At 43.4% G+C, this 144179-nt stretch overlaps 1 protein-coding gene and 1 long non-coding RNA gene across 9 annotated transcripts; one reads left to right on the top strand and one right to left on the bottom strand.

Moving 5' to 3' along the window:
- Positions 1-40839: 40839 nt before the first annotated feature.
- JPH1 (junctophilin 1) lies at positions 40840-132577 on the bottom strand. 8 transcript variants are annotated; one of them, XM_025265218.3, is made up of 6 exons: positions 131917-132566; positions 125559-126318; positions 60470-60588; positions 49907-50544; positions 43289-43384; positions 40840-43152 (listed from the first exon to the last, which is right to left on the bottom strand). In XM_025265218.3, exons 1-5 carry the CDS (start codon positions 132293-132295, stop codon positions 43304-43306), a joined length of 1977 nt encoding a protein of 658 aa, XP_025121003.2. In that variant the 5' UTR covers positions 132296-132566; the 3' UTR covers positions 40840-43152; positions 43289-43303. The 8 variants fall into 8 exon arrangements, with proteins under 8 accessions (XP_025121003.2, XP_025121005.2, XP_025121004.2 ...); XM_025265220.3 differs by having other exon boundaries at positions 40840-42846; XM_025265219.3 differs by having other exon boundaries at positions 40840-42843.
- A 93-nt stretch (positions 132578-132670) lies between these two features.
- On the top strand, positions 132671-135849 carry LOC123327575. The gene is made up of 4 exons (XR_006544934.2): positions 132671-132951; positions 133297-133514; positions 134373-134452; positions 135058-135849. It is a non-coding gene; the product is annotated as an uncharacterized LOC123327575 (long non-coding RNA).
- Positions 135850-144179: the final 8330 nt, after the last annotated feature.

Genomic DNA, 144179 nt, shown 5'->3' with positions numbered 1-144179 from the left:
CCCTGTTTGAGCTCCTTGAGTTATATGGCAAATTCCCACTGGTCATCTATTTTGCATATGGTAATATATTTTTCCACGCTGCTCCTTCTATTTGTCCCACCCTCTCCTTCCTCCCCCGCCCCACCCCTGTATCCACAAGTCTCTGCTCTGTTTCTGCATCTCCATTCTTATCCCACAAATAGGTTCATCAGTACCATCTTTCTAGATTCCATAAATATGCATTAGTATACGATATTTGTTTTTCTCTTTCTAATTTCACTGTATAAATAGGCTCTAGGTTCATCCACCTCATTAGAACTGACTCAAAAACGTTCCTTTTTATGGCTGAGTAGTATTCCATGGACATGAGTTTGAGCAAACTCCAGGAGATAGTGAAGGACAGGGGAACCTGGCATGTGGCATGCAGTCCATGGGGTTGCAAAGAGTGGGACAAAATTTAGCAACGGAACAAAAACAACAACATGCCCCTGGGCCGAGGCCGCCCCCAAGTCTGTTGCTTCCCTCACGTGAGACCTCCTGGTGTGTGAGAAGGCTGAGTGTGGTCGGCTTCAGGGCCTGGTGGCAGGATGCCCTTGGTCATCCCTGCACTGGGCAGAGCGTGTCTGCTGCACAGTATGGTTACCTCCTGGCGTTAGGAGCCTTTGGGGGCAGGGATGGAGTTCACACACCCAGAGAACCCTCTGATCAGAGGATCAGGCTTTAATTCTCTGAAGGTATCTTGGGACGTAGCATCTCTCTGAGGTTGTTCATGGTGGTGGCTATTTAAGTAGTTCCATTTTTGTTTTGGTTCTTGTGGTCTAATTACATCTGCTTGGGAAAGAATTCTGGGTGACTGGGGTGGGGTGCTTCCCAAGTGATGCTAGTGGTAAAGAACCCATCTGTCAAGGCAGGAGACACAGACTTGGGTTTGATCCCTGGGTTGGAAAGATCCCCTGGAGGAGGGCATGGCAACCCACTCCAGTATTCTTGCCTGGAGAATCCCATGCACAGAGGAGCCTGGTGGGCTACAGTCCATGGGGTCGCAAAGAGACGGACATGACTGAAGTGATTTAGCACGCATGCACAGGACAGAGTTCTGAGTGGCCAGGATGGGCTGAGATACAGACTTCCCCCAGGGTTATTCTGCACGTGCTGGTTTGATGAATGCTGTACTCTACCAAGGCCAGTGGCCCTGATGATTGAGACTGGGAAGGCCTCTTAGCATCCCACTCTGGGATTGCCCTGGTCTTCCAGCCATTCTGCTCATCACGAGTGTGCTTCCACTCCAGGCCCTCTCCTGGCCACTCCAGTCAGGAAAGAGGTGAGGATGGGAGCGCCATTTTCCTGGGAACCCTAACCCAGTAACCCTTCCCTTAGGGATGGATGATGAAGGATAGCCCCTCTTGCTCCAGAGGGTTCCCAGCTCAGAATAAAGCCCAGATCTCTTGCTATGGTCTCCAGAGTCCTGTGCACTGTGGCCCCTGTGAATCTCACCTCCTTCACTTCCGTTGCTTACTCCAGGGCAGCCCAGCTGGCTCCTTTGTCAGCTGTGGATCCTGGATGGATATAGGAGTCATCCCGCCTTGAGGCATTTGTGTTTGCTGTTCTTCTGCCTTGGGTCGTTGGCAGGCCTTACTGATTCAAGGTCTTCATTCAACTATCTGCTCCAAGGTCTTATCAGAGGCCACCTTACCTGACAGACTACCTCCCATCTCCCTGCCTTGCCTCTTACTCGGTACCCATTCCTGACTTTATTTCCTCTCCTAGCTCTTGTTACTGTCTGACATGTGTTTTTGTTGTTTGCTTTTTCGCTGTGCTGGATCTTAGTTGTGGCATGCAGGCTCTTAGTTGCAGCATGTGGAATCTGGTTCCCTGGCCAGGGATGAGTCTGGGTCCCATGCATTGGGAGCGCAGAGTCTCAGCCAGTGGATCACAGGGAAATCTCTGTGTCGTGCATTTAATATAATAGCTAAGTGTCTCTCTCCCCTGATCACCCAAATACAAACTCCTTGAAAACAGTTACTTGGTATTCCCAGAGTCTAGAAGAGTATGTGGCACATTAGAAGGACTGTCAAATAATTTTGGAATGTTTGTCGAATGGGTGAGGGCAGTTTTCTCAAAAAAGAACTGTTGCTTCACTGTCTCGGTCTACCTAACCCTGTTCACATCAGCTCACCACAGTGAAGCCACACCCTTGGCTGGATGATGACTTCTCACATTTATGCAGCTCTTTTCAGCCCTGTTTGACTTTTTGAAGCAGTTTGTACTATGAAAAGAGTATTATGGACTTTGGAGCCAGAGAGGTTTGGCATTGATTCCAATTCACCGCTTGGTAGCTATGTCATCCTGGGCAGGTCCTTTCTGCTCTGGGCCACAATTTCCATCATAGTTAAGCTAGGATACTAATACCTCACTCGTGGGATTTTTCCAGGAGGATTAAGTGAGAGAACATATGTGAGATTCCTGGTCCTGGCTGGGGACTCACCAGCGCTCCGTACATGTTGGCTCCATTGCTCTCTTCCCGTCCCTGTCACACTCTGTGACTCCACTCTCTTCCTCATCCGCTCATCTCCAGTCAAATCTTTGTGTCCTTTGCATGCTTATCTTCATCCTTCTCTCCACTCCTAGAACTGCTGTTGCTCCTCAAGGCTGTCCACAGCCTTGTTCTCTTTTTCTGCTACTGTGTGTCCCCTGGATTATCTCGTCCACACATCTGATCCCAGCTGCCACCTGTATATTGACTTATTTATTTATTTGGCTGTGTCAGGTCTTAGTTTTGGCACTCAGGATCTTCATATGCATCTAAGAGTTGTGTCATGCGGGATTTAGTTCCCTGACCAGGGATTGAACCCAGGCCCCCAACACTTGGAGTGTAGAGTCTTAGCCACTGGACCACCAGGGAAGTCCCTATCAATGATTTAAAACCCTCAGGCCCCTCCCAGTCCTCCTTCTTGGGCTCCAAACTCCTATTTCCTGCTGCCTTCTGACCACTCCACTCAGATGGCCAGCTGGTATCTCCAGCTCAACATATTTTAGCCAAGCTAATGAACTTCTCTACTCCCCCAACAGCTCGTCCTCTGCCTTATAGAGTAGTATTTTCTGCTAAGCTGCTCATTGGAAATTTGAATCACTTTTCTCTCTCCTGTGTTCCATATCATTAAGATGAATAATTCCTTTTTTCTTTTTTGTTTATGTTTGATTGAAGTCCAGTTGATTTACAATGTTGTGTTAGTTTCTGATGTACAGCAAAGTGATTCAGTTATACATAGATAACCATGGTTTTTTTTTCATATTCTTTTCCATTCTGGTTTATTACAAGATACTGAGTATATTTCCCTGTGCTATACAGTAAGCCCTTATTTATCTCTTTTATATATAGTAGCATGGACCTACTAATCCCAAATTCCTAATTTTATCCCTCCCCCCAACTTGTTTCCCCTTTGTTGTAACCCCTTACGGTTGTAAGTTTGTTTTTGTGAGTCTGTTTTGGAAATAAGTTCATTTCTATCATTTATTATTTAGATTCCACATATAAGCAATATTATACATGTTGTCTTTCTTTGTCTGACTTACTTCACTTAGTATGATAATCTCTAGGTCCATTCATGTGACTGCAAATGGCATTATTTCATTCTTTTTTATGGCTGAGTAGTATTCCGTTGTATGAAAAACAGATATGTATACCACATCATCCTTATCCATTTATCTGTCGATGGACATTTAGGTTGCTTCTACGTCTTGGCTGTTAAGAATAGTGGTGTTGTGAACTTTGGGGTACACATGTATCTTCAAATTAAAGTTTTCTCCAGATATATGCCCAGGAGTAGGGTTGTTGGATCTGTAATTTCTAATTTCTAAACACCCCTTAAACATTTTTACTCTCCCTGCTGCTCCCTTAATTCCAACTCTAATCATTTCTCACCTGCTTTTGTTTTCACCTGGTCTCCCTCTTCAGAGTACTCTTTTCTAAACAATCCTCCAGTGTGAACTTTCTAAAATGGGAATGTAATCATGTTACATCCAGTTTAAAGCAAAATCCTTGGACCATTAGCTGTTATCTTCAGGTCAAAGTGCAAAACTCTTGGGCACAATAGATGAATCTTCATGAATCAGCCATTCTCAGCTACACTTGCAGCTGTCCCAACCCACTATGTTACGACAAGCCCGCCTGCCTTGGCGCAAACTCTTCCCTTTGCCTGGAACACTCTCATCTTCCCCTCGTCAATCTGACAAACTCCAATTAGCCTTGCAGTACCAGGTGTGATAGGTGCCTCCTCTTTGATGCTTTGTTGACTTTAGTCCTTCCCCTACCTGAGAATACCCTTCTTGTAAGACTTATCCACTCTCCACTATAACCCACTGATTTTTCTCATGCCTTCTTATACTCAGGAATGTTGCTGAGGTTTTCACCTCTGATTCCCCAGCATTTAGCAGATTGCCTGACCCTCAATAAATAATGGTTGACTCTGTTCAATCCACCTTCAATGCAGGAGACCTGAGTTTGATCCCTGAGTTGGGAAGATCCCCTGGAAGAGAGCATGGCAACCCACTCCAATATTCTTGCCTGGAGAATTCTGTGGACCAGAGACTCTGCCTGGCAGACCTACAGCTCATGGGGTTGCAAAGAGTCAGACACAACTGAAGTGACTGAGCACACATGCCGTTACATGGCAGCCTGGATGGGAGGGGAGTTTGGAGGAGAAAGGATGCATGTATATATATGGCTGAGTCCCTTTGCTGTCCACCTGAAACTATCACAACATTGTTAATTGGTTATATGCTAATACAAAATAAAAAGTTAAAAAATAAAGGTTGGGTTAGTGCAATACATTGGCCCATCCTTTATCTATCTAAATATCTATCCACTTATCTATCTAAATTTATTTAGTTTTAAAATTGAAATATTGTCATTCTACAATGTTATGTTAGTTTCAGGTATGCTACATAAAGTTTTTTTGTTTTTTTTTTTTTTACATAAAGGTTTGACATTTGCACACATTCACTTGTTCTTTAGGGCACTGAAGTGGCTGATAAATTTGACTCTGCTTTTTTCCACCCCTGTCTTCCTACTATCTAGTGTGAATTGACTCTAGACTTGCTTTGTGAAGTTAAGTGAAAGTTACTCAGTTGTGTCTGACTCTTTGCGACCCCATGGACTGTAGCTCACCAGGGTCCTCTGTCCATGGAATTCTCCAGGCAAGAATACTGAAGTGGGTTGCCATTCCATTCTCCAGGGGCTCTTCCCATCTCAGGGATCAAACCTGGATCTCCTACATTGCAGGAAGATTCTTTACCATCTGAGCCAGCAGGTAGTTTGTTATTGCTTTCTTAAGAACTAGCTCAGTTTTTCTCCTGAATCACACTGGAGGGGTGTACATTGGACTAGTTCATCTATAAGTTCCTCTTGGATTCTGGTGTTACAATCATACAGCCGGAGCAGAAACTGGGAGCCCCAGAGTCTTGCCCCAAATCTGCCACCAGGCAGCTCACACAAGTCACGTAGCCTTGAGCTTCAATCTTCTGTAAAACGAAGAATATCCTTCTGCATATTTGTGAAGATTCACCACATACTGAAAACCTCAAATGCAAGGCAGTTTCTTTAGGGTTGTTACACTGCATATTTCTGCATTTTATACCATCTTAAAATAAAGACGGACACTTGTCTCATGGCTGCCTGGTCTTGCTATTTTGAATCCGGAGAGGCTGTATCAAAAATTGTGAGTGAAGTCGTGAGAAAATAATGCAGTGTCCTGAAATAACCCAGCGCGTTCAGAACATTCCAGAAGACTCTCTGAGAGGAGTGGTCTAAGAATCCCTCTTTTGAAACCTGGACAAGCTGAGATGGAATTTTCTGGGGTGGAGCCGTAAAGACTGGGCTGCACTGGGTCTTCATGAACTCTGTGCTGGAATGTTCTGCTAATGTCCTCTTCTGGGACCACTGACAGTCACAGATGAGGGTGTCTCTGCTGAGATTTAGAAATCTTGGAAGCCCCCAAAGTATGCTCCAAACATAGGCTTCTAGGTGGCTCAGTGGTAAAGAATCCACCTGCCAATGCAGGAGACACAAGAGATGTGGGTTCGCTCCCTGGGTTAGGAAGATCCCCTGGAGGAAGGCATGGCAACCCACTCCATGCCATGGACATGAGAAATCCCATGGACCGAGGAACCTAGTGGGCTATAGTCTATGGGGTCACAGAGTCAGTTATGACTAAAGCACGTAGAGCAGGCCCTGGAATCTGTCTGGTGTAACAGCCACAGGAATGAATGGGGTGGGGCAGGAGACCAGAGCAGGGATGGAGCCTGTCGGGATAAACCAGTCAGTTGGAAAAGACTTTGTGAGCAACTGCTATGTGTCAGGCCCTCTGTCGAGTTCTTGGGATGCAAAGATACTAAGAAATGCTTGTGCTTGCAGTGGAAGAGGTACAGAAAGGGGTTTAGCATCAGCATGGTCTGTAGAAGAGGAGTGCCTCCAAGGAAGTGTGGTCCTGTCCTTAGTGGCTGAACACCACTGAGCGCTGCAGGGGTCAGGGACAGAGGCTGCCTGGGTTTGTGTGTGCGAGGAAGCCTGGCCTGGTCCCCACTCCACTTGGTGAGTGTTAGTCACTCAGTTGTGTCTAACTCTTTGCAACACGATGGACTGTAGCACACCAGGCTCCTCTGTCCATGGAATTCTCCAGGCAAGAATACTGGAGTGGTAGCCATTTCCTTCTCCAGAAGATCTTTCCGCCCCAGGGATCAAACCTGGGTCTTCTGCATTGCAAGCAGATTCTTTACCATCTGAGCCACCCCGGAAGCCTCTACTCCATGCAGCCCCTTCCCAATAGCTGCATGAGTGACAGGGCTTCTTCTCTCCTATTTCTACACTGTGGTGGCCTGACTGCTTCCCAGAGGCCCAGAAGCAGAACTACGGGTGGTTTGCAAGCCACCCAAGAAAATGGTGCTCACGCATGTGGTTCTCTTTGATTGATGCCAAAGCCTCTCTCACTTCAAATAACTTCCCCAGAAGTTTAAAATCAGATACATTAAGGGTCTTCTATCCCACCATCCTGCCCAATGCCATACATAAGTTCCCTGATAGGTACCAACCCTCTCTCTATTTGTACATTCTCATTCATAGGAACTCACTGCTCCTCAGACCACTGTTCCTTTGTGAATGTTGTGAGGAAATAATGCAGAGTCCTTAAATAACCCAGAGCACTTAGAACATTCCAGAAGACCCTCTCAGAGGAGTGGTCTAAGAATTCCTCTGTTGTAAACCTATTTATTGTGGCTGAATTAGTGAATGGATTGCAGCTCTGTAACTTCTATTTCTACCCCTTGGAGTTAGATGGGATTTCTCTGTTCCTGAACCTGTCTCCCCATCATTTCATACCAAGTCCCCTCACTCTATGGGCTCTTGACCCACCAACTTTCTTTGAGGCAGTCAGAAACATTCGGATTCAGGTGGCAAAGCTGTCTGCTGCCATAGGTCGTTTGCTCTTGCCGTTTCCTCTGCCTGGAAGACTTTCACTTTTCTTCTAATCCATGTTGCTAAGTTTGACTCTTCCTTCTCTTTCAGCTCAGTCATTTTCTTAGGAAAGCCCTCCCTAGCCCCTCTCGGAGAAGGCAATGGCACCCCACTCCAGTACTCTTGCTTGGAAAATCCCATGGACGGAGGAGCCTGGTAGGCTGCAATCCATGGGGTCGCTAAGAGTCAGACACGACTGAGTGACTTCACTTTCACCTTTCACTTTCATGCATTGGAGAAGGAAATGGCAACCCACTCCAGTGTTCTTGCCTGGAGAATCCCAGGGACGGGGGAGCCTGGTGGGCTGCCGTCTATGGGGTCGCACAGAGTCGGACACGACTGAAGCGACTTAGCAGCAGCAGCAGCCCCTCTGACTTGGTCAAATCTCCTAGTTACAGACTTTCAGAATATTGTTATCTTGAATGAAGTTCTCTAAAAGCGGAGCCTGAGGCAGGGATGTGTGGGGACTTGTGATTTATTGAGGGAAGGAAGGAGGCAAGACAGAGATGAAGTTGTTGCACAGGAAGGTGGCATTGTGTTCTGGCTCCAGCCTGATGTAGAGAGGGGCTCTGAAGGACGGACTGAACTGCAGAGTCTGTCCTGTCTGTAGGAAGATGTGGAAGGAGGCTCCTGTATTCCCTACTCCTGTATGACAATGACTGGTTGTGGGCTTCAGGGTGGGTGAACGTCCAAGCATTTCCTTCCAGAGATACTGATAGACAATACTCTTGAGAAGGTTGCATGCTGAGGCTTTAGGTGAAGACTTTAGGGATGGGCTCACCTAGCCCAACAAGTAAAGGCATCCCAGAGGTCTTAGTGGGGTACCAATCCTCCTCTTCATAGAACTTGCCCAAATAAACTTATACATGTGATTGTGTGATCACAACCTGTCTCTTCCATTGGAGCATAATCTCTTTTTAGGAAGGACCTGCATCTTTGTTTGCTCATAAGGTTTCTGTGTGCCAAGCACAGGGCTTGTAGATGGTCAGTATTCAGCAGGTACTAGTTGAGTAAATAAATTGATCAATGAAGAATGGATGAAGCATACTTCCTCTTTTAGATTATAACTGTCTCTTTCACTTCCTTTTCTATTTATCAACCTTTGGACGCTTTCCATTCTGTCCTATGACATCTCTTCCTTTCTGGCTTCCTTGAATTCCATTGTCCATCCTAAGAATCCTACATCCTGGTGGTTAACAAGCCAGGGTTTATAGAGACATTCCTCAAGTGCTTGTTCTCAAGAGTGGGGACCAGCCTGCTTTTGTAACAATGTGTAATTGTCAAGAGCCTCAAGGAAAGAGAAAAACACAGCAGATGGAATTTAGAGCAAGGTTCTCTTAGTGTTGCTTTCTGGGTATCAGGGGAAACACCGGTGACATAAGTCTGTTTTTAAATTCTCTTAGAAAGTTCCCTGGCCAACTTACCATTGACTTTTTGCTATATCTCAGTACCTTATACTACTTAGATGAACGAAGATTTTTAAAAATTCTTGTTTATTTAATTAACCGAATCCCACTTGTTGCTATGTAGATTGTTGAGGGCTCAGGGCCCAGAAGCGATGTGATGAGAGAAAGCTAACACTGGTGCAGAGAAAGTGTTTGGAGCCTAAGAGCTTTTAGAAAGTTGAAGGCACTGAGGTCTGGGCAGAGGATCTTTATCAAATGATAGGAAGTTCAAAGGCACAAGGAGTCTGTCTTAAATCTAGGGCTGACTCTCTATTGGACGAGGAAGTAGAGTTCAAATGAGAGCTCTGCTTTGCGGAAGGGGATCTTCCTTCTTGATTCGGGAAGGGGACCTTCCTGATCCATGAATCAAATGCAAGTCTCCTGCATTGCAGGCAGATTCTTTACTGTCTGAGACACCAGGGAAAGCCAAAATTATTGGCTGGGATCTACTAACTTTGAAACAGTCTTCTAGGCCCTTTGAATATAGCAGTGGATGACATGGTAAAGTTCCCCCTTAAGGAGCATGTCAGGGTGTATCTGTGTGTGTGTGTGTGTGTGTGTGTGTGTGTGCGCGCGCGCGCGCGCGCGTGCACACGTGTCTGTGCACATATCCAACCCTGATATTTGCAGCTCTCTAAATCTGCACCTGAAACATGCATTCTCATCTGGATTTCTGCAACCTTACCTTCCATATGTCAGAACAGCATGGTGTTTGGGACAAGCACGAGGCCAGGCATGAGAAGAGCTGGTATCCATCCTGTGCTCTGTATGGCCCAGCTGGGTTACCTTGGGAACTATACTTCACCTCTCTGAGCCCCAGCTTCCTCTTTTATGAAACGAAAGGGTTGGAACAATGGCCTACAGCTGTAGAATTCTATGGATACATTTACTGTGGATCTGACTATGTGCAGATCTTCCCTGTAGCTCAGATGGTAAAGAATCTGCCTGCAATGCAGGAGACCTGGGTTCGATCCCTGGGTCAGGAAGATCCTCTGAAGAAGGGAATGGCAATCCACTCTCGTATTCTTGCCTGGAGAATCCCCATGGACAGAGGGCTACAGTTCGTGGGGTCTCGAAGAGTCGGACACGACAGAGCGACTAACACTGCTACTGCTACTGCTGCTGACTATGTGCTGGGTGCCTTCGTGGTGTCTCATTGGAGTTCATTTTCTCGTTTATTTCTCTGCGAATCTGATGTCCTTGATTTATAGATGAGGAAACTGAAGCCAGAGAAGTGGAGTTACTTGCTTAAAGTCACTTAGCAAATTAGTGTCAGGGTCAGGATTAGACCCATTAGACTGGACTCCACATTCAGTGCTCTTTGTCATCAGCACAGCTGACCCTGCTCCATCTTGTGGCCCTCGCCCCGTTGTTAAATCTGTTACTCATCCACCCCTGTGCCTGCAGTCATCAGGGATCGCAAGGTGGGTGGCACTGGAGGGAGCCAGAAGGTAGAAGTGGAGGGAAATCCCATCAGGATCGGCTACAAGACTCTTAGAGCCATCCTGTTTTCAATGCCTGTCCCTGAAGCTTATTCCATGCTTACCAGTGAGTCCGCATCAAGGGGGAAGGAGAGCCCAGGTCGGAACTCGGAGCAAGTGGAAACAGGATTTCATGTAAGTGAATCTGACACTCAGTGACAGGCATAGTAGTTTGAACTGTGGTGCTGGTAAAGATTCTTTTTTTTTTTTTAATTTAATTTAATTTAATTTTACAATATTGCATTGGTTTTGCCATACATCGACATGAATCCGCCACGGGTGTATGGTCAAGACTCTTGAGAGTCCCATGGACGGCAAGGAGGTCAAACCAGTCAATCCCAAAGGAAATCAACCCTGAATATTCACTGGAAGGACTGAAGCTGAAGCACCAGTACTTTGGCCACTTGATGTGAAGAACTGACTCATTGGAAAAGAACTTGATGCTGGGAAAGATTGAAGGCAAAAGGAGAAGGGGCAACAGAGGATGAGATGGTTGGATGGCGTCACTGACTCAATGGACATGAGTTTTGAGTGAACTCTAGGAGAGAGTGAAAGACAGGGAAGCTGACATGCTGCAGTCCATGGGGTTGCAAAGAGTCAGACAAACTTAGTGACTGAACAACAACAACATAGCAATGAAGAATAAATAGTCAATTGTTACATAAGTATGATTAAGATTGGATTTTAAAGTTCAAGCTAAGCACTGGTCTTTTTAGACAAAGACTTGGCCACAATAGGGAATTTTTTACACTCAGCTTCCTCTCTTAAGTTACTCTCATGCTAGCTCTCACCTTTCCTGATTGTGTGTTCTTGGGCAGTGATTCTTTCAGCCCACTGTCCTGCAGTATCATTACCTCTAAAATGGGCACAATAAACAACTTCCTGGGGTTTTGGCCAAGATTAGATATTATTTATGTAAACACTTTGTAAACAGCAAAGTGCCAGACAAATGTTTGTTACCTTGATGGACATTATGCCATCCTAGTTGCTGGGAATATAAGAAAGAGGACACATGCCTGGCCTGTAAATTGCTATTTTCTTGATGCCCTTGTGGTTGTGGCTGGGTGGATGACTTGACTGTTCTAGGATCAGGGTCCCCAACCTTCAGGATCTAATGCCTGATGATCTGAAGTGCAGCTGATGTAATAATAATAGAAATAAAGTGCACAATACATGTAATATGCTTGAATCATCCTAAAACCATCCCCAGTACCCCAGTCCATGGAAAAATTGTCTTCCATGAATTGAATGCTAATGCCAAAGAAGGTTAGGGACCACTGTCTAGGTACTGCAGGTCACCTGGTTTCCTGTTTCTCACCTCCCTTGTTTAATGTTACACAAAGAGCACACTGAGTTGATTTAAGGGACCATGCAAAACTCCCGTCTCCTAGTGAAGATTTTCCTAACAGCAGATTTGTCAGTAACTGAGGGCTCAGTAGAGAAGCACAACCTGAGTGGATGCTGGTGTGGGCTGCTGCCTGGGAGATGCCCCCGGGGTGGCCTGGCTTGGGGCAGAATAGGAGCAGGGAACCTTAACTACCTCCACCCAGGCCTAAGGGGTGAGTGGGGCAGAGACAGGCCATTGGCCGCTCATAGCAACCTCACTTCTTCCATCATTCAGAGTGCTTGGTCTGAGCTGAGCACAAGACCGTCAAGCTCTTTTACACTTAGGTGACAGCCGTGCAAATGAGTTCTGTGATGTGAGCAGAAGTGATGCTGGGCGCAGCTTCGGGGTTGTGCCCTTAAAGGGACAAGGTCTTTACTTAGTCTCCTCCCCTTTCTGTAGGCTGGAAGGTTGACGTCATAGCTGGAGCAACAGTGGGAACTTGGACTGTAAGACGGAAACGGCCTGCGGAGGATGGCAGAAGGTCAAAAGAGCCAATGTTCCCAACAGCATAGGGCCAATGTGACTAGTAATGAAGTACTTACCCAAACCCTGTCACACGAGGGAGAAATGTGTCCTAATTTGTTTAAGCCTCTGTTATTTTAGCATTTGCTATAGTAAATGTCTCTTAATCCAGTGAGAAAGGGTATTCTGTGCCCTGGTAAAGTCAGATACCTCCATACACCATGGGAACCACTTGATGAGGTGGTTGTAATTTCATGGAATAAGCTCAGATGCTGACATTGAAAGGCTACTTTGGCATTGCCATGTGATAATTTTTCAGGATGTTGTAAACCTCTGTACCTGTTTCATCAGTAAAAATAATAATAGACATAATGGTATCGCTTTCTCACGTTTTAAATTGAGCCCATAGCTTGGTTCAGGTGCCACACATTGTCTGGATTACGTAAAGCTGAGAGGTCTTAAGTAAACATAATACAGATCATACATCTATAAGCATTATTATTTGATTTTTCCTGCTCTAGTTTATTGTTTACTTTAGCTACTTATGGGCCTTGACCCTCCCTGAGGCTTTGAATCCCCCCAAACAGCAGTCCCCAACCTTTTTGGCACCACGAACCGGCTTTGTGGAAGATAATTTTTCCATTGACCAAGATAGGGTGGGAGATGGTTTGGGGATGATTCAAATGCATTAAATTTAGTGTGCACTTTAATTCTATTATTATTACATCAGTTTCACCTCAAATTATTAGGCATTAGATTCCAGAGGTTGGGGACCTAGTTCAAAACTGAGCACATAATAGGTACTTATGAATGTGTTGAAGACATAGCTTATCTTTAAGTGGGAATACTTTTATCCACAGAGTGACATTTTATCTTGGTTTAAAATTTTTTTACTGTTAATATACATGACAAAATTGACCATTTTTAAAAAGTCATCTTAAGTGTACAGTTCAGTGGCCTTAAATCCATTCACACGGTGTAACCATCACCGCTATCCATTTCCAGAATTTCTCCAGCATTCCAAATAGAAACGAAATGCCCACTAAACAATTACCCCTCATTTCTCCCCTCCTCCAAGCCCCTGGGGAACTACTCTGCTTTCTGTCTCTATGATATTGCCTATTCTAGGTGCCCCATGGAGGAGGGGTCATGCAGCATTTATCCTTTCGTGTCTGGTTTATTTCACTCAGCGTAGTTATCTCAAAGTTCACCAGTGACGTAGCACATATCAGAATCTCATTCCTTTTTAAAGCTGAGCAATATTCTATTGCATGTAGATGCCGCATTGTGTTTCTCCACTGATGTGTGCTGTGGTTGCTTCCACACAAGTGGACCAGTTTGGCTGTTGTGAATAATACTGCTGTGAACATGGGTGTGCAAGTCTTAATTTGATGTGTTTTTTTTTTTTTTTTTTCCCCCGGCCGTGCTGGGTGTTCGTTGCTGCTTGTGGGCTTTCTTGAGTCATGGAGAGCAGGCTTCTCATTGTGGTGGCTCCTCTTGTTGGGGAGCTCAGGCTCTAGGTACGAGGGCGTCAGTGGCTGGTGCTGTGCAGCATATGGCATCTTCCCAGCCCAGGGATTGAGCCTGTGTCCCCTGTATTGGCACATGGATTCCTAACCACTGGACCACCAGGGAAGTCCCTTAATTTGATGTTAAAGCAACAACTTGGACTTCACATCTGGAGTGGACACCCATGTTTCTCTGGGGTGGGACAGCACTGGGATCGGCTCCAGTGTTTTTGTTGGAGGCTTGCTTGGGATATTGACAGAGTCTTGTGAATGCCTAGACACAACATCTCACCCCTGGCACAGCTGCGAGAATGTTCATAGTGTGCGGCCATCTCCTCACTTTGTATGGAGGGACTCTGAGGGATAGAGAAACCACAGGGAGGGTGACATTAGCGTGGATGGGCACAAAACGTGTTGGTCTAAGTGAATCTCTCCCTGTCCCTCCCAGGGTATGACATGTCCAAACTGATCTTGGTGGACTGGATGAAACGGGCAGGGGGCTCGATTTACTGAAGAGTCAGAGGTTGGTGTCCGAGCTTGAGGTCGGCCTTCCGTATCCTGGAACAGTGAGTGCTGCATGTGTTTGGTTGATAATCCTTTGGTGGTTGGCTCGCTGGTGCAGAAGCAGAAACTGATGACCCTGAAGCCGTGTGACAGCAGAAGAATGCCTGGGGAAGGCGGCCATTACTCTGGTTCCTGAGAAATGCCATCAGGAGGATTCTCACTTAGGTCACAGAGCTCCAAAGACACAGCTCCCCAGGCCTGCAGGTTTCATACCAGCTGCCAGTGAATTCTCTAATCCGTGTCAACAGAGAAAGCACTGCACAGCCCTGGAGTCTCTCGTGTTGATCCTGGTGTCTGTGAGATCAGATTCCGGGATGATGGGATTTTAAACATCTCTGAGTCTCAGACAGAGTCAGCTGAGGACAGAACAAGCAGGTGTTCTTGTATGACCTTGGTTTTGGGATCTGTCTCTTTGGGTTTCAGTCATTCAGTAAAAATTCAGATCCTTTTATGTGTCGTGGTTGTAAACTGTGTTTATTGCTTGTTAGACTCTGTAAAAGGCCTAATAAGATACACTAAAAAAAATAAGGATGTTGGCCTATTAGGAAAAAAAAGGACTCAATTTTCATTTTTTTGGTTAACTGTAGAAATACAAGAGTTTATGGAACATTATAGCTCCAAACCCGGGGCCTGGGCTGCAGTTTTGTTTTGCTTGCTGGGTTTCTAAAAAATTAATTAGCTCTTTTTCTTTTTAAAATTATAGTTTATGTACAGTATTATGTAAGTTAACAGGAGTACAATATGGTGATTCACAATTTTTAAAGGTTATACTCCATTTATAGTTATTATAAAATATTGGTTATATTCTCCATGTTGTACATATGTCCTTGTAGCTTATTTTGTACCTAATGGTTTGTACGCCTTAATCCCTTACTCCTACATTGCCCCCCCAATTGCCTGTCTCATATTTCTCTCTCTCTTTTTTTAAATTATTTGGCCTTACTTGCAGCATAGGCTTCTCTCTAGTTGTGGCTGCAGGCTTAGTTGCCTTGTGGCATATGGGATCTTAGTTCCCCAACCAGGGTTCAAACCCACATCCCCTGCATTGGAAAACAGATTCTTAAACACTGGACCACAAGGGAAGTCCCCACCCCACCCCACACCTCTTTTTTAGTTGCAAAAGAAATATGTGCATATTGCCTTAGCCTAGGAAACAAGAGCTTAAAGAAAAGCTTAAGTGCCTCTGGTTCGTTGGGAGGTACAATGCCAAGGTGGCCGGAATGAGGGAATTGGATTGTGGAGCCTGGGAGGAATGGGGAGCAGATATAAGGTGGTCTGTTACGACTGATAGACACAGAAGGTGGCTACTGCTTCACAGACGAGTCTAGCCAGTTTCTCAGCCCCAAGTGGTAGCTCTGGATGAGATGTGCAGAAACATCACACCCTGGAGCAGTTCCCTGGGGGATGAATGAGGACTAAATGTATTTGTTGACTCTCTCCCTTTTCCTGTCCTTCCACACGGTGAAGTTCACCTTTAGGACATTATTTCTTCTCATTCCCAGGTTGCTTCCCTCTGACCCCTTAGCAGTTGCAGAGAAGTGAGACCCCAGGGTGTGGTACTTCATCTGAAGTGGTGAGAGGAGCCAGCGATGCTGGCCCTTTGCTTCACCTGGGGAACCAGTGCATCACAAGGGCAGCAGGTGCATGGGGCAAGCACCAGAGGTCTGGGAGAGAGAGGAAGCTGGAGGATTCCAGGCAGGCCCTACGATGTGTCGGTACAGACACGGTAAACGCCAAAGCGATACTAAAGAGGGGGCGAGAAATAAGTTTCCCTTCCATTGCAGACCTTCAAGTCACTGTCTGTAGTTTGCCACAACATCCTGTGTGTACAGCCTTCATCTGTGTTGATGAGATTGTATCAGAATAAGATTTTGCTGCTTATAGCAAACCTTCCAAATACGGGGCTTAAGGGAGATAGAGGTTTATTGTTCTTTGTCTTATAAACTTCAGAGGAAGCTGAGAAGGTAGGAAGAAGGCAGACGAGCAGTGGCTTCCTAGTGAGCACTCTGTCCTGTTGTGTTTAGCATGGCTTCTGTCCACAGAGTTGCTTTACATTTTCAAAATAGTTACTGGAGCTCCAGCCGTTTCCAGGCCACAAGGAAAAAAGAAAGAACAAAAAGATGTGCTTTCCTAGCAGAGTGAACCTCATTTAAGCAGTTTTCTCAGAGGCCCTGCCTTACGGTGCCCACTTATCTCATTGGCCATCCTTAGCTGCAGTGGAGGCTGAGAAATAAGGCCTTTTGGTGGGAACCCTGCAGCCCGGAATAAAATCCTGTTTCATTTAGTAAGAATGAAGGAAAGAGTGAGTACTGGGTAGACATCTGGCAGCTTCATTTTACACAAATTCAACACCTTGCATGTAAAAATTTAATGCATCTTGTAAGCTTACTTCATTGATTTGAATACCTGTATTGCATTCTATTGTGCGGAAATGCTAAAATTTATGTAACATGTCCTCCGTGGCTAGATATTTAAGTTACTTCCCATATTTTAGCTATTATAAACAGTGCTGCAGTTAACATTTGCATGTATACATATGTATTTACTCATTATTTGAATCTATGTCCTCAGGATAGATTTACAAATGAGCAATGGCTGAGTTAAAAGGGTAACTGTATTTTACATTTTACCATATATTGTCACATAGCTTTCTAAAGTGTTGGCATTAATTTACCTTCTACCCAACAGTGTGTGAGTGCTTATTGCCGTCAGATAAGCACTGTAAAAATAATACAGATAACACTGTGTATCATTAACCTTTATGATTTCCTCCAACTTGATGTAAAAATGGTATCCTATCAATTTAAATTTTATTCATTGTGACATTAACTTTTTAAGTGATAGTGTAAATGGTCATTTCTACCTACTTCCTGTCCTAAAGTAGTTTAGATCATAAATACCATGAAAGGGTATTTGTATAACTCTTAAGATTCAGAAAGAAAGATTTACATTTTCAAAAAACAAAGATTTACATTTTCAATTTGCAATCCATTCTAGTGGATTAAAAATTTTTACATGTTAAATAACAGCTTTATTGATATATAATTCATATACGACAAAATTCACTCCTTTAAAGTGTACAATTCAGTGGATTTTAGTATAGTCACAGAATTGTGCAACCACCTCTGATCTAATATCAGATTTTCTCCATCCCCAAAAGAAACCCTGGACCCTTATGCATACTAAGGGAGAAAGGGGAGGTGAGGTAAATTGGGAAATTGGGATTGGCATATACACACTATTGATACTATGTATAAAATAAATAACTCATGAGAACCTACTGTATAGCACAAGGAACTCAGTGCTCGGTGGTGACCTAAATGGGAAGGAAATTCAAAAATGAGAGGATATGTATATACCTACAGCTGATTCACCTTGCTGTTCAGCAGAAACTAACACAACATTGTGAAGCAACTATACTCCAACAAAAATCAAAATAAAAAAAGGAACCCTGGACCCCTTAACAGTCACTCCTCACTCCTTACCACCCACAGTCATTCATCTATTTTCTTTTTCTGTAGATTGGTCTATTTGTCTATTCTGGACACTTGGTATAAGTGGAATAATACAGTATGTGGGCTTTTGTAACTTGACTTTCACCAGGCATAAATGTTTTCAAAGTTCACCCATGATGGAGTATGCTTCATGCTTTATTTTATTTTTTGTAAAATATACATAATACTTATCATTTTCATCATTTGTACATGTACAGTTGTGGTATTAAATACATTCATAGCATATTTAATGCGTTCACTACTATCTATACCCTAAACTTTTTCATCATCCCCAATGTCAGTTCTGTAGCCATTAAACAGTAACTCCTATTTTTTTTTACCTCCCCCAGCAGCTGGTAACCTCCGTTCTACTTTCTGTCTCTGTGAATTGCTTATTTTAGGTACCCCATATAAATAGAATCATGCTGTAGTTGGCCTTTTCTGTCTATTTCACTAAGCATGATTTTTCAAAGTTCATCCTTCTTTTTAAAATTTATTTATTTTTAACTAAAAGTTAATTGCTTTACAGTATTGTGTTGGTTTCTGCCATACATCAATATGAATCAGACATAGGTATACATAAGTCCCCTCCTTCTTGAACCTCCCTCCCACCCCCCAAGTTCATCCTTTTGTGTATATAACACAGTCTGTTTGTCCATGAATCTGTTGTTCCACACTGAGATTGTTTTACCTTTTGGCTATTGTGAATAGGGCTGTTAGGAACATTGGTTTAAAGATGTCTGTTTGAGTTCCTGCTGTCGATCCTTTCAGATATATCCCTAGGAGTGGAATTATAAGGTAGTTCTATGCTTTAATTTCTTAGACACCACAAACTGTTTTCCACAGTGGCCACACCATTTTATATTCCCATAAGCAGTTCACAAAGGTTTTAACCTTCTCACATTCTCACCAACGTTTGTTATTTTCCATTAAAAAATAACAGCCATTCTAGTAAGCAGAGGTGTGAATTGAGGTGTGTATTTTCCTAATGACTTAATGATTTGAGTATCTTTTCATGTGCTTATTGGTCGCTTGTGTATCTTCTTTGAAGAAGTGTTCAGATGTGTTGCACATTTTTAAATTGGGTTATTTGTTTTTTAACTGTTGAGTTGTAACTGTTCTTTACCTTTGTAGATAGAAGTCATTTGCAAGCTGTATGATTTGCAAATATTTTCTTCCATTCTGTTTTTTTCTAACTTTCTCAATTGGTGTCCTTGAAGAATTAAAGTTTTAAATTTTGATGAAGGCCAAGGTATTTTTTCTTTTGTTGCTTGTGCTATCGTATTTAAGAAACCATTGTTTGCTTCATCTAAGATCATTAAAATTTATTATGTTTTATTCCAAAAATTTATAGTTTTTGGTCTTATATTAAGTCTCTAATTCATTTTGAGTAAATTTTTATATATGATGTGAGATTGGGGTAAAACATTAAAAAAAACATTTTTATAAAACAAGAAGTTTTTCATTACATGTAAATGGTATATATCCTCTTTTAGTTTTAGCTCATCTTCCTTCAATAGAGAGTTCTTTATTCAAAATTTCAAGTAACATTTATTGAGCAACTGCTTTGTGTCAGGCCCCAGTATAGAAGAATGCAAAGAGGAATAAGGACTAGTCTCTATTTCCAATGAAGTAACAGTGGAGAAGGAACACAGACGAGGCAACCAACAGTTAGTGGATGCGATGGTAACAGAAGGGGCACTTAATTCATCTTGAGAAGGTTCAGGGGATGTTTCTTGAAGAAATAATGATTGACTTGAGCATTGAAGAATGAGGTCAAGTTTGTCAGGTGGACAACTGGCGAGGGAGAGAGATGACATTCCAGGTGGAATCAAAGCACATGCAAACTAAGTCATGGTGCCCATGAGGAACCGTGGGATGTGTGTAGGCATGAACATGAGGTTGTTATTATGTGAAATACTATATTAGGGGTCTGTGTTACAATTCTGGCAGCAAAAAACCGAAGGTGAGTAGACCTTATTCCTGGAGACCTTTGCTATTATACAGTTATGAGCGGCTCAACTAAACCAGAGACAATGGATATGAAACAAGAGGTAGATTCAAGGAATATTTCAGAATGTTAAATTAATGAGAGTTGATGGTGGATGAGGTTTGGCCAATCAATGAAAAGGAAAGAGAGGTCCAGGATTATAGCTTTGGGGAACCTGGGGGATGTACAGCATGTAGTTAATTCACTGAAATGATGAATTTAGTTAGGGACCTAAATATGGTTTATAAACATCTACATTTTTGAGCTTCCCCGGAGGTGCTAGTGGTAAAGAATCTGCCTGCCAATGCACGAGACCTATGAGATGTGGGTTTGGAAAGATCCCCTGGAGAAGGGAATGGCAACCCACTCCAATATTCTTGCTTGGAGAATCCAGTGGATAGAGGAGCCTAGCAGGCTACAGTCCATAGGGCTGCAAAGAGTTGGACATGACTACAGCTACTTAACATGCATGTACTACATTTTGAAGTAAACTTGGATCAGGTTCAAAACTTTCAGAAGTCTTCAAAGAAGCTTATGTGTTCTACTCTTCCTACAAAGCCCTATTCAATTTCTTCCATTTGAGCTCTTGAATAAGGAGTTTCTTATACTATTTCTTATGCTAACACGTTGCTGGATCACACTTGTGTGTGTTCTTTCCTTTCTTCCCTCCCTCCGTCTTTCCCTAATTCCCTTCAGTTTGTTGTTGTTCAGTCGCTAAGTCCTGTCTGACTCTTTACAACCCCATGGATTGCAACACACCAGGCTTCCCTGTTCTTCACTATCTTCTGGAGTTTGCTCAAACCCATGCCCATTGAGTCGATAATGCCATCCAACCATCTCATCTTCTGTTGTCCCCTTTTCCTCCTGCCCTCAGTCTTTTCCAGCATCAGGGTCTTTTCCAGTTTGTCAGCTCTTTGCATTAGGTGGCCGAAGTGTTGGAGCTTCAGCATCAGTCCTTCCAATGAATATTCAGGGTTAATTTCCTTAAGGGTTGACTGGTTTGATCTCCTTGCAGTCCAAGGGATTCCCAAGAGTCTTCTGCAGCACCATAGTTCGAAAGCATCAAATTTGTACTATTGCAACGGGGAAGGAAAGAAAAAAGGCAGAACTTCCCAGCACTGCTTTTTGCTCCCTGAGTTGTGGTTCCTCTGTTTGTTGGCTAGCTCACCAGATCCCAGTGGATACAAAGGAATTTGCTTTCCTGCTGGTTCCCTTGGTTAGAGCGCCGCATGGAACAAGCAGATGCCTCATAAGGAGGAAAAGCTGTTGTTCGAATAGGAAATGTGGATAATTGGCATGCTTCCTTCATCTGCCAACGCTGCCCTGAAAACAAGCCTTCACAGAGCGCAGCTCTTCCGCAGTGCAGCTGTGGCTCCCAGCACGCAGAGTCTGTTCTTGGGAACTAGAAACACATTGATCAGAGCTGTAAGAGCTAATGGCTAAAAACAGTCTAATTGCATATGTCATCTGACAATTCACTCAGTGGGGCTGTCATGGTGATGATCGAGGTTTTTGCTGCTGTTTTTGCTTTCTGTGACCCCAGTTTTCAAAGACAAGATTACAGGCCCCTGGGCTTCATCCTCAGGCCCAAGAAACCCAGGGGAGCAGGAGTCCGTGCATGTCAGTCTCATGCAAGCTGTTTGAGGCCAGGGGAGGGGAATTTAATTTTGTATTTTCCACAGCACTTAGCAACATTCTTTCAGAAGAGGTAGTTCATGCCATTCACCCAAGTGTCTTCTGGGAGAGTAACTGACCCCCTCTTTTCTGGTTCACCCTCAGGTGAGCTTGTGGGGCTTGGAACAGGCCATTGGGTGACCACTTTCCCAGGAACTCTAGAGAGAGTGGACACAGGACTGCCTTCTGCTTGGTGTCTAGGGAGGACTGAGGGACCAGCTGATGGGGGGAGAGCCTGCCTTACCTTTGGGCCTGGGACAAACACTGACATTGTATAGTTGCCCAGGAGCCTGAGGGGCTTCCTAGGAGGCTCAGTGTAAAGAATCCGCCTGCCAATGCAGAGAGGCGGGTTCATCCCTGGGTTGGGACTATCCCCTGGAGGAGGAAATGGCAACCCACTCCAGTATTCTTGCCTGGGAAATGCCATGGATGCAGGAGCCTGGTGGGCTACAGTTCATGAGGTTGCAAAGAGACACGACTAAGCAACAGAGCACGGCCTCTCGGTATAGGTCTGTTGCTTGAGCAAACAACCCCAGAGAGGCTTGGGTATTATAGAGCCAGGTTGCTGATAATGTCGTTGAGGCTGAAAGTAGCTTATCTAAACTGAGCCAGGCAGAATTCCAGCCTGGATTTGAGCCCAGAGTCCATACTGGTCACCTGGAACAGCTCTGCTCCATAGAGAGAAAGGCCAATGCAGAGGGTTTGTATAACCCAGCCTGTGTTGCTGCCTTCAAGGAATTTACCATCTGGCTGCTTTAGCACGGGAAGTCGGCCTTTGAAGCACAAGCTGCCTCAGGGCTGTGGTGCTAGTGGGCCGGGGAGGAGCCAACCCTGAGAGAGGCTGTGGTGATGGGGGGCTTCTTGGAGGAAGCTGACCTCACTGTGGACTTGGCTGAAGAGAGGGAATTCCAGGGTGGTGGGTGCTGTGAGGTGATGCCTGGAACCGTTTTTACGAATGAGGGACTTACTCTCTCAGTTGTTGGGTGTGCTATATGAAGATGGCCCTCAGTTGATGCCTGCTAGCGATTGCCTCAGCTGAAGAGGACTGTATCACTCACCGACTCATGGGCCCATCTCCTTCCAGGGGAAGTCCAGGCCCAGTGACTGACCATGGCTGAGTGATAGGCCTGGTCGTTTTCCCCAACTTGGGACAACTCAGAAGGTTAGTTCAGCCCTCAAGTTCTCTGTAGGGTCGGCTGAGCTCCTTCTTGGGGCTACAGCAGAGCTCAGTCTTTCCCTCTCCTTCTCCCCTTCTCCTCGTTCTTCCCCAAGTGATTTGTCTCCATTGGTTTCTTGGAGAACCTCACCTGTGACATCTGGTTTCAGGTGATAACTCATAGCTCTGACTGCAGCTGAGTCTACATGATTCTAGACCATTCCCTGGATGTTGTATGGTGAGAGGGCAGGGATCAGTGTGGAATGGGGATGGATTAATTAGTAGCCCCTGGTGGTACTAGTAGTAAAGAACCTGTATGCTAATGTAAGAAATGTAAGAGACACAGGTTTGATCCCTGGGGTGGGAAGATCCCCTGGAGGAGGGCATGGCAACCCACCCCAGTATTCCTGTCTGGAGAATCCCATGGACAGAGGAGCCTGATGGGTTACAGTCCATAGGGTTGCAAAGAGTCGGACATGACTGAAGTGACCAAGTACACACACAAGAGTCCACCAGTGCATGCTCCTACAGGACTTGGGTCTGTCCCCCGCCACCACCTTGTAACTACCCCCTTAAAATTCTTGTCTGGGAGGAACATGCTCTTTAATGCAGGTTGGATCAGAGGTGAGTGTGTATGTGTACTTGTATGGGGGTGTGGTGGGGCAGTGGCTGGCAGTGGTGCCCAGAGGGGTGGAGGAAGCACCCTCTTCTAAATGCCTTTGTGGCTGCCTGGAGAGAGCAGCAGAGCGTGGAGAGGCAAGTTGGGAGGGACTAGCTGAGAATGAGGTCCACCATTGAGTGGGAAGGGGAATTAAGTCTGGGAGGGACACTGAAGTAGTCTCAGTGTTTCTAACCTGTGCCCACTTTTGATGGATGTACAGATACCTTGTTCAAAAGGATCACTTGTGTGTGTGTGCAGGACACAGGAGCCCAAAGCCTGCAAATCTCCAAGCAGGGGAGTTCCATTAGGATTGAGTTTCTGTAGTTAGGGTGATGAAAGCAGCTTTGTGCATACAAAATTCTAATTTGTAAAGCTGAGACTCCCCACTGAAGTGCTGTCTTAGCATTGAGCACAGTAGCCCGAGGCTGTGTCGATGCAAACCTGGAACATCTATTTGGCAGCTCCCATCATGCACACCAGTGACAGGAGGGTGCACACCTGACAAAATCTCTGGGCTGCCTCATTTGCCTGTGACTGTATACATACACACGTACACACACGTATAGACACTGGCTTGTCTATAGCCGTACCCACACCCATACACACACACTCAGTCTCCAGTGAGTTTTCTGGGGTCTCTTCTAATCGAGTTCTCATGGAATTGTCCAGTTGGAAGATCAAGACCCAGAAGGGAACTGGCTCCCACCAGGGGGGCTGTACCCTCCTCTGACAATGCTTCTGACCCGAGAACCTTGAATCTGAAAGGGTCTGACCTGGCCCCATGAATGCATGAAGGCCTATTTCTCTGTTTCTTCTAGTCTTTAAGGCAGCAAAGGAGCTGGTGTACATTCTTTAGGGAGGTCACAGGCTCAGAGCTAAGTCTGAGAAAGCGTTGGCTTCATGTCTCCGGCAAGTCCTAGCAGTGGCAATAGACAGGGCAGGCTGTGGGCAGAGACTGGTTTGGATACTCTGTGATCCATCTGACCTACCAGTGGTCACGAGGAGCCGAGCTGGTGCCTGTGGGACTGGGAAAGAGGGGATCATCTGAGACACACGGGAGGCAGGGTGTGTGGGTGGCAGTAGTGGGGCCAGCAGACAGAAGTCCGGGGTCAGCCCTGGAGGAAGGATGGCTGATAAAGCCACGAAAAGGAACTAGGAAGTCAGTTCTCACAAACCTATGAGACAGGCTTCAAAAATAGATCTGGTTTCAAATTCTAGCTCTGTTGCTATAATACTAGCCGTGTGGGAGCCACTGCATAGACAAGTCACCTCGTGGAGACTGATTTGTTTTTTAGTAAAGGAATGGTTTCTTTCAAAAACATGTATTCACTTATTTAGCTAGCTAGCTAACTGTGCCAGGTCTTAGCTACAGCACATGGGATCTCTGATCTTCATTGTAGCATACGGGATCTTTAACTAGGACATGTGGGATCTAGTTCTCTGACTGGGAATAGAACCTGGGCCCCCTGCATTGGGAGCTTGGAGTCCTGGCCACTGGACCACCAGGGAAGTCCCTGTTGTTGTTTTTTAATTGTAAAATCTAGGATAACAATAATAACTTCATAGAGTTGTGGTTTTTTTTTTTTTTTTTGCAAAGAATACATTAAGTGAGAAAATATTAGGAAGCATTTATGGTAAGTCAGCACACATCACACTCGGATGGGACTGACTGGATAGGGTCTGATTAGCACAATTGATGATGTTGTAGTGGGGAGACATCTTTCAGAGGACAGTTTTAGTTGAGCTGCTCAGGGAAGGGATGACTCAGGGAGGACTCAAGGGTTTACATCGGGGTTTCTTCAGGCCTTTGATGTTTACAAAGTTCAACTTTCCCAAGAACAGAGATGAACTGATTTAGGAAACAGTCTTTTATTTTGAAGAGTCGATACAGATTACAAGCATGAATACTGTTGATAATCTCTTGCATACTTAGATAGTTCAGTTCAATCGCTCAGTTGTGTCCAACTCTTTGCGACCCCATGAACACACCAGGCCCCCTGGTCTATCACCGCCTCCTGGAGTCCACCCAAACCCATGTCCATTGAGTTGGTGATGTCATCCAACCATCTCATCCTCTGTCGTCCCCTTCTCCTTCTGTCTTCAATCTTTCCTAACATCAGGGTCTTTTCAAATGAGTCAGCTCTTCGCATCAGGTGGCCAAAGTATTGGAGTTTCAGCTTCAACATGAGTCCTACCAATGAACACCCAGGACTGATTTCCTTGAGGATGGACTGGTTGGATCTTCTTGCAGTCCAAGGGATTCTCAAGAGTCTTCTCCAACACCACGGTTCAAAAGCATCAATGCTTCGGCACTCAGCTTTCTTTATAGTCCAACTCTCACATCCATACATGACCACTGGAAAAACCATAGCCTTGAACAGATGGACCTTTGTTGACAAAATACTGTCTCTGCTTTTTAATATGCTATCTAGTTTGGTCATAGCTTTCCTTATTTACATAAGGTTGCAATTATTTTATTGCCATTATAAGAACAGCTGAGATTTTCATTCAGCTATTTATTGAGGTATCATTGACACATAACATTAGTTTCAGGTGTACAATGTCATGATTTGATGTTTATCTGAGCTGTGGGATCGTCACCACAATGTGTCTAGTTAGCATTCATCACCGTTCACAGTTACCATCCTTTTTCCTTTTGAGAACTTTTAAGATTTACTCCGTACAACTTTCAAATATATGAAACAGTATTCTTAACTGTGTTCACCATGCTGTACATAATAGTCCCTATGACTGACTTACTTGATAACTGGAAATTTGTGCTTTTTGACCCTCTTCACTCATTTTGCCCACTCTTCCCTCTGCCCTGCACATCTGGCAACCACCTATCTGATCTATTTCTATGAGGTTTTTGTTTTTGTCTTTAAGATTCCACATATAAGTGAGAGCATTTGGTATTTGTCTTTGACTTACTTCACTGAGCATAATGCCCTTAAGGTCTATCCATGTGGTTGCAAATAGTGAGATTTCATTCTTTTCTATGGATGAATAATATTCCACTGTGTGTATCTGTATAAAGATACCACATTTCTTTATCCATTCATCCATTGGTAGACACTTAATTTCCATGTCTTGGCTATTGTAAACAATGCTGCACTTAAGGATACATATATCTTCTTGAATTAGTGTTTTTGTTTTCTTTGAATAAATACCTATAAGTGGAATTGTTGGATCATATGGTGGTTAAGATTTACTCCTCGCAACTTTCAAATATAGGAGACAGGATTCTTAACTATAGTCACCATGTTGTACACAATAGTCCCCATGACTTATTTACTTCATAACTGGAAATTTGTGCTTTTTGACCCCCTCCCCTCATTTTGCCCACTCTTCACTCCTCTGTTCTTTGGAAAAGTTTGAGAAAGATTGATATTCCTTGTGAAGCTGTCTGTTCCTGGACTCTTGTTTGTTGAAAAGTTTTCCATTACAGATTCAATCTCGTTACTAATAATCAGTGTAATCAAATTTTTGAACTGTACGTGATTCAGTCTTGGTAGGTTGTATTTTCCAGGAATTTATCCATTTCTTCTACAGTGTCACATTTGTTGGTGTGTGATTTTCATAGTTAGCACATAAATTTCATCCTTTGTATTTCTGTGGTATCAGTCAATCTCTTATTCTGATTTTAAGTCCTCTTTCTTGGTGAGTCTAGCTAAAGCTTTGTCAAATTTATCTTCTCATAAATGTCAGGTTGAAATTATTTTTTGTTACCATTTAATACTAACTGAGATTTTTTAATGGGCATTAAATGATAATGAAAACTTATTGTTTACTTAACTAGAAAGTTCAACAATATTATTAAGGATCCAAGAAATTGTTGGGTGTTCTTGAACTTGTTGCTTCATGTTTATAATATGGTTGCCATAGCATAAAGCATCACATCTACTTTCAAGACTGAACAAAAGGGCATGTTGCAGCACCACTGAGTTCTGTGCTTTGTATCTTTTTTTTTTTTTTTTTTTTTTTAAATCAGGGAAGCAAGGATTTTCCAGAAAATTTGGAGTTTCATTGGCCAGAATTAGATCACATGGTCACCTCCAGGGATTAAAAAAGACCAAAAAAGCAAAAATTTGGCAAAGAGGAGCAAGATTGCCTGATAATCACTCCCTACACTAGTGGGGAGATTTTTAAGCAGCTGAGATTTTGGAATAAGATTTTTGGCAATTAAAAATTCTGGTTTATCCAGTGAGTTATCATTTAACTGTAGATCAGTAGATAGTCTCATGGTTAAGTAGGCAGTCTCCCTGTTTTCTAGGGCATAATAGAAATCAAAGATATTTTTTGCCTTTTTGGTTTCCTAGGGCCTACAGAAGCTTAAATTCCTTTTCTTTGCATTTTTTTTTTTGATTGCAATAAATAGTAGATCTGTCTTAGTAATGACTAAAAATGACTGGTGGACTTCAATGTTAGACTTTGTTGTTGCATTTTAAATTTATCTGAGTGCAACAGCGGGCTCAGTTGCATAGGAAGCTGGAACAACAGGAAGGAGGACAAAGAAGCCAATTCCACCTTGTGCAGGAAGGGGCTTGTGCAGTAGTGATTAGCAGCTGCCCCCTTACTGCCTTCAGGCCTGATGGCAAAGCCTAGGCTCCTCCTTGTAAAGAAAACCTTTCTTGACCCTTCATGGAAGACAAGAATTCAGAGATAGTTACAGTAGTTTATCAAGTTCCTTGTTATAAAATGAATTTAAAAATTGTGCATTTGATGTGATATTTAGGGACCTCAGACTCAGTGATAAAACAAGTTATTAGAGTAATTTCAAACACCTCTGTATTAAAAAAAAAAAAAACACCAATTGGTGAAATGAATGACAAAATAGCGATTTTTTTGAAGAAAGGAAAATTTCACATATCTCAAAAAATCTTCTGAAGATGGATAGAGAGGATAGATGTACAGTGTGAATGTACTTAATGCAACTAAATTGTATACTTAAAAATGGCTAAAATGGTAAATTAATATACATATTTTGCTGCAATAAAAAAATCTCAATGTAGTTTTGTTAAGGGACCTGCTGTAATGAATAGGTAGAATAATTTGTAAGTGTGTGTGTTAGTTACTCAGTCGTGTGCAACTCCTTGCGACCCCATGGACTGTAAGCCGCCAGGCTCTTCTGTCCATGAAATTCTCCAGGCAAGAATACTGGAGTGGGTAGCCATTCCCTTTTCCAGGGGATCTTCCTGACCCAGGAATCAAACGTGCATCTCTTGCATAGTGGGCAGATTGTTTACTGTCTGAGCCACCAGGGAAGCCCTGAATAATCTGTAAAGAGAAGAGCAAATAGTTGCGTATCAGTGGGTGTCTTCTCTTTACACTCAGTGTGTAACTTGATTACAAAGTGTTCTCTTGCACTTTGGACCTGTATATCCAATACCATCCTCTCCATTGGGCCTATCTTACCAACACCTCAGGTCTCAAACCGAATTCAGTGTCTTCAGTTCACCTGTGTACATGTGTTCCTCCTCCCACCTTCTCTGTTCTGGTTAAGGCCCCTAACAAGTACCCAGTTGCTCTATCTTGAAACCTGGGTGTCATTCTTGTTGTTGTTTTTTTTTTTGTAGAAATTTGCTAAAGGAATATTTATTAAGAACATAATTCCACTTTTGTCCATTTCTATTCTACTATACCACTATTTTTTCTGTTTTATATAATTTTAATGTTTTTTAATTCACATATTTAATGTACATAATTTGATGAGTTTGGACATTGGTGTATACTGGGGTTATTCCTGAATCCAACTTTTCCCTTACCCTCCACACCCAATCAAACACCACTTCCAGTTAATTCGGTCTCCTCGGTGTTGCTCTCATCTGTCCAGTTCTCTTCACCTCCACAGCTGCCACTCTAAGGTATTTAAGGAATCAGGAACTCTTCTCTTCTAAGGAGCTCCTAGTATTTATTCTGCCATCATTTATTCTAAATGTCTGAAAAACATTCAATGTGTTAAGATACAAATTGTTTTGTTGTGGTAAGACCACTTAAGATCTTCCCTCTTAATAGATTTTAACTGTAAAATAGAGTATTGTCATCTCCAGGCAAAATGTTGTACAGCACGTTGTCTAGAACATCTTGTTTGTGTGTGTGATAGTATTGTATTTTTTAAAAGAATAATTTATTTTTAATTGAAGGATAATTGCTATACAATATTGTCTTGGTTTCTGCCATACATCAACATGCATCAGCCATAGGTACCCTCCCTCTCGAACCTCCCTCCCACCTCCCACTCTACTCCACCCCTCTAGATTGTCACAGAGTCGTGGTTTGAGTTTGCTGAGTCATCCAGCAAATTCCCACTGGCTATCCATTTTACATACGGTAGTGTGTATGTTTCCATGCTACTCTCTCCATTTGTCCCACCCTCTGCTTCCTCTCCTGCATCTGTTCTGACGCAGTCTATTCTGAATGTCTGCATCTCCACTGCTGCCCTGCCAATAGATTCATCGGTACCTAGGAGGTCTTGTTTTACTGAAACTTCATGCCTGTTGATTAGAAATCGTTTTCTTAACCAAGATAGATGATCTATTGGCTTTCTTGGATCCATCATCAAATTGCTTGGCAATTTTTACAAAGGCATTCAGCCCTAATTTTTGGCAAATGAAAATGACTGTTATCTAAGCTTCTAAAACTATTGAAGACTTGTTACTCTTCCTCAAAATATTCACACCCCTACTTTAGCATAGTAATATTAACACTTACAAAAAAAAGTAAGACAAAAGAAATTGGGGGAGGTCATATCCTCATGGCAAGTTGTGGAAGATGGCTGCTGCTGCTGCTGTTAAGTCGCTTCAGTCGTGTCCGACTCTGTGCGACCCCATAGAAGGCAGCCCACCAGGCTCCCCCGTCCCTGGGATTCTCCAGGCAAGAACACTGGAGTGGGTTGCCATTTCCTTCTCCAATGCATGAAAGTGAAAAGTGAAAGTGAAGTAGCTCAGTCGTGTCCGACTCTTAGTGACCCCATGGACTGCAGCTTACCAAGCTCCTCTGTCCATGGGATTTTCTAGGCAAGAGTACTGGAGTGGGGTGCCATTGCCTTCAATGGCTACCTTATATTAATAAGTAATTTGCCCAAGTGGGCAAGGTTATTTCAGTTTTATTAATTCACTCATTAATCTTACTGAACATATGTGTATACCAGGCATCACTGGGGTAGAGACATGGGACAAATACCCCACCAACGAGGAGCACACAGCCTTGTATTGGAGACAGATTTGAAAATCAGATGATTTAGGCAGTGAAGTGCTAAGAATCAAGCAAGGTGGTCTGGAGACATTGAGAAGGGGCATTCTGGTGGAGTCTGGGAAGGCTTCCCAGAGCTGGAATGTAAAGAAGATCTGGATTTGAGATCCAGAGCTGCCTGCAAATCAAGCCCTTTTTCCATTTCAGCTAAGAATGTAATCAATGTGGCAGGCATTGGATTTTTAAAAATCTCCTTATTTTAATTTGCATTTCCCTGGTTGTCAGTCAGGTTGATCACCTTTTTACATTTCTTGATGATGTATATTTTCTACTGTGTATTATCTATTTTTACCATTTGTGAGAAATCTTAATGTTGAAAATAAACTCTGTGACAGATAGGGGACTTGTCTGATGCTGATTGTAGGATGGATTTTGTAAGTCCTACACTCATCTCCTAACAAAAATTAGGATCAGGATGTTTTCCTAACCATCCCCCTCGCCGCTTCCTGCCAGTATCTGCCTTCTCTCTGATAACTAGGTTTCCTCTTCTAGCCTGGTGGCTGCTGAAGAAGGTCAGCTGGACCTGATGGAATCTGTGTGCAGACACTGTCGTCTTTAACTGCACAGTTTCTGCTTCTGTCAAAACGAGGGGAGAAAGTCTACACAGATGGGCAGAGGGAGTTATGTGCAGGCTTGCAAATGTGAGCGCTGTCTGATAAAATGCAAGTTTTTGAGTGTGCAAGTCTTAGAAAATGAGGTCCAATTTTATATCTGGTTTGTGAGAAATATCTGTAGATAAAATACTGTATGGATTTTTAGAATGCTCTCATTCATGTATTAGAAAGTGCACTGCCTTCAACCTCAGAAGTCAGTGATTCGTCCCAGTTAAGCCTGAGGACTCAGCCATCCTGTCGTCTTCTTGCTTGATGACAGCCAGAAGGACTGTGTCCAGTGCTCCCACCTCTTGATGGCCAGAGGGCAAAGCTGCTGACATGTAGGGGAAGGAATGTCCAGGACTTGGGGAGAGAGGCACTTGGGTGGGAGTCTTGGCTCTGCTCTTTATCAGCTGTGTTTTGTTAAACAATTCTCTTCAACCATCTGCACCTTGGTTTTCTTATGTGCAAAATGTGGAGAGTGCGTTGTAGGTTGTAGAGGTAGTTTAAGGATCAAATAACATGATTGCTGGGGCTTCCCAGGTGGCTTAGTGGTAAAGAATCCACATGCCAGTGTAGGAGATGTGGGTTCAATCTCTGGATCAGGAAGATCCCCTGGAGAAGGGGATGGCAACCCACTCCAGTATTCTTGCCTAGAGAATCCCATGGACAGAGGAGCCATAGGGTCTCAAAGAGTCGGAAACGACTGAGTGACTGAGCATGAGAAACATGATTGCATTACACGTTAAGTATGCAAGTGTTCTTTTTCACTCTTCTTTCCTCTCTTGAGGACACCATACACACAGCCAAGCAAAGGGCTTTGGCAGTGCTTGGTGCTTGATACTTGTGTACTGCTTGATTCCATACAGCAGTTGTTCTCAGAGTACAGTCCCCTGGCCAGCAACATCCTGCACTTGTTAGACATGCAAAACCCGGACCTACTCCATCAGAGACTGTTGTGGGCTCAGCAGTGTTTGACTAATGCTCGTTAAAATTTGAGAACCACTGAAAGTCTCCTGCCTGCCGTGGTCATTATAGTATGAGATTTGGGAAAAGGGAAAAAATAGTGTGTGTGTTTTAATAATATAAAAGCTATTTAAAGTCTCAGAAGGTGACTTTCATCCAGTGTCAGACTGTCTTTAAAATAGTGAATAAAATGTTACAAGCAGGAGTGCTGTTTCCTGTTACCCTTTGGAGGAAAGCACCCAGGTTTAGCTTAATGCAGGATTTGAGATAAGCTCTCTGGACTTGGATGATCACTTAACCGGAACAGATAACTTCTTGCCCTCTTTTCTGTTCTTTTTCTTATAAATATTAATGACAGAACTTGTAAACTAATGGTTGCTACACTAACTACTCAGCTCTGGGAGATGCAACCTGGTATTTTGCCATGCTATTATTTCTGATTAAATATATTTTAATTTAAAGGCACAGCCATTTGCCTGTGTTCATAACCACAATGATTAAACATAATAGGCACATTAACATACTTCTGGGCATCAGTGAAAATCGTGACACTCTACATGCAGCAGGAAGCTTGCTCTTACAACCAAGAGTGTAATCATCGTGGCCAGCCTTTTTCAAGCTTGTTTCTCATACATCTTAATTGTACCTTTTCATTATACAATAGCAGTCATTAATGAATAATTTTACCTACTGTATATAATGAGTGTTTCGTGTTATTAAATATTCCTAAGCTGCTTATGAGAAATGAGTCAGTACTTATCACTGTACCATCTGATGGTCATTAGGAGCTTTGATTTTTGAGTGCCCTTTGCTTTTGGGAAGGAACTCATTTAATTGTGTAAAGTACAACTGATTCTATATGCCAAATATATTCCTTAGGTCAGGACCTGATACTTCAGGATCAAAGAATTTCAACACAGTTAAACATCAATGATCATTAAGAATAAAACAATCTAAGGGATAGAAACAAACTTCATTTTACACTTGAAGTAGATAGTTTCCTTTTTAGAGAATTGCAAAATGGGACAGAAGGGAGGAATCTTTTGTCAGATAAAGAATAAAGAACCAGGAACAGAAAAATAGAAAATATCTAATTGGCTGGGGCCACAGAGTCACCCTTGTTTGGGGTGAGAAGACCCAGGTTGGCTTGATGGTTGGTGGACTGAGTGTGTATATTTATTTTTAATTTATTATCTTTTGCTGTGCTGGGTCTTCGCTGCCGTGCAGGCTTTTCTCTAGTTGCAGGGAGTGGAGGCTACTCTCTAGTTGCGATGCGCAGGCTTCTCATTGCAGAGTGGGCTTCAGTTGTTGTGGCACAAGGGTAGTGTGGCTCCTGGGCTCGAGAGCACAGGCTCAGTAGTTGTGGCACATGGGCTTCGTTGCTCTGCGGCATGTGGAATCTTCCCAAACTAGGGACCAAAGCTGTGTCCCCTGCATTGGCAGGCAGATTCTTATCCACTGAGCCAACCAAGGAAGTCCTGGGATGAGTATATATTGCATTTCTAGTCAAATGGAGCATTTGCAGGGACCAGAAAGTATCTGGTTTTGGTTTCCTGACTTGGTATTCCTGGCAGGAGGGGCTCCATCTTGGGTCAAGAAGTTTATTGATGGAGTAAGTGCAAATTGCTAACAAAGGTGAGACTATTAAGTTAATACTACCTACCATACACTGAGTCTAGTAGGTGCTAGGGAGCTGACTGAAATCACCTACTTTGATTTGTAGAAAAACACTATGAGGCAGATTTTATTGTTCCCATTTTACAGACACCAAAACTATCCTTGAGGGTCCCAAATGGACATATGATGTTTGGTGCTGGCATAGCCAAAGAATATAGGGATGGCTCAAAAGGAAGAGTGTGGCTGGTTTCATAAAACCACACCTGAGAAAGTGGCGGGCCTGATGTAAAGCCTTCACAAGTTTCTTCTTCTGACTTCACATCCTCAGTTAAGCTGAGCTGTTTGTCACATCGCACTGGTGCACTGTGTGTGTCTAAGCTCGGCCCTGGTATGGGGAGACAGATAGGAAACCCTGCTGCCATGAGGTGAAAAGGAGAGCTGGGGTTTCCCAGTACACTGGGCAGTGTACTGAACGCACAGGCAGCAGGAAAACTCCTGAGGCCTTGGAGTAGAAGAGCAAATATTAATAGTTCTGAGTGCTTCCTTTATAATTTACTGAGGTAGTCTTTGGAAGTCAACACAAATATGTATAGATTAATAGTTTGAGTGAAGCAATAAAGACTTTAAAATACCATCTTCTAGGATCTTTTCTGGTTAGTGCTACCCCTTTTGTGAAGGAAAAAAATGGACATGATTATTAGGGAAAAAAATGGTAAGATCTTAGAAATATTCAAAGCCATGGTGGCTCAGATGGTAAAGAATCTGCCTGCAGTGCAGGAGACCTGGGTTCGATCCCTGGGTCAGGAAGATTCCCTGGAGAAGGGAATGGCTACCTAGTCCAGTAGTATTCTTGCCTGGAGAACCCCATGAACAGAAGAGCTTGGTGGAATGTGGTCCATGGGGTCACAGAGTTGGACATGACTGAATGACTAACACTTTCACTTTCAATGGAAGAAAGTCAAACTGTAAAAGTAAGGAAATATTAGGAAATGTTCATAGTGCATACTGAGAAATAAAAAAAAACTTATGAATTCCTCATATTACTTGTATCCTGACAAAACCAATTGGGTGTAGTTAACACCTGGGTCAGGAAGATTCCCCTGGAGAAGGGAATGACAACCTACTCCAGTCTTCTTGCCTGGAGGATCCTATGGACAGAAGAACCTGTGAACTATAGTCCATAGTGCCACAAAGAGTTGGACACAACTGAGCAACTATAAAACAAAACACCACCATATCTTTTATTTGAAGCACAATTCTTTGGTGCTTTCCTGTGTTGAGATTATTTCCCAAATTCTTGTTTGGTGTCAGTAGATCTATGAGTGATTATAGACGGAAGTGATACATGTGTTTTTCCTTTTGAATAATGTGTGGATTTGTAGGCATCTAACCTCTCCTAACTTTTAAAAAATTATTTAATTTTGGCTGTGTCGGGTCTTAGTTGTAGCACGCAGGATCTCTTCATTGTGGTAGGCTTCTCTGTAGTTGTGGTGTGTGGGTTCCAGAGCACATGGGCTCTATAGTTGTGGGTTAGTTGCCCTGAGGCCTGTAGGATTCCAGTTCCCTGGCCAGGGATCAAACCTGCATTCCTGCAGTGGAAGGTGGATTCTCAACCACTGGACCACCAGGGAAGTCCCAAATTATTTTTTTAAGGCCTCACTGGGCAGCATGTGGGATCTTAGTTAACCTATCCTAACTTATATTTGGCCAATTATCTGATGTAAAACTGCTTTTCAAGTGTCACATCTAGTTCTCAGGTAATGGGGCTGACCATCTGTTAGCGCCACAATGATGCTATGTTTGAACATCTTCTTGGCTTTTATCACCTCCTAAGCAGCTACCTGATCTCTAGGCATTTGTTCTAGTGGTCAGAAGCGAGTGTTAAGATGTGCCTAGAACATGAGACAGAGGATGAGATGGTTGGATGGGATCACTGAATCAATGGATGAATTTGAGCAAGCTCTGGTAGATGATGAAAGACAAGGAAGCGTGGGGGTGCTGCAGTCCATGGGGTTGCAAAGAGTCAGACACGACTGAACAACACAACATGAGAACACTAGACTTTTGGCTTCTTCTCACCTTTGCTTCTACTTTTCCACTTTTCCAGCACTAGGGTCATGATACTTACTTACCAGATTCTTTCCTTTTAAATATGTGCCCTAAGTGGCAGGACTGAACTAAAGCCCTTCATTGCTTTTCTGTAACCAAATAATATCATGAATTCCATTGAATCTTCAGTATTGTTCTTGATATTTCATGAATGAATTTGCTTGGGGTAAGAAAACACTTGTATTGGGTTGGCCAAAAAGTTCACTTGCTTTTTTTCCCGTAAGCTATGTAATGGAAAAACCTGAACGATCTTTTTGGCCAACCCAATACATCACCATTGTAGTCATCTTCCACTGAATTCTTCTCTGCCTTCTCTCAAATTCTTCTCAAAGGTGGCGAATACTCTTCACCACAGTAAGTGAACAGCTTTATCAATTACTGGCTGATCAAGTCTCAGGCCCTCACTTTTTGTGTTAATTCTACTGACAGTTGACCTAAATCAGACTTGGGATTCAAGAGAACAGCAAGGCAATTTTATGGGATACTGAGATCAAGTGTCAAAAGAATGTGATGATTTATATCTACATCTTTTAGGCTTCTGTTGGCAATTTCTGGGTTAATCCTAGAGATCAGGTTCAAACAAACACCCACACCAACTTCATTTACAATGTACCTCTTACTCCAAAATACCAAGCAACTTTGTATTTAAGAGCTAAACATTTATTATTTGGTATTTTTTAGGATTCAGAAATAAATATGTAAATACCTCACTAAAAGTTATGAAACTTTTACATACATTTAACATTTAGGATTTTAAGTACATTTTCCAGAACTTTGTGAAAAATTGGGAGTATAGTTGCTTTACAATGTTGTATTAGTTTCTGCTGTACAGTGAAGGGAATCAGCTATATAGATACATGAATCCCCTCCCTCTTAAGATCTCTCTCCCAACCCCCATCCTCAGCCCTCTGGATCATCACATAGCATGAGCTGAGCTCCCTGCGCTAGCTATGTTTTACACAGGGTAGTCAATCCCAATCTCCCAATTTGTCCCATCCTCCCCTTGCCCCATCTGAGTCCACAAGTCCATTCTCTGTATCTGCGTCTCTTTTCCTGCCCTGGAAATAGGTGCACCATTTTCTAGATTCCACATATATGCATTAATAATGTCTCTTTCTGACTTACTTTTGTATGACAGACTCTAGGTCTATCCACATCTCTATAAATGACATTATTTCATTCCTTTTTATGGTTGAGTAATATTTCATTGCACACACATGCACACACACTCTCACACACACACCCCCCACATCTTCTTTATCAGTTCATCTGTTGTTGAACATTTATGTTGTTCCCATATCCTGGCTGCTTTAAGTAGTGCTACAAATGAACATTGAGGTGTATGTGTCCTTTTGAATTATGGTTTTCTCAGGGTATATATGGGATTTCTGGGTTATGTCGTAGTTCTATTTTTATTTTTTTTAAGGAACTCCCATACTGTTTTCCACAGTGACTGTATCAATTTACATTCCCACCAACAGTGCATAAGGGTTCCCTTTTCTCCACACCCTCTCCAGCATTTGTTTGTAGATTTTTTGATGATCGTCATTCTGACTGATAAGAGGTGACACCTCATAGTTTTGATTTGCAATTTTCTAATAATTAGGGATGTTGAGCATCTTTTCATGTGCCTCTTGGCCATCTGTATGTCTTCTTTGGAGAGATATCTATTTAGGTCTTCTACCTGTTATTTCTTGAGTGGGTTGTTTTTTTTTGATATTGACCTGCATGAGCTGTTTATGTATTTTGGAGATTAATCCTTTGTCTGCAAATATTTTCTCCTATTCTGAAGGTTGTCTTTTCATCTTGTTTATGGTTTCCTTTGCTGTGGAAAAATCTTTTAATTAGATCCCATTTATGTTTTTATTCTCATCACCCTAGGAAGTGAGTTGAAAAAGATCTTGCTGTGGTTTATGTCAGAGTGTTTTTCCTATGTTTTCCTCTAAGAGTTTTATAGTGTCCAGTCCTACATTTAGGTCTTTAATCCATTTTGAGTTTATTTTGCGTATACTGTGAGGTAGTGTTCTAATTTCATCCTTTTACATGTAGCTTTCCAGTTTCCCCAGCACCACTTATTGAAGAAGCTGTCTTTTCTCCGTTGTATATTCTTGCCTCCTTTGTCATAGGTGCGTGGGCTTATCTCTGGGCTTTCTATCCTGTACCATTGATCTATATTTCTGTTTTTGTGCCAGTTACACTATCTTGATTACTGTAGCTTTGTAGTATAGTTTGAAGTCAGGGTGCCCGATTTCCTCCAGTTCAGTTTTTTTTCTCAAGATCCTTTTGGCTATTTGGGGTTTTTTGTGTTTCCATACAAATAGTAAAATTTTTTGTTCTAATTCTTATGAAGGATGCCATTGGTAATTTGATAGGAATTGCATTCAATCTGTAGATTGCTTTGGGTAGTGGAGTCTTTTCACAATATTGATTCTCCCAATTCAAGAATATGGTATAAATAAATAAATAATATTTCGTATTTTTAACTTGGAGAAGGCAATGGCACCCCACTCCAGTACTCTTGCCTGGACAATCCATGGACAGAGGAGCCTGGTAGGCTGCAGTCCATGGGGTCGCTAAGAGTCGGGAATGACTGAGTGACTTCACTTTCACTTTTCACTTTCCTGCATTGGAGAAGGAAATGGCAACCCACTCCAGTGTTCTTGCCTGGAGAATCCCAGGGACAGGGGGAGCCTGGTGGGCTGCCGTCTATGGGGTCACACAGAGTCGGACACGACTGAAGTGACTTAGCAGCAGCAGCAGCAGATTTTTAAGGCTCAAAAATAAATACATGTAATTTTAAATACATTTAACATTTAGGATTTTAAGTACATTATTCAGAACTTCTGATAGGCTTCTGTAGTTACATAAACTGAGTAGGACTCAGGATCTTATGGAAATGGGCTCATGGAACCCACACTGTTACCTTGAATTTCATCATATTGTCTGCCTTTTTATGGCTGGTAAGTAAGACAGTGTGGAATAATGCTAGTCAATATACTGAAATGAAAAAGCATAGTCATACCTGGAACTCTGTTACAAATATTTACAACTTTTTGGCTACATAACCTTAGGCAAGTCTACCTGCAGGAAATCTTTCATAGGGACCTTAAAAGACTCTGAGGAGATAAGGAAATTCTTTGTAAAGCAAATGTCACGTTCTCTACAAAAAATCACATTTCAGTGTAGAGAAGGTCTGTAAGTATGGTCTTTGATTTTCAGAGACAGGGAGACTCAGTGATCACCACTGAAGAACAACCTATGACCTACGGCATGATTAACCTTTATCAAGAGGCCTTTAGTGGGATCTTACTGTATTTTAAAAATTTGAGACACACCAATTAAATTCTTTCCCAGTTCCTCCCATTAGTAAAAGCTAACGTGGCCAAAGCAGTTTCTCTGCACTAGATTCTATCCTCAGCACTTAATGTAAATAAGTTCATTTCTTCCTCAGATCCACCCTGTGAGATCAGTGCTACGATTCTGCCCATTTTACAGGGAGCACGGATTAGTGAAGACTCCACAATCAGTCACAGTCACAGCCAAAATTTCATTCATACTATTGTTAATCAGTATTCACTGCATTCTATACATTTTGATATTTTCTCCTACTCCCATATATCTGACCCCTATCGAGAGAATGTTAGTCCCTACTCCCATATATCAGACTCCTATGAGAGACTCCTAAGTACTTCTCCAGTATTTGGGGAAAGAAGGAAATGTTGGACACAGATAATTCGTAAACCTGGGATAACTGAACATAGCCTGATGAACTGTTACACTCTCCTGGCGGATATGCACGTCCACAGTGCTTGTGATATTGAAGACATGAGTCTACACGTTTTTTCAAAGTCTGGGGTGGGTGGGTAGGGGCTGTGCGTGTGAGCAGAAGCCCAGTGAGCTGCTCACGACTCTTGAAATAGTTATTGCATGAAAAGGGCACATCGAATATTTTCCAGATTTCCCAACCACACAGTCTTCACCCTAGCTTTTGGCTTCAGCCACTGAAATCTGTGGTTTGGACATGAATCTGGAGTCGGTAATTGTTCTAGCACCCTGTGCTTCTCCCGACTGCTTCACAGTAGTTTGTTCTCTGTTCTGTTCCTGGAGGATTTGCTAGGAGAGGAATCATCTGAGTTGATAAATCTGTTAATACCTAGAGCCAATAACTCTGCGCGTTATGTTTGTGGGGGTCTTTGATACCTTAGCTCGCAATAGGAGTGACCAATTTGGGATTTAAAGGCGCTGTGGCAGCTTCCTGGGAAGCTGTTCTAGAGAAGCCCTTTTTATTATTCCTCATAGGCTGCAAGTTCTATTTGCAGCAAGTTTGTTGAAGTGTAAGTTTATTTATGCTGCTTGTACCTAAGCAGCAGGGGCTAGAGTAACATATCAATTTCTCTGGCCCACAATGGTCAAAAAACTAACTGCAAAGGGCCCGTGCAGGAGATTTACTTCAACTTGACATTTTCCTTGAAAACAGGAATGGACTTAAAACCTGGGATAAGGCACTAATACAGTTAATGACTCTGGCTGGTGGCTCAGCTGATAGAATCCGCCTGCCAGTGCAGGAGATGCAAGAGACATGGGTTCGATCCCTGAGTTGGGAAGATCCCCTGGAGAAGGAAATGGCAACCCATTCCAGTATTCCTGCCTGGGAAATCCCATGGACAGAGGAGCCTGGTGGGCTACAGTCCATAGGGTTGCAAAGAGTTGGATACGACTGAGCACATACACAATGGAGGCAACGAGCAGAGCCAAGAATCTTATTTTGCAAAATTACTTGAAAGGCCCAAGGTGAAAGAAACATAGGAAAAAAAAAAAAAATGGTGCAGCACTGTGACCTTCTGCCAGGCGGATTCTTTGAGCACTTTGCTGTGCGCCCCCCATTTCCATTATTAATTTTTCAGCAGATCTTTCTTTCAACACCATCACCATCAAAAAATTCCACATAACTCAAGACAGTAATTTACTCTTAAAGGAAACACACCTGCAACTTTATTAATAACCAACTTTTTTTTATTAGAGCAGATACAGTTGTGAAAACTGTACATTATACATTTTGGTTTCAAGGATTATAAATAACGGAACTCGCAGGTAGGGAGTTCTTTTTCACAGCAAGAAACTTTAAATAAACAAAGTCATGTTTTATTAAGTACATTGGCAGACTTCATGTGCTGTCCAAAATGTAGAGTACAGTATAACAACCCATTAGAAAGAGCCTTTCATGTAAAATACAGCTGTGCACATTTTAGAAAAATACCAACAATTTGAGCTTTGTTTTAAAAAAGCTTATAAATCATACATATATTTATAAATGGAACCAACATGCTCACTTTATAAACATATCCTTTATTATCTGTTACCCATTACTTCCAAAGCATTACACATTTGAAATAAACACTTAAGATTAAATATTTTATTTCATTTTTTTAAAAAAAAATCAGCTTTCCCAGCATCAAGAGCTATGGGGTTAGGAAGGAGCAGTGAGAGTATGGAGACCGACACAGGAACTGAAACGTTTCTTGGGTAAAAACGTACTTCCTAGATTTAAAAGTCAAAGGAAAATGTAAAAAATAAATATACAAGTTGTAATTTTCATTTGCTCTCTTTCTGCTTTCTTCTTTATTCCATATTGGTCACACCCAGGAGTTTCAACATATTGTACTTCTGCAAAAAACACCACTGGGTTACTACCCTGCAGGTGACATTCACTCCACATCTGTGCTAACATATGACTTCTCTTCTGTATTGAAACGGTAGCAAATAAGGCAAGAAGAATCTGATTAAACCATGCAGATCATGAAAATACTTAGGAATAGCTCCCTCTCCTCAATGTTTTACCAAGATTGAATGGATAACTTTCCTCCCCTGATTTTCTTTTTAAATAATTATATAAAGCCCACATAGTTTCTCTAAATAAGCATGCTTCTGAGTAATAAAGAATAAATTATAAAACACCAAAAAAATCAGTTTATGTCAGAATAACAAGGACTGCAAAAGACAGATACTTAAAAATGTCTACGCCTTTAAAGTGTGAAATAAAATTACAAAAGGACTTTGAAAAACACGAAAGGCATAAAATTGAGAAGCACTGATTGAACAAAGCTTTATTATGCTCTACCTGAATGTATTCAACAAAAATTTGTAAGTTGGGGGGAAAAAAAAAAGAGAGAAGAGCAGTTATTAATAGCATCTTGCTTAACTTTCATGGGAATTAACATAGCCACTGACAAGATTTTATTTGGTTGGTAAAGTACGTCAGCAATGAAACTGAATCCTTTAAACACTGATTACTGCAACCCATGCAACATTTTGACTATACTTCTTAGAATTCTGTTGTCTTTCAGCTTTTAAAATTTAGCACCTCTGAAGTGCATAAATAAATTCATCTCAGTAGCTTTAAAAATGTTTAAGTGATTTCTTAGGTATAATGCCTTCAAATCGCTAAATTTTAAACAGCCTTTTACAGGTTTAGGAAGACTAAAAATGACATGAATGATGTATTGCTATCAAAATAAACACATTTTCTCTAGAATTCTGTTGTTTTCTTTTCCTTGAGATGTGACACGTGTGCTTCCTCCGGCCAGGACCGCACGCTGTAGGTGACCACACATCAGATTTAAGTAAACAGCAGAAATGAACAGAACCGTGCACAAGCCGACAAAACCTTCTCTCCCGGGACGTTCCAGGAGATGAGAAAGCAGCAGGTCGTGGCATAAGACTGGTGAGTGATGCTGCTGCCTACTTCCTCTACTGAGACAGGAGTGAATGTTGGAACCATGGCCGCAGCAACACAATCCTCCGACCGCATTCCTAGGGCGGTCGTTTGTTTCCCCAGCTCCCTACTAGCAACGTCAGATGGTAAAATAGTAAGGCAGCTGTTGACTTCCATCAAAAAAAAAAAAAAAAAAAAAAAAAAAAGCAGCTCCATACATCTCCAGTTTAGTCACACTCTGCTAGGACAGATGGAGTAGCCAATGCCAAGAACTTCGCCGGATGGGGCTGCTTCAGCAGATGTTAAGAAAGAATGATTATTAAGTTTTGCTCTCCAACATGGTTGCCTGCTTCAGCTCCCAGAGGACCCCATAGCCACAACGCCTTCCCAGGGGGACTGGACAGGTCCTCCGGTTGAATTTTCCATCTTTCTCTCTCTCGTGAGCCCATCCTAATTCCAAGCCTCCTTCCCTGTGTCTGAGTCTGCCTGGAGTGTGCCACTTAAAGGGCTGATGACACCACTGCAGAGGACCGTGGCTCACTCCACTAGTTGTCATGCCTTCACCGAAGGGTCAAAACAGTGATATCATTAGGTAACTATGTTGAATCATATTCAGGCGCAGCCAAAATTAAATTGAAGGACAATGCACGGTTGTTAAAAAAATGTAAATCTGAATAGGGGAAAAGAATGTGACAGATTGCGATTTTATATAGAAATTAAGGCTATTCTTACCTTTCTTAATTCCAATCAAGTTAGAAAGTGAACAAAAAGAATGGCCAACCCGATATTCAACAGCATGACGAGGATGATCATGATTGAATTAGGGCCCTGGAAATGAAACAGAACAAAACAGAAAATTCTAAGTGTCACCTTCCCAAGTTAATAGCAATAGTTAAATTAGCTCACAAAACCAATTACCAAAAATACTTGAAAAGACACGACACAGTTGCAGGTCCCATATGGTCAAAGTTACGGTTTTCCTAGTAGTCATGTACAGGTCTGAGTTGGACCATAAAGAAGGCTGAGTGCCTAAGAATTGATGCTTTCAAACTGTGGTGCTGGAGAAGACTCTTGAGAGTCCCTTGGACAAGCAAGGAGATCAAACCAGTCAATCCTAAAGGAAATCAGCCCTGAATATTCATTGGAAGGACTGATGTTGACGTTTCAATACTTTGGCCACCTGATGTGAAGAGTTGACTCATTAGAAAAGGCCCTCATGTTGGGAAAGATTGAGGGCAGGAGGAAAAGAGGCTGGGAGAGGATGAGATGGTTAGATAGCAGCACTAAATCAATGGACGAGTCTGAGCAAACTCCAGCGGACAGTGAAGGACAAGGAAGCCTGGCATGTCATCCAAAGGGGCTGCAAAGAATTGGACATAACTTAGTGTGTGAACAACATACAACACAGTTGCAGTAAATAAAGCATGAATAATGACAACAGTTCTAAAAGGTATAAACTAAAAATAGCTATGCTGTATTTAGATGGAGTCATCTCTGAACTTTCATACAAAAATGAATCTAATACTGATGAAACAGTATTTTAAAATACCTTAAAACACTAGGCAACAGTCTGGGTGAGACACAGCTCACCATAATGGGTTTAAAACTGACGGGAATTAGAGATGTATTTTTGTTACGTAGGGTGTAATTTGGACTAGGAAGAAATCATTTCCTCATCAAGGCAGCTGGGAACAGGAGAGTGAAATCTGAAGGATGGTGAGGCTGCTCCGGCAAAGTTCAGGAAAAACTCAGGAGGAGGTTCTCTGCCTCGTCTTTTTCCTGGTCTTCTTTTTGGATACCATCCTTTCCTTAAGGTAAAAACTACAAGTGGGAAATTGAACCCTTTCATAAATTACTGTGCAAGATCTAATTTTTAATTTCTCTGCTTACAGCCACGGCATTTCAGAAACCAAGTTATATTTTAACAAATTACAGAATCGTATTTTGGTAAGTACCACTATAATAAATACCACACAGTCTAAAGTGCCCCAAATTTACTTTTTTTTTTTTTTAAAATACAAAACAAAACCGTTGTATGACCTATCTGTTTAGATCTGGTTGTGTTTTGCTATCTTTACTATAAAGAGGCATTCTTGGTGTTAACTATTAAAATAGTGTCTAATTCTTAAATAGCATTAAAAGTGCTCTAAAACTTGCCTTATAAGGGAGGTGGGGTAGGTAGTTTTATTCTCATTTTACGGACGAGGAAACAGTTGTACTATAGTTGATTATCCTACGGTGAGACTGTGTCAGTCTTCAGATGCTCTAATGATGTGATTTGTGGGGGGTGGTGAGTGATTAAGGGAGGCTGGAACTGCCATTGGTTAGTGCTCATCTCACGGGGTCCAGGGCTTCAGTCCCGTGTCCTTCATGGAGGCCTCCTTTCTGGATAAGGCCACATCCTCCCTGGTAGAGGTCAGAGTGCCTCCTCTTTCTGTGTCCTAACACTTCACACTACTGTCCTTTCCTGTTAACTGCCATCTTTTCCCCTAGACTGAGTCCCACAGGGGTCCTCCTTGTTCACCACTGTGTACCCACACATAAGGGCTGTCCAGTTCATCCAGACAGCCAGTCTTAAATGAGAACCCACCTTCCACTTTTCCAAGTACTCTACATGTGGTGGCTGAACAGCTATATTCACTGTATTAAATGAAGAACAGGTTGACTCATGAAATCAGGGTCACAGAGAGGAGGAATAAAAACGGGTGTTATAGAGGGATTCTTAGAAGAAAAAGCCAAGTTCCTAAACTCCAAGTAAAGGGGAGGAAAATAATTCTTCACAGTGTAATCCAAAAAGGTAAGTGTCTTGCCCAAGGTTACTCAGCCAGTTTGAATAAATTAGAACTGAAATTAAACAACTTTGGTCTGTTCACTTCAGAACTACATGTTCTTCATCTCTATTAAAGTCACAGGCCTTAGTTTAAAAATAATTTACCATCAACTTCTTTAAAATGGCATTTTCATTGGTATCCTATAGTATCAGAAAAACATCAGATAATGACCAATGCGTCTTTTAGAACAGTTGTGTTCTAAATTAATAGGCGAGTACTAACCTATGTAACTCCTCAATTATGGCTTAGAACGCATAAATAATGTAGGGAAACTCTTAGAACTCAGAAAATAATTGATGATCTTTCAACATTATTAGTCAGGCCGGAGATTACGGAAATGCTATTAATATACATACTGAACAGACTTTGCTCAGTGAATGTGTTTAGATTTTCTTAGGAATGTGTTAAGAATTCTGGGATTCTTTCAACTCTTTTGGATTAGTGGATTTCATTTCATAATTCCTCAAGACAGTGAGTGATAACGAAAGAAGACAAGGGAAAGTAATGTCAAACCAATATGATGCAAAGTCCAGTGACTTACAGGGGACCCTGAGAAAGCAGAATGATAGACAAAGTACCTTCAGTAAAGGTGTGCCGGGACCTTTCACTCCCACTCTATGAGTCCTTAAAAGGTTCCATGAATTTATCTAACTTGTTGAATTGGTTAGTATTTTGAGTTTGTGTGTATTTATACAGACATAATTTTTACTGAATAAGTATTTCTCCCATATATATTCTAATATACACATACATTTATCCTACCAGTATAGATCCACTTATAAAGCTATTTTTAAAGATGACTCAGTTTAGATAAGAGTAAACTGACAATAGAAGGCTCAAACAGCCAGGTAAAAAATAATAAATTCTGGGACGCTATGTTTAACAGGTGGATATCAACACATGACCTCTGTGCTCATCAGACACCTGGGCTGGGTACAGAGTGGAAAGCTTTAAGGTGAAGTCTCATAAATATGACTGCAGTGGCCAGTTGTAGCTTAAAATAGCAAAAAGAAAAAGTCAGTCTTGCTTTTGAAGACTGACTGAGACAGGTGTAATACAAGAAGCTGTTGGGGCAGGGCAGAGTACAAGTCTTGATTAGAAGAAACTTTCAGGCAGTTAGAAACTAAAGTGCAGGAAGTCAAACTATGGAAAGAAATTCTAACTCAAGAATTTTTTTCTTCCAGAGACTATCACTCACTTAAAATTATGAAGAATTTTCTGAAGAGTTTGTACAATTTGCTAAACTTCAAGCTTTTCCAAAAACATGAAAAGAGCAAAAGTTAATTATATGTGTTTACTGTGTGTGTGTGTGTGTATATGATTCAGACCTGATATGACATGGCTGCCTTAGGTTTTATAACAATTCAGAAGAAAGGCTGGGTAAATCTCAAACTTGGAAGCTGATCAGTGTAACTGCTAAGAGAAAAGTGTGGGTTGTTCTCAGGAGTTGAGTCTCCTAACTAGAAGACCCCTCACTAGTCTCTTTGATCATAAGGTTCTCAAGATATCTCCTTACTGCCTTCTACCCAAGTTGCCATATTGCAAAAATCCTACAAAAATCTTGGCATCACATAGAATGTATTTTCCTGGGACATGAGTCCACATGCAACCACTGCCCACAGGAGTCACAGACTGGAGGAAGGTTGTAAAGTAATCCTTGTTGTGGCTCCCCTTCTCCCAAGTGTTAGCCTGTGTCCCTGAAGATTCTATTTCTAGGAATCAACACCCAGGGTGATCCTGAGGATGGATCAGAATCTACTGGAAAATATTTATGAACTGTTTATGCTCCACCTAGTATTGAGGTGAACTTAATAATAGTCAGTGCTTTCTGAATACCTGCCCCATGCGAGGAACTAAGACCTTTACAAGTATCAGCTCACAACCACTGATATTAACCTTCACAATGCTTGATATAGGTACAGATGAAGAAACTAAGTCACAGAGCAGGTTAAGAAACTTGCCTAAAAGTCAAAGAGCTGGTAAGTAACACAGCTGGGATTTGAACCTACGGTGTCTGGCATAAGAGGCCACACCCTTAGCTAGCAGCCTACACACTCAGTAAGTTGGCTGACTACAATTCTGCAAATTGTTTGGTGATTCTGACTCAAAGTGGACCTCTCACACTGTTTCACAAAGAGGAACTCAGTCTGGTTTCCCCTCTAATGTCTGCTTTAGTGTGAATGTTTCTATGAGTTTCCAAGTTGTTATTTGTAAACTTCTAACTTAAACACTGTCTTAATTTCAAAATTGTTATGTAGAGCTCTTTTGTTTTAAAGGTCATTCACTGACTACCTTTAGGATGATTCTGTCACTTTCCTAACTCCTTGTGAAGAAAACAGTTATCAGGGGTGTGAAAGGCAGCTTTCTGTTATCAAGGAAGGGAAGGTTAATTGTTAAAACTCTTCACAAAGTGAAAGTGAAAGTGAAGTCGCTGAGTCGTGTCTGACTCTTTGCGACCCGTGGACTGTAGCCCACCAGGCTCCTCCGTCCATGGGATTCTCCAGGCAAGAGCACTGGAGTAGGCTGCCATTTCCTTCTCCATACACAAGCAGGTGCCAATTCAGCCCTGACTTCCAGCTCCTAACAGAGGTACAGAGCTGCTGGCCGCCTCCTATCCTGGGGTGTCCAAGGGAACCCTAGAGACCAGCCTGCAGAGCTGCACGATGCTTGGCTGACTCCTAGAATCCGAATGTTCTGCACATCCATGAAACAGATGCTGTTTCTAAACAAGAAGGCACCAATTCACCAAAATACCAATCAGTTTATTACAGGTAAGAACTAGGTAACTCGCCTAAGGGACACTGGGGCATATACTTTCCCTTAGGGAGTTCTGAAAATCAACTGAACCCCACTAATGGGTACCCAAAAGGTATAAACGATATAGCCTTGTATTGTCTGAATTTTCCTCTTGTAAATCAAGCAAACTAATACCAATTTATATGGGAAGCTTGACTAACCCTATGGATAAATGCTGAAAGCCAAAAGAGAAGTTATCACATTTAACAAATTCAGTAGTGATAACATTAACACATATTTAGTATCAGGATACTGATATATCAATGTTAAAAAAATGCTTACTAAACAGTGAGTCTCAAAGTTACTGTTTTGAAAACCACGTATCTATATAAAAGCTTGACTCTTGGAAAGTTAATCATGTTAATTTGATTAATTTATATTTAGATAATTAAAAAGGTGAGAATTTAAAGAAGGTGGGAACCCATGTTAATAGATATTAGCAAAATAAACCTAAGAAATTTCAAACGTAAAAGTTAGTTGAAAAATGAATTTCAATGTTAACCCTATGAGCAGACTGACAGACAAAAGTAAACAGATGGTTATATTCTTATTGGCCAAAATATTAATCTACACCTTTATGCAAATATGTCTCAGAAATTACTAGTCAATACTGGGTCAACTGTGGCTTTTTCCCTAAATTACAATCTTTTCCAAAGCCATATGACCAGGTGAACAATTTAACAGACTTTTAAATCTTACTGAACAAAGATATCAATGAGAGCTTTCTGGTTGAATAATAAAAACAGTAAATGGTGAAGACTCATAATAAAACCAGCATCTATGAGAAAACTGAAATTTTAGGAAGATTTATACTCTGAGGAATTAGAAAACCAAAGTAACTTTCTTAACCAATTGAAAATGTTCACTTTTTATACAGGAAAGTAGTAGTTCTGAAAAGCCTGGCTATTAAATAAAATCCAAACTAAACATTTATGAGAATAATTCACAATAGTAGCCAGAAAAGATGTTTTGTCGAAAGATGCTGACTGTTGTGGGGGTGGAGTCTAAAGGCAAGTTAAGAACGTAGCAAACGGCAGTGGAACTCTCCTCCTGGTTAGAGCACGACGGCCAGCCTCTTGGCCAAGGCCCGTGATTCCTTCCCAGCCCCAGCAGTCAGCTGTTGTTACAGGCTGCCCGTTTGTGTCCCCTGCCCCCAAATTCACACAATGAAGCCCTAAGCCCTGGAGGATGGACCTTTGGGAGGTGATCAGGTCATGAGGTTGGAGCCCTTTGATGGTATTAGTTTCCTCTTTCTTAGCCCTGCGAGGACTCAGGGAGAAGGTGGCCCGTGGTCCATGGACCAGGCAGCGGGTTCTCACCAGACCTCAGATCTGCTGGTGCCTTGATCTTGGGACCACTCAGCCTCCAGAACTGTGAGAAATAAGCATTTCCTTTTTAAACCACCCAGTTCAAGGTATAGTTTTTTGTTACCACAGCTGGAGCTAATAAGACAGCTCCCATGAAGCTTACCACCATGTGCTGGTAAAGGCTTGTGAAAGTGGAGCTGGGACAAGGTGGTCACGCGAGCCCACCTGTAGGAAGCCTGAGGAAGGTCGCGAATGCTGCCTGGAGAGCCCCTGGTGGCTAGGCTACTGGTGCTAATAAATGCTACCCTTCACAGCCCTGGGCTCCTTGTTGTCATCAAGGCGTCAATCTCCCCTGATGCCACCCAGAAGAACCCAGAGGAGCAGAGGGACAGGGAACCACATCTCGTACAACTTACTGAATTGGCTTCTTTTTCCAAAGCAGGGCGCGCATCGCTGCTCGCTGGGTTCTTTGGTATAGCAAGTTCAGACTTCTTAGCTTTTGGCTCAGCTTTGCTTTCTTTGGCAACTGGTTTTGTCACAGATTTAGGGGGACTCCACTTGTTGGGTGACGGCTTGTGCACCAGTGCCGAGGAAGACTGGCTCGACCCCTCCTCCTCCGTGTCCTCCGGAGGGTGCTGGGGGGCGTTCAGTTTCACGTAGTAGCCGTGGTACTGAGAGTGCAGCTCCCCGTTACTGGGGTTGGGGATGTGGTGGCGGCCAGAGTACTTGGAGGAGGGCACGACCGCCCCCACCTCCTTGGGGGGGGCCTTGGAGGTCAAGGGCTTGTTGACGGCGGCTGTCACCTTCTCCTCAGCCGCGCTGCGTCTGTCCTGGTTGAGTCTCGCCCCTGAACTGGGGTTCTGCTTCCTTGCGGGCTTTGGGGAGGGAGAGCGGCCTTGTCTGGGACTTGGCTCAGGAGACTCTGGGGGTGTGGTACCTTTGCGGTAGAAGTGAGGCGATTCCTTTGGTGTGGGGGGCTTTTCTGGGACCTTGTCTTCGGGATTTTCTTTAGCATCTACACCTTCCTGAAATCTCTGTTTGATGTAATCTGGGCCTGGGGAGAAAGTGGACAACAGAAGGGGAGGTGATAAAAATAAGGTATAAAGGCTTATTCCTCTCATGGCTACAAACATATAAATATTTGCTAAATCAACTTAGCCTTTCCTCTTTTTCTCTAAAATGTATTTATAAGGCTTTGACTAAGCACAAGGATGTTTCATGCCCTGGGAGAAAGATTAAGGTGATTATGTACTTGCCTGGAGAATTCCACGGGCAGAGGAGCCTGGCTGGCTACGGTCCACGGGGCCGCACAGATTCGGACACCACTTAGCACGCACACGCACGTATGTACCATTAATTTACACTATTTTGATAGACATAAAAGTGAAACAGTCCCGATCTCCCATGTAACTGTACTGTTTCCTCCCGCTGGCAGAACAGGGAGGCAGAATTCATATGGATGGAGCACTGCTGACAGCTCCATAATTAATCTGCACGTTCAAATTACATGGTATAACTAAAGTACAAAGTATAGGCTCACATACAAAATAAACTGACTCGTATGCTTAATATTTAATATATTAGAACACTTAAATATATTAAAAAGAATGTTTAAAAAATCATCTACATTGGAGGAGGAGAACATGCAAATAACCTATTTTTTAATGACCCTTCATTAAAGGAGCATTTAAACCGCCCAGTTAGACTGCAGTGTAGGTTACACTTCACAGGATAACTTACTCAGAGGCCCTTCAGAGTCTGGCTTTGCATCGGCCGCGTTTCTGCAGGCATCAGAGTTAAGACAAGCCAGCTGTCCTTGGCTCTGCAGTCTCAAGACTTTTTTTCTGAGTACTTTAACAATCACATGTTATTTTTATAAAAAAGAATCCTGTTTTTAAAAAGGGACCCTGGTGCATTGTTATTTTATGGGCAGGTTTGGGGGAGAGTAAGGAGAACTTGTACTACAAGACTGTCCCACCAGCTGTGAGCGCTTCAGGAGGCCAGCATCCAGAGAAGGGAGGCTCTGCAGACCTCAGATGTGCTCCAAGGCCCAGGCACTCTGCCCTTCCCCAGTAGCCTCCCCTGTACAGCCTTTGGCCACCACTTCACCCAGCCACCATTTCTCATCAAAGGAAATCAAATCAAGGTCACCCAGTCCAACTGGCCCTCTTCTCTGCAAATGGGAGGTAGCTGACTGTATCATCTCTGGAGTATCCAAAGGAGAACTCACCCATCAACTTGCTTATAGGAACTGACTAGCTCTTGTCAATCCCAGAGCATTGACTCTATCACTTTGCTTCCTGCCTCCATGCCCAGCCCTCACCCCAGGCGGGGCTGAAAGACAATTATCTGTGATTGTTAAAAATGCATACTACTTCCATCAACAGATGAATGGATAAAGGAGAGGTTTAGACACATAAAACTGACAGAGAAAATAATGAAATTTTGCCATTTATGGCCACATGGATGGACTTGGAGGGCATGATGCTAAGTGGAATAAGTCAGAGAAAGACAAATACCATATGTTATCCCTTATATGTGGAATAAAATAATTTGACATATAAGGGATAGCATTTGTCTTTCTCTGACTTATTTCACTTAGCATCATGAATATGTGAAACTAGCAGACTCACAGGTATAGAGAACAATCTTGTGGTTACCAGTGGGGAGGGAGGGACAGGCAGTGTATGGGTGGGGGAGTGGGAGATACAAGCTATAGGTGGTAAGACAGGCTCAAGGATGTACTGTACAACAAGGAGAACATAGCTAATATCTTGGAATAACTGTAAATGGGAAATAACCTTTAAAATTGTATAAAAATAAAAAATTACCAACTAGTCACTGCTCTTCCTGGAACAATCGAATTATTTATTGTGAGATGGCCACTTATTATACAAGGTGTTTTTCCAAAGTGTTAAGCCTTACCAAAATCCTAGCAAGTGGGCATTATCCTGATTTTACTGATACGGAAACAGCTGCAGTAGCTGAAAAACCCAAAGTCACACAGCTCCTGTGGATCCTTAAGATAAAATATCACGCAACATGTAATGTATCAAGCCCAGAAATGAGAATTCCCAAGGGCCCACATTTATAGGCTGCACTAAGGGACAAAAGCATAAGAGTTCTATCTCACAGTCCACCCTGCAGAAGATAAAGCCACCACTCAGAGTTCAAACTTCCCAAACAGGTCAAGATCACATGCTAACAATCGAAATTTCCTTTCTAAACTTAAGGTTAAACACCCTCTTTACAAAAATTGGCAATTTTCTTTTAAATCCACTAAATATGGCAGCATGAATTCTCGGCACAGAGAAAGTTATCTCGCTTGGCTATTCTATCCCCTCTCCAGGTGAATCTTACCGACCCAGGAATTGAACCAGGGTCTCCTGCACTGCAGACGGATTCTCTACCAGCTGAGCTATCAGGGAAGCCTGAAGAAAAAGAGGCAACTGCAATTATTCAAAAGGTGCCGTTTTTCTTTCCAGCTCCTTCCTTGGGGCTCTGATTAACCATTACCACCAAGAGAAAGCAGCATTAGCAGCAGCCCTGGAAGGAGAAGTTCTTCATCAACAGGTTCACCCTGACTTTCAAAAACCCATGAAGAGAATTTATCCTGGTTTTTCACGGAGAAGTCCCTCACTACTGCAGACTTATTTTTACACAACACCCCTCCGCAGTATGCTGCTGGCATATTTTCTCCCACCCTTCAAGGCCACATTTCATCAGACTTTGGTTTCACTTGTGCTTCACTTTCATCCAATTTTAGAGCATGACTGAAATAGCCATCTAGGCATGGTAGTAAGTGTTCCGTGCAAAGGTAATTAATAGGCCAAGACTCTTAAAGCCAATGGATTTTCCCCTTAAAGTCACCTAACTCTGAAACACAAACTACAAAGTACTTTCAATGTCTTCAATCCAAGGGGTAAGTGCAAAAGTTATTTTTGCAGACCTATCTTAAGATTGAGGCATATGAAAAGCTAATGTCTGACTTAAATACACCAAAAAGAACAGGAACAAGATAGACTCTGGCAGACGTGGCTAGTTATACATTCTTAAAGTTGGAAGAAGAGAGTCACTGAACCACAGGAAATAAAGCTGTCACAAAGCCCGCGTGCTTCAATTTGAAAATGTGAGACTGGAACTGCGATGCTTAAGAGTTTAGGGTTTATCTGGGTAACCACTGGTCTTACCTGTGTCTACTGCGGAAAGCAGATGAGAGGCTGAAATGGGACTGCTTTGACAGGTCCCAGCAACGTGACAGCTGCCAGCAAAGGATGAGACTGCTGAAATGCTAACAGCGGCAAGAGGTGGTTTACTTGAGAGGAAACTCAGTCAATTCAGTGATAGTGGGTCCCAGAAAAAGAATTTTTTTTAAAAAAGTGATATGCTTTAGTTATCTGGAAAAAGAACAAAGACCTATAATACCTGAATACAAAGCCTAGTTTCAAATGCTCTTTGTAAAGAGTAAATAGATCTCCCCCTACCTCTTAATTTATGCCATTGTGAATAGGCCAAGCTGAGACTGATCTGGCCCCTGGAGGATGCTGTATTAATGGCCTTACAAAGCTATATTCTGGATTCCACTGAACATATTTACTATGTTTATTAACTCTTAAATACCAGTGTAGCCAACTCCTTTAGATCTGTAGACCTCCCGTGCATTGCTTCTAATCTTAAATGTTTTCAGAAAGGCATTTTTCACTTGTGCCCATCTTCTCAGACATGGTTTTCAGGCGTATTCAGTTTTATCTACAGGGTTTCTGATGATACTCAGAATCTGTTGAGCTCAAAGAATTTACTAGCACCACCTTTCAGATTAAAAAAAAACACACACACAACCTCCCAGCTTTATTACCCATTAAAAATTGGTTGGATGAGGGAATAAACGTACTTCAAAGCAGTGTTCCCCTTGAACTGCCTAGCAGAGGCGTGTGGGGTGCGACTCCCAGAGAATTTAGTAAGTATTAATTGAAGCCTAGAAATCTTGAGGTTTAATAAATGCTCCAGGTAAATCTAATGTATACAGAGCCAGCATTTAAAAGCATGGCAAGTTTGGGATGGACATGTACACACTGCTACATTTAAAACAGATAACCAACAAGGAACTCCTGTAGAGCACAGGGAACTCGGCTCAATATTCTGTAATAACCTACATGGGAAAAGAATCTGAAACAGAATAGACATATGTATATATCTAACTGAATCACTTAGGTGTGCACTTGAAACTAACACAATGTTCATCAACTATACTCTAATATAAAATTAAAAATAAACGAGAAAAAAAGACACCAGGGTGAGAGACCTTGAAATAAAAGACTGATTCCACACACAAAAAAATAAATTTGAACAGTATGGCAAGAAGTATGCTGACCAGAGCCAACCTAACTCCAGCCTTCCTCACCTGCATCCAGCTGGAAATGGTTCCAACGTGGCACAGTCAACTGGGGCGGGCCAGCTCAATGAGGGTGTAGACTTAGATTTTCCAGAGTAAGATTAAGTGCTTTTAAAACAAAATATCTAACATACTGTGGAGGGCAGAAGTTTTCCTGGACCGTTTTCTTGGGGGGCGCATGGCGTGCCTGTGCTTGTTCTGTGTGCTAACGTGCCCACGCCGCGATGCCAGCACCACAGAGCTGATCAGCTGCAGCGGCTCACTACAAAGATGGGTCAGAATATCGCCAGGGAGGAAATGACAAGTGCTGAGAGTTGCTGCAGTCAGCATTTTTGTCTGTTTTTACAGACAGTATTTCTGAGTCCTTAAGGGATGTTTCTGGGAAGAAGTCAGGTCACCTGCTAACTGACGTGCCGCACAACACAAAACAACAATGCTGAGCACTTGTCAGGTCCCCACCCGGAGAGGTTGAGTTACAGTTGGCATGAAGCCTCTGAACAGATACAGCAGATGGAAAACAGCGGGGCGTTTAGCTAGTTCTTCATAGGTGAGCCTCAGTGAAAAGGTGGGGGGCACCAAGAAGACCCCCCAGGGCAGTGCACACGCTTTGTAGCAACATCAGAAGTCATTACATGGAATTTAGGTATTTTTGATGGGGACTGTCAGTCACTAAAAGAAGACCAGATTGAAAGGTTTTAAAAAAATTATACAACTGATGGCAGATCACTATGTGGAAAGAATGACACTTTCCAAAGGACTTTAGGGTCCCATCCAGTACTGTACTGCAACTTCTGAGAACAGAACCGCAGCACTCCGGTCTGCAAGTCATAGGACAGTCAGCCAGGGTTGTGCACATGGCAGGCTCTCAGTACACATGTGTGTCGAATGGGATACAGTGGGATACACAGGTGGTAATAACCCAAAGTCCCATGAATTACTAATTTCTCATCAACTAGTAGATTATTCCATTTCCCTTTCTCTATGAAAAAAAGTTATTCCAAATTTTGGGTCTGTAAAGTGAGTTTAGAAGTTATCTATTCCAGGAAACTTTTTTCCTTAACAAAAAGTACTTATTAATAATGTGTGTTGGTGTGTCTGACTCTTTGTGACCCCATGGATGGTAGCCTGCCAGGCTCCTCTGTCCATGGGATTCCACAGGCAAAAGAATATGGAATGGGTTACCATTTCCTATTCCAAGGCATAGACAATTCTTAGGACTTCTAATTCATACCAGAAGTGTGAGCTTAGTTGACACTGTCTCAAAATAACCTATACCAAAAGACTTCACTTGAAGTAATCAACACATTCTATGCATGTGTGTGTAACATACATGCTCTTATACCTTGAACGCTTGTGTCTCCTTACCCTCACAAATTCAGATGTTGAGGCCCTAACCCCCAGTGTGATGTTACTTGGTAGTGGGGCCTTGGGGAGATAGTTTAGCTCATGAGGGGAAACTCTCATGAGTCTCATGGGCTTAATGTTCTTATAAAAACTGGAAGAGACACCAGAGTTCTCGTCCTCCAGGTTCATGGACTGTGGAAAGGCTGTCTGCCAGCTGGGAAGAATCACCTGAACCCAATCGTGTTAGCATCCAGATCTTGCAATTACAGCTTCCAGAACTAAGAAAAATAAATGTCTGTTGTGTAAGCCACCATGTCCATGGTATTTTGTTGTAGCAGCCCAAGTCAACTAATAGACATGCTTAAACCCAGGAAGACAAAGCTTGTGAGGCTGTTGCTTGGGTCACCTCCCAAGAGGGCTCTACATAATATAGTCACCTATACTATGTATATATAATATACTCTATATAAGTATAGTCTACATAAGTAGTCACATTCGCTTTTTCCATCCATGACCAGTCACCCCCACAACTGATAAACATCACTTGAAATAAAAAACAAAATAAGGCATCTTGATGGAAAGGAAACTGAAACAGTGGGAGGAAAAGAGCCATACACAGAGTTTCCCAATTACCCTTCGCCATGTCCAGCTCCCCACCACCTCCTCCGTTGACCATCCCAAGTCCTGTCTCGGCTTTCCTGGCTCAGAAAGCCCATTTCATCAGCTCTTTGAAGCCGCGCCACCCCTCAGGGCCGACTCCCATCGCCGAAGCTCACAAGACTGACGTGTGACACCAGAAGAGCGATTCATCAGTTCACAATGAGCAAGGTAAATGTCACAAAGGCCGGGACCAGCACCGATGCCACCAGGGCACGCTCTCCCCACTGGCAGACCTCCACGAGAAGCTTGACCAAAATTAGAAGGTTACTGGTGACGGCGGAATCGAGACAGAGGCATGAGCTGAATCATGTATCCAATGGCATCAGGCTGAGCGCGCCTGTTGCATCCGTTTCCTCACTCGGATGATCTTGCCAATAAAGCCATACACGGCTGGCTACCTCTCCCTGTCCTTCCCCATAACAAAACGCCCTGCCAGCGCAACTACAACGCTCCAAGGTTCTGGCCACAGCATCGCTCTCCTCTGGATAGCATTCGAATGGACACTGCCTATTTTTGCCTCTGTGACTCTTTTTTTTTTAATACTACTTTGGGTGACCAAGTCTTAGTAAGTTCTAATACACTAAATCAGGTCACAAGGAAATCTTGCTGAACTACAGACATACTACCTATCACGTATGATCATTTTATACATTCCTGTGCTGTCTCGTGGGCTTATTTTAACACTCAGTTGCTGTTCAGTTGCTAAGTCATGTCCGACTCTTTGCTACCCATCGACAGCAGCATGCCAGGCCTCCCTGTCCCTCAACCACCTCCTGGAGTTCGCCCAAGTTCATGTCCATTTAATTCTCAGAGGCCAATCTTACTTCTAAGTTCTGGGGGGTATGACTCACTGTGTCACTCTTACTCATGGCAATTTAGGTTTCTGTGTGTGAACGCAATTACACACACACGAATTCAACTACACACACGAATGCAATTACCTACATACACGGTCGGATACATCTATTCGAATGCCTTGTATTGTTCTAACATGCCCTTTGAATGGTTAAGCTATCCCACATGGCCACAGTTCTTACTGTGCATTTATTTGCCTGTGCCTGGTCTTAGTTGCGGGATATGGGATCTAGTTCCTTGACCAGGATCGAACCCAGGCCCCCTGCATTGGGAGCACAGAGTCTTAACCACTGGACCACCAGGGAAGTCCCTTTTCCGTAGTTTTTAATTGAACTGTAGAATAATACAGATTTGAGCTAAAAAGTGTAAGATTGAATTAAGACGGGAAACTTCTGAAAATACTGCCGGCTCCTGAAAAGAGGTAACTCACCATAAAAGTTCAAAATATTAGCTATGACAGATACCCTTTTCTCCAAGGATTAACGACTTCTATGCACGACACATTCATTCCCAACAAAGGAAACATTTGTATCTGGGATATGTAAATGAAATGCACAGTCTGACTCAGAAAAAGTACTTGAAAGCCCTTTCAGAAATGTCTATCCGATTTGATCACCCTGTGAAGAATACACAGTGGAAAGCATGAGTTATGCTCCCTTGAGAAGATCAATAACACTCAGTACAGAAAAGGCTTTCTATACAGTTGCTGAAGGTAGTGCTGGCTGTGGGTCAAAGGGGATCGCTGCCGTCCCCCCTTAGCTCCTGTCTCAAATAGACCCCTTGTCATCTCATGCTACTCTGATGTATTTATTACTGAGGGACAACTGGCTTGTGTGACGATGTTTTAGCTACGAAAGGGTGGAATGGTATTTTCCCACATTTTCCCCCCTCCTCAAATGCTTTCCCATCACAAAAGGCTTTAAAAAACCTTTTAGTCTGAAAAATTGAGATGACCTCCCCTATCATTTACCTCCTGTTAATACCAACTGGCAATCTCAGGGACCCCATCCCCAGCGGAGTGAACAACAGAACTGAGCAATTACCATCTGCAGACAATAGTGAGTTTGTTTGCTTCCACAGCAGCTCAAGGCTAGGGCTGCGTCATGAAGCTGCTTTGTCTCCCTACTGCCCAGCTGCTCCCAAGAGTATCACCGCTGCAAAGGGACAAGAGGGTCCCTCCTGGGTGGCTGAACCCCCTCTTCAGCTCTCACACCCTAAAACAAGTAGTTCCCAAGGTCCTTAGGCCCAGGGATGTGGGAACTTCCAGAGAAGTGTTTATTCCTACCCCCCAAAATGGAAAACTTCCCTTTCCTAATAAAACAAGTATGCATTAAATGATTTCAGTCGACCCAGAGATGGGACACAAATAAAATAAAACACAACACAAAGGCTGCACATGAAAGAAAACATCCATTGCCACTGGTTTTCTCCCTTGAGCTATACAGAACTAGTCACTCTATAGTAACTCAATCACTCTGCAACCGAACCCAGCCCTGTCCCAAAGCGCTCTCATAAAAACTGAGTCTTGCTAACATGGCCTTTTACTGTCTTCACCCTTCACAGAAAAAAAAAAAAAATCCTGTCCTTTCTTTCTCATTCTCCCATGCTATATTACAGTCAATTTTCTAGCTTTTACATGGAAGCTTGCTCTTCTGTACACCGTGACTTACCTTGTTCACGTAGTCACACGGATGCCCTGTGGGTTCCAGTATTTTATCACCCTCACTGGAACCAAACAGGTATTGGACACACGTGTTGTGCAGGGTGCTAGTTATCCAGCTTGATTAACAGAAACCAATGTGGAAAAACTCTTCATGAAGAAAACATAAATTTCGATACTTAGAAATTAAGAACATTTCTTTTAGTCTCTTTGCCTGGAAACCTGTTGATCCCTTTAATCAACAGGAAGTTGTTTCTAAAACAATGCAGAATCAATAAAATGGCAATTGCCACCTTTTCCTATAACATATTAAACATAATCCTATAACATCCTGTATTAAAGAAAGGGATGGAAACAGTTTACTAGGAAAGCTCTAAGGAGTTAAATATTTAAACCTGCTATAAATATCTGTTTACTGCTATGGTATTACGTTTGAGAGGCAGATGATCTGGGTTGATTTTGTGTGTGCGTGGTTGTCCCTTTCATTTCTTCTATCATGACATACATTCTCCTCTTAGTCTGTGCAGCGGCACTGTCTTTAAGTGGTGCATTTCTTTACATCCCAACATTCCTTTGAGGTGTATTAAAAAAATGAGTCCAGTACTTACTAGTTTTTTTCTTTGCTAATGTGATTGTTACAGGTGCTTGATTTTGAGGTATTTGTTTTAGCACCTGTGATGGACCCCAACACATAACACAATTTCTTAGATGCTTCTTTTAGATTCTCATCTTGTTTATGCTATCAGTTGGAAGTTTGCTGCTCTGGGTGGGAGAGCAGAAGGCGAGGGAGACGCACTGGGGAAGAACAAGCCAGAACTCCAGCACTAATACTCAAGACTTCAGACATGTGTTACTCTAAGCTCCCAATTTTTCTGTAGTCCTGCTGAAACTCAGGGGGCACAGATCTTCAGATTATAAAGAAAAGCAGGCGAAAGGAAACCAGAGGCCACGTTCCTAGCCCCCCACACCCTCCTATCTCAGCAGGTCCTACCTGCTCCTACCTGCCCCCCACCCACTGCAGGTCCTACTTGCTCCCATCCCCCCGACCAACAGCATCGCAGGTCCCACCTGGCTGGTAGAAGTCAGGCGACAGCTCTCGGGCCACAGCTCTCGCGATGTCACACTCCTGGCGGGCGGCCAGCGCGGCCTGGTCTGCTGCGTCGGCTTTGGCTCTTGCGTGGGCGGTCCTGCAGAAGCACAGAGGGTTGGTCAGCAAGTGTGCTGCTGCTGCTGCTAAGTCGCTTCAGTCGTGTCCGACTCTGTGTGACCTTATAGACAGCAGCCCACCAGGCTCCCCTGTCCCTGGGATTCTCCAGGCAACAACACTGGAGTGGGTTGCCATTTCCTTCTCCAATGCATGAAAGTGAAAAGTGAAAGTGAAGTCGCTCAGTCGTGTCTGACTCTTAGCAACCCCATGGACTGTGGCCCACCAGGGTCCTCCGTCCATGGGATTTTCCAGGCAAGAGTACTGGAGTGGGGTGCCATTGCCTTCTCCGCAGCAAGGGTGGCACCCTGGTAATTATACAGGACCTGCAAAAATGGTCTATGGGGAAGGCGGGGAGGGGAAGAAATGCTCAAAGTGACCCTGGCCCCACACCTGCCACAGAAAAGTTCTGCACTCATTTCGCTGTAAGACGTCAATGATAAAAAAGGCGGATGAACACCTGTGAGTTGCCTTGATCTTTCTTGCAAGGTTGAAGAATGTACATGGAAGTTATGCACAGCTTTAAAGCAAAGCTTACTGTTCAAAATGTACAGGATCAAATCCCCTATTGAGTTTGGCTGGGGGTGCGGTTCTCCTTTTCTGTCCCCCAACCATGGAGAACAGGACTGGATCATGCAAATTAGTATAGAGCCCATAGATTTCATTTCTCTGGTAGAGTCAATATAAGGATTTGAGTAAGAAAGATCTGCCCAGTGGTGTGCTAGTAAAGAAGCTCTCTGGGGAACAACAAAAAAAATAGTAAAACTCTGATCTGTAGCATCGACTGACTGCTTTTTTTAGAAATATTTTTTTGTTTGTTTGTTTTTCGGCCATGCTACACACCATGTGGGATCTTAGCTCCCAGACCCGAGATTGAACTTGAGCCCCCTGCACTGGAAGTGAGGAGTCTTAACCACCGGCCCATCAGGGAAGTGCCTGCACTGGCTGATTTCTGTTGTGTACTGAAGACATGCTCCCAGCACGGCCAGCTCATGCTACCAGTGTGATTTGCTGAATGTGTAGTTGGGAGCAGACCTATACCGTGGGCTCCCCTCTGGGTCTGCTGGGAGAATGTGTCCAGGATGGTTCCAAGAAGTCCATTTAGTTGCTCTTTAAGCACATTTCTTGTGTGAAACAAAAAAGGAGGAGAGAAGTGGAGCTGCAGAGGAGGAAAGGGGTCTCTTTCAGTCTACCACATTCTCCTTGGCCCAATTCCTTACCCACTGAAACCTCTGCTCTTTCTAGAGGACTAGGGCTGGGAGGAAGGAAGCAGGAGTGAGACTGGGCCTCCCTATGGCAAGACTCATGGAGACTGACATCTGCCTGCCCAAGAAGAGGGGCTTGGAGGCTGCGACTGGGTCATCCACTTCTGAAGGAGAAGATCTTGTCCAACTGGTATTCAGATGACGACCCTGCGCACCTACTTCTTATAATTTTGTAAACTTCCTATTTTCTTTTATTAGTGCTAGGCAGGGCTATAGTAACTAGTAGTAAAAGCTTAGGAAGAGTTTAAAAGAGGTGACAGCACTCATTTCAGAGAGAGCAGGAGAGGAAATGTTGGGAAATGGCATTGTGCCCTAGCCGGGGAGGACAGGGTCTGATCTGAGGATCTGGGGCTAAATGCCGGAGGCCCCATTCTCCAATGACCTCTAACTCTCTGCTCGCACCCTGTGCTCTCAGGCAGGGGCCCCCTTCACTCCTACTTAGGACCTAGCTGAGCTTGGAGGCTTGCTGTACTATAATGTTAAGTGTCAGGAGATTTTTATTTTAGGGATTTTTTTTTTCTTAGTTTTGGTCCTCTACTATATTCCCACCCCTTCGTGGATCACAGCCTTGTCGTGGGGAAGGGGCTTGTGTAACTCAATGAAGCTATGAGGCATGCTGTGCAGAGCCACCCAAGATGGACGGGTCATAGTGAAGAGTTCTGACAGCATGTGGTCTACTGGAGGAGGGAATGACAACCTACTCTAGTATTCTTGCCTGGAGAACGCCATGGACAGGAGGAAAATGCAAGAAGATAAGACACCAGATGATAAGCCTCCAGGTTGGAAAGTGTCCAATATGTTACAGGGGAAGAATGGAGGGCAATTACTAATAGCTTCAGTAAGAATGAATCGGCTGGGCCAAAATGGAAATGACACTCAGCTGTGGATGTGTCTGGTGGTGAAAGTAAAGTCTGATGCTGTGAAGAGCAATATCGCATAGGAACCTGGAATGGTAGGTCCATGAATCAAGGTAAATTGGACATGGTCAAGCAGTAGATGGCAAAGATTGAACATTGACATCTTAGGAATCAGTGAACTAACATGGACAGGAATGGGTGAATTTAATTCAGATGACCATTATATCTACTTCTGTGATGGAGAATTCCTTAGAAGAAATGGCTTCAAGCTAGGCTTCAGCAGTGTTTGAACAGAGAACTTCCAAATGTACAACCTGGTTTTCAAAGAGGCAGAGGAACCACAAAATCAAACTGCCAACTTTCAGTGGATCATGGAGAAAGCAAAGGAGTTTCAGAAAAAATTTATTTCTGCTTTATTGACTACACTAAAGGCTTTGACTGGGTAGACCATAACAAACTGCAGAAAACTCTTTAAGAGATATGAGTATATGACTTTATCTGTCTCCTGAGAAACTTGTAAGCAGGTCAAAAAGCAACAGTAAGAACCAGACATGGAACAATGGACTAGTTCAAAATTGGGAAAGGAGTATGACAAGGCTGTATACCATCATGTCACCCTGCTTATTTAACTTATATGCAGAGTATATAATACAAAATGCCAAGCTGGATGAATCACACGCTGGAATCCAGACTGCCAGGAGAAATATCAACAACCTCAGATATGCAGATGATACCACTCTAATGGCAGAAGTGAAGAGGAATTAAGAACCTCTTGATAAGGGTGAAAAAGGAAAGTGAAAAAGCTGGCCCGAAACTCACCATTAAAAGACCAAGATCCTGACATCAGGTCCCATCACTTCATGGCAAACAGAAGGAGAAAAAGTGGAAGCAGTGACAGATTTTCTTTTCTTGGGCTCCAAAACCACTGTGGACTGTGACTGCAGCCATGGAATTAAAAGATGGTTGCTCCTTGGAAGGAAAGCTATGAAAAACCTAGACAGTGTATTATAAGGCAGAGATATCACTTTGCTGACAGAGGTCTGTATAGTCAAAGCTATGGTTTTTCAGTAGTCGTGCACAGATGTGAGAGTTGGACCATAAAGAAAGTTGAGTGTCAAACTGATGCTTTAAAACTGTGGTGCTGGAGAAGACTCTTAAGAGTCCTGTGGACTGTAAGGAGATCACACCAGTCAACCCTGAATATTCACTGGAAACACTATTGCTGAGGCTGAAGCACCAATATTTTGGCCAACTGATGGGAAGAGCCGACTCATTGGAAAAGACCCTGATGCTGGGAAAGACTGAGGGCAAGAGGAGGAGACAGGGGCAGCAGAGGATGAAGATGGTTGGATAGCATCACCAACTCAATGGACATGAGTTTGAGCAAACTCCAGGAGACAGTGCAGGACAGAGGAGCCTGTTGTGCTGTAAAGTCCATGGGTTGCAAAGAGTCGGGCATGACTTAAGGACTAAATAACAGCAACACTATATTCCCAAGGCACAGAACACTGCTTGACACATAGTATTTATTGAAGGATCATTTCATAAATAAAAGAATGAAGGATGTTAGGAACAGCTGGGCAGTCACTTAAAAATGAATGGACTGACAAAACTACAGATCAGCAGTTTCCAAGGGTTCATGGTGAAAGCAGGTGAGGGATGAACAAGTGGATCACAAGGAATATTTAGGGGCTGAAACTATTCTGGATAATCCTCTAATGGGGGGGACATGACATCATGTTCTTGTCATAACCCACTGAACTGTACAAAGAGTGAACCATATAGTACGGACTTTTAGTTAATACTAACATATCCACATGGGTTCCTCAATTGTATCAAATGTACCCACTACTGCAAGATGTTAATAACAAGGGGAACTGGGTGTGGATGTGGGCAGAGGAGGTATACAGAAACTCTGTACTTCCTGCTCAATTTTTTCTGTATACTTAAAACTGCTCTAAAAAATAAAGTGTATGAATTAAAATTGAATAAATCAAATTCATCAGAATTATTATTTATGAATTACAGAGGGTATTTTATATGATCCCTGTTGATAGGGTATGGAGACAAGATCAAGAGGGTTAGAACATATTCCTAAAAACCCCCCGAGGAAGCCACCACTGATGAGGCTTTAGTTTCATGTATTGGGCCTGAGACTCAGTGGATGCCCTCTCTTATGCTCTCTCAGTTTCTCAGAATCTCAACTCTTTTTTGTCCCCAGAATTATTTTCCATTTTATCTGCTATACTTAGCTCGAGCCTAATTATGTCTAGGTACCATAATTAATGAAGCCACAAGAGTACAGTTATCCTGCCCTATAATAAAATCTGCTAGCCTTTCAATGATAAACCTACAAAATTCAAGTACTATTTATTCTGACTCAATCACAACCCACCACCATGGAGTGAAATTGGTGGAAGTATTTCCACCACTTCTGACAGCAAGCTAAACTGGAAAACAGACAAACACAGCTTAACCCTTCTTCAAATATATTTTGGAAGCACTGCATCAGTGAAGCCTTAACCCTTTACTACTTGTTCTTTTCTGCAAGATCAGACAAAGGTGGCAGGGGCACTTTTCCACTGAGTGCCTCCCTGTGTCAGTGCTTCTGCACGACTGCCATGATGGTCAAAACCATAGTCAAGCCTGAAGCCAAGTGTGTGCCCAGGAGTTTCTGGTAATCCTGGACCTGATAACAAGAAATGGAAGAGAGGGACTTCCCTGGTGGTCCAGTGGTTAAGAATCCACCTGCCAATGCAGGGGACACGGGTTCAATCCCTGGTCTGGGAAGATCCTACATGCCGCGAGCAACTAAGCCCATGCATGACAACTACCGTGTGCCTGGAGCCCGTGCTCTGCAACAGGAGAAGCCACCGCGCACTGCACTGTAATGAAGAACAGCCCCCACCCCCACTGCAATTAGAGAAAGCCCACACACAGCAACAAAGACCCAGCTTAGCCAAAAATAAATAAATAATTTTTAAAAAGTAGAAGAGAACAGGAAGCCATCTGAGTTTGCTGTCATCAAAAGTGCTGTGGGGTCGGGCCACTGATACATCTTGATTTTGTCCAGGGAAAAATCTGGGCTTGACCCCGGTTCGTGTGACTTATGTGTTCCAATCCCAGGCTCAGTTCTCGAGCAACGCACAATCCCTTTAGTCAGTAAGAGATGCCCAAATGCCATCATTCGTGGGTCAGTGGTGGGGGGTTGGTGGTGGGCAAGAAGACAGGTGGAAACTACTCAAAGTGGATGCCCGGCTGCTTCCAGATGGCTGTTCACGTGAAACACATACAAAGAAGGAGCGCTCACACGTGCCCAAGAAGATTTTGTTTACTCCAAAGACTGCTGACACCCATCAATCTTCAGACCCTCAGGAATCTCCTAATACCATCATCATCATCTATACTTTCTCGTATCAAATGCAGCAGAAAGTAAGGGGAAAACACCATCTTTCAGGCATCAGTGGCTGGCTGACTTTCAGGGTCCTACTTTTACCAATAAACCAGTTTTAACATGTAGAGAGTTACTATTTTGGGGTAAATAGCTACGGAGAGTTCTGGGTCACTGGCTAAGCTGGTACAGCAGGTAAGTGACCCTCACCCAGACATAAGCCCTGCAAAGGTCACTTGCGAACAGCCCAAACAGCAACAGTGGAAGTTCTGAATGTCAGGCATCATTGTACTCAAACCTTCATTACAACTTGTTGCTTTCCAATCAGTAGTAGTGTTAGTCGCTCAGTCATGTCCGACTCTTCGTGACCCCACAGATTACAGTCAACCAGGCTCATGGAATTCTCCAGGCAATACTGGAGTGGGTTGCCATTTCCTTTTCCAGGGGATCTTCAGGGATCGAACCTGAGTCTCCTGCACTCGCAGGTGGATTCTTTACCATCTCAGCCACCAGGGAATTTGATGAGAATTTTTTTTTCTTTAGAGACTAAAATACATGTTTCATGAACTCTCAGAAACACCTTACTCAGAACAAAACAATCTGGCTTTCTCAGTTTTTCTTAAACATTATAATGTTTTTACAAAAAAAGAAAAGCACATAATACATGGAACACGCTCAGCACATACCTACTACTAAGGTACACGCAGGTCCCTCAGACAACTGTTCCAACTTGTTTCCATATTTTATGCACCTATTCGTAGCAGATAAAGATTTTAATCTAGAATGAACCAGAATTTGGCTAAAGGTAAAACTGTATACAATGTTTATAATTTTCTATTTCTACTGTTTATATTTTCTTCCCAACAAAAAACTGCTTTGAGAAAAACATGCTGATTTTGATGTGTCTTAAAATTTGTTATGTTCAAAGTGAAGTTGCCTGATCTGACTCTGAAAATTTGATGGCAGAGGCTGTCATTGATTGGTTCAGGAGCTACACATGTAATCTGCTTTGATTTCCATATACTTACAGGAAATTATTAGCAACATTTAAAAACCACAGTAATCGAGGGACTTCTCTGGTGGCCCAGTGGTTAGGAGACACTGTCAGTGCAGGAGACAGGGGTTCAATCCCTGGTCTGGGAACTAAGATCCACATGCCATGGGGCAACTAAGCCCGTGCATCGCAACTACTGAGCCCATACACCCTAGAGTCCAAGCTCTGTGACAAGAGGAGCTGCTGCAATGAGAAGCCTGCATGCCGCTACTAGAGAGCTGCCACTGCTCTCCACAACTAGAGAAAACCTGCAGCAATGAAGACTCTGTGCACCTCAACAAAGACCCAGTACAGCCAAAAATTTTTTTTAATGTAAAAAAAAAAAAAAAAAAGCAATGGTGCATAAGACTCCAGCTCTTAGATAATGGCAACTCTATTTTTCCAGCTGCTCAGCCCCAGACCCTGTAAATCATCCCTGTTGCCTCCCTTTCTCTCACAGGCCACATCCACGGTCAGCAAAGGCGGCTGGCAGGACCTTCAACACACGCCTGACCCCAGCACATCTCCTTTTGTCACTCCTCCTGACCGGGTCACATCTCACTGGTTCCTGCAAAGGCAGAATTGATCTCCCTGCGTCTGTCCATGCAGTCCACCATTGCACTTCCCTTTTGGCTCCCTTGAAACTGCCTAACAATAACCACCAGTCTTTCCTGGATTATGGTATCACGTTCAGGAAAATGCCAACAAATGACCTGTTAGCCTTCCTTTTGGGCTGTGACATTATTCACTTATGAGAGCTAGCCTTGCAAAATCCAGTTACTCTGTGTATACAGTGGTAGTTCTAAAGAAATTAGTGTGTTAAGCAAGGAATACTCTTAACATGAACAAGAAATTGGTGTTTCCACAGCTCTCAGCTAAAAAGCAAAGGCGTGATGTCTAAGTTCCTGTATCTGAAAGAAACTGCTTTCTCAGTATCGATGTGCTTCTCCACTCAGACCAACTCGATGGGATGCAGCATATACGCCTGCTAAGGCACAGGTGGGGCCCTGAGCTGCCCCTCCTGACTTTTAACTTCCAGTCTTTCACACACAGACCTATTCACTGGCATAGCTGCTGATGATTTTAATCTGTAACAGGCAGAGAGTCAGCAAAAGCGCCTCAGTAAATTTGGTTTGGAAAAACTACTTCTGACGAGTTCCATCTTTACACTCTTTAGTTTTTGAATGTTAATGTTTCCTTCCCAAGTTGCTTTTTTCTTTTGTAAAAGGCAGGACCAGGAACAGTCACTTCAAAACTGTGTTCTTAGGTCCTGGTTTAGAACAAGTGACAGCATCAGCAAATAGCTGTCTCTTTTGCCAGGGCGGTTCATTGCTTCCTTTTCTAAAGGCATTATCAAGTTATATAGACATAAAATGTAGCTTAAGGGGTGTGCTATCCCCATTGAAATGTGGCTTTGATGTTTCAAGGGCCCAAAGTCTTGCAGAGGTATGACGACATGGGCTTTGAAAGCGTGGGTAGCCAGAGACCAGGCTGAGGCCAATCTAGTCACAGATGGTTCCTGTCCATGAGATCAGAAGTTTTAAACCACATTACATTAGTGGCCTTAGAGATGCCTCCACAGAAGCATAATTCATATCAAGCCTTGGCCTTTTATCCAGCGGAGATAGGAGGATGAACCAAGAGAGTCTATGAACCAAGATTCATACGAAGAATGTGAAATATTGTCCATTATGTGTATTACTGTCATGTTCATAAAGATCTAGGCAATATATTTCCTCTTAAATTTAGTGCCAGGAAAAGTCTGGTCTGATGACATGCTGGTGTGCTTCCTTGCATCATACAATGAGAACCACATTATTTATTGTTTCTCTTTTTGTTACAGCTACTGGGAAACCTGGAATAAAATTACTGTCAATCTATGTGCATGGTTATCCCCTCTAACAACATGGCTTAACATTACCTGGTGTCAGGAATGCTCTTATGTATGTGACTTATAATGCCCTGCAAATCCTTTTTGGAGACTGGCCGGATATTGAAGAAAGATTACAGGATCAATAAGCTCTTATTATATTAAGTTTTCTGAACTCCAGTTCCTGACAGTGTGTGAATGCTTAGGGACATATGTGATTTACTTGGGGACAGAATAGCCAACCATGCAGTTTTCTTTATATATATTTTTTCTATATCCAGAACATTTTCAAGCTTGGAAAATGAGTCTTCATTCTTAAGTACATTACAGGCTCTATTCCCTAACATTTTATCAAACTTAATAAGCTTAAAGGTTATATTCTCCGGACAGGCCAGGCCAAAAGCACATTTCTAATCCTCAGCTGGAATAAGCTAAATAATTGGCTATCTTCTACTTTATTCTGGGTTTTATAAAATTTATCTAAAATTTACCTTGCTGTGTAATTTACACATTAAGACAAATCTGGTATAAAAACAAATTTAAGGGATATTTTATTCTTGAAATAATGTTTAGAGAAAAGTCCTTTTAATGAGCGTTATTCTACAGTTCAAACACATTACAGTAAATAAGACTAAAACTTCATTTTATGGGAGAAAATATTTGCTGATCATTTATCTGATACTTGGATAGTATCCAGAATATATAAAGAACTCTTACCACTTATATAATAAGAACAACAATTAAAAAATGGGCAAAGGACCTGAAGAGACATTTCTGCAAAGATACACAAATGGCCAGTAAGCACATGAACAGGTGTTCAACAACACTAATCATAAGGGAGATATAAATCAAAACCACAATGAGATACTACCTCATACCCACTAGGATGGCTACTATTGAAAAAAAGCCACTCAAGGTAACAAGTATTGGCAGGGAAGTAGAGAACTTATAAACCTGGCACACTGCTGGTGGGGACTCAAGATGGTGCAACTGCTGTAGAAACAGTATGGTGGGTCCCCCCACAATGAAAAATGCAACTGCCATGTGATCCACCAATTCAACTTCTTGGTATATACCACCCCAGATTGAAAGCAGAGTCTCAGAGAGATATCTGTACATCCATATTCACAGGGGCATTATTCACAACAGCCAAAAGGTAGAAACAACCCAAGGGTGCCTCTATGAAAGAAGGGATAATTGAAACACAGCCCAATTGCACATGGAACATAAAGTGTGTGGGCTCAGTCATGTCCGACTCTTTGTGACCCCCTGGACTGCAGCCTGCCAGGATCCTCTGTCTATGGAATTTTCCAGCCAAGATTATTGGAGTGGGTTGCCACTTCCTACTCCAGAGGATCTTCCTGACCCAGGGATCAAACCCAAGTCTCCTGCACTGGTAGGTGGATTCTTTACCACTGAGCCACCTGGAAAGTCCACATGGAATGTTGCTTGTGTGTGTGTGTGTGTGTTGCCTACGTGTGTTAGTCACTCAGTCGTGTCTGACTCTTTGCGATCTCATGGATTGTAGCCTGCCAGGCTCCTCTGTCCATGGGATACTCCTGGCAAGAATATTGGAGTGGGTTGTCAGAATGTCAACCTTAAAAAGGAAGGAATTTCTGAGTATGCTATATCATGGATGAACCTTCCATGGAACTTAATGCTAAATGAAATAAGCTAGTCACAAGAGGACAAACTTTGTATGAGTCCATTCCCGGGAGGAACCTAGAAGAGTCAACCTCCTAGAGTCACAAAGTAGAAGGGTGGTCGCCAGAGCCTGGAGGAGGGAGAACTGGGAGTTTTTATTTAATGGGTAGAGTTTAGTTCTGGAAAATGAAAAAGTTCTGGAGATTGGCTGCATAGCAATGTGAATGCACTTAACACAGCTGAACTGTACATGCAAAAATGGTTAAGATGGTAAATTTTATGCTATGTGTATTTTACAATGAAAAAAAAATCACCCATGAATAAGTATTTCCAGAACATTCTATGTATCCAGAGGAAGTGAGAAGAAAAGACCAAAGGTTGGGTCATCAGGCAAGATATTGCTTCACTAATACTGGCCGGGGCAAGCTAGGGAAGCTATGTCAAGTGAGGGGAATGGTGCTAAGAAAAGGAAGAGCCAAAGGATCTTTAAGGGAAGAAGTGTCAGAACTTTGAAACATGCAGGCAGCCTCCATATTTGTTTTGCTAGCTCTTACCATAAAGCCTGGCACACCAGCTATCCTCAAATATTGGTGGAATAAATAAATAGGTAAAGGGACGTCCCTGATGGTCTAGTGGTTAAGAATCTGTCTTGCAATGCAGACTTCAGGGGACTCGGGTTTGATCCTTGGGCTTCACTGGTGGCTCAGATGGTCAAGATGTGCCTGCAATGCGGGAGACCTGGGTTTGATCCCTAGCTGGGAAGATCCCCTGGAGAAGGAAATGGCAACCCACTCTAGTGTTCTTGCCTGGAGAATCCTATGGACATTCATGTCAATGTATGGCAAAACCACTACAATATTGTAAAGTAATTAGCCTCCAATTAAAAAAAAAAAAAGAATCCTATGGACAGAGGAGCCTAGAGGGCTACAGTCCGTAGTGTCACGAAGAGTCGGACACACTTCCAACTAACACTTTCACTTTCACAGGGAACTAAGGTCCGACATGCCACAGAGCAACTAAGCCCACACACCAGAACTAGAGAGTCCATGGGCTGCAATGGCAGATCCCACATGTTGCAACTAAGACCTGAGACAGCTAAATAAATATATAAATACTTTAAAAAATAAATAAAATAGGTAAGAGAGAAACCTAAAAGATAACCCCAAGGTTTCCAACTTGGTATGCAGATGAACAGCTTTGCTATACCGAGACGCTGTATAGGTGGGAAGGATGGACAGTTTGAAAGGGGATACATTCAAGCAGGATTTTACACGACCTAAGCATTTCAAGCTGGAAATGAAGGCTGCAATGCAAAGTTAAGGGTCAAGGTGAGCAATGTGGGTCATGTGATCACAGATGGTGGAGGAATCCATCAAATGAGTATGTCAAAAAAGCAAAGAACCAAGGATGGAGACAAAATGTCCCAGGGACCTAATGGAGGAAATGAAGTGAGAGGCAGTGGTGTCCAGGTAGAAGGTGAACTTCCAATGGAACCTTTCAAATTTCCTGTTCTTGGGTAAGACCTGTGCTCCTCTTAGGAATGAAGTGGGCCACATCTGAATTTGTCTGAGGCAGCTGCACTGGCTGGCTGATTTGGACGCAGCTGAAATGGGCCAGCATGGTTTAGAGTCTGAGAAAGGGGTCGTCTGTCAACCTTGCTCTGTGCTGGAGAAAGGTGATAGTAGGTTTGTTGAGAACCTCTGAGACAGCAGTTCCAACAGGAAGGTCAGGGGACATTCTGGGTGCCCCAGCAGTTAAGACTCTGAGCTTCCACTCCAAGTGGTGTAGGTTTGAACCCTGGTCGGGGAACCAAGATCCCACCATGTGGTCAAAAAAAAAGTTTTAACAAGAAGACCACTGCAGAAACCAGTCCAAAGAGGGTCGGTGAGGAAGGAAGAGAGGGAGTAGAGGAAGCAGGTGTGAGCCACATGCTGGTGACTTCTGACCCAGAAAGGAAGAGGAAATTTGGACAGTAACCAGGGGGATTAGCTGGGCTAAAGGAAAAGGCACTTTACTTGTATCCATGACAGCAGATCCTGTTGGAAGGCGGGAAGAAAGATTCTCAGAGAACAGGAGAAAATGAAGAGGCTCTGAGAAGGTGACAACTGTTGGAGTCGGGTCTTAGATGAAGAAAAATAAAAGAAACAGGAAAAAAAATGATGGGTTGATTCAATGTTTTAAAATTATTGAAAGGATCCTAAGCTTGCAACCTGATCCAGTATTCCTGCCTAGAAAACTCCATGGACAGAGGAGCCTGGCAGGGGAGTGTATGGAGTGGCAAAGAGTCGCACATGACTGAGCACAGCACACAGCACAGCAAACCTGAAAGGGACAGAGAGTGTGGACTCTGGAAGCCAGACAGACCTGGGCTTAAACCCACTGATCACATCCTAGCTGCGTCACTTGTGCCTCACTTTTCTTACCTGTATAATGGCAATGATATTACCTTGTACAGTTGCTAGGGTCAGAACTGAGTTCTATGAAGTACTGAGGACTAATGCAGAGAGGGTATTTAGTTGATAAATGGCCACTATTAGTCTCTGCCTGAAATGTAGGGCTGGTAGGGAAAATCTGGGTGCTTAAAGATTTGGAATCAGCATTGTACTAAAGTTCTAAGCAAGGAAAACGAATTGCGACATAGGACTGGGAGGACCTGATTTTAGGCTGACATGGCTTTGCATCTCTCTCTGGCAGGGGTCTCTTTTCTAGGAGAAGCAGAGAAGCAAGAAGGGGGCCCTTGATGCAAAGCAGAGACCTGAGCAAGGAGGATGGAGATGAACCCACGTCAGAGCTCTGGGAAGAGGGGAAAGGCGCACTGCCAGTGGGAGACTCTGGAATACAGAGGGTTAAGTTAGGGACCACTGACCAGTGTGACGGCAACCAGAAAACTGTGAAGTCATGTACATGCAGACTATTGTGACAGTTTTAGGTGCTTTTTAGTTGCTTAAAATAAGGCTTCTTTCCTATGGCCGATTTCATAGAAATGGCCTTATTTTGATTAAATCTCACTAAAGTTATCAGGCCTTTGGTTACAAAAGGTGGGTCAAACTATTTCAAAACGGATGCATATTCAGTAAAATGAAATCAGATATAATTATGACCACATTTCTTTTTAGTGTTGTAATAGAAACATCTGGGTGTGCCTAAAAAGAACTCCAAAACCTTCAGGATCTGAGCAGACCCTGTGGGCAGTGATGAGAACTGTCAGGTCAAGGCTGTTTGCATTTCCACGTCAGTGTTGTTATGCTTTTTGTCCTTTACCAATGGTCACTGTGGTGACAGATTAAAAGTATGACTAAGAATTAGAGCAATGTAAGGCTATCTAGTGGTCGAAGCACACGCTGGCAGCTAGCAGTGTTCAGCCGACTGACTGATGGACCCCACTGCAGGGTCACGGGCAGACCTAATTTCCTCTTCCCCGGGGCAGACGCCCACTGGGTGTGCGCTTGCTGGTGGTAACATGATCCCATTTCATAAATACTTAATCACCAAAAAAAAAAAAAAAAAAGCAAACATTATTCATGCCTTTAAAATGACACAAACTAGAACTCTTAGTTGAAACACAGTCTCTTAAGTAGTCAGATATTCATTTTGTAAATTACCTAAAATGGCTCTCTAAAGATCCCAAATCAACCAGTTACACTTTGATCTGTCTAGACCTTCCAAGATAGTGACCAGTAAAGGCCTCGGCTCCTCTGTTGGGCATGGGATGCTGAATATGAACTTGCTTGGGACTGGCTCCGCAAGCCACTCTGCATCTGAAGTTCTATCACATTCAAAATATGGGTTTGGAAGTTTTTGGGTTTAGGACACCACTGCTTTTCGAGGAATGACAAATAGGAGTATAGTTATTCTCTCAGCAAACCATTTAACAAATATTCCTAGTAGGAATATTTCCTTGTAGGAACGTTCGTAGGAACTGTAATTCAGTGACTCCACTGATGTCACACCTAATCTGTGACAAGGACACATTCCATAGTTCCATTTTTAAAATGATACAAATGACTTATCTACAGAACAGAAACAGAGTTACAGATGTCGACAACAAGTGGAGGGTTACCCCAGTAAGGTGGGGAGAGGGGTAAACTGGAAGCTGGGATGCATACACACTACAGTGTACAGAACAATAACCAATAAGCACTTGCTGTATGTAACAAATGTGCTCCCAGTCACTGCTGTGTCTGACTCTTTGTGATCCCATGCACTGTAGCTTGCCAGACTCCTCTGTTGGAGAGGGTTTCCATTTTCTCCTCTAGGGATCTTCCCAAACCAGGGACCAAACCCATGTCTCCTGTCTCGGCAGGTGGATTCTTTACCACTGAGCCACCCGGGAAGCCACGGGGAACTCTATATGATACCCTGTAATGGCCAATATGGGAAAAGAATCTCAAAAAGAGTGGATATATGTGTAACTGATTCACTGTGCTGCACACATGAAACTAACACATTATAAATCAACTCTACTTCAATAAAATTTTTTTTAAAAAGAGAAACAAAGTCCTTGACTGCTTTCACTTCAAATTTTCAGTCTTTTGTTGCAACAGATATTGGGGACACTAAGGTAATGAGCACAAAGGATTTACTTGCCTTATGTTAACCTTCTAGTTTTGAGGAGATGACTCTCGACAGTTGTGCTTTGCCAGACAGATTAAAAACCACAATTAGAACTGGAAGGGCCTCGGAGAGCCCACGAAGTCTTTCCCCTGTGGTCAGACACTGACTCTCCCTTCTGTAGGAATTTAAAACTCAGAGAGACCAAGCAACAAACTCAAAGTCACACAGCAATCCAGTGGGATGACCAGGCAGACGCCAGGTCTCCAAAGGTTTAGGGCAAAGCTGGTAGCTATGCTGTGAAGAGAGACTTCTGTACTGCTGTCTACAGATCTTATTGTAGCAAATGTCCATGATCTATTTCTTCTTCAAGTTATAAATGTCTCTTTCTGCTATAAATATTCCTTCATACCCACAGTTGTTATAGTCATGCTTTCTCTTTACCGAGTATACTGCCCTCTTTATTTCTTTATTATCTTTAATATTAATAGATTTTTGACTTGTACTAAAAAATGCAGACGAGGTGCTTTCTTCTCTTACATATTTTTTAAACCAGTTTTGGCTGACTTTCAAGTGAAATGCAGCTTAGAAAACATCTTACTAAAGACTAGGGGGAAAAAATTGGTTTTCATCAAGGTTATTCTTCAGCAGGAACATTTTAGGTGGTGTTAAAAATACTGCAGATTCATCTAACTCATAGTTGCCTTCTCCAAACCACCAAATTAGTAATTAACGCCTCCAAGTTTAAAAGGAAATATCAGAAGATCATCTAGCTCCTCCTGAATTCTTGAAAAGTTTTCTTTTTCTTTTTTTCCCTCGTGGGAATCTTAAAAAAAAATGTGATTTTATCTGTTTTTAAGTATTTGGCTGTGTTCAACCAAGAACAGGAAACTTTCATCCCATACTCAATGGATAAGATAATAGCTTACTTACCCTAGGACACTGAGAAAAATGGTGGCTGGAACAAATATATGAACTAGGATGGTTGCTTTTCTGCTCAGTACCTGTAAATAACACTTGGTATAATTTGGACTGGGTTGGGGTGGGGTGGGGCAAAGGTGGTTTTGAAGATGAACACATGTATGTTGAGACAAAAAGAACTGTGTGCTTCTTCATTAGAGACGGTGGTGGAAATGCAAGGCAGAATTCAAACAAATTAAGTAAAAGGGTCATGTTAAATTCTGGCTCAAATAACAGGAATCTTTTCCTTCATTCTTGATAGACTGTCAGTGAGTTGCCTCAATAAAACATCCTTGTGGGACTTATAGTACTTGGATTATTCTTGACCAAGAGCCTGCTGTTGGCTTGAGTTTCTGCTCTAGACACTTTCTGATGAACTTTTAACCTTTACTTTTCTTTATAGTGGGATTAATGGACTGCAGGGCCTGGGAGGCAATGCCATGCAGGTCGGTGGGATGGATGAACCGCTGTCACTGGGGAATGTGGGGCTGCCTTCCTGGATCCATTCCTTAGTGACAGATGCACTGATCCCAACGGAAGTACCCCTCACCTGTCCGAAATTCAGACTGAGTCTCCAGAATTCCAAGCACAGCGGGCACATTGCACATGCTAAGAATGAGGCAGAACATTTAGGCTCTGAGCTCTGTTTGGGGCTTCTCTGGTGGCTCAGATGGTAAAGAATCTGCCTGCAATGTGGGGGATCCAGGTTCGATCCCTGGGTTTAGGAAGATCTCCTGGAGAAGGGAAGGGCTACCTGCTCCAGTTATTCTTGCCTGGAGAATTCCATGGACAGAGGAGCCTGGTGGGCTACAGTTCATGGGGTCACAAAGTCAGATAAGACTGAGCAACTTTCACTTCACTTGGCACTTAGGAAGGGGTTTTCTCTGAGGCTCAAGAATTCAGTCTACTGTCACTTTGTAAAGGAGAAAGCAGACTGAACTCGGGAGGGATAGGGAGAATTACCCACCAAACCCTAAAGTCTGCCCGCCCCCTGGCTGAGAGCGGCCCAGTGTCAGCATGAAGGTCCTGGGCCTTCCCTGCTGCTTCTCAGCTCTGACAGTCGCTGAAAGGCTCCAGGTTTACCTTCCAGAATGGGCTACACTTTCCTGGTCAGACTTCCTGAATGTGCTAAGTGTCAGGCAGTGGGAGGAGGACTGCAGATGGTTCTTTTTTTCCCATTTCAGTAGTTTTAGTAGAATCACAGAATCTACTTAGAATGACAACAGACTTGATGACCGAAGGATGTGCCCTTGTCTTACAGGTGCTAGGGAGTAGAAGCATGAGAAATCCACTTTTACTTGAGGCCGAGAACCTTGGAGCCTTGAGAGACTCTGGAGGACTCTGGTGGAAACCTGTAAAGTACGCTTATAATCCTGGACCCCAATGGACTGTAACGGACACAGTGGTGGAGCAGACTTCCCATTTTTCACTCTGCTCTGACATGAATGAGATGGGGCAGGAAATGGAAAAAGCCCTCTTTATAGCTTCATATGCAATCCCTTTGGGCTGACCAGTTGTTACCCTGAAAACGTACAGGACATCAAGGAAAGGGGAGGCTAATGAGAGTTGGTCATCAAATCTGGAGCAAGCCCATCCCGAAGAAGTTGCCATCCTTAGAAGGGCATGGGGATGCCTCTGCACTCCAGTCTCTCCCAACGAAGAACGGGAATGTCTGCAAAGTGTCATCTGTTCCAGAGTAAGGAGGAGAGGTAAGGATTAGCCTCTTTCCATGCAAGACAAGGAAGCTTGACGCTGGTGAGTGACTTGCTGCTCCACAACTCTGTTTCTGGGAGCTTTTACTGACAACACTCATGTCCTGCTGTCCCATGTCTTTCTACTGACATGTCTCTGGGTTTCAGATCACGTGTGAACTTGTGCTTTCTAAAATAACTGCTCTTGGCCCGTCTCCTTTCAAGGCTGTCCACATTCTCATTTCATGATCAGCTCCTAATGTCTGCTAAGGCAAACAAAACCTCAGTGTACTCAATGATCTACAAATGTCCACAAATGCCTTCAAATTATTTGCTATTCCAGGCAACACCCCCAAGTCTACTTAACTCTAAATTCATTTTTCTTCTCTTACTGATTATATTGTCCATGTCACCATCCTGCTCTGACCCTTCTGTAACTCCGGTGGTGAAATGAAAGCTTTTTTTCCCCCTTCCATTTCTCTCTGGCTGGTGATCACTGTTGGCAACAGTTAATTGTAAATAGGAAACTTCTCTGCAATGTTTTTCTTAGACGTCACAACAGCAGCAGCATAAATGGGTGAGCCTGTACAGCCAGACAAAATAAAAAAGGTTCTCATGCTCAGAGAACAGACTCTGTATGATTTCAATACGTTTAGACCATCAAATTTTGGCAACTGGTCTTATGTCCCTGGATATGTTCCAGGGTCTCCTAGTTTATAGTCTAGGGGAACTTGAGTAGAATTTGTATTTTGCTCTTGTGTGAAAACTGTATAAATCTTAATTATGCTGAATTGGTTCACTGTGCTTTTCAGGTTTCTACTTCTACTTGTCTGTGTGTTCATTCTATTAGTTTTTGAGAGTTTGATATTGAAACTCCAACTAAAAATCTTAACTTATCTACCTTAAAAAACTGTAATATTCTAAAGGAGATCAGCCCTGCGATTTCTTTGGAAGGAATGATGCTAAAGCTGAAACTCCAGTACTTAGGCCACCTCATGTGAAGAGCTGACTCACTGGAAAAGACTCTAATGCTGGGAGGGATTGGGGGCAAGAAGAGAAGGGGATGACAGAGGATGAGATGGCTGGATGGCATCACTGACTCGATGGACGTGAGTCTCAGTGAACTCCGGGAGTTGGTGATGGACAGGGAGGCCTGGTGTGCTGTGATTCATGGGATCGCAAAGAGTCGGACACGACTGAGCGACTGATCTGATCTGATCTGATATATAGTTGAGCTATATATAACCTTGTTCTATATTTTCCAAGTCTCAGGTAAATGTGATATCATATTTTCATAATTAAAATAATAATAAATTTTTAAAAAGGTTCACATGCTCATCTGGAGAGAAAGGTTTCTGTTGCCCCCTGAACTCTGAGACACTACAGTAAGTCACCACAGTCACACACTTTCATATGATAAAATAACTTCTTGCTGTTTAATTTTTAAAATATCTCTTCCATAGTGCTGGCATAATTTCAGAAACCAGCTTATCAACCATGGTTCTCAAGGTCTGAAATTTAGATGCTATCAGATGACAAATTCCTCATATCACTAAAAAAGTAGTATTAAACGTCTGCTGAATAGGTTTAACATGGCAGTTAATTTTGGGGGAAGAATAAAAAAAATATGCAAATATGTAACATACATACATTTTAGTTATGTGTATACTGATTGCTGCTGCTGCTACTGCTGCTAAGTTGCTTCAGTCGTGTCCAACTCTGTGCGACCCAATAGACGGCAGCCCACCAGGCTCCCCTGTCCTTGGGATTCTCCAGGCAAGAACACTGGAGTGGGTTGCCATTTCCTACTCCAATGCATGAAAGTGAAAAGTGAAAGTGAAGTCTCTCAGTCATGTCCGACTCTAGCAACCCCATGGACTGCAGTCCACCAGGCTCCTCCGTCCATGGGATTTTCCAGGCAAAAGTACTGGAGTGGGGTGCCATTGCCTTCTCCGATACTGATTGCATGGGCTATCAAATGTCTATCTGCACCAGCAAACATTAACCACTGCTGAGCATCTTTTTTGGCTTGTTCTCAAAGCAAGTATCTATCTAACCGTACTTACTCTCCTACAATGAAATGTGTCTTTCGTGTTGTTCAATCTCAGGGTACATGACAGGTGGAATCAAGAAAGACTAAAAATCAACCAACCAAAAAATTTCAGGAATGAATAACTGAACTGAAATATTTGCTAAAACTCTTGTACTGACCACTATCACTGTTCTGATAAACCAGTAAAGGCAGGGCTGTTCATCATATTTTCAAGTTCTAATTTCATTATGTGCAGCACCAGGCTCAAATAAGACTTCATTATACAATTATTACGTAATTCAATTCATGGGCTAAAAACATCTATGCCTGGAAAACCTAGCTGCAACGGTATTGTCCTTGACTTTTGGTAAGATGTCACTATAGGGGAATTCAGGGACCAGATTTTAATTCTGAAATAATCATATAGCACATTTGGAGCAGCCTTCTGGGCTGCTGAGTGTTTTCATCAGCCCTTTCTTTTGGACTCTGCACACTTACGTTGACCTGAAATTGAAGTTTTGAAGTAGGATCCCAGGGTGTCCCGTCTGCTGCTGTTATCTGAGCCCTCACAATCCATCTCAAAAGCCCATTTTCCCGTCCCTTAGCCATCTCCTGGCAGAGAGCCCCGCGCCCTGCCATTTGCCACTTGTTCTGGTCTATTTTAATTCTGGACAAGCTGTGGTAGTAGGCTATATTTAAATTGGCCTGCTCTGTGCAGAAACATGGCAAATTCACGTGGCACCTTTTCCCTTCTCGACATAATCCAATTGTGCTTTGGCTCCGAACTAGCTGCATGAGTCTGTGTCCTACACATTGGCCTTGCACCCGCGCCCAGCGTCCCAGGTGTTTACCACCAGAAAGGTGCAGGTGAGCGGGGGAACTTCTGGAGGAAGGGAGGAGAGTTGGCCAGGGCCCAAGGAGCAGTCACCCAAAACTCTTAATTGAGACACACGAACAATAATGAAAGAAAAAGGAAAGAGGCCTCCAGCTCCTGCCTGCATACTCCTGGAATATTTGCAGAATGATTTCTCAAAGGCCAAGCTTCCGATAGGAATTTTTATAAAACAAAATGGATCTACTCAAAGAGCCTTAAGAGAAACTGAGTGCCCATAAAAAGCCAGCTTTCTCAGCTTTTAGGGAAGCCCAGTGGACATTCTAAGAAACACTTGGTTCTAACCTGTCCCTCCTGACTGGCCCCATTCCCATCCTCTGTCAACAGTCTATGCACTTCTGCGCTAGACAGAAGGCGTATGTCCTTACTGGAGCCAAGCTCTTGCTTCAGAGAAGAACAAGCCAGAAAAGCCCCTTAAAAACACTGAAAATTAAATAAAATGTAAAACCTTTCTAGAGAACTGCTCTTGAGGTTCTGTAAACTTTCACAGCTCAAAACTACCCGAAAGCCAGAATCTACTATGAAGACTCTGAAGACAGTTAACTTTTAAGGGAGTATTTTACAAGTCTACGGCATCTGCCTTGAGACCTTAATGTACCAATGCTGTACGAACATACTCATTTTGCTGACAGTGGAATTAAAATCCAGACCGGTTAAAAGAACCTCTTCATCTAGATGGTCTAGGGAGCTCAAGTACAGAACCAGAATTTCTGCCTATTTACTTTTGAGATGTTTACTTTAACCACTTGGGCCATTAGACTTCACCTGTGGTCAGCTGAGACTCTACTTGATTTTTTGCTGAACAAACTTGACTATCCAAGCAGGTAGTAAATAACAGACTAGGCCTCTCTTTTCTGGAATAAGCAAGAAAAGCGTCTTAGAAATGTCACGTTAAAAAAGCATTCACCCACACAGACTTGTGAATTAATAGGAAACCATTTTTAAACCTCCCTAACAAAGGAGGGGCCCTCTGGTAGACTATTTGGTTACATATAGTCAGGGCTACAAGCTTTCAAATTTATCTACACAGTAGCAAAACAGAGAAGAAGAAAATGGATCAAAACAAGAGATGCTTGTTTTTACTAGAAGGCACAAAAGTGTTACTGAATACCATCATGCTCTTAATATCATGGAAACACAACTCAAAATAAATCCCATATTACCCTGAGTGCTCTAAGCTTCTGGAGAACTAGTTCCCAATCACAATAGACAAAATGCCATTTTCTTTCTCAAATGAATTCCCCCAGGCTCCCTGGTATTCTTTCAGGTAATAAAATAACCTAATATCTTCTTACTTTTTCTCTTTTCCTAAAATACTGTTCAAACTCAGTCTTAAAGGCAATACAACAATGAAAAAAAAAAATGTGAGGGACTCTTCACCACAACTACTCAGAATAAATCATGCATTTATGAGTCAGGATCAAGGACCTGCCATGGAAACGCTGCCAAGGGGAGTATAATTTTGGCTATATCACAACAGATAATGGGAGCATAATGTCCCTAAAGGACCCTCAAAGCCTTTAATGTGATGGCTCTTACAGTCATTAGGACTTTCTTCACATAACCAGCTCTCCCTGCTCTGAGAACAGAGGGAAGCAAAAAAGCTCTTTATGAGATACCTTCTTAGGTCAGAATCGAGGCAGGAGAGACCAATCTGGCATTAAAGAAATAGTGTAAATGATTATTAGCACTTCTGAAGACCTCTTTTTAATAACTTTCTAAATATCAATTAGTTATTTTAATAACTTTTATTATATTGTGTGCTTCTCTGTGATTATTACCAACTAACACACACACATATTTATCTCATATACTCCCAGATCACAACGGTGGCGGTGGGTCAGTTGCTCAGTTGTGTCTGATTCTTTTGGGATCCCATGGACTAGAGCCCTCCAGGATCCTCTGTTCATGCTTCCCTGGTTGGCTCAGCAGTAAAGAATATGCCTATGATGCAGGAGGCCTGGTTCGATCTCTGGGCTGGGAAGATTAGAATATGGATACATTATTTCTAGGAATGAGCGAGTGAAGGGCAAGTTGAGGGGAATTCTACATTTCCTAAGGAGCCTGCAAAAGGAATGAACATTAGCAGACAAAACCACAGGTTTGTTAGCTGGGGGGTACACAGGCCAATGTCTGGGTTTGGAGAAGAAGCGGGTGAATGAATGGGACACATCCCAGAAGCGTACACCAGCGATGGGCATGCTTCACACCGCCTGGGTGACGGGCTAAAACACTGAGGCTGGGAAGGTGTGAACAGGGTGGTGACCTGTGAACTCTGCCCTCTGTGGCCTGGAAGCCAGCCCCTGCCTTGGGTCATTACACAATTTGATAGGACAACAGACGAAGTGTAGGATCCTCTTAGTTGCTTCAATGACTCATAAGCTACACAATATGACCACTGGGAAAATATAAACATCTGGGAGATATATACTGTATTAAGTTAGGCCAGCCTAACTTACAGGTTTCCCTGGTGGCTCAGATGGTAAAGAATTCACCCGCAGTGCAGGAGGCCTGGGTTCAATCTCCAGGTTGGGAAGATACTCTGGAGGAGGGCCTGGCAACCCACTCCAGTATTCTTGCCTGGAGAATCCCATGGACAGAGGAGCCTGGTGGGCTACATGCAGTCTCAACGACTCGGACACGACTGAGCGACTTATGCTATGCTATGCTATGCTAAGTCACTTCAGTCATGTCCAACTCTGTGTGACCCCATAGATGGCAGCCCACCAGGCTTCCCCGTCCCTGGGATTCTCCAGGCAAGAACACTGGAGTGGGTTGCCATTTCCTTCTCCAATGCATGAAAGTGAAAAGTGAAAGTGAAGTCGCTCAGTCGTGTCCGACCCTCAGCGACCCCATGGACTGCAGCCTTCCAGGCTCCTCCATCCATGGGATTTTCCAGGCAAGAGTACTGGAGTGGGGTGCCATTGCCTTCTCCGACTGAGCGACTTAGCCTACTAGCAAGTTACAAGTATCGATATGATGAGGGTGATGAGTACTGTTGACATTTACTGAGGGATTTTTTATACTTTAGGTTCAACCTGCATTATCTGTTCCAAGAACTTCCTGTGCAATAGCTCCTGCAACCCCCTGGGGATTACTAGCGAGTTAGTGCTGGGAAGCAATTTGCACCCAAGGCAAGAACTGTACACCCCCCTACCCCATCCCATCTTAATTGAACCGTAGACTTTTCCTATGATGGTCTTTCTTTTCATTGTCTCTCTGAACACCAGGTTTTTTCTCATGATCTGAATTACTAAAAGATGAACATTCTCTCCCAATTATGATTAAATTAACATACACATTTCTCATTTGCATGAGTGGATTCGTGTATATAATAACCTTTTAGTGATAAACAGCTCTTGGTTTAAATAAATGTAGAATTGACACTGTTAAGACACAAGTGATTACTAGCTTTCCCTGTGATTTTGCTCCAAGATAAGGGATTTTGTTTTCTAACAACATCTCCCTGGTAAGATACCGAGGTGTTGCTGTCTTTCCCTGGGATTTCAGCGGGTAACACACCCCAACCCCTCAAAGTGGGCACCTCACCCCCACGCTGGTGGCATATGAAGCTCTGTGCCTGCTGGGCCACCACGAGGCCACCTTGTCATCCATCCTGGTCTCTGCTGTCTCCCTCCCCATCTACCACCCTCGACGCATCCTCAGGTATCTCAGTATTTGTGACAATCTGTTGGCACTTAAAGCCCGAGACCTCCATTGACAGCATACTGTTACAACCACAGCATAAACGTAATCCTTGGATTAAATAGCATAATGGAAACTGCACGGTCTCCCTGGACTTGCTCTATAAATGTAGATGTATTATTTAGGATTCACAGACTTCAAAAGTGCCAAACTAAAAATATCTCTTACATCACACTGGAACACCCTCAAAGTTGAGTTTCTTGCTGTTTGTCTAAGCCCTTCCTATAGTGGTTACAAGCATGAGCTCTCCAATCAGATTGCCTGGATATGAATCAGCTGTCACTGCTTGCCGGCCTGGAATCCAGGGCAAGTTCCCCACACCCTTGGGACATCTTTGTTTCTTCTTACGTAAACCCAGAAGAGTGGTAGAACCAACCTTGCAGAGTTATTATGAGGACTACAGATGATACAGGTAAAGTGCTAAAAACAGAAGATGCAAATAAAGCCGGGCATAGAATATTCAACACCATTATAGATAATATCTATGCATTTAGTTAACTGAATAATTTAAAGAGATATTGTTTCCAAATAAGCAACATATTCAAATGGATCAATAAAATCTAATAAAACTAGGGAAGTCTCCCTCTTCCCTTGTTCCTTACTCACCCTGATATTAATCCAGCAGAGCTAACCAGTGTCAGTGTTTTTTAAAAAGATATTTCTGCAGTTATTTTTAAAGATATACAAGAAAATAGGAATACAAGTTTCTGTTTTCTCCTTTTCTATAAAACAGGAAGCAATATATATATGTCACTTTCACTTTCATGAAATGTAACCAGAAAGCTGTGACCAAAGCATTAGGTATCATATTGTGCCAAATTACTGCACCCATGACCTTCGTGAGGGTCGACAGCGACTGCAGCTACCCAGGTGAAGCAGGGGGGCTGGGGGTCCTGGTCCCACCTGTGCAATGCTGGGCAGCTTACTTAAAAGTCCTGGAGAAACGGAAGTGGTTGTCAATGTTTGTTATGGGGCTATAATGAGATATGAAAACTTAAGGACACACACACAGCATTATTACCAGTTAGAAGCTACCAGAGCCCATAAGGCCACTCTTTCTACTCTGGAAACACCTGCAGGTGAATGTGCAGAGTATACATCCCTATTCCTGATCCAGTATCGGCCAGCCCAATGACTTTTCTTGTCAAGGGTCACAAAGGTCTACTTTTCCTTGAGGAATCAAGAGCTGGCATGGCCTGTGCTCTGTGTCATAGGTCTGCCTAGTCCAACTTTCCCAACATGGATTGGGTTTCTAGAGTTGCTCTAAACTGTGTCAACAACAGTTTCTCCCTGCATGAGGCTTAAGGTCTGGAGGTAAGTGAGAGGTACACTGGGGAGGAGAAGATGACACAGAGACTCCAGCGGTTTTCACGTCCTCAGAAGCACCAAACGTGTTCAGTCCTCTGAAGCGAAAGTGTTAGTCACTAAATTGTGTCTGACTCTTTTTGACCCCATGGACCATAACCCGCCAGGAATTCTCTGTCCATGGAATTCTCCAGGCAAGAATACTGGGGTGGATTGCCATTTCCTTCTCCAGGGGGTCTTCCCTATCCAGGGACTGAGCCCACGTCTCCTGTGTCTCCTGCATTGGCAGGCGGATTCTTGACCTTCTGAGTGCAAGGCCAATGGTTTATAAATATGATCATAAAGCCCAAACATCTTCTAATTAAACCTGTAATTATTAATTATGATATCAATATATTTCACAAAGTCTGTCCCTTCTGTGCTCCTGACATGGTGGGCTGGAGCTTTGTTTTTTCATCTATAAAACAAAGGAGTTAGAATGAGAATTCTGATTCATTCTTATATCAAAATTTGGCATACTTTCCCCCAACCATATGAAATCAGACAAATGTGCCTATGTTCTGGCTTGCAAGGACCTCTCTCCATCTCCTCAGCTTTTCCCTGCCTCCTACTGACAGCCCTTCCATAAAACCTGAGAACTCCCAGGTCTGAAACTATAAGCTGAAGACCCCTGGGAAAGTAGAGAGTTCTAAAGTTCCCTTCTACCTGAATATTCAGTAACTGTGGAAGCTATACTTTTGTTTCTAGAGAAATTCCCTTATTATATATAAGTAAAATCTAGGCCTCTCTTTATTGCTTTTTAATTTTTCTTAATAGTGATAACAGTCTTGCTACTAAACCTGCTGCTAAATTTTCTTTGGTAAAGAAAGTTAGAGGTATCAGATTTAAGTAAGACAGGTGAGTATACCTTCTAACTAAAACTTCCCTATAACTTGAACATAAATAAAGCACCTTACGTAATGGCCTGTACACAGCAGTCAAATCATCTGTGCACAGTGACAAATGAAGTTCTATGTCTTTTACAATCACACAGATCAAAAAGCCTAACAACAGAGGTTTATAAACATGATCATAAAGCCCAATCATCCTCCAGGATTGATGACTGATTATTTTTGTAAGTGAATCTCTAACGCTAGACACAGTCTTCAAACATTCTGTAATCTAATTAATCTGGAATTATTAATCATGAGATCAACATATGTCACAAAATCTGGAAACTAAGAAAGAGCTCAGAGATCATCCAGTTCTAACCAAATGATCTGTGCCAATCAGAAAGCTTAGGCCTAGAGGAGTTAAGGTGACAAGACACTCACATGCGTGCACACACATGCACACATACACACCCCCCCCGAGATGTATACATTATATGATCCCAGCCTTCCCAGCACCAGCACCCGTGGGGACAGCATGGCAGGGGCCATGAGAAAAAGAGCTACACAGGATGCAAAATACTAACATTCCTAAGTAGTTGGGGAAAAAAATATCACTCCACCGGCCATTAGGTGGAGAAATTTGGGGGCCATGCCATTCTCCTAGGACTAAGAATGCATTGTGTGCTGGAGTGGCTATTTGAAATCTGATTGCCAAGAACTGGGCTATTCTTCAGTAGAATATTAGATGTTGCCTAAGTATTCATTTTTAGTTAATTATACTCCTACTGCATTCATCTTCCTTGCATGCATACATGCTGTTGCTTCAGAATCATGTCTGGTTCTTTGTGACCCACTATAGGCCCTCAGGCTCCTCTGTCCATGGGATTCTCCAGGCAAGAATACTGCAGTGGATTGCCATGCCCTCCTCCAGGGGATCTTCCCAACCCAGGGATCGAACCCTCATGTCTTATGTCTCCTGCATTGGCAGGTGGGTTCTTTACCACTAACACCACCTGGGAAACCCATTCACTTTTATTAATGATGAAATGGATGGGAGGAAGGGAGGAATGACAGCAACTGCCCAGAGAAAGGTAGATGGACAGGGAACGCGAGGAGGAAAGGGAAGAATGGTGCTGGTGCCCTGGCTACTGTGGGTTCAATACAGCAGAGGCTGACGAAGCAGGGAATATTCCAGAGCTACGCTTAGCACTGACAAACTATCCTAAGTGCCCAAGAGACATGTGAAAATTAAAATTTTAATATTTATAGATTACTATAATGTATGCATTGATGCACACACACACACACACAAATGATAATAAATGTACACTGCTATCCTGAAACTACCAAACATCCATATTCTAGGAACTCTGTGAAACACTTTATGAACAAAATTACTAGACTCTCCCTACAACCCTTCAAGGTTATTATTCTATTATGTATAAGGAGTCATGCTCTGAAAGGTGGTGGTCTGTCCAAGTAGACAGAACACAGCAGAATCAGAACTGGGTAAGTTTCATGAAAGAGCCTGTATTCTTTCTTCCACATCATGAAGGAAAATGTGTGTGTGTGGAATCTGCCAACTTGTGATAACTATTTATTTATTATACTGGTTTTTGTATTTAAGTCACACATAACCCTGATAGAATGAACTTTCACTAAGTTGACCATTCAGATAAAAAGATTGTCAGCAATTCTCCAACCTATGAACAAAAACCAGGGAATTAAACGGCACCTCCAACCCAATTCTGCTGCCACTGTCCTCCCAAGATCAGAACGTGACCAGCGGTCACTTGGGCATGTCAGGCTTGCCTTAATATAGTAGGAACAAAACCCCTTCCGAGCCGCCAGTGAGCCCATCTGGTGAAGAGAGCCGAAAATACTGAGTGGACACATGTGTTTACCCAATTATTTCAGGCAAACAGACCCAATCCAAGGGCCCAACACATTGAAATAGCCCCATTCTTCTCTGGAAGCAAGTGTTTGTGGACAAGTTTCTCACTTAAGTTTGATAAGAACATTCTGTTTTCATGAGACTTTATCAAAGCTGTTCACTGTTCTCTTGATCACCAGAATCCAAGTGCTCAGGCCCTGCTCCCCACGCCAGATCGGCTCCTGTCTATCCTGTGTGGCCAGTGGGATCGACCCCAAGGCTGACTTCACCCAGTCCACAATTATCCCCTCACATTCCTCCTTCGATGATCTTATGTTGTGTGATAAATCTCCTTAAATACAGCTGGACTCCCCCTCCTACACCCTGTCCTTTTCTCATAAGCCCTGGTGCTGCCCACTGCCAGCCTCCGCCCTCCCAGGGGTGCCCTGCAACTGCCATCCTTGATCCCAGGATGGGCTGGAAGACAGGGAGAGGTGACACAGAAATGACTACGCTGGCTCTCAGAAACCCTCAGAAACACACCTGGCTTGCTGTCTAACCCAGGTGGAGGTGAGGACACTTTCCTGATATTTCGGAGTTCCCACTTAACAGAACGCCCAAGACACGTCAAGTGTTACACAAATTCCATCTGTTAGCTCATTTAATCCTTCTGATGTTCCTCTGGGAGGGCCCCATAATTACTCCTATTTTTACTGATGATGAAAACAAGGCTGAGAGAGGTTAAATAACTTGCCCAAGGTGGAGTCAAGACTGCCTGACTCTAAAGCACGTGTTCTTCCCACCTGGCAGGACCTTCAATTACAGAGTGTGAGTAAGTTGTCTCTCTGGCCCATCTACCACCTTCCTTCAAGTTTTGCCTGCCAAAGTCCCAAACTATGATCAAGGAAAACATGTGAATATCTTATTCTCAAACAGAAAATCCAGTGGCTATCTGCCCAATGCAGAACGCATTCCAATCAGAAAGTTTTGATTTCATCTGGGTCTTTATTACGATAGAGATGTCAAAAATACTCATGCTGTGCCAGTGCTCTTAACTGTAGAGAAACATTTTAAATGAAGAACTTTAGAAGGGATATGTCTGAATTTAAACAGGTACCACAAGATTTTACGAAAGGGATTTTACTGAACTGCATCTTGGCTTTTTAAAAGCTAGTTCGATGATAACACTGCTGTGATATGGGGTGTTTGAGGCAAGCTCAATGTCCATCACTAAGTAAGTCAACTGGTGAGTACACTGGGGTGCAGGCAGAGACTGGTATACCATGAAAGTCAGTGTTAGTTGCTCAGTCATGTCCGACTGTTTGTGACCCCACGGACTGTAGCTGCCAGGCTCCTCTGTCCCTGGGACTCTTCAGGCAAGAATACTGAGTGCGTTGCCATGCCCACATCCAGGGGATCTTCTCAACCAAGGGATTGGGCCTGGGTCTCCTGCATTGCAGGTAAACTCTTTACTCTCTGAGCCATCAGGGAAGCCCTGGAATACCATGCAACCCTGAAAACCAATAGCCCAGGGGTACATATGGCCAGTGGATAAATCTTAACACAGTATTCTCAAGGGGCAAAAATATAAAACTAAACGAGTTATATAGGAATGTTACTAATCTATTAAACATAACTACAAATAAAATCCACCACCACCTACTTGGGCTTCCCTGGTGGCTCAGTTGGTAAAGAGTCCGCCTGCAGTGCAGGAGACCCGGGTTTGATCCCTGAGTTGGGAAGATACCCTGGAGAAGGAAATGGCAACCCACTCTAGTATTCTTGCCTGGGAAATGCCATGGACAGAGGAGCCTGGTGGACTACAGTCCATGGGTTACAAAGAGTCGGACACGACCAAGTGACTAAACCACCACAACAAACTGTGACTTGGTGCCATTCATATAAACTAAAAAAAAAAAAAAATTGAAGACGACACTTTTCCCATTATACAGAATCAAGAGCATGTGATGAAAACATCTATTACTGAGAATTTCTGGAGGGGAAGGGATGGGCCTGGGTAAACAGACAAAGGGGAAGAGGGGAGAGAAGGGGGGCCCTACATTCAGAAAGTCAGGACCTGAGAAGCGTGATTCCTTCAACCCTCTACACTAAGGGGTTCAGCAAAGAAGAGAGGAGGAGAGGGAGGGATGGGCGGAGGGGAAGGGGCGGGGCAGGAGGGACGACACAGAAGGACAGCCAGAGGGCGCGGACCCCAGCTCACAGCTTTGCCTCCACTCCATCACTGTAGTCGTGAAGTTCTATTTCCTGTGGTGTAATACCCCGTCAGTAGTTTGGGGAACCTCCAATGTGCTCACGTGTAGAGAGTCACCCCTCAACTCTGTACAAGCAAGCCTGGATTAGACCCGGTTTGCAGGCTTGAATACTAACAGGAACTGAAAATGGCATTTGCTGGCATTAGAATTGGACCCTTGGACTGATTCCTATAAAAAATGCTGTTTTCTTTTCATAAATACACAGACTGGTAGAGTATAAACATTGCAGAACAGAGAGACCAAAGAAATGAAAAGAAAGGTGAGCCCAAGATCAGATGTGATCGAAAAGTCCCTCCTTTCCCCTCCCTCTGCACCCACTGACTCCAAGGGTGGCCGTGATGGTACCTCTCCTTTCCTGGAACCCCAGCCTTGAAGAGCCTGCCAGCCTCTCAACCTCAGGCTGGGTGGGGAGGCACTGGGGTGGTGGGGAAAAAGCTGCAGGGAGCCAGGGGTGGTGAATGAACTCCTAAACAAACTCTCCACTGACACATCACTAAAAATAAGTATGCTTACATGCATAACACATTTTTGGAACAGAACTCTGAACTCTCTCTTTTCTCCTCTCCAGGGACTTAACATCTCATACTCAAGCTTTATAGGAAATCAAATGCAGGTACAACAACACTGGGCATGGCAGGTAGGAGCTTCTGATGTCTGGGATCGATGCTCATCTGCCAAGAAGCTAAGGAATTGCAGAGCATGGCCGGGCACCATGTATCAGCTGCTAGCCCGTATCCCGGTCAGACGCTGATAAGGCTCGCTGGGGCATTGCCTTATTTAGTCCGACTTCTGGGCCCAAACACCGGTGCACGGTGACAACCGCGCATGCTATTCCCAGTGCTCCTCCTCTCGGCCATTGGTGCTGACACACCAATTACAAAAAGTGTCGCCATTATTTAAACAGCCCCTTGCCTTTTCGGGCAGCAACTTTCTACCCAGAACAATGGTAACGATATCACCGAGAAACCTGAACCTCTTCACTGGGCCAAGAATTCCCACAAGGAACACCTACAATTAAAACTCTAATTCTTAAGGCCTTCCACCACCCTCGATCCCAACACTGAACCAATTATACATGAACACTCTTATTGGCTAAACTGCTTATTTGTTGTAGAAAGGCATATTATGATTCTACTTGGCTAAACAGCCTTTTCCCCCATAAACTAGTACTATTACTATTTCTAACTAGATAATTTGTTTTTAAAAGCAGCTTAAGTGTAGAGTCTCATACTTAGAAGTCAATAATTTGATCTGGACCTTACTGTGCTTGGGCTTCCCTGATGGCTGAGTTGGTAAAGAATCTGTCTACAGTGCAGGAGACCTGGGTTCGATCCCTGGGTTAGATACCCACTCCAGTATTATGGCCTGGAGAATTCCATGGACTGTATAGTCCATTGGGTCGCAGAGAGTGAGCACATGAGTGAGCAACTTTCACTTCACTTCACTTACTGTACTCTTAATTGTACCAATAAATATGAATCTTGTTTCAGTAGCTCAGGTGTGTCCAACTCTTTGCGACCCCATGGACTGCAGCATGCCAGGCTTCCCTGTTCATCAGCAACACTTGTTTATCTATATACAAACATGTGTATGTGCATAAACCACTGCATGTGTTTAAACTGCTTTCTGCAAGAAATCTAGCACACGAGCAGTTTTAATTGTTTAGATGATGAGGAAGCTCTTTCTGTACTGAGAAGGAGATTCCAATACATACTGTTAATTAAAAAAAACACAGGGTAGGGAATAGTGGGGGTTCCAGTTATAATCCTGTATCAGCTATTCCAAGACCTAAACACCTCTAAAAATCATAATTTTGTAAGCTTAGTGTTGAAACATATCTGACAGTAACACCTGAATGCAACTGACATGAGGCTATTTATGGTTCTTATTTATCCCACTTTGGTGTGAATATTCAATTTCCCTGGAGAATTAATTTCTTTTATCGCTTAGTGCTGCACAGATCCCCTGGGGGTGTTATGTCATTTATACTCTATGGACCATATTGCTTTTCTAAAATCCAGTAAATTTTGAATTCTACAACCCATCTGCACCCAAAAGGTTTTGGAAAGCAGTTATGGACTTGTGGTATGTAACCATCTGTGTCAAAGGGAATAAAATGTATATCTGTGTGTATAAATTATCAGGAAAAGCTTATGAAGTACTAATAACACTGGTTATCTTCAGGGAGGAGAAGTGGTTAGTGGGAGTCAAGTGTGTGAGGGAGTTTATCACTCAGTCTGTTCCATTTGTAACTTGAAACATTTGAACCGTGAACATGTATCACATATTCAAAAAATAAAGAAAATTAAAAAACATTTTACTGCTGCTGCTGCTAAGTCGCTTCAGTCGTGTCCGACTCTCTGCAACCCGATAGACGGCAGCCCACCAGGCTCCGCCGTCCCTGGGATTCTCCAGGCAAGAACACTGGAGTGGGTTGCCATTTCCTTCTCCAGTGCATGAAAGTGAAAAGTGAAAGTGAAGTCGCTCAGTCATGTCCGACTCTTAGCAACCCCATGGACTGCAGCCCACCAGGCTCCTCTGTCCATGGGATTTTCCAGGCAAGAGTACTGGAGTGGGGTGCCATTGCCTTCTCCGAAAAAACATTTTAAATCACCCATTATATACATACTACAAGAACCTGATCTATTTAAAATACATCCTATTAACAAGTCTGGTCGGCAATGTTTCACACCCACTGTCAGTGGGTCCCTTCGACCAAACTTCCTTAGTCACTGTGAACTCTGGTTTCTTTTTACTCTTGTCCTGAACATACTTCCCACTCTTCCTCAAAATACTGTTTGCAGTTTGTTTCTTAAATGAAGCCTTTGTCTCCCTAACCCAGCTGTGGTTACTTTGCTTATTTCTGTACATCTCTAAAATTCATGTAGCTGGCCAGATATGTTCGCTTATTTGTCCTTTTTTTTTTCCTCCTATTGTACTGGAATCTCATGAAAGTAAAGATAAAATATGTTGCTTTAAAAACTTTACTTGGCAGTTTTTCTTAAATGAATCATTAATTATACTGTGTGTATATATAGGGTCTTCCTAATGAACCTTCGAGGGCCTGCCCAAATACTGATAAATATTAGCTAAACGGAATTAAGCCTAGAAAACAAAAATTACTTCACAAGAAAGCTTTATAACGAAAATAAAATGGAAAACACAATCAAGGCCGGTTTCCGAAGGCTCAAATACCACCTGTAATGACAATTAGAGGTAGAGCTCTGGGATGACAGAGAACTACTCTGAATTTACAGTTTCCAAGAGCAGACACATGCCTGGATGGTAAAGAAAACCCAGTTACATTTTGGTGCTCTTGCATGCAGAAGCAGTGACTTAATAATAAATGCTCTGAGTTGGGACTTCCCTGGTGGTCCAGTGGCTAAGACTCCCTGCTCCCAATGCCAGGGGCCTGGGTTCAACCCCTGGTCAGGGACCTAGATCCCACATGCCACAACTAAGAGTTTGAATACTGCAATGAAGACTTGACACAGCCAAGTAAATAAATATATTTTTTAAAAAAGCTCTCAGTTAAAGAAACAAGTTATCTACTGATCATAGTAAGTCCTGAGGACCTAAGCTAAGAGTCAAAATCTTCAAAAACCATAGGCTACTAAATATAGAAATAACCCAAATCCTTATCTTAGAATCCTTGAAATCACTTCAAAATGATTTCTGAAAAGGTCACTAAACTGCATTCTTACACATACTCATTTTACCAATTAGTCCAGTTTCTCTTTTTTTTAAGATGGAAAGCAGATATTTTTGAAGAAGAGTAAATTCCATCCAGTGAAGCAAAATTTCCCCTTATGCATTTCATCCAAGTCCATTGTTTTGCATTGGTAACAAACTGTTGCATTTGAAACCATTAAAAAAAAATCTTGAATAAAAACTATATATTCTCCTTTTTATCCTTGGAAATTAATCCTACTATAGAAATTCACTTTCTCTTTTCAGGACAATTTTTTAAAATTTATTTATTTTTAATGGGAGGATAATTGCTTCACAATACTGTGTTGGTTTCTGCCATACAGCAACATGCATCAGCCATGGACATATATATGTGCCCTCCCTTTTTAACACAGTTTTCTTTTTTTGGCTGAGCTGTGCAGCTTGTAGGATCTTAGTTCCCTGACCAGGGACGGAACCCAGGCCCATGGCAGTGAAAGTGCTAAGTCCTGACCACTGGAGTGTCAGGGAAGTCCCAAGAAATTTACTTTTAAGCCATGTTTATGTAGTCACAAAATAAAGACAGAATGGCTAAATAGTTTTCAATACAAATATGTACTTGTTGTAACTGATAACCACTGAATTTTTTTAAGCCAGAAAAACCTTGGTAAGAATTCTAAGTCACCATTCTCACCTTACAGATGAAAAAAAAAACAAGTCCAGAGAAATCAGTTTATTGGATGTGTTCGATCTGCTATGCACTGTCAGGTGTGCAATTATTAAGAACTAAAAAAGACACAAGTACACACCTATGGGCTTTCCAGGTGGAGCTAGTGGTAAAGAATCCACCTGCCAAAGGAGGAGACGTAAGAGACATGTGTTTGATTCCTGAATCCCATGGACTGAGGAGCCTGGCAGGCCACAGCCCATGGGGTCACAGAAGAGACGACTGAGTGAGCATGCACACACACATACTTAGAGCCTATTAAGTACTGAAACAAGAGGTCTGCACCTAATGTCAAGGGCGGAGAGAGGAAGACTGAGAGAGCTAGAAAAGGCAGCCGGGAAGCAGGGAGACAGAGAGAGACAAGGGCTTTGGCAGGCACAGGTTTCGCTGTTGTCCCCACCCCCGAGCCTCCTGTCACCCTCCTAGGCAGGATTTCAGCTGCACCCGCACTAGCTCCTGTAACCAGCTGTTTACTTGTCTGTCTCACCCAAAGGGCCAGGGCTGCCTCTGAAAACCCCTTTTGTGGCCATGTGTAAGGCTGGCGTGGAGTAGGCTCTTGGTCAGCATCCATCAACTGGACTGGATGGACACACATGACTTTATGGTAAAAACAGGCCAATCTAGAAGGATGGTGGATGCTGTCTCTGAGAGGAAAAGTAGGAGAAATGGGAATCAGGAGAAGGCAGATGTGAGCAGAAGGCAAGAAAAAGCAAGAGGCAGAAGGCAAGAGATAATTAAGGAACACACACGTGTTCAAGGAAATGCTTTATGAAGATGAAACAAAAAGAAAGTTAAGTTTGTGGACAATTCTCAACAGAAGTGAATGGGCATGTTATTCTTAACCCACCATAAATAAACAGGTCAGGAAACGAGACACTCCTTAGTTATTCGAATAATCTTTTGTTCCTACATTTCCGGCAACGCCTAGTAAATATTATAACTGTGTAGAGCTGACTTGGCCTTAAAAAATGACTTTCAAACCAGGCACTTCTTTTGTGCATGGAGTGGGGAATGCTCCCTAAGAGTCTGTTGTGTGGCAAACACGGAGTTGTTCAGCAAAGGGAGTGGATGAGATACCGGAAAGGAGGCTGCTGTGTAAATTATGAAAGACACCCACCAACCAACCCAAAGAAATCCATCTACTCTAAAACCACAGAACTATTAAACCAAGCGACTTTCAAGAAGGAGGAAATAGATTTTCTATAGAAATCTTATTTGAGAAGATGGTGCATTTGTTTAGTTAGATTTGATAGTCATTTCTTTCTGGGATTGAAAGGACAAAAAGGATCACCAGGGCCTCACATAACCTCAGTCATGGCCATAGGCATCTGTATCCATCACAGGCATGCCACCACCCACAGCATGGTCCTCTTCAGAGAAAGATACTAACACCCATCTGCTTAGCAAGAACAGTAAGATGGTGTAGCAGATTTATAATGGTAACCAGAGCTTTGAGTTTTAAAGGTGATACCTCCAAAAGTACTTCATTGAAAGGTGCACAAGAGGGACTTTCCTGGTGGTCCAGTGGTTGAGAATCCACCTAGCGATGCAGGGGACAAGGGTTCAGGCCCTGGTTGGGGAAGATCCCGCATGCCACAGGACCACTAAGCCACATCTACTGAGGCCGCACACTCTAGAGCCCATGCTCCACAACAAGAGAAGCCCGAATGACACAGCCAAGACCCAGCACAGCGCCGCTGCTCCAAAAACAGTGCAAAACAATGCCCAGCCTTCAGCGGCATTCCAGGAAGCAGGTACGTTATAAGATGCTCCCCGCTGCTCTGCTGGTGCTCTCACACCTGCTTCCATGCCCTTTTCTCACACACTTTGCTCTGCTTAGAACGCATCCCCCCATTTCTGCTGCCCAAATTGTTCAAGTGGTTCAAGAACCAATTCTAACCCTCTCCCTGTAAAGCCTTTCCTGACGCTCCCCAAAGGATAATTCACTTTGCTCTTTAAAACGTTATGTAGAACTGGAAAGATTCAGAAACACAACTGCTTCTATCCAGGCACAGACTCCCCACCTTGGATCACGGTGACCTGTCACATTCTACCACGGGAGTGGAAGCAGCTGGAGATGCGGGGCTATCCCGGGCTTCCTTGTGAACTCCTGGCAGTACACGCTCATGGAAGCACTGTGTTCACTGTGATAAATGTGCGGGGGGCAGGCGGGGGCAAGCTGGATCTTCCATGAGTTTTCACAGTACACATGACACAAGGGTCTGTACTGACTTCTCCCAATTTTTTATTTTTCTGATGTCATTTTCCAAATGACAAATGTACCCAACTTTATATGGATAGGAGAGACTGGTTTCAGTTGTCCCTCTAAAGCCTAAGCAGAAACACTCAGAGGAGGCTATAATGAAGAGGTTTTAATAACAGATGCTGCACACTTGTTCTTCTTTGATTAAACAGAGAAGTAGTATACAAAGAATTTTTCTATCTAACTTTAATATTATTTTCTCATACTTTCGAGTCTGGCTGCTTTCTCCTAAAGCAATATGAGGCCGGAATGCAGAGATGCAAGGCAAGTAGGTGGGCAACTGTGCTGGAAAGAGAAGTTCAATCAAATCCTGTTTAGCAAGGCGAGACCGGGACAAAGACACAGGTGTTCTGCTCAAAGCTGTTTCAACTTCCCCGGCAGACAAAACACAAAGGAGAGTCAGGCTGGTCTCAAAACAGAAAACCTGCGTGACAAAAAACCTGTCTTTGTGGCTTCACAAAGTGGCTTCACCCCGTCCATACACACCCTGGGGTGGCGGCCTTCAGGCACCTCACCCAGAGGCCTGGTCAAGTCCACCACAGGCTGGGGGCTTTCTTCACATCTGTATGTGATGAATTAGGAGAAAACCTTTCGTCTTCTTCCAGAACTGGGTGAACCTCTTTCTCAGAGACCTATGACTGCAATACCTTTCCACTAAACCCAATAACTGATGAACTTCACATGAAAACCTTGGATACTGCCTTACGCATGCTAAGTTGCTTCAGTTGTGTCTGCCTCTTTGCGACCCTCTGGACTGCAGCCTGCCAGGCTCCTCTGTCCATGGGATTCTCCAGGTAAGAATACTGGAGAGGGTTGCCATGCCCTCCTCCAGGGGATCATCCTGACCCAGGGATCGAACCTGCATCTCCTGCACTGCAGGCAGATTCTTTACCAGTGAGCCACCAGGGAAGCCTGGCTAGTGTCTCAAAAGGCATCATATCCTCAGATATGCCCAACAAGGCAGCAAGAGAACAATTTTACCGAAAACCTTGCCATGTGCCCTGTGGTAAGAATAAAAGCGCACACCTGCTTAGACTTGCTGGCACCAGACACCCTTCCAAACACCACATTCCAACACATGAGAGTCCTCTCTCCAGCCCTGTGAGGAGGTACTATTAATCATCACACCCAGTCCACAGATGAGAAAACTGAGGCTAGGAGAGGTAAAGTTGTTTGCCTGAGACCACTCGGCTGAAAAGTGATAGCCAAGACTTATTGTTGCTCCTACTATATAGGGTGCTGTACGACTATGCCATGTTACAGAAAGACTGCAGAAAAATTCTCTGGGTGAAAATCAGGCTGTCATGTTAAAAGATTCATGTGAATTGCTTCCCTCTTTCCTCCCTTCTGAAATTCTTCACAAGGCAACCAGCTCATCTTCACCTCTTGCTTCATCTTCCAGCAATGATACCTGAATTACAGTTGCCATGTGAATCTTAGGCCCAGACTGACCCAAAGGAGGCAATGGCATTTTCACAGAGCTCGAACTGCAGTTCAGAGCCAGGCATACAACACAGCCCTTGCCTGAGATAATGCTGTCAGAAACAGGACAAAAGGGACCCAACTGTTGGAAGATACTGGTGGGGAGGGAGCAGCAGACACTCATTCCCCATCACCCCACAAGTGACTGGCAGTCCCTGGAGAAACAGGGACTCTACAGAAGGCTGGTCCCCACTGCAGGCAGGGGTTGCACTTAACCTCTGTGCTCTCGCCTACCTGGTTTCCCAGGCCTGTCTGGTCTATCCTGGGGGAGCCATGGAGGCAGCAACCTGCCAATCTTTTTTTTTTTTTGGCCACACTGAGTGGCATGTGGGATCTTAGTTCCCCAACCAGGGATCAAACTCACGCCCCCTACAGTGGGAGGGCAGGCTCTTAACCACTGGGGAAGACATGAAACCTGCAAATTTGAGAAAACTCCTCTGACCACGGGAGAAGGCTGAGTTACTGGAACCGACAGCAACAAAGCAGGTGGAGCCAAGTGGCTGGGAGGGAAATCCAGCAATGGGCTCCAGAGTCTCACTGGAAGCTGACTTGTCACCACCAGAGAGGAAGGCTCCAGCCCTGGCTCTCTCTGTGCCTCTCTCAGGCTGACCACAGACACCTACCTGACAGCTTCAGTTCCACCGGAAGCAGCTGAAGGCCATCCAGGTGGATGGGAGAGGAGCCGAGATGAAGTCGACCACAGGGAATGAAACGGGGCCAAGAGCAGCCTGGACGGACGCCCTGATTGCCATACCACTGAGCCACAGGGAGCCAAAGCGGGCAGCCAATGGAGACTCTTCAGCAATCTCTCCTTCCCAAGAATCCCTCATTTTTCGTGGAAAACTCTGCTGTCGGGGGATGCTCCCACACTCTGCTGCCACCTCCACAGAGTTCTTATTTCATTTCCGGCTGCATGGCTAGTTGCCAACGTGTCCACCTTTGTCCCTTGGTGATGAATGTCTGGGAGGATGGGGCCCTGTCAGTCTCATTTGGATCTCTCCCAGGGCACCAAATCTCCCTTGCTCTACAGACACCGTGTATTCGAGAGATAGTCAAAATGAAAACAGAACTGACACTAACATGAAACCGTTATCATCCACTTTCCATTTAAACTGATGATCCTCGTTCAACCCTGGAGACAATCTTGGGAGAAGCCATCACACCCCCACGTGCAGCTGGAGGGGCGTGAGGCCTGGAAAGGTCCAGTGGCTTGCCCACGGCACACCATTGGCAGCGCCAGGACATGAACCTGGACTGCAGGTGCAGTGTCTGTTCTCAACCACTAATACCTTGAAAGTGAACGCGTTACTCGCTCAGTCATGTCTGACTCTATGCGACCCCAAAGACTGCAGCCTGCCACGCTCCTCTGTCCATGGGATTCTCTAGGCAAGAATACTGGAGTGGGTTGCCATGCCCTCCTGCAGGGGATCTTCCCGACTCAGGGATCCAACCCAGGTTTCCCTCACTGCAGGTGGACTCTTTACTGTCTGAGCCACCAGGGAGGCCCACTAATAGCTCGGACTGCCTCTCTGTGCCCTGGAACCAGGCGGACATAAATGACAATAACATTTGAGCGGAGGAAACAAGAGAGACTGCTCCATCCGCCAGTCTTCACCCTGACCTTTGCCCTGTGGTTTCCTCGGCTCGAAAAGCCCGTCATCGCCTTTCTGTTCCTGGAAAGGCCAACATGTCCTCTCCAATTTGCCCCTTGGCTCCCTGGGCTGTTAAGGACCCTCTGTTGGGCTCTTACACATTCTGTCCTTTGCTATATCACACCGAGTAATATCTGCTGGTTTTCTTTTCAACCTCCTGCCCTAGCACATGAGGTTTCTGAGAGCAAAGGCTGCCTTTTCACAAAATTTCACGTGTAAGATTTCAACATCTGTTGGCTGTATTCGTTTTTCTAGCTGAGGCCTAGGAAAGCAGGGTCATGAACCATAAAGACCTTTTAGTAAATGAATGATCAAACAATTTTTATACAGTTATCTTAGTATAGAGATTTAAAAAATACATGTATATAGTATTGTGGAGAAGGTAATGGCAATTCACTCTAGTATTCTTGTCTGCAAAATCCCATGCACAGAGGAGCCTGGCAGGCTACAGTCCATTGGGGTTACAAAGAGCTGGACATGACTGGCTGCTGCTGCTGCTGCTAAGTCGCTTCAGTCGTGTCCGACTCTGTGCGACCCCATAGACGGCAGCCTACCAGGCTTCCCCATCCCTGGGATTCTCCAGGCAAGAACACTGGAGTGGGTTGCCATTTCCTCCTCCAATGCATGAAAGTGAAAAGTGAAAGTGAAGTCGCTCAGTCGTGTCCGACTCTAGTGACCCCATGGACTGCAGCCCACCAGGCTCCTCCGTCCATGGGATTTTCCAGGCAAGAGTACTGGAGTGGGGTGCATGACTGAGCACTCACACACAATAGAGGAACTGTCAGAAACCTGATTGGATTTTAGCCTTGTATTGAGGATTCTAAGTCTCTAAGGAAGAATACCAACCTAAAGATGGAAGAGCAATCAAAACCAAGTATTTAGAGTGCTGACGTCTTGACACCTGTGCCAGGTTCCATACAAGATTTAAACACTGTATTATTTTTATTAGCTAGATAGTATATATTGTGCTAAGTCGCTTCAGTTGTGTCTGACTCTGTACGACCCCATGGACTGTCACCCACCAGGCTTCCCTGTCCATGGGATTCTCCAGGCAAGAATACTGGAGTGGGATGCCATCTCCTCCTCTGGGGAAATATTCCCGACCCAGGGATCAAACCCATGTCTCCTGTGTCTCCTGCACTGCAGGCTGATTCTTTACCGGCTGAGCCACGGGGGAAGCCCATTGTATATATTAATAAGCATCAAATAGTCCTCTAAAGTCTAAAAGGGACCTGCTCATGAAGATCATTTTCTTTCCACGTGTGTAGGATAAGTAAACATTTCATTCCAGGTACAACCCTCAGAGTTCTTACTGAAAATGGTTCTAGCTTGCTTTAGATTTGTGCTTAACTATGAGGAAAAGTAAGACTTTTACAGCTCATTGGTTCAGTGTTTATTGATTCAGACTTCTAAAGATTATTTCGAATTTAAATGAGAAGAATTCACACTAATCAGAGATGCAACATATGGGAGAAAGGAGGAACAGAAAAACTGGGAGAAAAAAATACTGAAAATGTCATGAGAAAATCTAGTTTTGCACAGACTACCTTAAATTCCTAAAGGTCCTTATACCTATTTAGTGCAGAAACCGTAAACATCTCAATTTGCCTAAAAATTTCATTTTTTTTCCTACAAAGATATCCCTCCTTAATTCCTATGACTTGAAAAGCTTAAACTTTCACATCTCTGGCTAATTCAGAGTCCTCATAGAGACAAAAATTATAAAGCGTGATTCAATGTAACCCGTAATGTTGAAAGAATAAATTATCTTTGAAGACTTTATGATATAAACAACTTTATATTTTGATTCACTTAAGAAATGATCATAGTTTAATTAAGAATATTTTTTCTTTTCATATCATCCTGTTTTATGAGCATTAAGAAAAACCGCTGACACACTAGAAGCAGTAACCAGTTTCTTCTCAACGGAAAAACCAGACTGCTCCACAGTGACCCTTGCACCTCAGTAAGCACCTCCGCACCTGCCTGCTTTCTAGCAGGAGCTGTGATTTCTCAGCTGGTGGGTCAGATTCGGCTGAAGAGAAGGCCCTTTCAAGCAGGGACTTGCTAAGGCTATGCAGGAAGCTTGGACTGGACCCCTGGACACCTCAGCTCTTGAAGACCAGGTGGATTTTCTATTACAAGTTAAGAGAGGCGATCAAACAAAACAAATCCACAATGAGTTAAGAGTGGGGGCCAGAGAAAGAAAAGATGTAGCTGTTATCACCGTGTGCTGTGCACATGCTTAGCTGTTTGCAACTCTTCTGCAACCCCATGGACTGAACACTGGAGTGGGCTGCCATTTCTTCCTCCAGGGGGTCTTCCTGACCCAGGGATTGAACCCATGTCTCTTTTGTTACCTGAACTGGCAGGCATATTCTTTACCACTAGAGACACCTGCGAAGCCTGAGATGGTATCACGGAACAGGATTAACACAAAACGAGCCTCTAGCACTCTCTCGGTTTGGATCCTCAGCTGAACTCGAGTGCTCCGCTCGGGATTCCTCACACACTCTCTGTTCTCTGTCCTCCCTACTGCACACGGGGAACATGCCTACTGATGTCCTCCTACAGGGAAACCCTGGACGATAAGGCTGGGGCCTGAAATTATACACTGCAGAGTTTCCACATTTTTAATTATTAAGACATGTATCTTCATGTAGGTCATGTGCTTCTTTTCCTTATTTTGTATACTTATTTTTTGTAACGCAGGTCACATTTTAAACTCAAAATGGATTAAAGATCTAAACGTAAGACCAGAAACTATAAAACTCCTAGAGGAGAACATAGGCAAAACACTCTCCGACATACATCACAGCAGGATCCTCTATGACCCACCTCCCAGAATATTGGAAATAAAAGCAAAAATAAACAAATGGGACCTAATTAAACATAAAAGCTTCTGCACAACAAAGGAAACTATAAGCAAGGTGAAAAGACAGCCTTCAGAATGGGAGAAAATAATAGCAAATGAAGCAACTGACAAACAACTAATCTCAAAAATATACAAGCAACTCCTACAGCTCAACTCCAGAAAAATAAATGACCCAATCAAAAAATGGGCCAAAGAACTACATAGACATTTCTCCAAAGAAGACATACAGATGGCTAACAAACACATGAAATGATGCTCAACATCACTCATTATCAGAGAAATGCAAATCAAAACCACTATGAGGTACCATTTCACGCCAGTCAGAAGAATGGCTGCGATCCAAAAGTCTACCTGTGGCGGATTCATTTTGATATTTGGCAAAATGAATACAATTATGTAGTTTAAAAATAAAATTAAAAAAAAAAACAAAACACAAAAGTCTACAAGTAATAAATGCTGGAGAGGATGTGGAGAAAAGGGAACCCTCTTACACTGTTGGTGGGAATGCAAACTAGTACAGCCACTATGGAGAACAGTGTGGAGATTCCTTAAATAACTGGAAATAGAACTGCCTTATGATCCAGCAATCCCACTGCTGGGCATACACACTGAGGAAACCAGAATTGAAAGAGACACGTGTACCCCAATGTTCATTGCAGCACTGTTTATAATAGCCAGGACATGGAAGCAACCTAGATGTCCATCAGCAGATGAATGGATAAGAAAGCTGTGGTACATATACACAATGGAGTATTACTCAGCCATTAAAAAGAATACATTTGAATCAGTTCTAATGAGGTGGATGAAACTGGAGCCTATTATACAAAGTGAAGTAAGCCAGAAAGAAAAACACCAATACAATATACTAATGCATATATAAGGAATTTAGAAAGATGGTAACAATAACCCTGTATATGAGACAGCAAAAGAGACACTGATGTACAGAACAATCTTTTGGACTCTGTGGGAGAGGGAGAGGGTGGGATGATTTGGGAGAATGGCATTGAAATATGTATAATATCATATATGAAACGAGTCACCAGTCCAGGTTTGATGCATGATACTGGATGCTTGGGGCTGGTGCACTGGGACGACCCAGAGGGATGGTATGGGGAGGGAGGAGGGAGGAGGGTTCAGGATGGGGAACACATGTATACCTGTGGCAGATTCATTTTGATATATGGCAAAACCAATACAATAAAGTTAAAAAAAAAAAAACTTCCAAATATAACCATAAATTTAATCAGGAAAAATACCTGAAACATGTATGTTAATTAGTTACTAGTGTGAGAAGGCAATGGCAACCCACTCCAGTTCTCTTGCCTGGAAAATCCCATGGACGGAGGAGCCTGGTAGGCTGCAGTCCATGGGGTCGCTAAGAGTCAGACATGACTGAGCGACTTCACTTTCACTTTTCACTTTCATGCGCTGGAGCAGGAAATGGCAACCCACTCCAGTGTTCTTGCCTGGAGAATCCCAGGGACGGGGGAGCCTGGTGGGCTGCCGTCTCTGGGGTCACACAGAGTCGGACACAACTGAAGCGACTTAGCAGCAGCAGTGTGAGTGCTCAGTCGTGTCCAACTCTTTGCAATCCCACGGACTGTAGCCGACCAGGCTCCTCTGTCCATGGGATTTCCCAGGCAAGAATATTGGCGTGGCCTGCCATTTCCTTTTCCAGGGGATCTATCTGACAGGATTGAATCTGTGTCTCCCGCATTGGCAGGTGGATTCTTTACCACTGAGCCACCTGGGAAGCCTATAATTAGCCACCAGTACATTATTTAAAAGAACTTTTTCTTGAATCCTTGGTTTACTTCACTGGATTTATAAAGGTATAAGCAGAAGAGTGGCAAGAATACACCAAAGAACTGTACAAAAAAGATCTTCATGACCCAGATAATCATGATGGTGTGATTACTCACCTAGAGCCAGACAACAGGGAATATGAAGTCAAGTGGGCCTTAGAAAGCATCACTATGAACAAAGCTAGTGGAGGTGACGGAATTCCAGTTGAGCTATTCCAAATGCTGAAAGATGATGCTGTGAAAGTGCTGCACTCAATATGCCAACAAATTTGGAAAACTCAGCAGTGGCCATAGGACTGGAAAAGGTCCGTTTTCATTCCAATCCCAAAGAAAGGCAATGCCAAAGAACGCTCAAACTACCGCATGTTCGCACTCATCTCACACGCTAGTAAAGTAATGCTCAAAATTCTCCAAGCCAGGCTTCAGCAATATGTGAACCGTGAACTTCCAGATGTTCAAGCTGGTTTTAGAAAAGGCAGAGGAACCAGAGATCAAATTGCCAACATCTGCTGGATCATGGGAAAAGGAAGAGAGTTCCAGAAAAACAACTATTTCTGCTTTATTAACTATGCCAAAGCCTTTGACTGTGTGGATCACAATAAACTGTGGAGAATTCTGAAAGAGATGGGAATACCAGACCACCTGACCTGCCTCTTGAGAAACCTATATGCAGGTCAGGAAGCAACAGTTAGAACTGGACATGGAACAACAGACTGGTTCCAAATACGAAAAGGAGTATGTCAAGGCTGTATATTGTCACCCTGCTTATTTAACTTCTATGCAGAGTACATCATGAGAAATGCAGGACTGGAAGCAGCACAAGCTGGAATCAAGACTGCCGGGAGAAATATCAATAACCTCAGATATGCAGATGATACCACCCATACGGCAGAAAGTGAAAAGGAGCTAAAGAGCCTCTTGATGAAAGTGAAAGTGGAGAGTGAAAACGTTGGCTTAAAGCTCAACATTCAGAAAACGAAGATCATGGCATCTGGTTCCATCACTTCATAGGAAGTAGATGGGGAAACAGTGGAAACAGTGTCAGACTTTATTTTTTGGGGGCTCCATAATCACTGCAGATGGTGACTGCAGCCAGGAAGTTAAAAGACAGTTACTCCTTGGAAGGAAAGTTATGACCAATCTAGACAGCATATTAAAAAGCAGAGACATTACTTTGCCAACAAAGGTCCATCTAGTCAAGGCTATGGTTTTTCCAGTGGTCATATATGGATTTGAGAGTTGGACTGTGAAGAAAGCTGAGTGCTGAAGAATTGATGCTTTTGAACTGTGGTGTTGGAGAAGACTCTTGAGAGTCCCCTGGACTGCAAGGAGATCCAACCAGTCCCTTCTAAAGGAGATCAGTCCTGGGTGTTCTTTGGAAGGACTGATGCTAAAGCTGAAACTCCAATACTTTGGCCACCTCATGTGAAGAGTTGACTCACTGGAAAAGACCCTGATGCTGGGAGGAACTGGGGGCAGGAGGAGAAGGGGACAACAGAGGATGAGATGGCTGGATGGCATCACTGATTCGATGGACTGAGTTTGAGTGAATTCTGGGAGTTGGTGATGGACAGGGAGGCCTGGCGTGCTGCGATTCATGGGGTTGCAAAGAGTCGGACACGACTGAGTAACTGAACTGAAGCAGATTTATTTTTCTGTTTGAGTATTTCATACTAAATGTAGTTTTCCCAGCTGATAATTATAAATAAATCCATAGACAAAAGTCATGTTCAAATAGGGAAAAAATGAAAGATGCCTTTTTCTAAGCATCTGGCAAAGAAAATCATGGGTATTAATTTCATTCTGTGGACTTAGTTACTAAGACACCAGGCAGCATGTAAAGTTAATGAGTTAATGAGATCTATGACTAGGGTATAGCTAATCATCTAGATATTTTGATGACTAGTCTCTTAATAGAATAAAAATATGAGTGAAGTCAGAGGAAAAATATCATATGAAATATCATATATGTGGAATCTAAGAAGAAATGATACAACTGAATGTATCTACAAAAGAGAAAGAGAGTTAGAGACAGAAAAATGAACTTATGGTTGCCAGGGGGATAGGTGTAGTTAGGGACCTTGGGAAGGTCATGTACACAGTGCTGTATTTAAAATGGATAACCAACAAAGACCTATTGTCTAGCACATGGAACGCTGCTCAATGCTACATGCCATCCCTGGATGGGAGAGGGGTTTGGGGGAGAATGGATACATGTCTATGTATGGCTGAGTCACTTCACTGTTCACCTGAAACTACCACAACTTTGTTAACTGGCTATACCCCAGTACAAAATGTTTTTGGTGTTAAAGAAAATAAAAATTAAAATAAAAAACAAAACAGATTTGCTAATTTGATTTCTGACAGTGGAATTATGCAAATAGAGATGTTAGCTATAACGATAACCAAATCTTGTTCACTATCTTATCTTAGTAAAAAATAATTCCTTGCTTCCCAAACACGGGTCACTATTTCCGACACTTCCTAATAAATTTCTCAACCTCCGCTCTATTCATTTTCCTAATGACTTTGTTACAAATGACAACACAAATCTTTGATTCTCACGCTGTCGTTTCCTTGGAAGCTCTTAAATGCACAAGGCTTCAAAGTGCCATTCTTAAGAGAAATCATCTGTTTCGTTCCTCCTTGAATGTTCATAAATTGAAAGCTCCTCCCCAAAGTGTCTCCATCATCGTTTATGTTCTTCTTGTGCTCGCTGCTAACTCTGCTCAGATCCTCAGAGCCTGAACTCCCTTCTACACAACCACTTGTATACATGATGAGTTCTCCTCTATAAATTTCAAGGACCCAGTCCTTTATGCCTGTACTGACTTATTCATGTCCTGATGGTCCTGTCCCAACTTCTGCTGCTTGCAGTCTACACTGTGCATGGCAGCTAAAATCACTCTCCTCACATGTTGTCTTGCTCATGTTACTAACTTCCTCAGAACTCTGAAACACTTTCCACTTGTGTGTTGCATAACACCTGATTAGTGCTTTCAGGCTCCTTTAACAGGCAGCACTCCCCCTTATCTAATTGCTCTCCTTTCTCTCCCACCATGACTCAGCTGTGCTCTACACCACTGCAAAGCAAAACACTTAGATCAAATATGTCACGGGGTAGTGCGAGATACAGAAGGGGCTTGAGTGCATTTTTTGTACAAACATTTGTAAGATTTCTCAAAAGGAAATGAAGCTCTGGAGTCTGAATCTGATAGCAGGGATCTATCCAGCAGTTCCAGCCTCCTACTTTCCTAGTGCTTTTATTTTTTTCTACAAATCGGCAGCGTTAATTTTTGAGGAATTTCAGGGCAACACCATGACTGCCCTCCCCAAATTTACTAACTTTCTGGATCATTGCTTCTCGCGGTAGGATGAGGGCGAAAGTGATGAGTCTGCCCATGAAAGAGCCTTGTTTCAGGTTTTATTGACAATGGAACTCGTTAGCGGACATGAACACAGATCATTAGATGATTAATAAAGCCATGAAAGATCACTCCAGCAAGCCACAGGGCAGAACTGCACACAGATAATGAACACTGGTGATTCTCACTGCCTTTAAGCAGTTCTTTCTCTTCAGGCTGTGAATCATCAGATATGCTTTTCTTTCTCCAACTGGCAAAAATCTCTGTTTGCCTCTGTGACAAATCATGCCTTTGTCTCCCTTTAAAATGTTGCTCAGGGCTTCTCTGTGGTTCAGCGGTGAAGAATCTGCCTGCAGTGGAGGAGATGTGGGTTTGATCCCTGAGTCTGGAAGATCCCTGGAGAAAGGAATGGCAACCCACTCCAGTATTCTTGCCTGGAGAATCCCATGGACAGAGGAGACTGGTGGGCTACAGTCCATGGGGTCGCAGAAGAGTCAGATGTGACTTAGTGACTAAACAGCAACAATGATATGTTGCTCAAGGCTCAAATCCCTTACAAAATCACGCCAGACCAGTTCCATCTGGCACAAGACACACCAGTTATACCAAGAATCCCTACCTCTTTATTCAAGCTGCCTAATTTCTCCCCCTTTTCTCCTTACTGGGCCTTCCTTTAGGGCCAGCATTCCTATACATATATGTTTACATAGACACTCTATGGGCTATATCTAAGACTTGTTTTCTTTATTTTGTTGGCTGATGCCTATACTTCCCTGGAAATACCTTTAAAGTCTTATTACTGGGCACTGAATACAGCAGCGGCCCTGTACGATTACAAATATAGCAACTTTAAAGAAAACTTCTAAACAATAAAGTTTAGTGACTGAACTTCCACGCCACAAAGTGAATGCATTACTGAAGATTCCAAAGCAAAAGAAAGGGAAAACCTTTAAACAAGCTCTTCTTCCCCTTGTTTTCATTTATAGAGCTAAACATTACTGACTGCTCACTTTAAAACCGCATTTTAATAATTCCAACGAGTTGAAGGTTATTCTAATTTAGTGAGGAGTAAGAAGAATGGTTTCCCTGGTGGCTCTGGTAGTAAAGAATCTACCTGCAATGAGGGCGCCCCAGGTTTGACCCTTGGGTCGGGGAGCTTCCCTGGAGAAGGGAATGGCTACCCACTCCAGTATTCTTGCCTGGAGAATCCCATGAACAGAGGAGACTGGTGGGCTACAGTCCATGGGGTCACAAAGAGTAGGACAGGACTGAGCGAATGTTTCAGTTTCAAGAATAGCATAATTTTGAAAAGTGCTTTCACTGTCAAATTTATACAGTAACACTAAAAAAAAATACAACAAAATACTACGAAGATATGAGGCCAAGTAAAAAGTCTTTGCAACTGCTTTATGAACAGTCAATTTATTCCCTTTGATACCTGTAAGACTAACCATTTGGAGATTTTAATCTACTTCAAAACCTGTATGGAATGGAGGCAGAGTGCTAACAGCTGACTGAACGAATTACTCTGTGCTCTTATTTAACTACTTCCTATGAGTACAGGTTACCTCGCATCAACTCTAAGCTTGTGCGTGTGGCAGGGGGAGGGAAGGGTTAGACTCACATTTCCTCTTCCCCTTCAGGGCCAGTGCAGTGCTAAATGTGTGAGCACCTAACATACCTCTGTCATGACTGAGGCTCACTGGTATGCTAAGGGTGCTTCAAAACAGCTTCGATCTTGGTTAGACACTCCTCACTACAATTTTCTTTCTAACCATTTATACAGTTATGCATTTCCCCTTGCAATCCATCATCTTCTGATTGCGGACAAGTCTGGAGTTAGAAAAGTAACATGTCACTGATGTTTCACTATCTTTTTTTTCACTCACGGACAGAGTTCTGTAAGAAGCACTGTTGGCAGAGTGATGGGAAATCAAGGTTCAAAAACAGGCAAAGGGAACTTCCCTGGTGGTCCAGTGGTTAAGAATTTCCCTGAAAATGCAGGAGACATGGGTTCAATCCCTGGCCCGGGAAGATCCCACATGCTGAGGGGCCACTAAGCCCATGTGCCACAACAACTGAAGCCCCGGAACTCTAGAACCATGCAGCCGCAACAAGAGAAGGCACCGCAATGAGAAGCTTCTGCTTTCCACAACTAGAGAAAGCCCACACACGGCACCAAAGACCCGGAGCAGTGCCCCCCCACCAAAAAAAAGCTGCCCTGTATTTAAAACAAAACAAAAAAAACCAGGCAAAGTAGGTGAATTCACTCAATGGTGGAGACCCAGACTGCAGCGTTCCGTGACGGTCTCGTCTCGTTTCCCACTTCCTCACTCCCACTGTACTGGTAAGAACGAGAGACCTGGAAAGATTGCTTGTTCACTATGTTTGAAATAAATCACCCATATTCTGGGAATGAATGAACCTTTCTGCTAATGTGATTCAGGGGCATCAGAGCATCAGACACACGTCTTAGGTCTGCATCTGCCTTTCAGCCCCCACTTCCAGTTCATCCACTTCTGCTCATTTTATCCCTTGCTTCACTACTACCCTCACCCTTGACTGAGTTTTTGTCATCTCCACAGACCACGCCTGCAGTCTTCACCCTACTTAAATCCATCTCAAAGGTAGACGGCTCCCTGCTTGAATTCCTTCAAAGACTCCCCAAGGCCAACAGTTGAAAACTCAGCTCTCAAACCTTTATGACCTTGTTCCTGTGACATCTCAATGTAGCACACGTGAGCAGGCTTGAGGATAACCTGGGAAGTCTGTGAAAGGCAGATCTCTGGGCTTCACCCAAAGGTGTGATAATTCAGTACCAGGTGCAGGACCCGGGGTTTCTCAGCAGCCCTTGGGGTCTGCCCTGTGGTGGATGGAGCACACCTGGGGGAGCACTGACCTTCCATCCCACTGCCTGGAAGAACTCACCCTGGGTACGCTCCCTACACTGTCTTCCTCAAGATGCTCCAGGCAAAAGGAGCTTGCCAACACCTGCTTCCTGCCTCATCTCCACAGCTCACGCTCAGCCCCACTCCCTGAAGGCCCCACGTGCATTTGGTGTTCTTCCTCTTCTTTCATGTTTCCAGGTTTTTCTCAGAATTTATGATGTTATACTGACATTATCTGTTTATTCTTGTCTCTGACACAAGATTTGTGGCTGCTGAATGAATAACATCTGTTAAATGAAACAGTGGCAAATGCAGTACATGTCTGTGTGTTCAGTCGCTAAGTAGCATCTGACTCTGTGACCCTCTGGTCTGTAGCCCGCCAGGTTCCTCTGTCCATCTCCAGGCAAGAATACTGGAGTGGGTTGCCATTTTCTTCTCCAGAGGTTCTTTCTGACCCAGGGATTGAACCTGCATCTCCTGCACTGGCAGGCAAGGTTCTTTATCACTGAACCATCAGGGAAGACCAAAATGCAGTTCAGTTCAGTCGCTCAGTCGTGTCTGACTCTTTGCGACCCCATGGACTGCAGCACACCAGGCCTCCCTGTCCATCACCAACTCCCGGAGCTTACTCAAACTCATGTCCACTGAGTCGGTGATGCCATCCAACAATCTCATCCTCCGTCATCCCCTTCTCCTCCCACCTTCAATCTTTCCCAGCATCAGGGTCTTTCAAATGAGTCAGTTCTTCACATCAGTGGCCAAAGTATTGGAGTTTCAGCTTCAGTGTCAGTCCCTTCCAATGAATATTCAGGACTGATCTCTTTTAGAATGGACTGGTTGGATCTCCTTGCAGTCCAAGGGACTCTCAAGAGTCTTCTCCAACACCACAGTTCAAAAGCATCAATGCTTCGGCGCTCAGCTTTCTTTATAGTCCAACTCTCACATCCATACATGACTACTGGAAAAACCAAAGCTTTGAGTAGATGGATCTTTGTTGGCAAAGTAATGTCTTTTCTTTTTAATATGCTGTCTAAGTTGGTCATAGCTTTTCTTCCAAGGAGCAAGAGTCTTTTAACTTCATGGCTGCAGTCACCATCTGCAGTGATTTATATGACTTCATAGTTCTGCTTCCAGACAGATCTTCCTTTAAGAGCCTATAGAGAGAATGTGGGGTAAAGAAAAAATCCCAACCCAATTCGCAAAGTCCAGTGGAGGTTAAAGCCCTGGATTCTGATGGTGACGCTGCCTGGGATCCTCCCTTGCTAGGATGTCTACTGGCCTTGTGACCTTCCTATGCCTTGGTTTCCCACATGCTCAGTGTTGCCATGGGGATGAGAGGAGGCGACTGATGACAAGGTCACGGCACAGGTCCAGGTTCCAGGTAACTGGCCAAAAGGTAGCACCCCAACTGCTATCCTCACACCAAAAGGGGAAGGGCGTTTGCACTGATGTGTGATATATATGGGGGACCGCTAAGGAGTATCTACACTACTTCCATATCTGGAAACACTGCCAAAAAATTCACTAACTGCTCAACAGCTACCTTTGGTGTCTCTGAATCCATATGCTGCTCATGAGACTTCTGCTACTGTCAAAAATCATACCTTATAGACTCTAGGAAGAATTTTTAATTTAAATTAAAATGTGATTTAAATTAAATCCAGGCAAGAATACTAGAGTAGGTTGCCATTTTTTTTTCTCCAGGGGATCTTCCCAACCCAGGGATCAAACTCACATCTCCTATATTGGCAGGTGGGTTCTTTACCACTAGCACCACCTGGGAAGCCCCACTAAATATTTAAACATTCTGATATTTTTAAAAGAATGCGTAGTCATCTTCCTTTCAGCACAATACAATTCTTATATACTCTAGCATATATACTGCTGGCATTCCTACTGTCACATAAGATTACATGTTTGGAGAGACATTTGATCAACTTTTTCTAACTTAGTCCAGGCCTGCTATGGATCTTGAGGGTGATCACAGAAGACAAACGGGCTAGGCAAAGGAAAGGGGCCTGGGAGGGAAGGCATCCCAGGCGGACAAGAGTCGCCTGTGCAAATAGCACAGGAAATTGTCTACCATAAGTGGCCCAGGCTGGGTTAAGTGCTTCTGGTGGGGCCCTCCAAGTTGCAGCCCTGCCTTGCTCCCAGCTCTTGTCCTGGTGCAAGAAGCCTGCCACTTTCCCCAATCTTCACGACACGTTTTCTTTCTTACTCATCTCTCTATTCCTAGGGCCTAGTGCCACGCCTGGACAGAGCTGGCATGTTTGCCAAATGATGTTTCTGTAGCATAATAATTTCTGAGAATGATATTTTGTTCCCATGTGTTGCCAAGACAGAAACAGGCCAACAGATCTTGCTCACTGGGTAGGTCCCTTGAGCACAAATCTTAGAAAGCATAATTTCACAAATTCAGGAACAGACATTCTGATACCTGCATTGCATTAAGGCAAAAGGCTCCCAAGCATTTAACGTGTGAATTGCTTTACCGCTACTTCTTAAAAAAGAGCTGTGTCTAGTATCGTGTACAAGGAATTCTTCCTTCTTGGCAGGCCTCATCAATGTCTTTGCTCTTCAGGGCTAGTGTCTTGAGTTCTCCACATACAGTACAAACCCTTTCTGAGTTCCAGGCCCATGTGCCCTTTTGTCTTTGGCACCAGCAACTCAAAACTCAAGAAGTTAAAAAAAATCCCAATTCTTCCTCCTCTCTAAATCTGTACTTTCCTCCCTGGTCCCTGTCTCCATAAACTGGACCGGCATCCATCCGGTTGGCCACACCAGAAACTTGAGTCACTGACTCGTCTTTTTCTGTTCTCTGCACCGTCAACCAAACATCAGGTGCTCCTGAGTCAGCCTGGGAGGCTTCCACCCGTACATTCACCTTTTCCCATCTTCACTGCCATGGCTCAGCTCAGCCCGTGGGCGCTTACCAAGATTACTAGTTAGCTGATTACTACTTAATCTGTCTCCAGTCTTACTTCCTGCCCCTTCCACCCTTCAATCTCTATACCACCTCCAAGCAGAGTAATCTTTTTAGAATTTGATCATGTAATTCTTTTGCCTGAAACTATCAATAGCTCTCTCCTGTCTTCAGGATAAGGTCCAAATTTCTCCTTAAAAGTCAGGGAGCCCTTGCTTACTTCTCCACCTCATCTCTCAACACCCCCCACCTAGTACCCTCTTTTCCAACCTTACCAAACATTTAATGGCACCCCACTCCAGTACTCTTGCTTGGAAAATCCCATGGATGGAGGAGCCTGTTAGGCTGCAGTCCATGGGGTCGCTAAGAGTCGGACACGACTGAGTGACTTCACTTTCATGCACTGGAGAAGGAAATGGCAACCCACTCCAGTGTTCTTGCCTGGAGAATCCCAGGGATGGGGGAGCCTGGTGGGCTTCCGTCTATGGGGTCACACAGAGTCGGACACGACTGAAGTGACTTAGCATAGCATAGCAATACACTGTGCCCACTGTCCTTTTGCACTATCCACCATGTTCTTCTGTAAAATGTCTACACACCCTTTAGTTCCAAGCTGGATACCACCTGCAGAATCTCACCTCCAGCCCCAACCTATGATTAAGCTCCTCCTCAATGGACATGGGTTTGGGTGGACTCCGGGAGTTGGTGATGGACAGGGAGGCCTGGTGTGCTGTGGTTCATGGGGTCACAAAGAGTCGGACACAACTGAGCGACTGAACTGAACTGATGTACTACCTGGACTTTCCTGGTGGTTCAGATGGTAAAGAATCTGCCTGCAATGTAGGAGACCCGGGTCAGATTCCTCGGTTGGGAAGATCCCCCAGAGAAGGGAATGGCAACCCACACCAGTATTCTTGCCTGGAGAACCCCATGGACAGAGGATCCTGGCAGGCTACAGTCCATGAGGTCGCAGAAGAGTTGAACACAACTGAGTGACTCTCTCCCTCCCTCCCTCTCTCTCTCTCTCTCTCTCACACACACACACACACACACACACACACGCTAACTAAACTCATAGCAAGGTGCAAATCATCCAATAGATAACTGCTTTTTAAAATCTATACCAACCAGACACTATTACTGAATTAGGCCCTAATCATAATTTTATATTTACACAGTAAGAAATCAGTGAATATTACAAAGAACAATCAGAATTAGTATTTCACTGAGATAAGAACCTTATAAAATGGGCTGGTAACCAAGTATCTGGGCTTCCCAAGTGGCTCAGTGGTAAAGAATCTCCCTGCAATGTAGGAGACACAGGAGACATGGATTCAATCCCTGGGTTGGAAAAATCCACTGGAGGATGAAATGGCAACCCACTCCAGTATTCTTGGTGGGAAAGTCACATGGACAGAGGAGTACAGTCCATGGGGTCTCAAAGAATTGAATGCAACTGAACATGCGCGCGCACACAGAACCAAGTATCTTTTCTGGGACTCTAGGCCAGACTGTTAACTAACGTGTTAACTGACAATGGATTGGGGTTAGAGGTACCACTCTTTCAGGCTATTTGCATCTTTTACAAGGTAACTTGTCAGTCCATAGCTCATAGATCCCGAAATCACTGGGATGAGCTGGAGGAGGTGGGAAAAAGTGACCATGGCTGGTGGAGGGTGGATGGAGCTCCATCGTCTGACATTCCACTATCCTCACTCTTGAATCCTAAAACCAAGCTCCCATAGGATTTTTCATCATGTTTTGACTTGGAGGCTCTACCCCCATGAATCTCAAACCTTTCCCCTAACAGATGGAAGTAAACAGATGAAATCTTGAAATACTAATTCCAAAAAGCTTCCTCACCAATAATAAAAAAATGAAGCTGACAGAGATATCTAGACCAAGCAACTGAGATCAAAATTTGATTGACCTGATATCGTCAAGAGGCTTCCCAGTCGCACTAGTGCTAAAGAATCCATCTGCCAACATCTGCAGAAGTTGTAAGAGATGTGGGTTTGATCCCTGGGTTTGGAAGATCCTCTAGAGTAGGAAGTGACAACCTGCTTCAGTATTCTTACTTGGAAAATTCCATAGGCAGAGAAGCCTGATTTTGGCCCCATACAGTCCATGGAGTCAAAAAGAGTTAGACACAAATGAACAAAATTAACAAAAATTTTACCTCATTTCCAGTTTTTAAAAAACAACAACAAAAAAATATAACAAATGATGTGTTATCTCTAGCATAATTGTTTTTAAAACACTAGAAAGTGGATTAATTGTATTTTACTTGGCTTGAATAAGTTTCTTTGGGTGCATAGGGAAATTCTAAGAAGATTTGACTTCAAAGAGCTGTACTACTTTCAAGGCGATCTTGATTCCTCACACCTTAATTAAATTTCTGATAAAGCAGCTTATTCTGAGTTGAGCATATTATACGAATAGATATGAAACACCAACCGAAACAGAAGGGCTAAATTATTAAAAGCTGATTTGGTTGTAGTCTCAAGAGGCCATTGGACTAAAGCTGAGTGACTTACATAAATACCTTTGGCATTTGTTGGATCCTGTTCCTAAACACAATGTTCATATTTCATCTATAATAAGAAAAGCATCTCAAAGATTTGCAAGGCACTGGTCTTGCAAGCGTCCAGTTTGGTGTCTTGAGTAAAGTGAGATTGGCAGAGTCAGCTTAATCCATAATGGAAAGTTGTGAGCAGGGTGCTGGGGCCGCCTGGCAGCTGCAGCTCCCAGGCGTCTGCCCGCTAGGTGAGCATGTGCACACGACTCTGCCACTGGCTCCCTAAAGAGCTTCTCCAGGGCAAAGCGCAGGTTCACACAGAGCCCATGGGCTGGAACTTCAATGCAATCATGCCTCCAGCCTTACGATAAACAGTGTACTAGGGTGGTTTCCATTACAACCAAGTTGTACTAAAAAGTATCTGCTGCCTTCATTTTTCATATTGACTGAATCAGTCAAGTGTCGTATTTCACAGTTCACTGAGATGGAATCTGCTGAAATCTGGGCTGTCTGCAGCAAACTCAGATTTCAGCAGTTAAAACCAGGCCAACATGCGTCCCCAAAACCTAGCTTCTCATCACCCTGGATTGTTTTTTTCCCTCTGGTCCTCAGAGCCTGTTTTCACCAAATAGGTCTCTGCAGAATTGACTCACCTCATGGCCCGTCCACCCCACGCATGGCACCCTTCTCCTCACCCTCCCTGCTCAGTCACAGTGGGTAGCCGTGCCTGCACCATTCAGGGTTTCACAAGGAATGTTTCTAATGGCTCTAGAGTGTGGGTAACTGTGCGGTCATCCCAGGATGACAGCCCAAGACTGAGTTTCATTAAATCGGAATTACTTGGACATACCTGTTAATCATGAAAACTCAGGCTCACCTCAATGCCCCAGGGTTTCTGAATGGGCCTGGCACTGGTAGGGCTGGATGAAGAATTTTTTAAAGAAAGATCTTTAGAAACGAGATGACCTAAGAACACTTTACAAGGTGCGGGTAACAGTGTGTTCCAATGTCACGTGTAATGACCTGTTAAGCCACCAAGTTACGTAACGTCAGAGCTGAAAGAGAGGAGCGGGCGTGGGCCTGCTCTGGGTCCCTGAGTTTGGCCTCTAGATAAGCATTATAGCCAGGCTCAGCCCTCTGTCCGTGGGCACAACAGGGCTGATGCCGAGGTCATCTTTGTGGTTTCAGCTGTCTCTCGGCAAGCTGCAGAATTCTCAGTGACTGCTTGGGCCCCTTAAGAAGTCCTGGGCCTTGTGATAGGAAGAAGAAGTGTGTCTTTCAACAGCCTGGAGAAGAGCATGAGGAAATCAGAGCAGGCACCTCACTTGCTCCCACGGGAAATGGGCCATTTTTGGTAAAAAGGAGAAACAAGTATTTAAAACTTTTCAAATGGGCAATCCAGGGACTTCCCTGGTGGCCTGGTGGCTAAGACTTGGAGCTGCCAAGGCAGGGGACCGGGGTTCCCTCCCTGGCCAGGGAACTCGCTCCCACATGCCTCAACTAAGACCTAGTACAGCCAAGAAAAAAAATTAAAATAAAAATGAACACTTTTATGTGCAATATGAAACCATAACACACATTAAGGGTAATGGTGACCTACATGAATATACCCGAACAGTATGAAGTCCTTGCCCTCTCGTCTTCAGGACAGGACCCCAGTCTAGCCTGGCTTCATAGAAACACATGTGCCATTTCTCTGTTCATCTTCTCTTCGGTCTCAAAAAGTCTAATCTTCTGTTGACAGTATGCTGACTCCAAACCGACTGAGGCTTCTGGGAAAGGGGTGGGGGTGTGGAGACAGACACACACACACACATGCGAACGTCTGCACACAGGTGGTCAAGCTTGGTAAACTTAATTCCTTCCCTTTTGCTTAGCCCTATTTCTGCTTCCCAAGCCTTCCTTCCCTTCCTCCTTCTTAGTCTGGCTTCTCAGTCTCCTATCAACCTTCCCTTTTGGGAATGGCACCCGAAAGGGCAACACACTTTCTAAAATGTTAACTAGACATAGTGATGTACAGGTTAAAGTCCCATGACACCCATTCTTTCATTTGACCCTTAAAATGACCCTCCCATACAGAAAAAGTCAAGCATCAATCCCCACTCGTGGTAATTTTTCTGTACCTCAGGGCCTGAGTGTTTTAATCAAGCCTCTGAAATTTGCTTGCAGGGGGCTGGTGAGAGCAGGTGGACAAAGGGTGACAGACAGCAAAAGCAGATATGGAAGAACACAAGAGACACAACTAAAGAAAATGGCAATTCTCTCCCCTGTTGTAAATTCCCATATTTTAGGTGACTTCCCCACAAATTACTTTTTTAACATACTTTTCATTAAAATGACTTATGAGGCATTATAAGAAATTCAGCTTCCTATGAAAAAAATCACTTTTCGCTAATAGTGGAAAATTAACCAGAGTCCCCATAGAAGCAACAAAACAACTCATGGAAAAGGTAACCTAAAACTGTTTTTAAAGATACGATATGGCCACCAATATTACTGAAAATACATAAATACAGAAGATAAACTATAATAGTATCAATTTGCAAAAGAGAAAGAGAATCCTCTTGTCCAACAGAATTTAAGAATCTCAAATTCCTTGCCCTTCACAATCACTTGGCAGAAATTGAGCTTTTCCCTATAATTGGCGGCAATAAGTTTAATCTGGATCCATAACACACACTGACTCATGTCTGACTTTGGGTTTTAATTACTAATAAGCGAAGTGTGAATCCAGTCGAGTAATCTTGTGAGAGACTGTTCCATTGATTTCGTATTCACTTATTCAAATGAATACGAAAAATGACTCCAAAATCACTGGACAAGAAAAACTTTCAAAAGGAAACAGCTGAATATTTAGCAAACTTAGATTTCTAAAAGACAATAATAAGCTCTTATGTTCTGCCCTATCACAAGTTTTGGTGATGTCAACTATGAAGGATGAGCCAACATTATTGCAGTTAGTAAAAGCTGACTTTCTGGAAATTTCTCATCTGTTTAGGTAAGTGCTCACAGGTATTCCTGACCAGCTCATACCAATGAAAAAAGGAGTTAACAGTTCAGGTTAACCAGGAGCTCGTATTCCCTGGCTATGCTTTAGTTTTGACACTTTAATGATGTTGACCTAATTAGGGGAAAGGGCAGCTGTAACACACACCTTTGCATTTTTTGCACTTCCTTTATTGCCAGATTATACGATGATGAATTGTGAGAAGCAGGCTTCCTGCCTGAGAACTGCGGTTTCAAAACGTCCGGCAAAACGGAATTAGAAGCACTGGCAATGTTCAAACCCAAAGCAGTGAGGATTTATTTCACTCATTCATCAAATATTTACTAGAGCTCTTATAAAAGTGCCCTGATCTAAACTGCTGCTGCTAAGTCACTTCAGTGATCTAAACTAGCTGCTGGGAATTACAGATCTGCGCCCAGCCACCCTCAGGGCCTGGCTCTCCAGTCCAGTTGGGAGAAAAATACAACACAAATATACTGAAACACAATGACAATGCAGACTGATTGCGGGTGCGGAGCCGGGGGAGAGTCTGGACTGTGGGGGATGCAGTGGGGTGGGAGGGGGCGGGAATAGGGAGACCCTCTGTGAAGAGGAGGTTTTAGGTCTAAACCAGAGTGGGGAGCACCCCAAGCGGCTGGCCAGGGGAGCTGGGCAGGGGTGCCAGGCATGGGGAGGGATAAGCGAAGACTTTCCTGAAGGAAAACTGTTGTAGCTGAGTCATCCTGGGCAATGAGGAAAAAGAGAGTGGCATGAAATTGTAAGGTATCTTTTTTCTAAAAGAGAAGTATGGGAAATAGATTTTTCCTATAGGATTAAAACGAAAATACTATGTCATTTTAATATGTAAGTTCAAAACTGGCAAGTAGGGACTCTAATCTCTGGTTCTGCAAATGGACACAGCAGGCTCAACAAACCCCTTGATCCTGAGGTCGTCCGTGTGCTATCTGGCTGCTTCCACACCCCCCCGAGTGACTCCTGTGACAAGCACATAAAGACTGGGCAGGGGACATGGTCAAGGTGCTGCCATTACCACCGGAAGTGGCAGTGATGGTTGGGGAGAGGTTGGGAGCAGATGGTCCCACCCCACTAACTGGATTGTCCCATCAGTGACACTTCAGAGCGGTCCTGGGGGCCTCCCAGCCCACCACCCAACTAGCTGCAGTGAGACTGGCCACAGAGTCAGTGGGTTAGGGACACTCCCACTCAGCTCCATCCTCCCTTAGTTTTCTTTCTTCTGATCTGCCACAATCAGATTACATAAACACCTATGGTTCTCAATTGCTTTAGGCCTTTTCATCGAGGCTCTTCCACCCTTATAGCAGATAGCTACTCTAAGGGGCTTCCCTGATGGCTCAGTGGTAAAGAATCCACCTGCCAATGCAGGAGACGCGGGTTTGATCCCGGGGTCGGTAAATCCCCCAGAGAATGAAATGGCCACTCACTCCAGTATTCCTGCCTGGGAAATCCCATGGACAGAGGAGCCTGACAGGTTACAGTCCATGGGGTCACAAAAGAGTCGACAAAACTTAGTGACTAAATGACAACAACTTCCTCTAAGTTCCAGATGCTACAAAGCTGTTTTTTTTTTTTTTTTTTTTTTTGTCTATGCTGCTGCTGCTGCTTCTAAGTCACTTCAGTCGTGTCTGACTCTGTGCGACCCCATAGACGGCAGCCCACCAGGCTCCCCCGTCCCTGGGATTCTTCCCCTTCCTAAATTATCTGTTCGTTTCCACAGAAGTGTGGCTCTCCAAGGGTCACTTATTTGCTGTCTTTCAACCAAATGCCTCACGTTAAAATTCTTCCTTAAAATATTTTTCTTGAGGAACAGTCATTTGAACGTCTCTCTTAAGGAATTACTGAAGTCAAGAGTTAGTGGCGTAAAAAAATGACCAAATGAGAAAAGTAAATGATATGACAGGGAGAGTGAGGTGATCCCTAGCAGTGCCTGAGTCTCTGCATCCAGAAATGAGGAGCTTGAGATGTACAGGGCTGCTCCCCTTCCTCCTGAACGTTTCTTTAAAATCAAGGTTGAGACACTATCTTAATTCCATGTGATGATTTTTACCCTCAGGACCAAGACAAGAGGGGAGCAAAACATTCTGTTACATCTTATAAACATGGAATTAGAACAGAAAAGTTACAGGAGCCAGCAAATTATTAGCATCCCTTAAAGTTCTAACTCTAAATGCTAACCTGCAAGGCAACTCAGTATCTACAGACTGTTGCATCATTTCTATCACCTACTACCTCTTAGGTGATCCTCATATTCGCTGATGTAGAAGAAATAAACAGGGGTCCATAATAAGACTTCAGAAATAAGCTTCTTGTGTTTCCTAGGATGATGTACCACTGCCTATTCTAAGAAGTAAAGATCCAGAGATTTACCATGCTTTCCTGAATCTTTGTGCTGAAGTTGGTTGGTACCATGTCTCCTGATTTTCCTGAGCTGCCATTATTGGGGAGTACAATTGTTATCCCTCAAAGGCTTTGCTTCAAGCTAAAATAAGGTGATGGTACAAAGGTGGACCCATTTCCTTGGGATTTCAGAAACAAGCAACAATCTCTATAGCACAAGAAATAATAGCAATACAACAATAATTAACACTACCAGTCAGGCAAACTGAAGTGGTCAGTAACTATTAATACATCATCTCCCTTTGCTGCTAATGGTGAACCAGTGATTTCAACAGTGGCCGCTGCCAGGAGTCTTACTTTCTAGTTCTTATTCTGCCATCATTGGAGCAGAAAAAGGGGCAGGGAAAGGGGAAGTGTGTCTTTATGTTCTTAAACCTTTGATTATTTTTTAAAGACAAAAACACATTAAGTAAATAACTACTGCTAGAGGGGCCAGGAAGGACTGAGCAAGTTGCAAGTCTCTGTATCTGGAGAAGTCATTAAAGCAGAATCTGGAAAGAGACTAAAAACAGTGAAAGTAAAATATAAAAGGTTAACAGGGTAGTAAACTTTTTTTTTTTTTGACCTATTGTGTCATTGAAAAGAGTATTTTTTTTTATTGTAGTAAGAATACTTAACATGAAATCTACCCTATTAAACATTAAGCACCCAATACTTAGACTGTAAAGAATCTCCCTGCAATGCAGGAGACCCGGATTCAATCCCTGGGTTGGGAAGATCTGCTGGAGAAGGGAATGGTTACCCACTCCAGTATTCTTGCCTGGAGAATTCCATGGACAGAGGAACCTGGTGGGCTACAGTCCATGGGGTCACAAAGAGTTGGGCACAACGTAGTGACTAACACTTTCACTTATTTTTTACAGTATTATCTCCAGGCACAAGGCGGTAGAAAGCTCTAGGACTTATTTCTGTTTAACATGAAACTTTATACCTTGGAACAGCACCTTGCAAATGCTCCTTCAGCCCCTGGCAACCACCATTTCATTGCTTCTACGTGTTGGACCATTACAGATCCTTCCTATAAGTAGAATTATGCAATATATTTGTTCTGTGATGGACTTATGTCACTTAGCAAAATGAACTGGGCATTTTTTAAAAAGCCAAGTGAAATCTTAAGAAGTAGTTAACTAGCTAGTTAGTACAAGGTCTTAAGATGTTTGTTGATTATAAACTATTATAACAGAATACTCGCAGACTATATAACACCCTCCTCCCCCAAAGACTTTCGACAGAGAGACTGTGGCTAGCTAGGACTTGGATAAGAGTTTTATGAAACTGTTATAATCAGAGATCTTTGCATCACAACCTTTCATTATGTAGGTTCCTCCAATTTAAACTAATCATAAAAGTCAATAATTAAAGTAAGCATAAGAAAGTCATTTGCTAGCATGTCCCGCATAGGTTCATTTTTCACCTGCCAAGATTGAATTACCTCTTGTATATCACTAGGTGACAATAAAAGGGAAGAAGCCAAGAGTGCATTTCAAATTAGAGGCTAAGAACTAACAAAGAGTATCTCACTAGCTCTAAAAGTTAGCTGAGGGCCACGAAGGCTAACAAGGTTACATGTGCCAAGTACCCTATCTACCAGCAAAGTGAAAAACAAGTCAATGCAATGCTCGGTGATCACAGAAAACCATCATCTAAAATAAATGATGCTCAGCAGAGAAGAGAGGAAAGACCCTTCCTCAAAGTCTGTGCCTATTAACAGGCAATATTAACTTTAAAACAGGGTCAGTTTGGGATAGAGATGTAAATCTTGAGTACTTTTATATCTAAAAATATTGCAAAACACAAGACGGCCTCCAGTTTCCAGTGTGTCAGACACTTAAAAGTAAACAGTAGCCATAAAACAGGAGCATTTTTTAAAAAGAAATTTCAGACATCTGGAAATATTAAGTTGCACAATATGAAATGGCTATTTTTGTATATTAAAAGTCTGAACATCAAAAATTACAGGTGATTCCACCAAAGAAAAGGCAGGGCTTATTAATTTAATGTTAAGAATTAAAGTTTGAAGACATACTACGAGTCTTTAGTTTCATAAGGAGGTTTACTTCAGTGGGAGAATATTACTAAAGTAAGAAAAGGATTTTCAATATTCTGTGCTAAACGTATATCTCAAATCACACAGAACTGGGGCCAGTCACTATTTGCTTAAATAAGACTAAGAATAAAGTCTTCCATGTATAACCAGCCCTTTTTCATTTTTGTATAACATATGACACTCATCCCTAATAACATTTTCTATTCCCAATTAATTTCTCCATCTTCCTGGTTGAATGCTTGAATCCAGCTATTAATAGTAAAACTTTAGGTGCATGGACCTTCTGTGCCCACATACACCCCACTTCTCAATCTATTATTCACTGCTTTCTCCTACTCACTCCAGCCCTTCTCTACCGCTCTTTCTTTCAAACTTGGCACACTGACAGTCCCATCTGTCCGTGTCAGGCTCTCCCCACCCCCTTCCTTTTAATACACCAGTGATCTAATCTTTCTTGCCTAGAATGGGGGGATTCTGCTTAGCCCCAATCCCTCTGCCTTTCCCATACAGGTGAGTTCTGTTGTTCAAAGAATGCTTGACGGATTTTGTCCTAGAACTCTCCATTTCTGCCTTATTTAGACCTTGATCACTTGCTCAAAACCAATTTCACCTAGAAGGCATCAATAAACAGAATGTGAATGTTATAAATGAGGATAATTTTCTACGGAGGAGTTGTACACACCTGCAACTTTAATATTAGAATAAAAAGGTTCACCTACACTGGGTAGGTTTCCTTGTGGATGGATATTTTCTTCCCAGCACACGATGTACTATGTTCTCTCTGGAAGTATTTCAGTGGTACTTTTTTGTCTTTTTTAAAACAGGCTTTCTGGACTCTGGGAAATGTACACAGGCACTGAGTGAACTCCATCACGTTTAGTATTAAGGAAGTAATTTTAAGAGGAAGGGGACCGCAATGCGCCTTCAACACTTTTTCAGGATGGAGAGTTTCAAGTACTTGTCTGCCTCATTCTATCCGGCTTAATCCTTTTCCACTTCTGGTTCTGGAACCCTATGCCGCCAAAGGACTGACACACACAGATTATCTGATGTTCTACCGTTTCCAAAGACCCGGGCAGTACCACCCTCCGGTGTTTACATACCTGGAGTTTGCTATTTCCACTTTGGTTCTCGCCATGGCGGCTGCCCGTTGTGCGCCTTCGATCGCTCTGTCCACCTTCTCCCTAGTTTTTGTATTTCTTATTGGTATCAGCTGCTTCCTTATTCCACGGACCAGGATATTATTTTTGTATTTTCCCTCTTCCTTGGAGCCATCGGGAAAGACAGTGCAGCCGTAGCCGTGCCTCTTGTTATTTGCCCACTCGCCTTCGTACTTCATACCGTTGGAGCGCTCGCTGATGCCGAAGCCTGTGCGCTTGTCGTTCTTCCACTCGCCCATGTAGATCTCCGTGGTGGTGGCGTCCACGTGGTCTTCCACGGGGCAGAAGTCACAGTCGACGTCGCCAAAGCTGATGGTGGAGTTGGCGTCGCTGGAGCTGATCCGGCTCATGGCTGCGTCGCTGCGGACCGAGCTGCGCTTGCTGGAGATGGACGACTTGGACTCGGACTTGCGCAGTTTCATGCTTCCCAGGAGGGAGCCCCGGCGGAAGAGTCCGCCCTTCTTCTTACCCGAGAGCTCGGCATCCGCGTGAAAGTTGAGCACGAAGCCGCCGCGGGTGCCGGCCGGGCTGTCGGCCGCGGCCGCGGCGTCGTGGAGCACGCTGCCGTTGCTCTGCTCGCTGCGCAGCGAGGCCAGCGACGTGCGCAGCGGCGAGCGGATCACCGTGGCCATGCCGTAGGGCACGCTCTGGCGCACGCCGTAGCCGTGCCGCATGCCGCCGGCCCACTGGCCCTGGTAGGTACCTTCGAGAGAGCGCAAGAGAGCACAGCGTGAGCCCGGGGCCGCAGATAGGCCGATGGGGGCGTGGGTGCGCACATGGAGAGCCCTGCGCGCGGGCCCAGGGACTCAAGGCCCAACCCCCCACACTGCCTAGTCAATTCTAAGCCATGCTTCGGAAATTCCCTTTGTGAATCCCCCACCCTGAAGTGTTGTGTCTAGGCCGTTTCTGTAATTGTATATCAGCTTTGGGGATACATATGTATCCCCAAACAAGTGTGCTGCTTACCTTTGGTAAAATTGAGAGGAAGCCAGAGGAAAATTTCCACTCTTAACCCTATGGAATTCATCTCAGAGCAAAGGTGTGCCTGACAGTGCCCATTAAAACTTTGTTGACACCATTTTTTCAATGAATATTATGACTTCTCACGAATAGGATAATCTCTAATCTAAATCTACATAGGTTTTTCCGATAGGTGTGTGTTTGTTTGTTTTTTTGCTTTTCACTGAAAACATTTTACAAAGCACTGACTTCTAATACAAGAGAGTGATCATTAGAAAACTTTTCTCCCCTTAAATTAACACATCAAAACCCCCTCTGAGGAAGGCAGTGCAATAGCAGACGAAGAAATGAGCTCTATTTGTGAGTTGTATTTTTACTAATCTAACTGAAAAATGAAAGACTTCAGGTCTGGCAGTTTGACATTCCAACAAGCTCAAAGACCTAAAATTATTAGTGATCTGAATGATTGGAACATGAGTTGTCAAACAAGTTTTCTTACATTTTCGTTCTACCACATTCATCATGTTCTTTTAGGGCAGGGAAAACTATTTAATATTCAGGATTATTATTTAGTTTGGGGTGAACCTTTTTAAGCTGAGAGGGATTTGACAAATAGAATATATATTCTGAACAGAGTGAACCATTATGAAAAAACGGGCAATTTGTTTTAACATTTTGTACTTCCAAGTGAAAAGGTCAAGATCTGTCCCATATTTGCTAAATTTCTGCTTTCTTCTGGCCATTCTCCTCATGGTTTCCCTAGCTTCTGCCACTGTTCTATGAACCACATCATAAACTAGAAACATTCTGAGGGCAGGCATTACTTCATAGGAGAACACAAAATGTCCACACTCCTAGCTGTGTGTCCTGTGGTATGTAGATGTTTGATGACTTTATAATAAACAGCTGTGGTGGCTAAAAAGCATGCACTATTTATTTACCTTTGGGAAAACTAAGATAAGGTCAGAGGGAAACTTCCACTCTTAACATTATGGAATTCATCTCAGAAGAAAGGTGTGTTTGACAGTGTACATTAAAACTTTGTCATCACCAGATCATTTTTTCAATGAATATTATGCCTTCTCAGGAATAGGATGATCTCTAATTTAAAGCATTTGTTTTCAGAAGTTTTTCTATTAAGTAAATTAGCAAAGACATTTAAAAATTAACCTGGAGCAACTTCCTAAATCATCTTAGGAGGAACTGGATGTTAAGATTAGGAACTTAGAATTTTCTCTTCTAAATTGAGTCCATTTCCTTTTAATTAAAGGCAAATTTTATATTAAACTAGCTCTCCAAAGAAGTTACATGGAAATTTTAAGACATAATTACTTCTGTATTCTTTCTAACTCACAAATATTATAGAAAGTAAATCATAACTGTCTTGACTTCTTTCAGTTTCTGGTTATATAGAGTTACTTTGCAGTATACTTTTCATTTCAGATTGCCATGAAAAAAGTTCCATTGCATGGCATACATTTACTTTTAAAATACTTAGAAGTGCTGCTTACTTATTATTTCATGCACTTAAAAGTTAAAGCCATAGTGGCTCCCAAGTCAAAAGTTTTGACTAATTGCAAGACTACCATCTCCCTCTGTTCATTCTGACATGTTTTTGGTATATAAATAGACAGTAGCCAGGTGACAATGATATATTGGGTTGGTCAAAAAGTTCATTTGGGTTCTTCCCCTATATATCTGACAAAAAGCCCCAACGAACTTTTTGGCCAATCCAATACAAAGGGGGTCTGGTACTGTGAATGTCCTACTCTGGGTAGGTCTTAACATCTTAACCTGACATCTTAGAACTTCTGAGGAGGTCGGTGGGCCATGACTTTCCCAAAAGGATAAACCCCAGAGGATAAGACACTCAAATACAACATTTCAGATGAAGAAGCTTTCGACTCAGTATTAGCTATCTCCAAACACCACCACTGTAACCCAGAAGGAAACTGAAATTATTAGAAAATTCAACTGAGTTTCCCTTTGCCTAGATAAAAATTCAAGTTCTAAAAGTTATACAACCTGACTTATATGCACTAAAACAAACCACCTTATTTTAAAATATTTTGTTTAAATAAACAAGGAACACTATAATCATTCTCCTCTAACTTTTCTACAAGTTAATGTTGCTAGAACAACTTCCAAACATACTGTTGGATATCAAGAAGTACTTATACTTTTAAAACACAACCTCACTATCTTAGGAAATGTTTAACACCGAGGGGAAATTAACTACTAGTTTCCTTAATCTGCTATCTCAAAAATAAGACTAGTATTTAGAATTTCCAAAGACACATTGCTTAAAAATCTAAGTGGTTTAAGGCAACAGCAGTAACTAGAAAGTTTAGGTTGTTGCTTGACTGTAGTAGCAGAGAAGGCAGAACAATGGGATTGCCTATATTCCCATCTTACCCTGTTGAGGAACAGCACATGGAAGAATTCCTCCATAGAATTGCTAGAAACTAATTTACAGTCAAAGTGTTAGTGATTCATCTGAAATTTAAAGTAGGTTTAGTTTAGTCAGTCAACTCAAGTGGGGGAAAAGGGCCTCTTTTTCCTTACGAAGCAGGTGGGTTCCACCTGCTCCCTGCTGCTCAAAGTTCTAATTAGTTCCTCTCACTTTCTTACATATGGATGCATAGTTCATAAGTTTAAAAAATATTTTTACGGATGTTCTATGACTTTTGATCTGGGAGCTGATTTTCTAGATACAGCCATTTTCACTAAGTAAGTTTGTAGTGGAAGACTTCCAATTCAGAGAGAATTCCAGTCAAATTTAGATTTAATGTGCCAGATTTAAATCTACATGCTATGAATGAAAATGTGCATGGACAGGAATGCATATAATTAACACAACAATGTGTCTTTCTAGATAGATTCTAATAGTTTCATGACAGGTGAAAAAACGAACCACAGCAGGATCTGAATTTTTACCGAATATTCTGGGCACCTAGACTTGGATTTTAGGAACACTGTACTAACTATTCTTCCTTAATATTCAGGGGGTTCTATTTCAGCAACACTTCATATTCAGATCACTAGTAAAATAAACCAAGTGATAGTTGTCAATGGAATTACAACTTCCTTGCTCCCGAGTTTAACGTCACCACAAAATACATGCAATCAGATTTCTTAAATCTGACAGAGGCTGCTAGGGATGGACTTGTGGTGGTGCAGAGGCAAGAAGTAAAGCTTGTGGAAGTGATCTGTCTTATTGTGGCCAAAATCTTTGCAGGAAATAAGTTATAGCAATACACTTCCACTTAGAATCCCATTTTATGATTCAGGACTTTCTAATTAACTGATTGACATATGAAAGAAAGTAACAGTAAGAATTCAATAATGATTTTTAGGAGTTTCCCCCCTCCCCCCTTTCCTAATTGGTAGCATATTAGTTTGTTTGTTTGTTTTGGTAGAAAAAGAAAACCGCAGTCCTGTGGTAATGCCAAATTTTGAGGTTTTTAAAAAATTCTTTTAAAAGTTAGTTTTAAAACAGGAGGCCAATTATCCATAGTACCCTAGACACTTATTCAAGCTTCTGCAACACATAAACAGAGGACCTTTACTGTGCTATATATATATTTATTGCTAGGTATAATGAATACCCTAAACCAAGAGATTTTGTTTAATGAGTAGTAACTTTAAAAGAAGACTCATTTATTTTTAGCCTTCCAAATACTGAAGTAAAAGAACAATCCACCACCTTCTTGAAAGGTTGTAAACTAATGCACACGTTTGAAAGATAAGATTTGCATTCCACTTTTGAGCATGGAATTTAGTTATATTGTAGACCAGGGCCTCTGATAAAATCCAGTCACAAGCTAACACATTTATACGGGTGTCAACTAAGGTGCTCTGTGTCCATTGAGAACATTTAAGGGCCCTAATTAACTACTGTGGAACTTGAAACTCATACAGCCCATACACAATTATTAGAGACAGTCCCCCCCCTCCACTTTTAATCCATGAGAACTATATCCTTTATTTATACTGTAGGACGAAAAGATGTCCTTTTTAGCCAATCCTACCATGCTGCGGGTTTGTATTTGAAACACGGCCCAAGTGTTCTGAGTAAGTGAAGTGTACAAATTGTTTAAGCTTTTATATAAGCAGTTGCCTGACTGGGGTTGCACTGGGCTGGACAAACTTTTAATTGGGCCCCTTTAATATCCTCCATCTCTGAGCTGCATTATTCCGAAATGTGACAACCCTTTTCAATTATGATTATTATCAGAAAATGTGTTTTGCCAAAGCATAAGCCATTTGCCCTTCTCGGTTTATTACACAAACAAATTCATCAGGTTTTGACACCTGTATCAATAATATATACTTTTCCTGGTTGGGGAAAAAAGTGTAGGGGGGCAGGCTCTCCCCTATTATATACAAAATTTCTTTTGCAAATATTAGTAAATATTAAAATTAGGTGAATTTTGCTCACAGCCAGCATACGGTTTTCCATCACACACCTTAGGGCAAACCGGAGATTCTCGACTGCTTTTCTCAGGAGTGAAGTAGCTGTTAATTTAGCTATTATAGGAATACACCTTTCAATTGTATTTTTTAAAACATAGACTTCACTGTTCGTTTCTAAAATGTTTTCCTAGTAATTTTTCCAGATATCTCCAGATCAACAATGACTACCTTCTTTTGATAGAAAACCGATACTTTAAGAAAGTGAAGGAAAACCAAAAAGAAAACCCCGCATTCTTTGAACCCCACCTGCATCAGGTGGCCTCTCCACTCCCATAACTACGATTACTTTCCAAATGCACCTCCGATAAGGAACAATTCCCCAACATCCCAGTTCTGGGGTTCTGGCTTCTATCTTTAGGCCACTAGAGGACCAGAGGCGAAATACGACTCCACGTGAAACCAATCCCGGGATCTGTGCGCCGCGACCGCCAGCCTCCAAGCCCAGCGCGCTCGCTCTCACTCCACGGGAGTGGCGATTTCAAACCCGGCCGGGAGAGGGAGGGATCAGGAACGTAATGTGACGGGCTCAAGTGACAGCGTCCTCTTCCCAGTCCAGCCCTCCCGGGCGCGCTCCCTCCCGGTGGCAGCGCGGCGCTGGCGCCGGCCAGGTGTCTTCACGCCTTGTTCCCCCGGGTGTGGACACACCGCCCGCCCCCAGAACCGGGTCAGATCCAACCCGCCGCGTCCTAACACCCCCTCCCAGGGAGAGTGGCCGCGGGAGGAGGGTAGGAGGCTCCCCCAGGTGTTTTGGCGGGTTTCCGGACACGTGCGCCTCGCGTCCTCCCCGCGGCCCCGCAGTCAGGGGCAAAGCCCTCCCCCAGCGCCCAGCTCGCGGGGCAGCCGAGCCGCCAGCGACGCAGCTCACCTCCGTCCCCGTAGGTCTCCACGCCGTACCCGTCCTGCAGCCCGTTACTCCAGGTCCCCTCGTAGCGGGCGGGGGTGCACAGGCTCTGCCGGACCCCGTAGCGCCCCTTGAAGCCATGTGACCACTCCCCCCGGTACATCCACTTGCCCTTCGTCTCCACCCCCAGCCCGTGCCGCTTGCCCTGCGCCCAGTAGCCCTGGTAGGTGTTGCCGCTGGGCCAGGTGTAGCCTCCGACCACCTCGAAGCCGTGCGACCAGGAGCCCGAGTACTCGCCCTGGCCCTTGGGCCCCGTGCAGATGCCATGCCCGTGCGCCTTGCCCTCCTCCCAGCCGCCGCAGTAAGTGCCGCCATCGTCGAAGTCGAACCTTCCGCCCGTCATTCGGGGGGCAGCCCCGGCGCGCTCCCCGCGGGGGCACGAACGCGGGCAGAGCTGGGCACGGCAGGGTGTAGCTCGGGGGTAGGGGCCCGGCGGGCGAGCTCACGACAGCGCCCCGGGCAGCTCGTGCCGCCGCTCGGCTCCAGTCCGACGCCGCCCCCGTCCTCCCCTCTTCTTTCGTCGCCGCCACCGCCGCCTTTCTCCTCCAACTCCTCCTCCTCCTCCTTCGCCGCCGCCGCCGCCGCCCGGGGCCAGCGCCGCGCGCGAGAGGACAGCCCGGGCTCCGGAGCGGACCTTCAGCTGCTCCTGCCCGCCCACGTGAGCCGGGCGCCGCCCCGTGCCCGCCCCTCTTCCCCTCCCCAGGCGCCGAGGCCCGGCCCCGCGGCGCTCCCCTCCCTTGCCTCCCCCCCGCCCCCGGCCCTGCCCCCAGCCCGGGAGCCACCGCTTCCCCGGAGGGCGGGCAGGGGGACGTGGGGACCGCCCGGCGCTGCCGTGCGGCGTAGCGGGATGCGGGTGGGCGGCGAGTGTGCCCAGGGGCGCGCGCGAGTGCCCGCCAGCCTGGAGACCGAGGCGCGGGCGTGGAGGGCGGCGGAGGCTCCGGTGTGTGTGTGTGTTTGGGGTTTATCACCGTGCTGGAGCGCCTAGAAGTGCGGCCACGTGTGAGTGGAGGGAGAAAACTCCGAGGCGCGTTTGTCTGCATGGGCTTTTCGTAGTTGCCTGTTTTCCGGCATTCCAACTTGTGTATCGTGGCGTTTGTCATGCTCAGCTGTCACCGTGAATTAACATCCCCCGGATAGATGGTTGCATGTGAAAGAAGTCTGCGACAGCCTAGATATAATTGTGCAGAATGTTCTTTTACACCTACCCGTCTTGAAGCACATGTGTTTGCATTTCTTTAATAAAGATGGGGGGGAGGGCAGTGCAGTTTGAAAAAGCACAGAATACATGGGTTCGGTTTTTTGGTTTGTAATAATAAAGAGGATGTCTTTAATCTGTCTTTGTAGGGATTTAGGTATTCGCGTCCACCTCAGAGCCTGCTCCCTCTGAAGTCTTCTGTATTCTTCTAACAACCCTAGAAATTCTTCAACCCGGAGCTGTGTACTCAACAGGCAGACGGCTCAGTCTGTGTATGTTGTCTAAGTGTCTGGAATGTACACCTGGTTCCTCTCCACTGGCACCCACAATTTAAGAAAGTAAATAGATGCTTTCAAGGAGGAACATGGTAAGTAAAACACTGCTCTAAACTTACAAAGTCTGTGACCTACAAAACCGGGGACAGGTGTCAGCTGGTCTACTTTCCAGCTACAACACTGCTTGGTTGAATTCACTGTACACAACTCTTTTAAACCTCTTTTTCATCATCATCTAAATGGGAATGTCAAGATTTACCTTTCACTTTCTCTCTGTTAAGTAATAACTGAATTTATTGTGGGGGCAGTGTCAAGCCAAACATGAGAGATTTGTTAATAGGCGAGTTGAAACGTCAGTATTGCCTCTGGGTAAAAGCAGGCACTGGTTTCAACCTCACCCTTAAAATCCCCATGGGAGATGCCTCTCTGTGGTGCATCAGTTCAGTTCAGCATAGCCAGGGTCTTAGGTTGGCCTTTCAAGGACAGTATTTATGGTATCCCTTAGACTTAGAGGCTTTTGCATGACAGAGTAAGCACCAGAGGCTGCCAAGGGTTCTCTCACTAGGTTCTGATAATCAGATAAAAATATAAGGACAGGTGTCAGGGAAGGCAGCAAGGAAAAAAGGAATCTAAACCTCACAGAAAAGGAACTGAAACTGACCTTGATTGGCTCTAGCTCAGGACTGGAGCTGGCCTTTCCTGCTTATCTGGCTGAAATAGTGAAAGAAAAATCTCAGTTTACACAGAACCAAATCACCAAAGAGGATTAGAAACCCTCATCCATGGCGCTGCCTACAGAGTTGCCAGGAATAGTGCTTACCCTAGTGGCCTGAAATAATTACGCACCTTGCTCAGCATCTTGTCCCCGGACTGGGGATTGATTTAGGCCACTGGGAAAATGAGGGCCCAGGATTTCGCAGCTGAACCATAATTCCATTTTTCTGTTACAGGGCACACCAGGATCAGGAGCTACTGTAGACATTTCCATCTATTTTGGGGTTCTGTTTGATATGAGAAACCGATTGCTCAGGTCAATATACTTTTTTTTTTTCTTCTCATTTTTGAACTGGCTCTCTTTATAGAGCAACCTTTGTTTATTTCCCTTTTTGATTTTTTACCCACTCGTGTGTTAGGATCTACATACATGAATATTTGAGGTTTACACTTTTGTTTGCAAGCAGGGTAGAACCATTTAATGCTGTGTGTGTGTTTGCATGTGTGCACTCAGTTGTGTCCGACTTTTTGCAACCCCATGGACTGTAGCCCGTCAGGCTCCTCTGTCCATGGGATTTCCCAGCAAGAATACTGGAGTGGGTTGCCATTTCCTTCTCCAGGGGATCTTCCTGACCCAGGGATCGAACCCACGTCTCTTGCGTGTCTGGCATTGGCAGGCAGATTCTTTACCACTGTGCCACCTACTCTTCCTAATTAGCTCTCAGGCAGATGATGGACTTTCTGAAATAAACAGCACAGAGTGAGTTTCTGGCTTCCATAATAGATGTGAGTGAAGTCCATCTATGGTAGATGGACAAAGGGTGGTGGTATGGACACATTCTGGGAGAATATGGAGATTTGAGGATGACAAAAGATATGAACATTTATCCCTTAATCTCTTCCTCTTGCTATCCCTAATAGATGTCTTCCTTGGAAAGACCCTTCATTAAAAGAAAGACTCCACCACCAGATGTCTGCTATTAAATTTCAACTAATCAGTCCTAACTCGACTCTGCCACTGACTCTCTTCATGGGTGAAAACTAGTATCTAATTTTTGGTAGCTCACTGAGCAATTTTTGGCAAAGTAACCACTCAAGCCATGCTTCCATTTGCCTGCTGTTGTCCTCGTGGAATGTTTCTCCAGTCTCACTGATGTGTTCATTAATGTCAGTGTTCATGTTCAATGGTGGTGATTGGAGAAGACAGGGAACAAGAACCAGGAAGAAGAAGAGGCGCTGACAGGGATGGCCCCGCTCATAGGAGCAGTAGAATAATGCTGCAGTTTACTAGTTGGGGTTAGTAATGTCCTCATTTTCCCTCTCACTCTGAATCTTTGCCCTGGATAAGGGGGAGTTGAATTTAGCTTTAAGAAGGGATTAGTAAGAAGAGAATGTGAATGTTGGTTTGACAGGTGGGGTGGGGGAGGCCACTAAAGCCCAGGGGCCAACAGCCACGCTAGTACTTGGTTTTCCTCCATGTTCAAAACCCAGCACTAGTAGGTTTCCATTCTAAAAAAACTTATAACAAAAAGTAAGCCATTTGAGTGTGAATGTTACTAACAACGTGGTGGTGAGGATATTTGGTTTAGAATTTTATCTCTTTTTTAAAGCTGAGGCTGTGTTTAAAATTTCATCGGTGATTTCCTTTTATTTACACATTAGAATTATTGAGAATTTTTAATAAAACTACAAATGACAGAAAGCTAACCTGGAGGTGTATGTTGTCTAAAGTGTGTTTATTGATTCAAAATGTAAGAGAGCAAATAGAATTAAAATTACTTGTTTTATAAGTCAAAGCTAGTATTACTACTGTAATATGTAGGATGGATAAACAAGTTCCTACTATATAGCACAAGGACCTATACTCAAGATCCTGTGATAAACCATAATGGAAAAGAATATGAAAAAGTATATATGTATATATATATATGTATGTATAATGGAATCTCTTTGCTGTACAGCAGAAATTAACACAAAATTGTTATTTGTAAATCAACTATACTTCAATAAAATAGAGGACTACATGCATGCTCTGTCGCTGGAAGTCGTGTCTGACTCTTGAGACGTAATGGACTGTAGCCCACCAGACTCCTCTGTCCATGGGATTCTCCATGCAAGAATAGTGGAGTGGGTTGCCATGCCCTTCTCAAAATAGAGGATTACTAGCATATTTATAATAAAGCATTTGTGAAAATATAAGAAATTTTCCCACTGTAAATGCAAAAGTTAAGAAATGTAGCCAGAAACTTTGTAGACAACATGAAGTCAGAAGAGGAAGCAAATTACAAAATTAGTGATTTTCAAAAATTTGAAGGAAATTATATTATGCTAGATTAGGTACTAAATTCTTTACATGCATTAATTCATTTAAATCTCATAATAACCCATTGGTTAGTACTAGTATTATTACCATTTTACAGAAGAAAATCTGGAGAAGGGAATGGCTTCCCACTCCAGTATTCTTGCCTGCAGAGTCCCATAAAGAGAGGAGCCTGGCAGGCTACAATCCATGGGATCGCAAAGAGTCAGACACGACTGAGCAACTAACATGACGACAGAAGGAAATAAAGTTTAAGGACAATTTTGTGCCCAGGATCATTCGAGGTAGAAATGGTTGAGCTGGAATTTAAATTAAATCTGTCTGACTCTATTACCAGTCTTTACTGGTGTGTGGGTGAGAGCTTCCAAATGGGGGAGGAGGCAGGTAGGTGGAGACCGTAAGGGGTGGTAAAGATGACCTTTTTATTTTATAGAACAGCTACCTGGATAATAGTGATGCTGCTATCTAGAATTAAAGAAATGGTGGAAGAAGAGTAAATTATAGAGGTTGGGAAGATAGGTTCATATAGGAACAGATGATCCAGAAATATATCTTAGAGATGTTCAGTAGGCAGTTGTTAATACAGGTCAAGAACTAAAAGTAAATTAGTCAATAAGTAAATATAGTTGTCCTCAGTATCTGTGGAATATTGGTTCCAGAACCACCCCTCTCAATAACAAAATCCACAGTGTTCAAGTCCCATATATAAAATGGCACTGTATTTGTATATAACCTGTGCCTCTCCTCCCATATTCTTTAAATCCTATCTAGATTTACTTATAATCACCAATATAATGCAAATGCTATATAAATAGCGGCCAGCATGTAGCAGATTGAAACTTTACTTCATGAAACTTTCTGGAATTTTTTTTTTTCCCAAATATTTTTGATCTGTGATTGGTGGAATCTGTGGATGTTGAGTTTCATACAGCATAAGGAAGGCCAACTATAATCTGTGAGCTCTGTTTCTGAAAGCTGTTTTTCAGTAGCCCCTCCTTTTGAGACTTGTACTATTCATGTTAGCCCACTCTTTAGGAAGCCAGAAATTTGCTCTGCGCTGTATATTTCAGAAAATCCACCTTCTCTAGATCAGTCTTCTTGTTCATCCAGGACCAGTGGCTTATCTGCTATTCCCCCACCTCCTGTCACTTCCATTGGCCCAGGCTACCTCAGCCTGGCCTCACCATCCATCGCCTTTTTCAGCATCATGGCCTTTATCTTAAAGCCCTTGCACACAGCCTGGGATGTCCTCTGATTTAGACATAGGTCAGTGCTGAAGACTAGAACTTGACAATCTCACTCGTTGAAAATGCTCACTGGTCTTTTCCATTCACTGAACAAGCATGGACTCGTAGTAAAATCTTCACTCCTTTGATGCCCTTCATGCCTTCCTGGCCCTTCCCTGTCCTGCCTGAAGAACCCTACTGCATCTTTTCCACTGCATTTTCCTCTCCATAGTGACCTTCTGGTTCATCTGCCTGCCCAGCCCTCAAGCCTAAATCAGTTTCTCCTCCCCTGCTGATAGGAAGCCCCTTCTGGGAATAATCACAACATTTACCAGTTGCTATTGCAAATCATGGGTGGCAAACCTCAGACCAACCCCTCCACACCGCATGGCAGATCACTTCCCAGGAAACTTCTAGAAGCCCATTACTGTCTTCAAGCCCTTCTCAGCCCCAGTTCTTTCCTATTTGTCTTCTTCCTCCTGGAGAAAAAGTGGTAACCCATGGGAACACCTTTCCTCTCTTAAACCTTCCACCGGTTCTCATTTTCTTCCTTTCACCACCACCTCATCCCAGAGGCAAAGATGTCCTTTTTCCTCTCCAAGTTTTGGGTCAATTCCTTCTCTTTTGAATATACTTTAATTTCTTTCCTTCCACCCAACAGAGGTACTCATATGTCTACCATGTTAAGACAGCCCTTATTTCCCGGTTCTGCTCTCACCGCGACTCCTGTCCTCAAAACTTCACACCTCCTTGAATGAGTAGGTTACATTCAAGTCTTTCCTCCCCACCTCTCCTCACACCATGTGATGTGGGTTTTATGCCCACCAGTCTAGGGCAGCTGGTTCAGCCATTAGTGAGTCACTCAATCATGTCTGACTCTGTGATCCCATGGACCATAACCCACCAGGCTCCTCTGTCTATAGAATTCTCCAGGCAAGAATCCTGGAGTAGCTTGCCATTATTTTCTACAGGGGATCTTCCCAACCCAGGGATTGAACTCATTGCAGGTGAATTCTTTTCTGTCTAAGCCATTTAGGGACCTCCCAGTTGACAGCTACCATGGCACCTCTTCAATTCTTCTGCTAGGAGTGGCAGCTGCGAATTTGATACTGGTGAACACTTACCTCCCTCGGCTTCTGTACAACCCACATCTCTTAGCTTATCTCTGTTCTCCCACCCCCTGTCCTCCCACTTCAGCTGTCTCATTCCCTGTGTGTTTTGCTTCTGATTCCTTTCTAGTCTCCTTAGGCTATCTTTTGTGTCCAAAACATTAGCTTCATGGTGTCCAAATTTTGTGTAATTACTGGATACTTGTTGGTTTATTTTATACAACTAGGCAATCCTACCCTAGGGGCTAAGAGTCTAATTTAGAAGTAGTCTTATTCTGATACAAAAACATCAGCTGAGCCTTATTTAAGTCTCAAGAGCAGTTCTTCAGTTCTTCCTATGATTTGTCCCTTGTGGTCTCTGCCTGTTTTTCCTAGTGGGCAGAGGTCCACTGGACTTAGACAGCATATGTGTCCAATGACAAGTCTCACAGAGGGTTCAGGAAAGGTCTAACAATGAAAAAGGTAATGACAAATTAAAGAGAGACTTAAAATGGATAGTGGGCTTCCCTGGTGACTTAGATGGTAAAGAATCTACCTGCAATGCAGGAGACCTGGGTTCGATCCCTGGATCTGAAAGATCCCCTGGAGAAGGAAATTGAAGGTGATTTAAAGCAATGGAAAGTTTTCCCATACTCTTGGATTGAAGAATTAATATTGTTAAAATGGCCACACTACCCAAAGCAGTCTACAGATTTAATGTGATCCCTATTAAATTACCCATGATATTTTTCACAGAACCAGAACAAATAATCATAAATTTTATATGGAATCACAAAAGACCCAGAATTGCCAAAGCAATCCTTGGGGGGGAGGGAAGCTGGAGGCATAACCCTCCCAGATTTCAGACAATACCTTAAAGCTACAGTAATCAAAGCAGCATGGGATTGGCACAGAAACAGACATCTGGGTCAGTGGAACAGAATAGAGAGCCCAGAAATAAACCCAGACACCTAGGTCAATCTTTGACAAAGGAGGCAAGAGTATATAGTGGAGAAAAGACAGTCTCTTTAGCAAGTGGTATTGGAAAAGCTAGATAGATAGTCACATGTAAATCAGTGAAGTTGGAACACTTCCTTACACAGTATACAAAAATAAACTCAAAATGGCTTAAAGACTTAAATATAAAAGAAGGACACCCTAAAACTCTTAGAACATAGGCAAAACATTCTCTGACGTTAAGTTGTAGCAATGTTTTCTTAGGTCAGTCTTCCATTGCAATGGAAATAAAAGCAAAAACAAACAGATGGAACTGAATCAAACCTAAAAGCGTTTTCACACAAAGGAAACCATAAACAAAATGAAAATACAACCTATGGACTAGGAGAAAATATTTGCAAATAATGCAATCGACAAGGGCTTACTTTCCAAAATATACAAATAGTTCATACAACTCAATAACAGAAACCCTAACAGCCCAATCAAAATGGTCAGAAGATCTAAATAGACGTTTCTTCAAGGAAGACATACAGATGACTATTAGGCACATGAAAAGATGCCCACATCACTAATTATTAGAGAAATGCAATCAAAATCACAATGAGGTATCACCTTACAGTGGTCAGAATCGCCATCATTAAAAAGTCCACAAACAATAAAAATGCTGGAGAGGGTGTGGAGAAAAGCCCTCATATGCTGTTGGTGGGAATGTAAATTGGTGCAGTCACTATGGAGAAAGGAATGGAGTTTCTTTAGAAAACTAAAAATAGAGTTACTATATGATCCACCAGTCCCACTCCTAGGTATATATCTGAACAAAACCCTAATTTGAAAAGATACATGTACCTCAATGTTCATAGCAGCACTTTTTACATTAGCCAAGATATGGAAGCAACCAAAATGTCCATCAACAGATGAATGGGTAAAGATACATTACATATATACAATGGACTAATACAATGGACTAATACTCAGCCATAAAAGAGAATGAAATAATGCCATTTGCAGCAGCATGGATGGACCTAGGGATTATCATACTAAGTGAAGTAAATCAGACATAAAAAGGCAAATATATCATTTGTATATGGAATCTAAAATATGATGCTAATGAACTTATTTACAAAACAGAAACCAGGCTTGCTGCTCCTGCTGCTAAGTCGCTTCAGTCGTGTCCGACTCTGTGTGACCCCATAGATGGCAGCCTACCAGGCTCCCCCATCCCTGGGATTCTCCAGGCTAGAACACTGGAGTGGGTTGCCATTTCCTTCTCCAATGCATGAAAGTATAAAGTGAAAGTGAAGTCGTTCAGTTGTGTCTGACTCTTCATGACCCCATGGACTGCCGCCCACCAGGCTCCTCCATCCATGGGATTTTCCAGGCAAAATATGATACTAATGAACTTATTTACAAAACAGAAACCAGGCTTACAGACATAGAAAACAAACCTCCCAAAGGGGGAGGGGTAAATTAGGAGTCTGGGATTGGCAGATACAAACTGCTATACATAAAATAGATAAACAACAGGGTCCTACTATAAAGCACAGGGAACTATATTCAATATCTGAAAATAGCCTATAATGAAGAAGAATATGAGAAAGAATGTATATATGTATAACTGAATAACTCTGCTGTATGCCAGAATCTAACACAGCATTATACATCAACTACGCTGCAATTTTAAAAATTATTAAAAAAGAAGGGAGGTGAACAATGTTGCTGAAAGCACAACTAAGGAGTAAGTAGTTGCCAAGTGACTGCTCATTGAAGGAGAGAAAAACACAAAATCCATTATTAGACAGGAAAGAGATGTATAATATAATTGGGGAATGAATGGTTCCAAGAGATCTGAGATGGGATTTCAAACAATGGCCAATAATAGAAGAGGCAGCCCTCTGACTGAGTGCCACTGGGGAATGCCGTATTCTTGCCAAGTGCTGCAGTCCCAGCCCACATACCACCTTGGCACACACACCTCAGAGACCTGGTGGATTCTTCAGATACTGACTGCATTCCAGATAAAGCTTCAATTCCTCTTCCTTGCCTTAAACACATTCTAGAATGTTTGTCATCGCTTGCGTCTCACGTATTACTTTCATATGGCAAACACTTTTTAAAGCTTACTCAGAAGGAGGAACACTCCAGGGGGTGGCCTTGGAGGTGCACAGCTCAGATCTCCCTCCCAGAGAACCTGCAGCCCAGAGGGAACATGGCAGACAGCCTTCAGCTGCTGCGAGTTCAGATCTGCTGTGGTGTTCACACCAGGTCCATGGTCTGCCTGGGACACCCCCTTCAATGTAAAGGCAGGGCTTCCCTGGTGGCTCACTGGTGAAGAATCCACTTGCCAGGGTGGGAGACACCAGTTCCAACCCTGATCTGGGAAGATCCCATGTGCTGCAGAGCAATTAAGCCCGTGTACCACAACTACTGAGCCTGTGCTCTAGAGCCCGGGAACTGCAACTACTGAGTCCATGTGCTGCCTACTGAGCCCGTGCACTTAGAACCCGAGCTCTGCCACAAGAGAAGCCACCACAATGAAAAGCTGTCTACTGCAGCTGGGGAGTAGTCCCCATTCTCTGCAACTAGAGGAAAGCTTGCACAACAACAATGACCCAGCACAGGCAAAAAAAAAAATAAATATTTAAAAAGTAAAAGGCAAATGGCTGGATCTCATAAACTCTGATATATAACTCCTCCCGACCCCAACCCACCCCCCCAAAAAAAAGACAGGAAAAAAATAAAGCAGAGCACCTGGTAGGCCTCTTGGATTCTGGGAGCAATACCACACTTAGAAACAGCTCCAGTCTACATGCTGAATGACATGGAACGAAGGCTGCCAGCTTTGAGAGGGCTCAGCAGGAAAGCGTTTTGCAGGAGGCCGGGGCTCTGGTACTAGCAGCCCTTCCTCTTGGGCCATATCATCAGGCATATCCTTTGGTGTTAGTGTTTGGTGTAGGTGGTGAGAAAAGATGCAATGTGAAGACTGTGGCAAGGCCCAGTGGAGGGATCACAATGCAGGGCTCTGGAGCGCTGACACAAGGCCATAGAATCTGCAGAAGAGAATTATAGAATTTTTGAGAAACAGTTACTTGACTTTAGCAAAAAAAAAAAAAAAAAAGGAATGCTTGACCGTGGGATACCAAGTGACTATTACTTTAGAATTTCCCACTGTGAGCTGGGTCCTGCTAAGACAAAGTTGGATGAAACCATAGCACACATAAAGGGTAATGGTGACCTACACAAAAATACCCGAACAATATGAAGATGGACAAATCCAGTTGCCATCTGTTGTAAGATGAACGTGGTATATCCAGGATCAAGATGAGCAGAACCAAAGGACACAAGAAAGCTGCAAGAACAGGTTGCCCAGAGCCCCATGTGCCCTAGGATTGCACTAACATTCCTTACCCACCATCACCTATGGGAAGACTAGGGTTCCATTTGATCAGTTGGAGGAGGAAGAGAAGCCACACTTGGTTTATCAATGGACAGGCTATTAAGTGGATAAAGCTGAAAATGAATGAAGGCTGCATTATAGCTCCACTCAGGAGGGGTCTTGAGAGTATTCAGAGAGGGAAAATCTTTGCAAGGGACAGAGCTGTGAGTGCTGAACCTGGTCATCTATTTTATGGGAAAGGAAAAGTGGCCTGAGGTGGGGAACATATGTAGATTTCGAGCAATGGCCAACAACCTGGCCATCTGGTCAGAGGTCTGTGAGGGAAAGGACTGGACGGTGGTAGAGCAGACATGTGGATGAACATGTGGGAATGGGCCCTGAGTGTGAAGAGTTTTGTGCTACATGTCAATGGCCTTCATGAAAGGGACACTGAAAACCCAGGACTCTCCAGCCAATAGCTGAGCACAGTGGGACTGCTTGAGCTGGACCATTCCTTCTCAACACAGGCCTCCTCTGCCAGCCTTATATTTTCTGTGCTCCCCACTGACCTGGCTGAAATGTTCCCCACTGACATTGACCTGGCCAAGCTACACAGCAGTCTGAGTTCTCCCTACTAAATCCTGCTTTCTTCCCTCTTTCCTTTCATAGATTTCAGACCTGTGTTGTGACCCAAAGACTCTGCCCACCTACTCCTGATTCCTTTGGTCTTATCCCTCACATGTGTTCACTTTAGTGTATCTCTTGTGTCTAATTCCATCCTGACATCTGCTTGTTGAAGGATCTAAACTGATACACCCAGTGATCTTTCAAAAACAAGCACATACATAAACACGTTTATGTTTACAGGTGGGCGCCACGGTCAAAGAGAGATGAAAGTCTGCTGTATTATTTGAAAAGGTACATGCACCCCTATGTTCATAGCAGTGCTATTCACAAGAGCCAAAATATTAAACAACCTAAATGTCCATCAACAGATGCATTCATAAAGAAGATGTGGTACATATACACAATGGAATACTACTTAGTCATAAAAAGAATTAAATAATGCCATTTGCACC

Source organism: Bubalus bubalis, chromosome 15 (genome assembly GCF_019923935.1).
Source record: "Bubalus bubalis isolate 160015118507 breed Murrah chromosome 15, NDDB_SH_1, whole genome shotgun sequence".
NCBI lineage: Eukaryota > Metazoa > Chordata > Mammalia > Artiodactyla > Bovidae > Bubalus > Bubalus bubalis.
The sequence above is the reverse complement of the archived record's forward strand: the minus strand, read 5'-3'. Positions and strand labels throughout refer to the sequence as shown.

Coding starts and splice junctions, on each gene's coding strand:
- JPH1 (XM_025265218.3), bottom strand. CDS start 132,295: ATGACGGGCGGAAGGTTCGACTTCGACGATGGCGGCACTTACTGCGGC. Junction 126,319..131,916: donor GGAGACCTACGGGGACGGAG/GTGAGCTGCGTC, acceptor GCTCTCTCGAAG/GTACCTACCAGGGCCAGTGG. Junction 50,545..60,469: donor GCCTGACTTCTACCAGCCAG/GTGGGACCTGCG, acceptor CTTTCTCCCCAG/GCCCAGATTACATCAAACAG.